The sequence below is a fragment of the Tympanuchus pallidicinctus genome, unplaced genomic scaffold (assembly GCF_026119805.1).
Source record: "Tympanuchus pallidicinctus isolate F22 unplaced genomic scaffold, pur_lepc_1.0 scaffold3, whole genome shotgun sequence".
NCBI lineage: Eukaryota > Metazoa > Chordata > Aves > Galliformes > Phasianidae > Tympanuchus > Tympanuchus pallidicinctus.
The window spans coordinates 7487659-7631837 of record NW_026294747.1 but is presented as its reverse complement, the minus strand read 5'-3'; the positions used below and the strand labels follow the sequence as shown (position 1 = coordinate 7631837).

Here is a 144179-nt window from a genome sequence, read left to right as displayed (position 1 = left end):
TAATTCTGAATGCTAAATGTCTTAAAGGAATTTCTTAGGGATGATCATACACCCAAGTTCCAAAACTATGGAGTTATTCCCAAAACACGCCATGTTTAAAGTATAGCAAAATACTACAAAGACACTTATATTTTTAGAAGCAGAATGCTAGACAACAGTCACTGCAGTGGCCCTTGTATATTAATAATTCATTGTTAAGTGGTTCTATAGATATTTACTTAATTCATCTCACCATTTCTGTAGAAAAATTGCAGGATAACATGGATCCAATATCTGCTTCTGGAGCTTAATTCTAAGAGCTAAAAATACACTGGCTTCTAATGAGCAAAATGTATGAGCAGCATGGTCATAAACTGACACAGAAGCCTAATGTTTGTTGAATCAGATCACAAGCTGACAATCTGAATCAGCTTTGTTCAAGGAGTTACAATAATTATAATATTTGGAACAATCTTTAGGTATGTCTAAGAAATAGGGAGAAAGTGTACTGTTTGTTTTTTTTTTCTGCTAGTATTTGTTCATCTTTGCATTACAAAAACACATCTACTGCATTGTGACCCCTCAGTTCTAGAGTGAAGACACTTCTATAACAATGCTTCCAGAATGGAACAAATAATATTGCTTAATCCACAATCTAATAAATAGGAGTTAAATTAGTATTAAGTAATATCCACGTGACAGAAAAACATTATTGAGAACTCTGATTTGATCCATTTGTTAAAGACCAAAATCTGTTCCCCTTAGAGAGGACTGTGCACTGTTATCTTCTTTGATATGCACCTCTGAGTACAGGTACTCAGAAAAACTATCTGTACTCTCAGGCTGAATTACTTCTTCAAACATAAGTGATTGTGAAGTTTTATTCCACAGAGGCAGCAACTTCAGTAGTTCACATTCAGATACCTAAACAGGAGAATAACATTTTCTAGATACTGCTTAGTGTAAGCTAGAATATAATTGAACTATATTTAACCCTGAATTTGAGCCCATAACAGTAAGTTACTGCAATTTTCACAATCTGCTTCACGTTCCATAACATGATGCTAGGGAACAAATCTGTCTCCCTCCTTATCCCATGACATCAGTCAGCATGTAGAAGCTACTTAAAGTGCAGATCACAAAACTATTTGACTATTCTTCACTTCGTACTAAAGCCTAAAAAAAAAAAAAAAGCACAAACAAGCAAAGAGAACCAACACCAGCTATAGCCCACAAGGATAATACTCTCTTATTTTAAATGAGAAAGTGGCATACAAAGCAGCTGTCAGCCTCTGTACCACAGGAGAAAAGAGGATACTACAGAAAAATAGTTAAGGAATAAAAGTGAAGATATAAATTATGAAAAGTAAGCTAAAACTCTATGTTCTGCTTTTATGAAAGACTGTGCTCTGTTTTAAAAATAGAGTAGTTTTTGCTGAATGTTTACTTATCTATAGATTGTTAAAGAATAATTCCAGACCATCTGGTGCCTATTCAGTAACTTGATCTGGAAACCTCTAGTTCAAAAACAACCCCTGAGGGAAGGCACAAACACAAATACCAGAATCTCATCAGCAAATTTCTGCTACCTTACCTCCTGGGAAATCAGAGGTAAAAAGAAGGAAAAGCCATCCTTCCAGAGAAATACCAAAACACGAGAAAAAATGAGAGAAGGAAGGTAACAAATCTGAAGAAATCAATGTGAAAAGAGAAAGGTTTAGTTAGATAAAAATCTTAAAGAGCAGCTTTAGTTTCTAAACATCAACAGTTACAGTTTTTCAATTGTGTCACCTAATAATGAATTTAAACCTGAATTTTAGAAAGAAGCTTAAGATACGACTCAAAATACTGGAAGAGAAACTGAAGCTCCCATCATACTGGAAAAAGAGCATCACAGGCCTCACAGAAGGTGTCGTAACACATAACTTGGAATGATGCCACAGTTAATATAGCTATAAAGTACACTGATTTTAAAGACAAGGTTAAAAACAGTTTTAACCAGAATGAAACAAAAAGCCAAGTCTTAGCACAGATTTTGGCAATCAAGATTAGCACAAAGAGAACTGAAATCATTTTAGCGCTTAGTCAAAAAGATTTTGATCAAATTCAAATCTTTCCCTCTGCTTCTATACCAGGAAGGGAAGAATTAGCAAGATATATCTTAAAACTGAAACCACAATTCAAGTATGAGATCAGAACTACAGCCCACTTGGTGAAGTATGCCCAAGGGTAACCAGCAAATAATTCCCTTGAGATTGTATGAAAAGCACTTGTTAAGCAGTTGGCATACAATCTGCAAGAGATCTTTACAGCCAAGAATCCTTTCTGGAGTACATTTTCTAACTTTTAACTTAAGCTGTACTCCAGGAATCTAAATAACAAGGATTGCAAGGACTGGTGAGAGTATTTTTGCATTGGAAATGGTTTCTGGGAAAAAAAAAAGTAGATGACACTGTACTGCATGATATCCTGGTCATCAAATTGAAGAAAAATGAATTTGATGGATAGGCCACTCACTGGATAAGAAATTAGTTGGATGGTTGCACTCAGAGATTTACAGTCAATGGCTCAAATTCTAAGTGGAAATCAGTGACAAGTAGCCTTCCTCAGGATCAGCGCTGGGACCAGTGTTATTTAGCATCTTTGTAGGAGACGTGGACAGTGGGGTTAAGTACAACCTCAGCAAGTTTGCAGATGTCACCAAGCTGAGTGGTGCAGTTGATACTTCAGAGGGAAGGGATGCCATCCAGAGGGACCTGAACAGGCTTGAGAGGTGGACCCATGCCAACCTCACAAAGTTCAACAAGGCCAAGTGCAAGGTCATGCACCTGGGTTGGGGCAATACCAAGCACAGATACAGGTTGGGCAGAGAAGGCTTGAAAGCAATCCTGAGAAAAAGGATTTAGGGTGTTGGTTGATGAAAGACTCGACGTGAGCTGGCAATATGTACTTACAGCCCAGAAGGCCAACTGCAGCCTGGGTTGCATCAAGAGAAATGTGACTAGCAAGTCAAGGGAGGCGATTCTGAACCTCTACTCTGCTCTTGTGAGACACCATCTGGAGTACTGCATCCAGTTCTGGGGCCTCCAACACAAGAAGGACATAGAACTGTTGAAGCAGATCCAAAGGAGGGCCACAGAGACGATCAGAGGGCTGGAGTACCTCTGCTACAAGGACAGACAGAAAGTTGGGGATTTTCAGCCTGGAGAAGGCTCCAGTACCTGAAAGGGGCCTACAGGAAAGCTGGGGAGGGACTTTTACCATAAGGACAGGTAGCAACAGGACAAGAGAAAATGGTTTTAAACTGGAAGAGGGTGGATTTAAACTAGATATTAGGAAGAAATTCTTTACTGTGAGGGTGGCGAGACACTGGTTGCCCAGTGAGGCTGCAGATGCCCCCTCCCTGGCAGCATTTAAGGCCAGGCTGGATGGGGCTTTGAGAAAACTTGTCTAGTGGGAGGTGTGCCTGCCTATAGCAGAGGGGCTGGAACTAGATGATCTTAAGGGTCCCTTCCAAACCAAACCATTCTACGATTCTATTAAAAAAAGCTTCAACAAAAATGTCGGCTAAGTACTGAACAAAAACCAAGAGACAATCTCAAAAATCAGAAATGAAGCCGTATCCCTAGATCCCTAGCCTGGCCCATCACTGATACGATCAGACAGAAGCTTACCAGGGGGTGTCAGATTTTCCATCCCCATCCTTTTCGTCAAACGCAGTCTGTGCTCACAACATAAGGTACAGATGTGAGTATGTATTTTCCCATTTAGACTGGGGCTGCATCTGCCTCTGCACGCAGTACTTCAAGCATGAAATGCACTTCCTGATAACCTTAGGTAAGCCATGAACTATAAATGTGGTATTTAGAGCTGTTCAAAAATTGTGAAAGTTTTCAGTAAAATCTGTTGAAAATATCTCTTTTTCTCAAAATATTGACAGCAATTGATAAGATTCTTATCAAGTCTTTTTCAATGGTTAACATGAACTCCAAACATCCCTGTACTACAGCAATGCACCTGCATCTAAATGACTAGTTACAAATAGCATACTAATTATCTTTGAGGAGAGAGAGCATATGAATAAAAGAAAGGAGATGTATAAGGCAGAAAATGAAAAGAGGAATGATTCAGACCATTTCTGCCCCAAGACCCCAGGGGCTGTTTATACATACAAGCAGGTTTGCTTCAAGACTCTTTATATTAAAACATTTTTGCCCTTACATGATTTTCCTTAATGTTGAATAAGAGTAAGTACCTGTCACAAGACATAGTATTTTCAGATTTTTTTTCTAGCTATATTTAACGCATTGCTATGCTTCATTATGATGCAACCAACCCCTACAAGCAGGTTTTCTGTTTTATTGATCTATAAGGATGATGAATGTTACAATTTATTTCCGCCCCACCCCCCAAATGGTTTGATACTCATTTAATTTCCTGCAAAACATTTGCAGAGGAAACATGACACGGGTCATCCCACAGAAACCTTTTAAATGCTTCCAGACTGTTCTGTGCATCACATCACAATGGATTTTCTGTTGTGCTCATTCTTTACTTTCCCCAGCAGTAGCAGAGCCACTGAAGCTAATTTTTAAATTCATAGAACAAATATTCACAGTATTCAAGCCACTTGCTTACACTACATTTAACCCAGAGGAAGAAGAAAGGCAGATTTCTGTTGCTCTACCAAAATTCAAGAGGGGAGTCATAAGCTATCTCCAGCTTTTTACCAGTCTGAGCATCTCTTCACACAGCATCATATCAAGAAGCAAAGCCCCAGCTCTTAGCAGCCCAGTCTCCTTAAGAATTCATGGCCTGAATCTGCTTAAGAGCAGATGAATCTTCCTGTGATACTCAAAACAAACAGCAGCAGGCTGCTCAGCACTCACAACTGCAGCACCAGCTCCTAGTGAAGAACTGGAAGCAACCTGCTAAATATCCCCAGCAGGAACACAGAGCTCATGGGTCAGAACACCAACACCTGTGACACCCCAGGTGCCTTGGGGACAGCTGAAAGGAAAATATATCCACATGGTTCAGCAATGCTCGGAGCTAAGTCTACAGATCTGTGTGTTCAAAGGTGCAAAAAGCAACAGCCAGCTACTCAAAAGCTGAAGCAATGCATATAGCTTTACCAGACACCTAGAGGCAATTTTTCTTCTGTGTTTTTCTCATTTCAGTAATATCCTAAGTAGGAATTAAAATTGCTTACTTTGGCTTTCCTTATACCTATTGGAAAGCTTTCATAGCTGAAAGGGATTTTGGAGAAACAAAACAGCAACAGACATGGCTACCACCTTATAAATGTACCTGCTGCAATCCACAGACCTGAGGACAAATGCCAGCACAGTCCACCAAGATGCTAGTTTACACTGGTAATATAGTCCCAGATACAGTGCAGAGCTACGAGCATGCCTTTCCTTCCTGAAAAAGAGCCACCATTTACAAGAAATATGAGCAGAAATTTCAAATACTGGAACTAGGCACTCAGATTAGCTCCTGAAGCTATTAAACATGCATGATACAAGAGCCTATGTCACTGGTATTAAGAAACATCTGTGTGGAAAACCAGTGTGACAGTGTATTTTTTCCTGCGTTCACTGTTCCTTCCTTTAGCGCATTACAGAAAATGTGACTTCAGTAAAACAAACAAAACCACCCAATATTATCATCATACATGCAATATTTAAAGCAGTTTCCTTTATGTTTCAGAAAGAGTTGAAATCCAAATTTACATCCAACTACAAAAAGACAATGACTGCACAAATAACGTAATGAAAAAAAAAAACAACAGAAAGAAAACAGAACCTGAAGTCACTGCTTCATAGCTACATGCACTTTCGAATCTTGGCAGAAAGAAATTCTTTAGGATGTAGGCATCTGTCTATATATCTGTTTCAGTACGCCAGGGTGAAATTGATGAAGTTATGACTTTAAACTAAAGTTACGCTACAAAAAGTGCTGACAGTAAAATAAGAAAAACCCTGAACACCTCTCAGTGAACCCAGCCATTTTCTCCAGCTTTACAATTTTTTCTCTAAATGGTTTTGTTGTTGTTTTTTAATTCATTTTTATGTTTAAACAGGAAAAACATTGGTTTCCACAAATACATTTGATCCCAAAAGATAAATATACAAAGATCAAAACTCATCACCGACGTAACAAATGTAAAATGAAAATGAAAATGCCTGTGAGACAAGCCTATTTTACCTATTTAACCACATATCTCCAATGTTTTCATTGCACAATCACAAATATGCAAAGTCACAAGACTGAGCAACTGAGAACAATTCACAGCAAATCTCCTCACTTGAGCATTTAATCATTCAATGGAGTCCAGTCATAGAATATTTTGTTTCTGCCACATAAAACTGAGCTTCTAACAAAAACTGTGGTTGTGCTGACAGTGAAAAATCTCTTCTTTAAAATGGAGGCTGAAATTTACTGTTTACACTTACAAACTTATTACCAAAAATTATCAATTAAGGTGTGCTTGAGCATAAGAAAATGTCTGCTGCCTTCATTAGGTCCAGTTAAAACTTCTCTATTTACAAACAGACCCCTGTTGCTTCTCCAGCTCCGACTGCATTTGAAGGGATAGTAATGTTCCCATCTCCCACTCCATCAAAAAATTAATAAATAATGGACAAGCAGCCACAAAATGCAAAGACAATTCTGTCTACGGTTCTAGTGATATAAACCACAGAAACAAAGCCCTGATAGCATCTTTATAGATAAGAGTATCTCAATACTTTTGAGATAAAATCTGATGTATAGTTTGGCCATCCTAAACCACAGGAGGCTCCAATTTCTAAAAGACTGGCTAGATGCAAATCCTTACACACAAAAGAGCAAAGAATAGATCAGATTGTTTGGAACCAAGTGGACAACAAAGAATACAGAGCTATTTCAAGGATACAGGCTTTGGATAGAAGGAAAAGCTGCTTCCTTTGGCTGCATACTTTCTGAAAAACGAGTTTTACCAAAAAAAAAGAAACGACAGTTGTTCTGTGCAATTATGTCCACACACAATTCTCAGCAGATGGTCAAGGCATCTGCACTGTTTAAAACTTGCTTCACAATTTTAACAGGTTCACTTGATGGATCTGCATTCTTTCATCTCCTTTGGCATATTAATTTTGTCACTCCCAGCAATGATTTTACTCAGCACTTCATATACATGCCACAACTTGACAGCTATACAATCCACTTTTACTAAAGGCAAAATTAAATGCCCTTTTGCCCCAATGTACTAACTGAAGTCTGTCTTGCCTGAGACTATAAGAATATTAAAGTTTTCTTTTTTTTTTTTTTTTTTTCCTCCAAGAAAGCAATCTCAAAACTGACTACTTTTTCTTATTTTAAAAAGACCTTATTTATATTACTTGAGTTAAGAAGTACTTTCCTTTGGTAAGGCAAGTTGATGAGACCAGTGTTGGTGGTTGTCTGGTATGCTGTCTCACAAGGCTTCATCTTACCCTTTGGTTTCTTGAGCATGTAGGTTCCAGGGGGTACCTTTACAACACCCAATAAAAACAGACCAAGTTCTTAGCAGAATATGATTATGAAGTTCAGCAGTGTCAGTGGTGCAGAAGAAAACAGTATTTCTAGCTCAAGGATAGTTAAAGGATTGTATATTTAATGGGCTACAAAATTCCAGTGATACTTGTGGCTCATTCTGTATTAGAAAGGATGCTCTTCCAGAGGACATCTTCTCAAAGTAACTATTAATACATATCCCCTGTGGCAAGCAAGTATCTCAGTTTATTGTATAGCAACAGGTTTATTGTATAGCAGCATCATCTCACATGGTCTTCTCATTAGGCTCACAGTATTTTGAGATAAAGTTAATGTGGGTCTGAAAGATGTGGACTATCATTCTTTGAAACAACAAAAAAATGTCATTTATATGATAGATATATGAAAAGTAAATGCATAATCAAGAAAACATCTACTGCTCTATCTTAGAACTCTTCAACAGCACTTTTTAAAAGATGCAATTCAGGCCCTATTAAATGTAACAGATTTTCTTTGACCTCAGCAAATTTTGAAACTGACTTTTAAATTAAATTCTGGCCCCTTTCAGTAGTGTGGGAGTGATTGAGGGCCTGAGGGGAAAACAAAAACAACAACAACAAAAGCCAAAACAAAACCAACCAAGAACAAAGCAACAACAAAAAAAGACCTGACAATCACCTAACTCAACCTTAGTCTACTTTGGAATTCCCTTTGCCATTGAGGAAATTCCTTTTCCATTTGCACTTCTCATCTGTGTGTTCAATGTCCAGTGAAACTGTGTGAATATAGAAACATTGCACCCCATTCCTTCCCAGTTGCAAAGAGCCACCACTGAAACAGAGAACAGCCTCACAGAGAACATCCAACCAGCACAAGGAGCATGTGAGTTATACTTTACTTTGGGGAAGGGGAAAGAGAAAGAGGTAACATTAAGCCACTTCCTGCAAGTCAGAGGCAATTGTACAATGTAACATCCTCACTAAAATAGTGATTAAACAACCCAGTGCTCCACAGTCACAACTGTAACTCCCATGTTAGCAGTGGCACGGCTCAGCAGCTGTACTGATTTAGGAGCATTGTAAGCACTGTTTGCAGGCTTAAGTGACACTATAAATAGTGAGGCAGTGAAAAGCCAAAGCCAACAAGCCTATATGAGGAGTCCGGCCTACTTGGGCAGGAAGACAAATTTACTTATTACTTAAGGAACTCATATTATACACTCAGTTTTGTAGCTCTCTCATTCAAACTTTTTCTTTTTTTAAACTGTAAATATGATGCTTTACTTCAGAAAAAAAATACAGGCAAACATCTTGCAAAAGCCACAGTTACTGAATAAAACACTAAGTACTTCTAGTCTGAGAAACTTCTTGAGGGGGTGGGACTTACTTGATTAACATCATATTAAACATTCCTATTTAGAAACTAAAACACTATATTAGATCCAGCTGGCACAATAAAAATTCAGGTTCCATTTATATTTAGTTGCAAATTACTAACCTCCAGTCAAGGTGACTTTGCTATTCTTTGTTACTCTGCTTTACCATAGCTGCAGAGATTTTTATCACTCTGAGTTTTGAAGCCCACAGAAGGTTGCAGTGAGTTTCTGTATGACAAGCTCCCATTCAGTCCCACTAGGTTTTCTGCAACATTTTCTAAAAAAAAAAGAAAAAAAAAATCTGATTTTAATTATGAAACAAAGAAATGGACCACATGCTCTACAATAATATATATCTCTGATCAAATTTTCTGTCAGAGGAAACTCAGCGGCAACAAAGCAATGGTTTGGACTCATCTGCAGAACACAGCAAGTGTTACACAGAGATGAAATGTACTCTTGGGTCACAGAAGTTTTTGACATACTTTGATTCTTCTACATCTCCAACTAAAAAAAAAAAATGTTTATTTAAACTCTAATGATACATTAGATTAATCTTTCAAAAATGCCTTCTGCACGCTCTTTTGTAAGGTTGTAGAAAGTCAAACATGACCTAGAACTTGCCCAATGCTGATAGATATTTACTATGGAAATTACTACTAGCTAATTAGGAACATACTGGGCTAACATAAGCATATGGATAAACTGTTGTATCATTAGAATTTAAGCAAAACGAACAATTTGAGCATTACTTCACCACCTAGGACCTACTTCATTTCCCAACAACAGAACAAGGGCAGGAGAATGAAAAATTCTTCAATAAATGTGATCATGGAAAAAGAAGGATGACAAAATGACCATGGAGAACTTCATTATAGTCAAAGCTCGCCATGCAGTCTCTTGACATCTTTCTACTAGTGAGAATTTACTACTAAATAATGGATTAATTCCATGCATAATGTGTATATTAGCTTACATTTGCTTTAAAATCCTTCCTACTTTCCTCAGACCAGTCAGGGAGAGCATTTAATTGAAAACAACCCCAGTCTGTCAATTACCTGCATCAAATGGGACTATACTTCATTACCATTCTGACTGCAATTCCATGTTGACATACATTACTCACACAGTTACATTTCAATGCAAACATCTATGCATTACTCAGAAGTTATTCGTAATATCTTACTCATTTTACACTGAGAACACATACACTTTTGCCTAGGGAAAGAAAAGACAGCACTACTCTTTTAATAATAGATTTGGAAGCCTGAATTCAGGACTTCCTTGCATACAGTAATGTGGGAGATGCAGTAAAAGAGCATTCCTTCCAGACAATGGAAGTGAGATAATACATAATCACATAATGTACTTGATTCCTCACCATATTCAGATCCTATCAAACTGGACTTTGAAAACAAACGTTTGTTTTCCTTCAGCTTCCAAGAAGCCCTAAGAAGCCCATACATCTTGTGCATCTTTTTCTGATCCCGTGCCAACCTGAGCCATAAAAACAGAAATAGAATTCTTCTTCTCTATGTTCCCATGGAGACAGGTGGGACCAAAGGGAGCACGAGAAGACAAAATACATCCTTCCACAGGTCTGCCTCTAATTGAGGACTTCTGGAAGTCCAGGTGACACAGACTTCTGCATAACTTATAAAAATAGGACTACATATTTAATACTCTTTCCTCTGCAAGGGCTGGGAAAAAAAAAAAAAAAAGAGAGAAAAAAAAAGACTAGCGCTTCTATCAAGTTCATTAGTAACTGCAATTCTGCTGCATTTACCAGCAGGCTGGATAGCTGGCTTCAGGACTGACTTTCCAGATTTCTCTTTGGTACTAAGATCTCTGCATTAACCCACAGACTCATTGGTTTTGGTTTTCCTCCTTGTATGGAGGGATCCTGTTTTCCTTTTTCATTTGTGCCTTTATTTGTACCCTTCAGCTCACAACCTGGTTTCTCTCTCAAGAAATGAAGCTAAAACCTTCTTTACAAGTCGGTCTGTCCCACTACTTGTGGGGGAAGATGTAACCGTGAGCAAGTCAGCAAATAGTTTATCAGACTCCTTGATAAGACCCTATCACTGTGAAACCTTGGGAGTCTGGAGTGTTAAGACAGAGAGCAAATGGTATCTGTTTGCATCTAAGGGTAAACAGGAGGTTCTATTTGTATGCATTGTTAATCTTATCACACTTAAGAATTCTTACCTTTCATCCTTTATCACTGTGTTTTGGGAGAAACTGGGCCAATGAACTGATTAGAGGGACAGGAATTCCTGGCTCGTAAGTGAATGGTATATAAGATGTATGTTGAATACAATAAAGCAGAACTATTCTGATGCTACAAGAAACTGTGAGAGCTCTCTGACTCGACTGAGCACCGACAATTGGCACCCAAACAGGAACATGAAGCTGGGACTGACTTGAAGGCTGATTGGTCCGGAGGGCGCTGAGAAAAGCACGGAACACACTGAGAAAATTGTGGCAGACAGTGAGAAAAGCGTGGGTGCGCTGAGAGAAGCGCCACAACCTGAGGATTCATCGTCTCCAACAGCTCTGATTGCCTTTCTCCAGACAAAGGTAGGCCATTGCGTTACCATGGGGAATAATATGACCTCACAACAAAAGAATGTCCTAGTTACTTTTCAAATTATTCTTAAAAACTGGGAAAAGAGATCTAGGAAACTGGATATACCAGTGTTAGCACGGGAAGCCTTGGAAGGAAGGAGCTGAGAGCAGCGCTCTACGATCCAGAGATGTCCTCAGGAAGAGCTGAGAGGTGGGGCTTTCATGGTCCAGAAGGGTTCTGTCCTCATTGAACAGAAAAGTAGTGCTTGAAAAAAAGTGGTACTGGATTTGGTAACAGCTGCAGTAACAGTTAAGGGTGGAGAAAATTAAGCTAAGGAAGGAATTACAGCAAAGTGTGGAATTTGTAGTAAAAGCTGAAGAAACTAATTTAGTGTTCTTACTCCAGTAAGTGATGAATTTGTAACCATAAGGGAAACCACTGGCAAAAGTGAGGAGGTTTACTTTGTTAAACATTTACAATTTAGTATAGGCAAACAGTTAGGCACACACAAATTTTTGTACATGCCAAATTCATCAAAACCTTTAGTAGGGCAAGATTTACTAAAACTGCAAACTGAAATAAAGTTTAAAGGAAAATTAGAATTTAAGGTAAAAAAGGAACAGTTGATAAAGGTGCTTAATTTAGCATTAATCATTACCCCTGCTGGGACCAGAACACAGACGAAGTAAGGGATCAAGTTTATCCTGGGATGTGGGTAGTAGGATCTCCAGGTAGGGCTGAGAATGCAGCACCAATAGCATTCAGAATAAAGCATGGAGCTCAGCTGGTTTGGATTAAACAGTACTCTCTCAAATTCAAAGAGATGATGACATGATAGCTACCAAAACAAAGGAGGTAATGCATAACATGGACAATTAGCTTACTAAACTTTCTCAGACTTAATGGCTATCGAGTTTCTCCACAGAAAACCCAAGTGGCACAGCCATAAGTAACCCATTTGCATTCTGGAATTGCTGCGGGATCCCAAACCCTAGGAAACAGCAAGGAAGAAAACAATCTGCCAGACTCTGGAACCTCAAACAGCTAAGGAGCTCCAGAATTTCCTAGTAATAAGGAGGTGGTGCCACCTACAACTATGGAATATTGGTAAAACCCCTCTATGCCCTTTTGAAATCCTGTCCAAAGATCCTCATACAGGTTGAGGAAGACAAGTAAGTTTTAACTGTGGCAATTAGACACAGACTCTGTCGTTAGTGCAGAACAAAAACCTTCTATTGTGGGTGATGAAGTTGAACAATGTGCACTTGGTCAGGTGCCTTATTAAATGTGACTCTCTTGCCACATTTGGCAGTGCTGGATCTTCCCTACTGCCCTGAAGTAGATGGCGCTCAAGCTGGGCTCATCCCTTTGGTGCCATCCTGCAGCACTCAGTCTGTGTTGTTGTGAATGCTGGATCGAGGCACCGGCTTTGTCAAGTCCATTGTACCTCACTGGCATCTCCCAGCAGTAGGCGACGAGGTCGTACAGACTGTCAAATACTTGCGTGTCAGTCACAAAGAACTTCTGGCCATTAGTGTCCTGCTGCCAGTATATGCGCCAATGCCGCACTTTCTCACAGTGCCAGAAGGACAGAACATAGTCCCCAACGTAAGTCCCACACTCCCTGATGAGGAAGGAGCCATCAGGGGCCTCCATCTCAGCACAGGACTCCATCAGCAGCCACTCAGCAACGTGCCGCGCACCGCGCCCTGCCCCCAGCTTGCCGTGGAGCCATTTCTGCATGACATGCAGCTCGATGTTGGCGCTCACCTCCTTCTGCGCAGGTCGTCTCCCCCAGCTGTTCACGACTGGGACAACGTACATCGGGTTCCATGCATAAGTGAAGGGATCTTCTGTCAACTGGCAATCCACCGTCTGCTCCTTTGTCATACACGAACCCATGGTTCCTTGCCACTCACCTCTGCCAAGCCGCCCCAGTTTTGGTGGGGTTGGCCAATGGTCTTCATAGCATGTGCGCACACCCATGCCAGGTGTACAAGCTAGATGTCTTGTGATCATGTCAAGAGGGTCTGTCTGGCATGAATAATTACAATCTTTTGTTTTTTCTGCCTTCATGACTGCTGAACTTGTTTATGCCTCCAAAGGTCTTTTGCTAGTCCAAGCAAAAAAGTCTTTATTTTCTCCCGATAACGTACCTGTTAAAGGAATTGAAGTAAGGGACTTGGACAAATTAAATGAGGGGACATGAAAAGTATATAGAAACAGGGATTGTAATGAAAGAAAGAAGTTGGGAAGAACAGTAGCAGTTGCATTAGAGAAGGACCTTGAAGGACGCAGGATGAGTTTTGCCCCCAGTGGACTGAATGCAGTGTGCACACAGCAGGGTAAAGACAATTCAGCTTGAGTTAGCCTTGGCAAACCGTCAGGAATACTCAAAAGTCCCACAGAACACCAGAAGTTTTCCTTCATTTTCAATGTTTGGATTGATTCAGAAGATCCTTATGCACATACAGGAAACCACCACATGCCTTGAACAATTTTATCACACGTCACACGTTTTAAAAAAAGTCTACTGACAAAATTATTGCAATTTAATCCTGAATTTGCAAGAAATTATATATAATTTTATACGAAAATACGCCAAGTTATACACCAAGAAATCTGAAACAAATAATTCACTCATTAACAGTGTGTAAGTGCACAAAACCACCAGAATCCAGACAGGAATGGTTCAAAACCTGCTATGGTAACTGCATAAAAGCCAGCCATCAAACCCCATTCCTCTCCACAGGCTGATTTATTCTGCAATAATGAAAATATCAATACTCCCCATCCTAGCCCCATTTTAATTTCAAAATAGATTTCTGTATGCTTTGAAAATAACCTGTAGGTTATAGAGAAGAGAATCAATCCCTGCAGACTGTGGTAATATGTTGATAAGCATAGTATTTGTTTCACCTTCACCCTCGTTAGCCTCTTCAAAGGTCTAGATTTATGGGCAACAGCATCTGCTCCTCTTGAAGGGGTTTTGCAGATGCATAGCATTAATCTGTCACTTGATTTTCCACTTGAGCTAGTATACACAATAAAGCACAAGAAAAAGTATAGTATGTTGGTAATGACTCCCAATGATACATCCATACATATTTTACAATGGAATGTGACCCCTACACAAATTAGGCTCTCATTCCCACAAAAGCCGGTTCGCATCCAGTTGGCTTCTTTCCTGAGGGTGAGCAGGAAATGCAGCAGGGCAGACGTACACGGACAACCTCAACATTACAACAGCTGCAATATGGCTTTTGGATTTACGACCAAATCATCCCATTAGTATATAGCCCTACTGTAATACAATTGTCAGTGTAATTACATGAGATAAAGGCTATCCTCCAGCAAAGGCAGCTGTACAGCACTAGCAGTTTATTCTTACCGGATACATCATGTGTTACTGTATCCATATATTCTGAAAAATTAAGAGAAACACCTGTCTCACATCACAGCCCACATTAAACATCTGCTACACATTTTCTCTGATGAGTCTTCTTGCTCTGAGTCCATAATTGTTTCTCAGATTTACCTTGTGTAGTTTTCAAGTAGTCATTTATTACAAGAAAAACACTTCTATCATACCACATCTTTCTAATACCACATCAAAAATGAAAGCAATATAGCAGGTTCAAGAATTGCATTCTTTTCTGTGTGAAAATATCCTGTATTCATCATCATGAAATCACTTTTTTTAATAAATGAGAATTTTTAATCACTTACATAATATTCAGTGTCCTTAGCATTCAAACATTTAACAGTAGCATATTCAGAATATAATTCATATTCAATTAGCTGAAATCCTTTACTTTTACATATTAATTTTCACTTTCTAAATAATACAGAAAGGTATTTAAAATGCTAGGAGTGCTTTGATCTTATGAAAAATAAAAATGTTCTGAAAGCCTTTTGGAAAATAGCTTCAAGATCACTGATCCTCAAATATTTTCTCCCAGTTCCTTTGCTGAGAAATCTGGCTTTAAACAGTACAGTGCTATTACTGATGCAGTCAAACCAGATTGAGTTTATAGCCTAAACTATCAAATAGTATATAAATTACTCCAAATTTCAAGGCCAAACTTTTAAAATATTCCAAATTAAAGCACAATACTGATAGTATTGCTTTTAAGACTACAGCAGATACTTCTTAACAGAAAACTAATCATTTGCACCAAAATGCATATGGTGGGAGGGACTTTCGAGATCACTGAGGTGAGCTTTCCCTGAAGTCTTACAATATAAGTCTTAGTATAGTAGATACTACACCCCCCCAAAATATTTAGCAGCAAGAGATTCTGTTTGTGCACCCGTAATAGTTGAAAAACACTCTGAACTTATAATGCATATCTTTAGCATAGCATGCTCAAAGGCTTTTTTCATCTTCAACAAAAATAAAGAACAAGGAGATCTTAGTAATGCATATAAATATCTGAAGTGGAAGTCAAGGAGGTCAGGTTCTTTTCAGCTGTGCCCAGGGACAGAACAAAGGGCAAATGGGCACAAAGTGGAAAACACGGAAAGTTCCTTTCCTGCACATATCCAAAGCAAACTGGATGCTTTCCTCTGCAACCTACTGTGGGGAACCCGCTTTAGCACTGGGGTTGGACTCACTGATCTCTAGAGGTCTCTTCCAAGCCCTTCAATTCTATGATTTAGTGACACTGTAGGTCATTACACTGTCAAATAATTACAGCGAAACAGGTGAACTGAGCCCAGGCAATTAACTTCACTCTGAAAAACAGAAGAACATGGGGGAAAAAAAAAATCCCAACAGCCTCTGCCAGTATAAACAAGGAGAAGAAATGGGGAAAAAAATTGTTTTCTCCCTTCAAATCTGGCAACCACAAGCCAGATGGCATTGCCAAGCACAGAGGTAAAACGTAAGCAGGATCTTGAAATTTTTCCCTAGAAACTGCAGTGGAGTACATTCAGTCCTCCATCTTCAGTTCCCAGCAGAGATTAAACAAAAAAAAAAACAAATTTCAATGCAAAAATAAGAATGCGTGAGAGGACAGGAGAAAGAATACTTCTCCAACTCTGCATATAAGTAGTAGCGATCCTCTACTCCCATGCAATTGAGCAGAAACAGAAGATATTTTGTTTTACAAGTTAGTAAAGATACTGGTTTAACAGGTCTTGCAATCCATTAAAAAATTTCAAGAATATCCTACGCAGTGATATAACTCTCCCATTGAATTTTTCAATATCTATTTCAAATGCTAGGTTTCCTAGCCTTTCTCTCTACTTTAATTTCGTAACTTCACACTTCCACTGGCTACAAATTCAGTACCAACACTGAAATAGAAGTGAAAGCTTTATATAAAAAACACATAAGCATGGCTTATTTCATCCTCAATAATGGACAGATTTAACATCATCCATTAGCACAAGTATTTGGAATCTATAAGCATAATTATGATTGTATTTCAAATTAAAAACAGGAATTTCATTACTACAAAAGACTTCACACACTGCTGCCAAAAATTAGGTGACATGACTATAAGGACCACCAGGAAGAGTGCTTTAAAAAAAGAACTTGGAAAGTATAAGAAGAGAGCTAAACAGAACTTCCCCCCAGGAGCTCGGTGGTTGCCTTTTCCAGATAACAATCCCAAATTTTGAAAATACTCCCATAATCCCTTCTAGGCCAATTAATCTCTTCCACCAACCGAATGCCTTCTCCCAAGGAGAAAGAGGTTTTATCTTACTTTATTATCTTTGTTCTTTTACATTACCTTTATCTTCAGTTGTAACATTCCTTCTGATTTCCCGTTTCCTACACAAACAGAAAAATAAGCTCTCTGTGAATTTTCACATCCTATCTGCTTACTTTCCTGCCAAAAATAACTTATTTCAGCAAGCCCACCAGAATCATCACAGCTCAGAATTAGCAAGGCTCAGGTTTTAGCCTGTTTAAACAATGTCATATTTGATGTTGTTCCATATGCAGCTGGTCTGAATCAAGACAAAACTACTCACATGATCTATATTAAGCTACCATCTTCACAGACATTAATCTAAATTCATTATGTAATCCACACTGAGTTTCCTTTGTTACTTATTTCAAATGTTTAACAAATATCACCCTATTCATCTATAGCTAGAAGATGAGATTTGCCACGAAGAATTTAGTCTCCAAGATCTTCATTCTTCAGGACAAGTTAGAAAAAAAAAAAAAAAAAAAAGATTTTTGGTTCCAAACTGAATTTCTAGTTGGTCAATTAAAAAGTTTATTTCCCACAAATGGAAATACCCTGCAGTGCATATTAAAACATATGTACTTCAATGCCATTAAGCAGCATGTTTCAGAGCTGAACTAACAGACTAAAACATGGAAACTATCTTCAGGAACACTGAGTGGTTTAAAGGCTACTTCATGCTCAATATAAATACCAGGTGTCTTTTGTTAGGGCCCTCATAATTAATCTGAGCACTGTACGTCAGTATTATAAGAATTTCAGTTTATCATATGCATACACCATCACAAAATTTACCAGAGATTTCCTCTAGTAATTTGACCCATGCACAACTTGCACTGTATGTTATTCATCAAGAGATCATAAAAGGTACTATGGTCCTCTTATGCCACTTAATTTCTGGACAAGGGATGAGCTTGTTAAATAGACTGCTACAGACCTATATTGAATTATGCATCTAGCTTTCTTTTTAGCAACATCTCAAATGTAAACAAAAGGCATAGCATTGGCAACTCAGTACTATTACATGGAAAGTTATTTTAGATATAGGATGGTCTGAGGAGTTTTTATCTCTTAGAAAAACACAGTTAAAGGCCTTAGTCTCACAACAGGCGTTAGTGCTTGTTTATATTACAGTACTGCCAAGGTTTCGCTTTCTCAGTAGATTATTCTTCTAATCTTACTTCAAATATTCTCCTTTTGCTGTTGGCAATGCAAGCATCAAGGTCATGCATCAATATACACGAGCTGTACACAGCTCCATTTCTTCCTCCTCTGAGACTGGAAGCTCAGAAACTCTCCCCATACCTGGCACAGAGCTCTTGTAGAGAAGAATTCAGAAACAAAATCTGCTTTAGTTTTAATAACATTAGCTTAAATATGGGAGTTGAAAAACTGAAGCAAGTCATGTTCAGCTTGTGTCACAGCTCCCTGTGCCAAGTGCACTCTTCTGCATTAAATGCAACCCCTTTCGTCCATTTCCACCCAAGTGACTGGGTACCTGGGACACTGACCTTGGGGTCAGTCCCAAAGCAGCTTAGGAGAGCAGGGACAGCAGACCAGAGGAACTACCCATAACTAAATCAAGATTTGTTCTGGAGAAAGTCAGGGGCCATCTCACACCTACCCTGCAGGAATGGATTCCCTAAAGAACAAAACACAGTGAAGGAAGATATCAGAAGCAACAGTAGTATCTACAAACATATACAGGAAAAATTACAGACTAAAAGTGATTGACAGTACATTATTAGAGATGCTTCTCTTAACCCATGGGCACTTTGGATTTTTCTGGTCTTTTCTACTTTAGCTGGGCTTTCCTTTGAACAGGCAGCAAGGATTTTCTTGAGATATTACAGACCATACTATATGACCATTCTTTCATGGATCAAACTGTACAACATCATTTATTCTAACATAAGAGATTTTTCTATTATTTCTTTCATGCCTGAACTCCCTTATATTTTTCATTCACATTCACTGTTCCATGACTGTTGTTTTTCCCTCTTCTTTTCAAGCCCACCAATTTTCTGATCCCCTTTTCCACCCTCTTGCCTCTTACCCATGTCCTGTCTTAGCATTCTTTAACAGTTCACATATGACTTAGCTGCCCTTTCTTCTATTCCAGACTGTTCTACTCATTTCCATCCAATCTTCTCTATATCTAGCATACTCTTTGCCTCCAAATAGTTGCTCTTTTGCCCCGCATTCTTGACAGAGCAGTCCTCTTACATTCATAATGGTGACAGTTATGACAGTGGAGGCTAACTAATAGAGCCTTCCATTTTCAGCACTGGAAACAAATATTCTTTTCTCTTCCAACTGCTCCTTCTGTGTACATCTTCTGCTCACCACTTCTGGTGCAGGTACTCCAAGTCATTTACAGCTTCACAACTTTTATTCTTGCACAGGGATAATGTTTGGGAGATAAACATAAATGGCTGACCCCAGAATATTTTAAGATGTTCTTTTTTTCAGCTACCTTCAACTGAAGTGTTAGATACTGTCAGATGCTTTATCTTAATGTTGTCACTGACAAGAAAATTCCTTGCATGCATTGTTCAGTGCCAGGAATTTAGAATTTCTGCAGCAGCCCAACCATAAACAATTAAATCCTTGCATTCAAATGTATAACTTCTATTTCAGTTACAAATTTGCAGAGACAGCTCTCATGATTCCTAAATAAGTTGTTCTCACTTATGCGCTGTTTGTGTGCAGGCCAAATAATCCACTGCTTAGTTAGCACTGTGTGGAGTTGGACCTAGATGGCCTTCATGAATTCTGGGCTGTTAAGACTTCTTTCAGCTAAATTTACATTCTAGACACTGAAAGCTTCCCCAGTTCTCCTATTTCACTGCTCAACCCACTTTCCTGACAGCCAAATGTTCTTGAAGAACCTTTTTCTTCCCCAGTCAGATATCCCTAAATATTCTCTTCAGTATCCCCACTACTCATGAGTCACCCAGATATCAAAAGGCCGTTGGCCCATCTTTCTCCTAGTGTCACTTTCATCTGCAAATGCCTTTGATTTTTCATTATGGTTCTTTTATATCTTATGGCCCTTCAGATTTTTCTCCAGTATCTCTCAGTTTACTGTTTTTCATAGACAATATTTTTCCTTCTTTTATACATCTTCAACAATGCAATTAAATGTAACTACAATCTTTCACTTAGCAAGTGTCATTAACTGTAAACACATTTAATATTTACTCTTAGGATACGTAGCTTGAATATATTTATAACCTTAAAATTATCTCTTTTTTATAGTAGATACAGTCAAATGAATTAGGAAAGCTTAATGTTTTTTTTTGTTGTTGTCAAATACCAAATCATATTGCCTGGAATGCACTTCATAGCCTACGAATTTCCTTTTTACTTCATTTATTATAAATCATTCCTGAATGATCAGCCCAACAATTTGAGAACTTAGTCAAAAAAGTGACTTCATGTAAGTTTTTCTCAAGTAAACAAACCAAAATACTACTCAAAGAGATTGCCTTGTTTCCCATGAAATCAATCTTAGAAAAGGTTTTTAAGATCACGACAAAAAATGCCAAGTCCTTTGCTTGAGTAAATCACAAACCCTTGTTCTTTAGGACAGCCTTATCCACATAGGTATTATTCTATATAGATATTGTTATATATAGGTATTGTTCCATATTCCATCTTTATATAAGTTTTATCTTAATAATTTTGCTTTTAGGTATAACTTAACTTGCCCACTTTCTAATTGATGAAAGAGGAATAATTTTTTCTTAGCAGTATACAGAAAGTATAAAAATGACTTACGGTGCTACTTTCCAAGTAATCTGCTATAAAAGATAATGCTTAGGACCAGGAAATGTGCATTGTAGTTACTACATGTAAACCATTTACAAGTTTATGCACACCAAATGGAACAGATGCTAACCTCAAGCATACCAGCATAAAATCTTTCCAAGCAATAACAAATGCTTATCTATTGCAGCAGAAAGTGGAACCTCGACCAGAAAGCTCCAATAAATCCTTTCATTTATCAGTAGAAATATTGCTATGCACAATGCAATATACATTCCCCCAAATTACATTTTACACCAAAAGCATTAATGACAGTTTAACCATATGCTTACTTTTTGAGACATTCACATTACATAAGTCAGGAAACTTTATTAGAAGTTTGGGGTTTCTTTACATCTCATTTGATGAAAAATAGAAGTCAAACGCAGATTCATCCAATGATTTTCAGCAGTACTCAAGTGAAAATCATTTTTGTGAATATTATTATGTAATGCATGATTTTGAATAATCTGTATTCTTATGGTGAACCTTTGTCAGTACATGAACCAATCTAAATGTCCATCATTGCTTATTTTTGTAATTTCAGCATAAATACTTAAACCACAGAAAAGTAAAATAGGATATGAATTTGAAGCACAACATGCTAGTATTTCTAATATTGACTTGGAAGAGAGTTTTGGTAGTTGGCTATATTCAACAGCATCTTTGCAAGTTCCTTCAAACTGAAGTGAGGTATCAAAAAAGGAGATGCCCGTTATTGTCTGTATGTTCCTTTTAATATAACTTTTAAAAGTTATGAAAATTATTAGAAAATGTTCCTTTTAATTAGTCAACTAACACGGCTTTCAAGAGTGGAAAATAACTACAGAACTACCCTAGAAAAAATGTACACCTGAATCATAACACAGACCTGGATGAATTTTATTCTAGGACTGAAAAGAAATAGGCTGTACTAAAATTAATAATGCTAGCACTTCCACAATCCATTTGAGATGTTGCCTTTTCCACCCCCCCCTTTTTTTTTTAAACATACTTTTATTGTATGTGCTACTCAGGCTTAGAGGAAATGCAATCTCTTCTGTTTCTTGGCACTTCCTTTTTATTAGCATTTGCAAAAAGTGTTGACCATGAAGTCCTTAAAAATAATATCTTCCATTTGTCCGTGGGTCACGTAAACACAAATGCTAAAAGTTACATCATATAAGTGTTTTGTTTGTTTTACAAGCATCCTTGTAAAGGTTAAGAGTACTTTATTCACCAGTGCATTTCAAGGGTGCTTTTAATAGCTTTGAAGCACATGGTAAAAGCCAAACACCTTTTAAACGCTTTCTAGAAAATAAACTGAAAAACATATTCATTAATAAAAAAAACCAAGGACCAAACATATGGTGACCACCGATCAGATATGAGACCCATTTATAATAGGAATTCTCATCCACTTGGAAGCGGGTAAGTTAAGTTTCATATAGTCTATTAAATAAAAATAACTTCTGACTTAATTGCATGGACTAGATTTGAATTTGTGATCAATACTACATTTTACCACTTAAAAAAATCCCAGTTATTTACTTTCCCTAAACAAAATTTTGCAATATTCTGCTGCAGACTTTGAATGATATAACTCTTCAAAGAGTTTTCCTTTGAAAGAAGTCAAAGCCAGACTTGTTCCATTGCCAGGGTGAGGGAAGGAGCAAGCAGCAGAGAGAGTGCTTATGGAGGAGAATATCACAAGTTTTATGTGACCAGAAGGTTAGACTGATGCTCTCTTGAAAGAAATAGAGATGGAATGATGGAGGTGTGCTGACCCTGCAGGAACCAAAATAACTTCTAGCATTTGAACTACTTTTTAGAAGCTCTCACACAGTATCGTTCACATGCTCCTGTTCAGTTTTACTGGCATATATTCTGGGAAGTTGTAAAAGTGGAGGGAACAGCTTCTCTCTATACATGAGGATACCATCATGTACATTTCTTATACTCAATTAGACTTTATGCTGGGGTATGAAGAAAAAAGCAGAATTCAGCATTCTTTATCACACAAGGGTCTGACTTCAATCTGATAGCATCACTTACATCTGCGTCTTTCCTCTGTCAGCACTATTAGAAAATGTGCTCAAAGTCATGAAAGTAAGCGATGCTAATGGTAGGTTAGTGTTTGGAAGGCTGTACTGTGAATCTCTAGGGACTGGCTGAACAGCACCAATAAAATTCTCTCTGAACAATAAAGAAGAAACTACAAAAGCACTTCATACATTGCATTTTGGGAAAGTATAAAAGTATGAATTTTAATATCTCTAAGCATAAAGTTGAAGGACTTGGGCTTGACAGAGAATTACACTTGCAGATTAATTTTACCTTAGTCCCAGAAGTAACTATGTGATCACCTCTAGGTAATAACTGTATATTAGCATGCTAGAATTTGAGAACTGGAAAGAAAGGCAAGCTTACCTTTTTTCCTCAGCATAGTCTTCAAGAAAATGAAAATAAGACTTCATATAATTTTTATTGAAGTGTTCTCACACACCACTCAATCCATCCTTAAAATAATAACAGTTGCTACTCAGGATAGCAAGTTTTATTTCCTTTAGTACTATAGGTAGAAAAGAGACATTTCTTCAGGCAATCACAGAAAATAATTTCCTGATTTAAAAATGAAAATGGTCTTCTTAGCATTTTCACCAAGTAGAATATCTGAACAGAGTATAAAACTGCCATATGAATTAGAAAATATTGTCCTTCAGCTAGCAAATAAGCTGTCCTTCATGCTGTGAAATACGAATCACAGAAAGGAGGGTTTTACAGAAAATCTATACTCTTGGGCAGCTCAGTTTTTTGCTTTATACAGGAAATATCAATTTCGTAGATCAGATTTAACAATAATAAATAAATCTAATTCCCTTAGAAGTCCACATCCCCTTTGTGTTACCTTGGATGCAGCTGAGCTGTTCAAGTCCATCAGTGCTGCCCCAAAAATCACGTTAAGGGATTACCCTGAACTTGCTGAAGGTGAGTGCTTCTGATGGTGAAATGGTGCCAGCTCTTCCATCATTCCTGATTATTCATGCTTCGAACAAAACATAAGAACCAAAAATTACTTATTTTCCCCTCTTGTTTGCTGCCTGTATCTCCTTTATAGAACTTACTTTACACAGTCATTGACATCTGAGAGTAGGATCAATTCCTGAAAGAATAAAAGCACTGAGTGGACAGAAAGGGAAATACACATGAATCTGATAATGAATTTCCTGTAAACTATCTCTGCTCGGTGCAATTGAAGCAGTTGTATTCTAGGTTTACCTAGAGCTAAACTCTCACAAATGCAACTACAGTCTTAACTAGAGTCACTATAATGACAAATAAAACCAAAACAGTGATATAGTTCCAATACAAATCACAAAACTCATTACAGTCTTCCATTTGTTTCATGCCAAAGCCTGAAAACACAGCAAGTAAATGAAACTCTTCCAATCATATGACTGATGTAAATTCAGTTAACACAGTATAAAATGGAAATTATAAAGACTTCAAGACACCCTAAACATCAAGTGCAATTTTATTTCCTGAAGCAATGCTGCCATCTTGTGAGACAAATATTAAAAAAAAAAAATCAAAAATTTATTTTCTATCCTAAGTGATTCAGAATTTGAGACACAGAGGTAAGGAATCAACATCGATGTAAACTGGAAAGTCACCCAAGCCCAGAAGACATGTTCTCTTCCACCACACAAAGCAGAGAAGAGCAATGCTGTCAAAGAACTAAGAATTCTTAAAAGCAAGCCTTGCCTCCAGTTAATTCCGAATGCAGAACATTCAACATTGCAATGGTAAATTCAAAACTAAGAGAACTTGCATTTCAGGTAGGAATGAAAGCAAAAGAACTATGTGCTGCCTGTGTTAGAAGTCAGTCAATTCCACTTCCCTTCATTATGCAATGGATTTTGTATGATCACATGTTTATTTCAGTTCTCAAATTTAGTTATATCCATCCTTGACATTGTGGATGATGGGACTGAGAGGAGGTTAAGAGAACAAATATAAGTATTTACTACTAGTCCCTTTTAGTGATGTTTAAATTCCTTATGAAACAAAATAAATGGGGACTATTCCTAGCACATATGTTTCACTTGCGACTTCTCACCAGGAAGCCAGGCTATGGACCAACAACACTCATTTATATCTGCCTCTAATTCATAAGCACACACAGATTTTAAGAAAAGAACAATGACCACCTACAAGTGGTTGAATTTAATAGCATGGACTAAAGCAATGCTAACTGTTACCACGCTGAGTAGAACTTTCTAATCATGGTTTTTCCGGCTGGAAAGGTCACTTCAACCAATGTTACACACCTTCAGCAGGAATCTGCTGTACTTTCGTTTTCTCTGTTTAAAATCTGTAATGTACAAAAAGAAAATTAAAAGCATTATAATGAACACATGCCACAGAGCCTGCACATGTATTCAGCTTTCACCTGCAAATACCAAAAAACTCTTAAGATTAATTTTGTAAGCATAACTAAAGATTTGAATTCTAGAGAAAAAGAAAAATGCTTGCTCTTCCTGATTGCAAAATCCGTGCCTTTTTGCAAACATCTTTACATCAGAAACAGCTTTATGCTATTTGGGTTTACACTTTAGCAACAGGCAGCAACCTCTCCTTTCTCCCTCTATGGAAATTTGTTAAAATAATTTACAGGTGTTACTAAAATGAAACTCTTCCCTTCCAGTTAAAATAACTGGCTAGTAGACAGAGGAATACTGGTTTCCACATCACTGCAACACCATATTTGTTCTTGCTTGCTGTCTTACAGCTCTGGATCTTTATTTTTTCCCTTTGAAATACAGTATAAAATAAACTTGCTGTGTAGATTTAAGTAGCACAGCTTTTTATACAAATTTAAAATGTTTTGATATCTTAGAATGAAAAGCAGCACAGCCTCAATTAGCAGACATTTTGGCACTTACTAGTTGAAGACTGTGTGTTACACATTTATTAGCTCACATCACTACCCCAGCACAATTCACGTGAGCCAAGAACACCATTTCTTCTTCCCTCATCCCCAGGAAATGGGCTGAGGGAAAATCCTATTCTATTTCCCAAAGACAAGCTCCTTGCTAGAAAACTGTAGACCAGAAAAATCTAATTGTAAGTAATTAGACAATGTTTTTGTTGTCCAAATCAGGTTGTTTGAATTCACAGCAGGATCTGATCTTAATAATTACTCAGAAGCATACTCAGTCAGGAGGCATTCTACTTGCTCCTCATTAAAATACAGTGCATTCTGTTCACTAAACAACACACCTGATTTTGTGACTTCCATATATCCAGTGTCTGCAGTCTCAAAATCCTGTTTTCATTTATTGTCTGAACCACTGCCTAAAACCATGTTTAATGATAGATTAGAACATATTATCTCTCTCCTTCCTCTATTACCCTGGATTCATGGATAACAGACCCTGAATCTTTTGATGCTCTGCATCACCATTGCAATCCTTGTTAATATGAATGTGTCTGACCTAGGAATAGAGCACGTAAAGGGAGAGAGTAGAGATGAGGTATCCTCATGCATACATGTCAGCTATACTGTAGAAAAAAAAGTGCTTATTATGTTTCCTGATATTGGTTATCTGAGAACTTCGGATTTTTATCTATTTTTGGGGTCTGAGAGCTTCTAAAAAAGATGACTCAGCAGAGGTATCTCACAAAGCAGTCTGTCAACATTGAAAGTTCCCTCCCCCCCCCAGATCTTTGATCTGATTTTTCTGTGCATCTCACCTCTGAGTGAGTTTGCTGTAATTTATTTCACCTCTTCAATACACCTGAGCTTACCTTGCTATCTTGGACCAACTAGAAAATAGTCAGAACCATGGATGCAGATGCCATGCCTGCTTGAACAAGTGGATCTTCCGTTAAGTATAAGATTTCTGTTATGTTACACAAACTCACATATTTGAGCAGACCAATCAACTCTCCACTGACAATCCTATCTTCAGAAGTGGTTGGAATCTGCAGAGTCCCTTCAAAAGAAGGAAAGGATAATTGTTTTTATTCCCACTCTCCACCATTCCCTTTGCAGCCTCCATCTGTTCATCAGCCTTGAGAAACAGCCTCCTAGAAGTTCCACCCAGCTGTTACAGCTTAGACTGCCTAACTGCTCCAAGCAATGCCAGAAGCTGGGAGCAGCTGTACAAGAACTGTGAGAGGTCTGGGTTACAGAAAACTCTTCAGAGCTGATGTGAGCTTCTGACACAAATTCTGAAGTCAGATTTCTCTTCTTTGCATACAGTGAACTATATGACTCTATTTGAAGCAAAAGGGGAATGAAGAGACAAAGTTACTTGCACTGTTATAAAATCCTACCTCTTCTTTGCTCAAAGCCTTTTTTCTCCCTCTTTTAAGCAGCTACAGTTACAGTTGGTTGGTTGTTGTCAAGACATACAGAAGAGCCTACAAGCTGTACTCCAAATATCCAGCATGCTTGCAGACAGCAGCATCTACTGCCAGTCTCTTAATCCATGAAGAAAATTCAGACTACCTACCTGTTTTTTATTCTAGCTGGATTTCCAGTATCAGCAAAATGAAAAAAAAAAAAAAAAAAATCACATTCTAAAAGTAAAATTGTTTTTTGAAAGTGGAAGAATTCTTAATACAAGACTTTTGCAAGAGAGCAATTAAGCATTTTTCAGTAATGTAAGTCAGCAAATAATAGTGTCTGTGTAATTTAAGATACAGCTTTTACCCACCCAAAGTAATGACTAAGAAAGTACAATGAAAAATTAAAAAACAAAATGCAATTTACAATTTTGACAGCTAGGCCCCTCAACAACATCGAGTCCTAGAAAACTCTTTCTTTTTTTTCTTGATCTATTCTTCACACTTCAAGCTGGTGCCACATACTGAACTGCTTTTTTTTCTTTTGTTACCATTCCTAGGTGCAGCAAATATCACTGTTCAGCAAGTAAATATTTTTAATACATACAGTGAAATACTTCAAAGTAAAAAAATGTTAAAAGGCCTTAGCAAATAAGCAAAGCCAAAAGAAAACTCCTAGTACTTCTAGTTTGGGGGAAAATGTAGGATATTCTTTACAGTTTCTCTGCAACAGTAGGGAAGCTACAGATCATTTCACCTATACAAGAGGTATGTAGAACAAATTGGTTGGTACTGGGGATTTGGCACCCACAGACTACATGCATTTAAAAGACTACTTCACAAAGTAATCCAGAGAGTAAGTAGTAATAACTAGGAGTTTTACTTCAAAAGCACATTCTTGATCTGAACTGAAAAAATACAAGCACTCTGCATCTGGTAGCAATTTAGAATGTGAAGTATGGGAAAAGAAAATATCTTTGTAATACTCTTGTTCAGTCCCTGCATCTGATTCAATTGCACAAGAATTAGATGGGAAAATGAAAGCGACTTTACATGGAAAAGACTATATGGATGCTCCTGTTGTTAACTGAGTTTTCATCTTTCCCACTGTTCACTTGAACATGGTACTAAATTATTGAAATTATCCCCATGAGAAAGAAGGGATAAATGAACAGTCCTTTCCATTAGGTTAGCACATGGAGCTTCTAAGGAGCAGCCAACTAACGAAAAATGCAAGAGAATAAATCCTTAATATTATTAACCTTTTCACAAGAACATCTAACCATTCAAATTCCACTATGTTAAGTGCTAACTCAGTGAAGAGAGCTTCTGCTCTGAAAATATTGCTGTATGCAAAATAGAACATCTCTACAAAAGGATGATCCCAAGAGTATATAAGAAGTACTGAGAAGGTCAGCTACCACAGTGAAATTAAGTAGAAGCATAAAAAAAATTAAGGATGTCAGCACCTCTTTTTTGTGTACTTTGGTAGTAATTTTCTTAAATTCACAAATATATTCTGTCACCTACACTATTTCCCACATTATCTTCACCTTACCAGTTTAATTAAAAAGAGTACAGAGAAGTTGTTAAGATGCTCAGAGAGAAAATCAGAAAGGCAAATGCCCAGCTTGAACTCAACCTGGCCACTGGGGTTAAAAGGAACAAGAAACCCTTTTACAAATACATCAACAGTAAGAGGAGGACTAAGGAGAATCTTCATGCTTTACTGGATGAGGCTGTGAATGTGACCGCTGAGGATAAGGAAAAGGCAGACGTTCTGAATGCCTTCTTTGCATCTGTCTTTAAAGGTCTCACCAGTTATCCTCAGGGTACTCTACTCTCTGACCTGGTAATCTTAACTGGAGTGCAGACAGAACCCCCTGCGATTCAGGAGGATGCAGTCACAGACCTACTACTCCAGCTGGACTGTCACAAGTCCATGGGGTCCAATGGGATTCACTCGAGAGTGCTGAGGGAACTGGCAGAGATGACAGCTGAGTCACTTGCCATTATCTATCAGCGCTCTTTGTTGGCTGGTGAGATCCCAGAAGACTGGAAGCTTGCCAACGCGACTCCCATCTACAAGAAGGGTTGTGAGGAGGATCCGGGGAACTACAGGCCTATTAGCCTGACCTCGGTGCCAGGGAAGGTTATGGAGCAGATTGTCTTGAGGGAGATCATGCGGCATGTGCGGGACAAGCAGGGGAATCAGGCCTAGCAGCATGGGTTTACAAAGGGCACTTCAGGAAAGAGGTTGAGGTCCTGGAGCGGGTTCAAAGAAGGGCAACAAAACTGGTGTGAGGGGTCTGGAGCACAGGCCTTATGAGGAGCAGCTGCTCTCTAACCTGAAGGGAGGTTGTAGTGAGCTGGGGGTTGGCCTCTTCTCTCATGTAACTGGTGATAGAACTAGAGGGAATGGCTTCAAGCTGCACCAGGGGAGCTTTAGGCTGGACGTTAGGAAATACTACTTCTCTGAAAAAGTGGTTAAGCACTGGAATGGGCTGCCCAGGGAGGTGTGGAGTCACTGACCCTGGAGGTGTTCAAGGAACATTTGGATTTTGTGCTGGGGGACGTGGTTTAGTAAGTACTATTGGTGATGAGTGGATGGTTGGACTGGATGATCTTGAAGGTCTTTTCCAACCTTGGCGATTCTGTATTAAGAATGCTTCTGTTTGTACTTTGGCCATGGTAACTACAATAGCCCAAGTATTCTACATATAGGCACATAAATTCGTGATAACTTAAGGAACAGGTTACTTGCCTCAATACTATGAGTGGAAAAGTCACACACAGACTAATCAAGATTACAAAACTACAGCTATAAAACTTCCTAGTTGCTCCTTCATCTGAAACCCCATGTTGCCTCCACATCTGTTATTAATAGCAAGTACATGATTTTCTTCTCACCAGCAACACAATCTCACAGATCTATATAAATAGGAAACTGAAGTCACTCTACTTTACAAACTGAACAAATAGGATTTTAATACTTTAGCCTTTCTTGAATATTTTGCACTTTCAGATCTAGTAGTAAGTCAGACACTAGGAAATAAAAGCTTCTTATCTGAAAAATGAGGTCCTCAGACTAAGAAAAGTCAAGCACCCTGAGTATTTCACTAGGACCTGGAAAAGAGAGAAGGCAAAGTTAATGGAAGAGCAGCTTATCACTGCTCTGATAGAGCTATGCCTTAAGTATTTCAGGTTGTAGCAGAACACTAAAAAATACTGGTGGTGCTAATTGGCAGATGAAGAATGATAGCATCCTCCGCGGTAAAAAACTGAGTTTCAAGTTTGTAGATGGCTTCACAGAAAACATACCTTAGTAGAAAACATACAGTAATATTATTATAAGCGTTTTATTTAAATAGCTGCAATGTTAAAATTCAAAGTTACTATGAATTTTTAACGAAAAATACTAGTATGTCACAAAAAGAGAAGACAAAAGTATAAAACTTTTGTAACACCTTTGTTATTCTTGGATTAAATTGTGTTTTTTTTAAATAGTAAGAACTTTTTCATATCCAAAAGATTAAACTAAATCCAACAAAGTTTAATTCAGGTCAACTTTGTCTTATTCTGCTTTCTCAGAGAAGTCAAAACACTCTAGCTACACAGAAATGCAGACTTGCCAGGTAGACCTTAAAAAGAAAAAAGATTGGATCTTGGTATAAGCTAGAATAAGTTATTCCATGACTTCAAAGATACCCAAGATGTACACACAACACAAAACCAAGGATGACTCCTACAGTATCACAGAAGAACAGCATAACAGTTTTTAGCGTTGACTAGATCTTTTCCTATTTATTTGACCTTTCTTTCTAGTTGCAGAACTTTAGTGTAAACTAAAACATAATCGCTGGCATTGTTCTTCAGCTAAGAACTTAAACTATACTCATCTCAGAAGAGGTGTGTTCTACTAACACATCTTAACAAGCTGACAAGGCAGAAGGGAGCAGAGATATGAGTGCATTATTGTGCAGATATGAGTACTATTGTGCAGAGTACAGACAAAATACAGATCTCAAAGAGGTAAATCAAGCATCCTTCATCTCTGTTAAAACTGTAGTAATTTCAGTATGAGCGTATTTCTTTTCAACCCACTCACTACATTCTACTGCACTAAGGCAGTCTTACCATCCTCCAGTAAACACATGTAAATACATTCCTTTCAGTTTACTCAGCAAAGAACAACAAGGATGTTTTAGTATTATTAATTTCCTGGTGTTTTTTTCCCCTCCTGTTTTCTGGCACTGAATTCACACATGGCATTCTAGAAAATTCACCATCTGAATCATCTTTCACCATAAAGAAACAAAATGAATTAAGCAGTGTCTGATTATAAAATTTAATCCATTAGTTATCTGACTTGGTGAAAACATAGCTTTCCTTTTTCCCAGGAAACAAGATACTCACAGAAAGATATAATTTACTGGATCCAAATGTTTACAAATGCCTTGAAGAAATGCAAAACCATCACTAGTGTCCATAATTTCTGCATTATTTTCACTTGTTCTAATTCTGCAAGACAAACTGAGGTCTAGCTACACTTGGAGGCAGTTTGCAAGTTTTTCCCCACCTAATGAACAGTGAGAATGCTGTATGCACTGCACACGTTCACACTGAGGAATTTCCCTTCCTCATGTTAATGTCACATTACACTTAGACATGTGGCTCCTTTCATCACAAGTATCCCTGTTCAAAGACCCTTGGGAAAACTGACATACTTCTAGAGCACAGGAGAAGTGAGAGGGGTGTGGTTTTTTTTGTTGTTGTTTTTTTTTTTGTTTTTTTTTTTTGAGGGTTGCAGTGAAATAAGTTCAACTTCTACATTTGCCTATTGACATTCTTATCTATTTCTTGCTCAAAACTGATTCTACTACCAAAACAGCTTGCAGCAGAATCAAGAACTTTCTTTCTGCAAAGTATCTGACACCTAAAGTTGCTCATGTGATTCAGCACATTATGCTCAGTTTTCTCAGCAATAAAAATGCTGCTGAGATGAAGAAATGCAGCAGAAATGGTTTTACTTCATACTAACATTAACATTTTGGCATTTTCATAACCTAACAGACAACATTCTTATCAAAAGCTTTCTCAATCATCACATTACCTACCTCAGTACCAGGAAGTAGCTTCACTGTTTCTTCTTTCCCATAAGGGACCACAGAGAAGTGTTCCATGCCTTCCAAGAATTTACTTACAAACTGAAACAACAACAACAAAAAAAAATCAGTTGGACTGTAGCAAGCTTGTTCTTTTAAAGACACTTGCTTCACAATCATGTCATGGACTGGAGGATCTCTTGCTGCCCTGCATCCAGGTTCTCTTATTTTATAGAAATTAGATTTAATTTTCTTTTTTTCCCCTTTTCTCTCTCTTTCTCCCATCCCTTTCAGACTTCGTCATGCCCTTTTCTGTAGGGTTCTCTATTAAGAGAAGCTTCAATTTTACATAAAATAAGCAAGTTTACTTTCTTCTTGCTTGAAATGAGAAAATTTAGTAAAGAGGAAAGCCATTAAATTAATATGAAAAATGCTATGTTTTAAATTCTGAGTCACATCACCCATAGTAAATCCAATATTCACATGCAGCTATGATGTCATTCCCATACCTGAAATTTGCATATTCCTTCCATATGCATTAGATAATGTTTCAGATAATGTTCACCATGAATAAGAAAACCTTGTTAACATGTTAAGAGCATACTATTTAAAATAGAAATAGACTCGCTGCAAATAGAGACACTGATGTACTGACATTAAACCTCTTTGGATAAAAGAGGGTCCAATTCTGTTCAAGAAAACCAAGATATTTTGCTTATTTTTACAAGACTAAAGTATGTTATAAACTCAAAGAAGCAAAATGACATGAGAACATTTCATCACAGAATCCCAGCATCTAGTTTCTTTCAACATACGGATGCATCTTGTTTGCTATAGAAAAGATTGCATGAGTTACTTTCAGTGTTAAAAAAAAATTTCCCACTCGAGGTTCAAAATAGCAGCATTCATTCCTACACTACCTGAGGATTGGCAAACAATACAGATGTAAGTTTAGACATTTCAGCTGACAAAATATTTGCTCAGGAGTGCTAGGCAGCATTAATAAAAAGTAGTGTAAGTGAAAGCATTCCCTTCCTCACCCTACATGTAAGAAAATGCACAATAACGGAATGAAAATGGCCAGTTTAAAATCATGTTTGTCAGATACTTATGAAATTTAAGTTTGCAGCAAAACTCAGATGCACTGAACACAGTAAGTAAGGACTTAACAATGACAGGTAATGTAATGTCTACATAACCAAAGAAAATAACCGCGTATTTGAAGACATACTTTATGCATCTCCTGACTTTACACACAGTGAGCATTGTGTAAAAACAGCTGGCTTGTTTTTTTTTAGTTCATGCCTAGTTCCTTAGCTCTGCTTGTCAACATCCCACAGGTATCATGGTTTTAAGATCTTTTCATACCGCATACTGGTACCAAGCTAATTCTGTGGTTGAAACATTTTATGTAAGCACTGTTTTGCAACATAACATTGCTTACAAAACAGTATCGTGTAATTCAAACACAATGAATGATATTATTCTCAATCACACGACATATTTGAAGTAGCCAGCACACCGAAAGTGACTTGTAATCAGTCTGAAGTTTCCCCAAATTCAATTGCTGCCTGAAACTAAAAACTTCCTAAGGAAAGCCTTGGCCTAAGTACCCACAGAAGTGAAACTCAGCTAGCAGTCCGGTGTTGAGAGTTGTTTCTTCTGCTGCAATTTTCTTATTTCTAAATATTAAATCATTAAAACAAGTCCAAAACAAGTTTTTATGAACACTTTTATTCATTCAAACACAGGAAATGCTGGTAAACTATTTATTAACAGCTGTCACTTCAACATCCAGAAGAGGCACTATAAAATTGCCATAACTGCTGAGTGGTGTACAGAAGAAACTGTAAAATTTGTTTAATCTTATTTCAGCTCTCTGACTTGTGATTGCAGACAATTACAAGAATCTCAAGGCTGACAAGAATATGAATGTCTTCATGAGGTAGTTCAAGCTTCATTAACCTCTTCAATCCTGAAACGAACTATAATAACACAATCCTAAGTAAACTCAGACATAAGCATGAATAACATGGGAATACAGGGAGATTAAAAAAAGTCACAGTTTCAGCCTGTCTTTGGCAAAGTCCAGCACAATACATCCCACATCTTGGATACAGAAAAAAATCTGGACATTACAGCTCGCACAAGTTTTCCTTGATAGTAAAACTAGAACATCAACACGCCCATGTATGTTTTTGACTCACTCTTTTGCTGACAATAGTACTGTCTACCAGCATATTTGGAATTTTATTTCCAATATTTCTGTCACTGGCAGTGACATCTTTTAATATTTTAAAACTGATTTAGTCAGCTTTGTGTAAGTCTTCCATCACTAAAAGGAGTACAAAAACTGCCTATCTGCTAAGGGCATCAAAGATGCACACTTCCTTTGTCTGGAAAGGCATAGATTCATTTCATAAGAAAAACCTGTGGCAACTACTGCATCAGTTAGTCTGGCATAGATCATCCCAATTCACACATCCCTGAATTCTGCAGATGCACACCACATTACTCCCCAAACAAAATGCCAGGGAGCTCTCTTCCTTTAACACTGTTGTGTAAAAGAACCCCCTGCTGAAGGATCAGGTCCCATGAATGGATTTGGAACTACTCCAAACTTGGGATTTTTTTTCTATCTATCAGGCTCAATTAACAAACCTGGCATTAATTAAAGGTGAAATGCAAATGGGCATGCACCTAAGTCACACCAATTGTCACAATTAATTGCAAAGAAGTAACAGTATAGAAAATTTACATCCCGTGCTATCAGCAAATCAGAGATCTGAATAAGCATAAACATGTATGTAATTAAAGTAAGTTCTGCAAGCAAACTGATCCAAACGTTGACGAAACATACCTGCTCTCCAAAGGCAGCATCTTACAAAAGCAGTGATGGACAGTAGGTACCTTTTTCTATTGTCTTCCCACATAAACCATCAGCCCAACAGACTTATTATGCATTTAAAAGAAAAGGTCAATAAAAACATTGAAGATCTATGTGAAGATGTGCTCCTGTGTGACCTAACCTAGATGCTTCTGCTACAGCAGTGGAATTGGACTAGATGATCTTTCGAGGTCTCTTCCAATCCCTGAGATTCTGTGATTCCATGAGATGGTTTTTAAGAAACTACATTCTTAAGACTCACTGCCTATCACTTAGCTTTAACCTTTCACTTAGAAAAACTACCAGATCCACAGCACTATTTTATGAATGTAGACCCCACACTGACACACTACTTCCATTCAAGTCCGAATGCAGAACAGCCTGGGATTCTGGCTGAGTCAAGAGCCAGCAGTGTTTCCTCACGTATTATCTGAGCAACACAGGAGATAACTTGGTGGGAAATTTCAAAAGGTGTTTTACCAGTCTCAGGATACTCTGTACACAAGCTCCTGTCCAGTCTGACTCATGCTGTGTCCACACTAACACTGACTCTGCCAGACCTGTAGTCCTGGCAGGCGCTCATAACAGGCAGCTGACATTTTAAACACTATGCAAGACCTCTGGCAGCTCCCTCTGCTGTTGCCAAAGGTAAAGCTACGTTAACTCATGCAAGAAAGTTCACCAACCCCACAACAGAAACAGACAGGCCTTAAAGCCCCAGAAAACTGAAGGCATTCAGGGGTCAGCCTACTGTAAAACAAGGACAAGGCTGAGCTGGAAGGAACAGAGCAAACCACAGGCTTCAGACCAAGTCTCCCAACAGCTGTGCATGTACAATATAATAGCTGCAGTAGGGACACACTGCAAGATGCTCCAGCTGCAGAGATTTGATATTTACTCTGCAAAAAGACACAGAGCCACAGAAACACGTCCCCCTCTGATGGGACAGGAAGGAGCCCTGCAAGGAGCCTTGATCTCACTCCCTGCAATACTATATCAGTTATAAGACAACTCAGCAGAACACAAAGTTTCTTTCCACACCCAGCCCACACAGCTGTGAGCTAGTGCTGCACACTGCTAGCCATAGAACCTCGCAATCAAAGGGTAAAGAAAGTGTTTCAACCAGGCAGAAGCCACCAAGATCTTCAGTCCTGGATGAGAAAAGCATGCTCACTGAGCATTGCCCAAAGAGCTGTAACTAGTATAATTAGCACTTGCCAGTAATATTAAACATCACCAGAATTAGACTGAGGGATCACTAGAAACCCCTAAATCAAACCTGAACTATTCAACTCTCCTGGGCCCAAGGGCAGGTATAAATACTTTGAGCATCCACAGAGGGAGGCTCCACGTAAAGCTAAGCTACTTATTTTTGCATATTACGTTGTACTATTTAGTGCAGCCTCTGCGCTTCCACGGTGACTCATGTGCAACAAGTGTTAATTCAATGTTTTAAAATACACTGCCTATGTCACTGAGCTTTTTTTTAAGCCTCTGACATAACTGAACCATTTCAGTGACTGACATTACCATCGTGGTATGCATTCAATGCAACTCTCCTTTTCATGCATAAGCCTTTGTTATGTTGCTGTGCAGAGAGACGCCTTCTCCTCTATGGCTATAGATGCAGGCTCAATACCATACCAGCCCAGATTCCAGAAAGGATGTATTCAGTATCTCTGTCTCGTACATTTAAATAGACCACAGATTTCCTCTCTAGTGCACATTTGAGACAGAAGAGCTGGCCACAAGCCTAAGTCAGCGCAAGATTTGTTGGATCCCTCGAATGCTACGTGATTCCAGGTTACATCTGTTCCCAAAGTCTGAAGGGGAAAATCATCCTACTATTGCATGTGGTTTACTGCCAGTAACACCAGGAAGGTTTTCACAAGCGCATCAAGAGGTCAAATACTCTGGAACTGTGTTTGCTTCTGATCGACAATGTTCAGAAGTATTCCGTAGCTTTAAGCACATAGGTCATGTTGAAAGGTCATGCTGATAAAAAAAATCCAGCATTAATAAAGGAATCGATGGTCCTGCAAAATTCTCTGTGGATTTCTACTTCTCTTTGCAACTGCTATTTCAAACTCATTTGGGAATTCACAAATAAGATTAACGCTATCATGGAAAAGAAAATTAATATCCTAACCTAGTATCTGAATACTCAGTGTCTTGAAACCAGAAAAAGAAGATAATCTTTAACAAAATGTCAATGTGCGTTGTATTCTGATTAATAATTAATTAAAACCATCCCCTACTAGTTTTATTAAGTCTTGGCATGAATTAGTGTCAGAGGACAAAAGTAGATGCATGCTTAAAAAGACTAAAGAAGAAAACACTGTTTAAGAACAGCACAATATAATATTTAGTCCTGAACTTAAAACTGAATGTCTTTTCTTAAATGTTGTGCAGTTTAACTTTAAAAAGCTACTTGCCTACTCACTTCCTAGACACATAAAACCATCTTCCCTTCTTTCTCCCTTTTGAACTTCGTATTTTCCACAGCATTCTCAAATCTTAGAAAATAGATGTTATTTTTTAAAATCTTTATACGTTTCCTTAGATAGGCGAGACTAAAGACCATATGAAATTATTTGAAGACACTTTATATCTACTTTAAATCCACCTCGAGTCTCAAAATATTGAAAAAAAATAGCAACAATTAAAAAAAAAATACTAAAATATAAAAGCCTCATTCTAACAACAGAAGAGGTTCAAGTGCAGTCAGCACGCCCTTTACAAAAAACTTTGCCCTTTAGCCTCCTCCTGGCTTGCTTTGATTTAGAGAGCTAGGATCAAAGAAATGGAAATTCAGTAAAAACACCTCTAAAAGATACAAAAAAAATCTGAACTATTTCTTCTTTACTTTTTTTACTTCTACCTGTTCTCCATTCCCTCATTCATACAAGCAACATCCAATTTTACTTCTATTTTTCTCCTCCAATTAAAAGCACTGAATAGGGCAGTCTGAAGGCAAAACAATGGTCCAAGACTTCCAAAGAAATACCTCAGAACTTTGTTCGGGAAATTTATTCAAGGCTCAAACCACAAAGCAGTCAGCAGAGCAATAAACAGCCAGATTGTGATATCTGGAACTTTCGCACATCTTTCCATCGCTAGACTTGCGAAAGACTGAAAGGGAGAGAGGCTTTCTGCTAGCTTCCCATGAAGTGCTGACACTGCAGGTGAGGTGTAAGAGAACACTGCATCAGCACTGGATGTATCGCTAGTGCCAGCAAATACCTATAGGTCATTTTGATATTCGTGAGCAACTTGCTAATGTTTACAAACTTTGGTTCACTTCTTTGTTTGTTCGCTTTATTGTTTGTTTTTAAGAGTACTGAGGAAAGCCATAGATAAGGCCATCAACCCCCCAAACAGGAAGTGATCTTTCACAAACAGCCTATTTGAAATTCAAACAGAAACCGAAGCATTTCAGAGCAAACACCCCAAATCGATGATAACTTACACAACCCTATTTACATGGACTTTCTACGTGAAAAGGGCACAATAACACTATTTTGGTAAAGACAGCATCAGTTCCTACTTACTTTCTTAAGGTTTTACACCTCCAGACTTTTTGGCACATAGCTGGGCATGTCAAAGAGTAAATGGGCAATACTCATTCCATTTAGTTTTTAAAATTCTCTTCATTACTTGTTAATTGCTAGATACAGGAGCAATTTCTTACAGAGAGATGATTAAAGCAATCTTTAAAGAGGCTGTGGAAGGGGGAACCTGCCAGTTCTCACAGCCTAACTTAAAAATTCATCATTGCTTATAATGAATGCCTACCATCTAACATAACTATAATCCAACTAATACAATATATGCATTAGTGTGATCAGTACTTGTAATGCTATAATGGAATGGAAAGTACCATTACAACAGCAGCGTAGCAAAGTCTTTGTCTAGAGCAAATGAGAATGAGCCGAAATGCAGCGACCACAGATGCAAAAACAAAGGAAGCAAGCTACTTACCTCAGGAAGGCCCAGAGTAAGCAGGGATTTCCAACAAGAGATACCCTCGCCCTCCACTGCCAACCCTTAAATGAGGTCTGGGAAGGTGTGGATCATGACCCCATTCCTTCCAGTCACTCAGATGCACTGCATGCAGCTGAGCTCCCCTGGGTTGGCCCTACCTTCCCACCAGCTGCTCCATCACTCCTTCAGGCAGTATTTGCACTACTCAGTATTTGCACTACAGTACTGTATTGATTAAAACTAGTAAAGTGTCACTAACTGAAATCTGACTCTTCAACACCTGTCTCTGAACAATAGTTTGACAAGAGATAACCTAAGTAATTCAAACACAATCACAAATCTAGTATCATGTTTAGCATTTCTGTTTTAGAGATAACAATTTTTTCTTTTGTACTAAAGAATAGTTACATGTTTATCGTGTTAAAACAGTCTAAAAGGCTAGGATTCTCTTCAGGAAGCTTGAATTATGAAGATCTCTCTTAATAAAGCTCATGTAAAGAGTTTAGATACTGCAACATAATCAAATTACAAAAGCTCCTCAAGATTTAATTATTAACTGGAGATTATTTCTTTGTTGAAGATGTACAGAAGTATCTTCAACAGAAGTTGAAGATGTTTCATGTACACATCCTGCACTAGTTACAGTTTTTGGGTACAGTTTTAAAGGCTGGCAATGGAATCTAATAGTATTTCTTTATAAAACAAAAACTTCTACACATTTGTGATTACACATTTTTAGACACATTTGTGATTATTAATACTTTATCCCAATAGATCAATATACTTCCTCTGCGCTCACTGAGCCCTATGGCTTTACCCATTGTTAAACTCAAAGTGTAAGAAAAAAACCCGTAAGATCACAATGCTTCAAGAAAAACAAACAAACAAATAAAAAAAAACTCTAGAAGTTTTGGTCCCTTAAAGAAAAGAGGCATTTACAGACAAAAAAGTAACAGCAGCCTCATCAATCACAGTCACATACCATTGCTGGTGTCACCCAGTCAGTGCTCTGATGATTTTACCACCTTCTGCTGGAAGCTTGTCTCTATTCTGGCTTTTCATCCCATGTTGCTTGCTAATCTCATGGATCTCTGGATACCACTGGACTATAGAAGATGACCAGAAGGCAGTGCTTCTCCAGATACTGACAGCTGTTGATAAACTCTACCTTTTCTTTCTTTTCTTTTTTTTTTTAGCAATTCTAACTTTTTCACCCACTGAGATCCTTACAAAAATCCTTCCCCTCCCCCCCCCCAAAAAAAAAGCTAAAAAAAACTAATCAGCAATAGAGCAAATATTAATTAAAAAAAAAAACAACTACTATTCTCCAAAAGATAGGATTGCATTAATTCTAAGCTTTCCTACAAAACAAACAAACAAACAAACAAAAAAAACCCCACACACCTATTCCATGTTTTTCACCACTTGTAAAGGGCAGCCCTGCCTACGCAACCCTGTGCTGACACTGGGTATCTTTAAAAGCAAGGGTTCACATGTTCTTGTACTGGTACCTGATTTCATCTTATAAGTGCTCAGGTGTCTCAAGGAGATGAGAGGCTGCAAAGTGCTAAATGTTTTAACCCAGAAGGCAGGAGTGGCACTCCCAGAGGTCCTACTGACCTCTACTGTATAAAGTTGGCCCTGTAAAGTCATGCAATCAAGGACACTTCAAGAAAATGGTGAAAAACTGTTTTATGCTATTTTCAAAGGGATTTTTGTGCTGATTTCCAGGAATGTTATTTATAAAAACTATGAGGTGGGGCATCTACTACCGCAAATTGGCAAGATGAAAATAAAAATGCTGTTCAAAGAAATTATGAAGTACTGTTCAAAAAGTTTATTGGATACAAATCCCAAAAGTATCCTCAATTCTGTACTTTTCCACAAGGGGACACTAAAATAATGAGAAAAGTATTTCCACAAAGTTTGTCCATCCATCAGGTTGGCCATTCTTCATTAGCCAACTAAAGTGCTTTTCACAGTCAAGCAGACTGAACGATTATGTTCCTAGCAATATGCATTTCTGTAATTCTATGGATTAGTATTTGATTTTCTGAGTGCCTAAGGCGGAAAAACTGATACCTGAGTGCAACAATTAACTGATGCCACAGAAATACTCCATTTGAAAATGGAATGCTATCCCTCAATTTACACACTCTACACCGAAGTGAACACGCTTCAGGTATCCACAGCGTGACTTCACCACTAAAAGCACACTGCATTTCTGGGGACAAGCCTAGCTGGTTCCTTTTTCAATTCGCACATTGAACAGGCAAATTACCCCAAAAGTATACAAGAAAAAGTAAAATGAAGCGACAATCTTGACTAAAAGGCAGCGCACAGCCGGCACAGCCTCTTCCGGCCTGCCCGGCCTCCATTACTACTGCGATTGAAAGGGCACGCGCGGCGCCAGAAGCTCCCGCCCAAATGGTCAGGGCCTCTCCCTCACGAAAGGCGCGAGGATCCCCTCGCAGCCGTTACCGATCCCCTGCCACAAGGTGTGAAGCCTGGCAACGCACAGCTGCCCGTCCTTCCGGCACGGCTTAATCCTTTACTACTTTCTCGCGTGCGCTGAAAGACTGGGAAGAGCAATAAACACCCGCCCCCAAAGCGAGCAGAGCTGAGAAAGGAAAGACGGCGGCTTCCTCGCACACGATATTTTCCCTTCTCGCCCCAACAGACAGAGAGGACTGCGAGGTCTCCGAGCGCAGGGGGAGCTCGGGGCGGGCTCTGCCCTTCGGTTTCCCATGGAGGTTGTGCGCGAGCCCCGGACTCATTACTGAGACTGCATGAACACAGCCACGTGAAACCCTCACCCAGCGAGGCGGCGAACCCCGTCGACACGCCCACAGCACCGCTGCGACCCGCCCGGGCCTCTGTGGGCTGAGGCCGGGCCTTCCAACTCTCGCGAGAGCGCGGACATCAGCCGTTTTCTCATTGATTGGCGCTGACGGAGGGGGTGGAAGCCTTCGTCGGCTGGGGTGGCGGCGAAAGAGGATGAGCCGGCGGCGTCTCTCCGCCTCCTGCTGCTGACGACGACGGCGACGACGCTCGGCTCTGCCTGCCGCGGGCCCAGCGCCGCGCCACCGGCCATGGTGCCCAGCGAGGAGAACCAGCTCGTCCCCAAGGAGGTAAGGCGAGGGGTGCGCGGGCCGGGCGACAGATGAAGGGGTGGCGGTGGCCCGGCGGCTGCGGGAGGTGCCGGGGCTGGCGGCGGGCAGGCTCGGCCTGGTCGTCTCCGTGCGGGGCGGGGGTGGGGGGGGTGGCGCGTCTTTGTGAGGAGGCGGGAGGCCCTTCGACCGCGGGGCTCCGAGGGCTGAGGCCGACGGACTGGGGGAGGAGGGCTTGGGGAAAGGCCGGGGCTGTGCCAAGCCGCGGGGCCGGCCGGGGAATTGCACCTGTCTGTGTCATGGCACGCGGGGGGAGGCTGAGCTGCGTGGCGGCCGCTTTTGGGGCCGGGCGGGACGGCGGCCACCGCGCTCAGCTGGGGCCGCTCGCGGGGATGGGAGGCCGGTGCGGAGCTGTCCTTGCTGGGGCCGGCGGGGAGTGCGGTGAGGCCGGCAGCTGGCGGAGGGGTGGGAAGAGCGGGGCCCCGGCGTGCGGGGCAGCCCCCGGGCGGCTGCGAAATGGCAGCCAGGGAGTGTCTCCGCCCGGTTGGCGCCGTGTGGTCCGCTCAGGTACGGAGCTGTGCGGGCAGCAGCGCTTTGCCGACGGCGGGCAGCGCGGAAAACGTGGCTCGAATCAGCAGTAGGTCGAGTAAATATACAGTGGGCTGTTCATCTCTTCCTTGGTGCGGGGAGGAAGGGAGAAGGCTTGTTTTCAGCCATAGGCTGATGATAAGAGGCTGTGTGAGGAAGGCGAAGCCTCTGTCCTGCAGCGATAGGCAAATGACACGTGTCAAGCCTGAGAGATACTGTTCAGAAAAAGGAGCCTGTAGTGCTGTGGGCCGCGTTGGGGAGCGCTTAGAGCAGTGGTGGCAGAAACTTGATTTCCTGAGCAGGTACCCTTGCACATTCAACTTTTTCTGTTTTACTTTTGCTTAGTTATGCAAACTCTTCTTGTTGTTTTTCATCAGATGTCACTGGCCTGGGAAGGCTTGTGAGGCAGGGACTGCAGGTTTGTAGGCTTCAGGAAAATGAAGTGGTATCCATGAGCACAACTGTTTAACTAAATTAAATACTGAATTTTAGAAGCAAATTGTGGGTGTAGAATTGTACAGATAAGGAGGAATGAAGGTAACTTCTTTCATTTTGGTACAGAAATGAAGGAGAAACCTTGTTGTACTTATACTAACTGGAAGAGTCAAGTTGATTAATATAAAGAAACAGCCTCAGTTAAATTCTTATATGTACTAATAGTATCACTTGGCTTTAAAGTTGTATTCAGACTGTATGTATGATTCAGCTGTGTATTTTTAACCAACTCATTGGTCTGGGGTTTTGCATGCATTTCTATCTGTATAGAGCAAAAGTATGGATAAAGGAAGATAAATACTTAAAATGTGTGATTATAGACGTGGTTATGTTAAGCATATGGTATGAAATCTATGAGCTTTTTACATAGGCAACATTATTGCGAGCTACTTTTTTCTCAGTGAGTTTTCTCAAGTTCTTTATTGTAGTCCTATGCCTTTTGTAAATAAATGAAATGGAACAGCATCAGTTCTTCAAGATGTTGGAATCTGTAGAAGCTGATCAAACTTTCTGTGGGGACACAAGTCAAATTGAGGAGAAAGATCAAGTGTTAAGCTCATCTGATTATATATCATTGAAATTTATCTTCAACTTGTCCAGTGTTTTTCAGGATATTTTATATTCATTTCAGTGATAGAAGCTTAATGAATATTATGCTACAGCATTCCTGTTAAGTCTGAGATTCATTAATAGTTTCACTGTTGAGAGTACTGAGTTACAAGTAAACAGAACTCTGCAGGTCTTGTTCTCATCTATCTCTTAAATATTAATAAGTTGCTAGCAGTGGCTGGAGACAAAGCAGGTCTTCTAGAGCTTCAGTTCTGCCCTTTGGGGATGAATGAAGGATTACTGTTCATTGTTTTTTTTTCTTTTTTTTTTTTTTTTTTTTTTTTTCCCTTTCCTAAAGATCCGAGTAATTATCACTTATATAGCTGTCTGTCTTAACTGGTTTCAAAGATTAAACTGAGATATGAACCAGCATCTGCTAAAGGATGACTGTGCAGCCATATTTTTGCTTTTGCATTCCAGTATTAAGGAGTAAAAAAAAAATAACATTTGTTTTAGGCCAGTCTGAGGAATGACTAATCAAATGACAGGAAAAGGGTTTTGGTTCTTGTCTACAGGCTTATTTGAGGTCACCGTAAATATAACACTAGGACACATCAATGTTAAGTCTTTGCTGTCAGAACAGTAAGATATGTATTAGGTTGTTTATAAGTGCTTACAGAAGTGCAGATTGCTGTTTTTTGAACTGCATGTATTGCATGTTTTTTTTATTTGGAGGATGTGTACTAAAGCAGTTAATTGTTCAGTATTTAGACTGTATTTAGGGATTTTTGTCCAGGCTACATAAGTATTTAGTAAGCTAATTATTGCTTTCTTACTACTCACTGCCTGATACTTTCCCAACTGTTTCATTGCTTGTGTGAGCAATGATTCCTTAACAATGGGGGAATGAGTATTCACATTCTGTGCAATTCTTAATTCCCTTTCTTCTGAGAAGAGAGAATTGTATCTGCGGAGAAGATTCAATTTAGTGTTCGTTTATACCAAGTAAAACAGAAGTCATTGGGTCACATAAGGACACTGCTCACCCTAGTAAATGCTAGACAGTCTTGAAGAATTCTTTTGTTATTAGGAGTTAATTTTTTGCCCTGGTCAATGAAATCTTATCCAGGGAAGCAGGGAATTATCAGTAGGATCAATTTGGAAATAAGTGATGCTATTAGGAGGGAAAAACACTTGTGTGGCTTCCAGTGCTTGAGAAGAAAGTAGACCTGAAACTTATATTTGACAAATAAATCCCAAATAGCAAATAATACAATATTATAACCAACACAGCTGGTAAAAGAGGTAAGCATTTCTTTACTGATAAGTACACTTTACAGAAACTTTTACTGAAAATCAAGTTGTATCCACTTTTTTTTTTTTTTTTAACTTTTTTGAGTTGCTCATAATTGGCCATAATATAAAAAGTAGATTCTGCCATGAGCTTCCTGAAATGTCTGTGCCACTAATTAACTGAATGTTGTGCAGATACTTTCTCAACAAGTTCCAGCATGAGCTATTCAAAGTACACCTGTTAGAGTAAGTACGTATGCTTTGTAGTGCTGCCATTTAATCCAAGGCAGTGTATGTTCTCTCAGCTAACTAATGAGTTTTTTCATCCCTTCACTAATTAATCCATTTTAATCTCCTGCATTGAACAAGTCAAAGATGCTTCTTGATAGATATCACACAAACTTCTTCATGAGAAGAACAGGAAATCAGAGTAAGTTATTGGCATTTTTTTGGTGAAAGGACGTTCTTTCTAATGCTGATGTTGCCTTTGTTATATTTCTTGATGTACTAAAATCAAAGAACAAATAGTTACAGGTAGTGTAACATAACAGTTTTCCTCTGCTTTCTTTCTCATGCTTTATTTTTGTTGTAAAGTATGACGTAGTTTGTCTTTCACAATCCCACATTCACTGACTGAACAAGTTGGGAAGTCAAATTTAGCAAACAGAATCTGAACAGAAGTCCACTGTTTGGTGCTTGCAAACAGGTGTTTACTGAATGATGCTCAGAGAATACTGCAGCTAGGTGAACAGGGCACGAGAGTAATGTGCAAGATCTTTCCCTGCTTTGTTCAGCCACTGGGCTTCCTAGAGTTACAGGTTAATTCCCTTTGCTATTGCGTAATATGTAGTACAAGAAAGACTATCAAGATAATTATCTATTGAGATTATCTGTTAAGTTTTTGCCTAAGAGGTTGTTACTTGATACTGGAACATCAGTCTGTAGATGTTATTAGCTAAGGTTGTTATTAAATAATCTGACAAATAGCATAACGCTATTTTTTTTTGTTGCTGCAATGCATTTTTAAACATGACGAATAGTGTTCTCTGGTATTTTGTGGATCACTGATTAGAGTTACTAAATGCACTGCAAGTACGGTCATTAATTTTTTGTGCAGTTCCATGCTGTTTCTCAAAATAGTAGTGGACTTTTTCTAAGCTGTGAAGTAATCACGTGGATGCAGGGCGTACTCTAAATATGTCTGTATTAAATTCTAGGCTGCCATGAGTTCAGAGCTTCAGCATACAGCAAACACTTGCTTAAAATGCTTATAGTTGTCATTCTTAGATAACTTCACTAATTTTGCTTTTCCTGCTTTAAAAACCTACCTGCTACTGGCTTTAGATGAGTGCAGTAGCATCATAGTTTTAAAATAGGAATTTAAGTAATTCTTACGTTCCATTTGCTGACAGAATGTACTGATATTAATTTAAAATAAAAATTTGCAGACTAGTACTGAAGTAGATGTATCCTTTGACTTTGTTTACTTTGGGCTGCAGGACTTAGTCCTGTTGGAATTAAATACTGAAATAAAAAAGTCTTATTTTAAACCTTTTTCCTGTATGCTAACAGTTTATGTTAAAACACTTCTGGTGTGTTAAATGCAGTAATAGATAGAAATAAAATATGTAGAAACAAGATAACCAATAACAGCTCTACTCTTGTTGTATTCATAAGTATTTGGAGGTTTATGTCTGAAACTTGTGTGGAAGTTATATCTAGAAAATTGAGTGATTGAGTTGCATAGTTGATTTTTTTTTTCTTTTTTTTTGTGAATATCTTTGATTTCTTTTGCAAACACTCGAAGTTGATGTTTTATACTTTTATTTCTTTGCATGTAGCATGCTTCCATGTGAGCTGCTTCCTTAGCATTTTATTATATTTTTCTTGTCTTGATAAAAACAATATTCTCAAAACATTGCTGGTACATCATAATTAATAATATGATAACTGGAAACTCCCAAGTCTTCAGACTTTCTTCTAAACCCAGATAAAATGGTATCCAACTTATTCACAGCTTCATGCGCTGTGACAGTCTGTTGGCAATTCTTTGTTCATGTTTTGCAATATTTGGCATGTAATACACTTGTGTCAAAGAAAAGGTCTTAGCACTGGTTCTTGAAATAACTTCAGAAAGAACATGTTGTCCATGTTCTAAAAAAACTACGGAGTAAAACGGTAAAAATTATTTGATTGAACTTAGTCTGAGGATTGTGACTGCACTTATGTGACTGTAAGGCTCCTTTTATGGCTGCAGATACATTTTCAGATGATCAGTTCTGTAAAATAGTTTAGCGTTCAGCATTGTTAAGTTAAGCAAAATGCTTCTTCTGAGATAAATTGTTCTGTAGGTCCACAGTCCATACTGTTTAACAAGGCAATCTTCTGTGACTGAAGAAGTCATTGCATGGCAACAGGAAGATTTTCTTGGATCAGAACCTGAATGTGAAATTTCACATCTTGGGAAGATGTGATGAGAGCACCTTGGAGATAATCTAAAGATTCAAGCATAAATTCTGTTTTAGCAAATGTTTTAGTTTTGTAGGGTGTGTATGTGAAATGTACTTGATATACTGTGTGTCCTCTGTAGATAACATCTGAGAAGAGATTGATTTTGAGTTTTGCACTTTTAAAGAAGTCTGGTACAATGTTGCAGGAGCCAAAGGAATTGAAGGCATATGTTTATTCGTTTGCATAGTTACTGTTGAACAGTAGTAATTGAGATTAAAGATAAAGAAGTGTAACAGTTGCTAGTAATACCTAGTCTCTTGTTTGTAAACTAAATGTTTTCATCAATTAGTAAAACATGAGAAAAACAAGGTCCTTTGTTGTGCGTGCATTGTCATTGCGTACCTTCTGTAGAGGCTTCTGCTTCAATGTTTCATGTTCTCTCTGGAATCCTTTGCAGTAATGGCAGCAGATAGAATTTGTGCCTAGGCTTCCTGGTGCTTATATTCTTGACCTATCCTTCATTCAGTGCAGTAGAGCTGGAGAACTACATGAGGAATTTCTGCTGATCCATTATTCCAACTTCTTCTATCTCCAGCAGCAGGTAGACAAAAATTAACTTTAGAGTCATGCCTTCTAATGTCAAATGTACAGAAACTTATATTTTAAGTATATCTGCCAGTATTTTTTGCAATAAAATATCTACTTTAGAATTGTTCTGAAAGACCATTTTTCCTCAGTCAGACAGTTTTCTTTATGTATTTACAACTCTTAAATCCAGAAAAAAATCCTGGTCAGTGGCTGCATTGTAGCTTACCAAGTCTTCCCTTTTCATAAGTGGGGGTTTATGTTTCCCCTTTTCCAGTCACTGGGAACTTCACCAGTGTGCTGTGACTTCTGGAATATGATGGATGCTTCTTAGCAACTTTATTTCCCAGTTCTCTCAGGACCTGCTGATGCATCTCACAAGATCCCATGGACTTACGCATCTTCAGATTTTCTAGATGGTCTCAGGACTGCAAACTTCTATTTTATAAGTCTGGGTACAAAAGTCTGTAGAAATTAAGTGATTCAGAGTCATAGAAAGAAAGAATATGATTCGTTGAGATGAAAACCTTTAAAATAGAAGTGAAATACCTAAAATGTCCAGTGCTTTAGTTGATTAAATGGTAAAATTTCATCTGTTATTTCTGAGAATGTATTCTGTGTTATCCATGGATTTTCTTTTCATTTTTTCATTTGTTAGCATTCATGTCTCCTGTAGGATGTGTAGAGAAACATTCATACTTCTTGTTTTTGACAGTTGCTGTGTTGAATTTTTAAGGAAAGAATAAATCACCTCTAATTTACCATGTTTAAAGGACTAAAGGACCAGAGGAAGAGTAAGAGAGGTTCTTCGAGATGTTCTTAAGATGCATATATAGTCTTCTAAAATAGAGAACAAAGAGTCAAGTCTCTGAAAACATAGAAGCCTTTATCTCTTAATTCAGCTGTCCTCAGACATGCCCCCTATACACTTTGCAGTCCTTCAGATGCTCAGGATAAATATACTTCTGTGGCCTCATACCAGCTTTTTCTGGCTGTTGTTTCTACTATTCTAAGTGCTATTTACACTGCTGTTGACCCAGTCATCCCCCAGAAGTAGAAGCAGTCTCTCAAAGGTGAATGCTAGTCGTGTAGCACACTCTTTCTGAGGCATAGTGTTTTTTCAGGCATATTTAGTAAGTTGGAAGCATTAGATTTAAAAGTATGTAGAGGAAATAGTAACTTAACTGTATTTATTTTGAATGACATTTAGTGAGTGAATTTTAACAGCCAGCTTGCTACTCTGTTTCATTCAGGTATCAAACACTAACTTCTTCGAAGTTTTGTTACCACAGAAAGATTCCTGCGTTTGAAAACCAAGTAATTGCCCTGAGACTCAGATGCAGCAGTAAAGAGAGTGAAACGTGTACCTCTTCTCCAATGCAGTTGAGAATCCAGTGACTCTGCTGCAGTTTTATGCCCTCCCTCTTTTGTCTTCATCAGGTCATCCACTAGAGGAAGGCATTCTGGGGGATCATCTGGCCAATGTCATTATTCTTAGCTGTGGCTCCAGCCTTCTTCCATGATATCCAGCTGTTCTCCTCTGTCTACAGTAAGCTGGAAACTGGGTGAAGAAAAAAGCAATGTGATCATTGGAGTAGTGCTATTTTTTATGTTCCAGATCATACAAAGTAGAAGGAGGAATTGCTCCTCTCATTCTGTAAAGTAACACTGACACAGCAGAAAAACAAACACAAAACAAGAAGCAGTTAATTTTAAGAAGGATTAGCGACTTAAGGCAGCTTAACATGGAGCAGCATGAGAAGCTGTGCAAGCTTAAGAAAGGGGGCCTGGGGGTTAGAAATAAGCAAGCAGGAACACAGCTGCTGCTTCTAGCAGTCGCTGCAACTATTTGAGCTATAATTGCTTGGACAAGTGAGGTGTTGTTGTATTTGAAGTTTTCAGGCTACCTTGCGTTTGTGGAATGCTTTCAGTGCATTGTAAATTCAGTAATCCTGGTGAGTTTCCAAAATAGACAAGTATGTTTGTATTATAGTATAAGAGTATCACAATTGTTTTTAAATGGCAGTTAAAAAGATTTTAGGTATCTCATTTAGGCATAAATTTGTTTCAGTTAGGGTTTATCAAGTACTCAGAGATGAAAACATACCTAAATGCTGTAGATTGAAGTAGAGGGAAGTGGTGTAACCAAGCGTGTACTGCTGCAAATGTTGGAGTTGAAACAGGGAAGCAATTTGTGTGTGATGTGAAATAGTTAACTCTAGCATTCACAGGGTTGAAACTGAATGTAGAACTTCATCATGGGGGACATGATTGGGCCAGTCTGTGTGTTTGAGTCTCGTATTTTGACTCTGACAGTTTTCTAAAATATTTTGTAAATTCTTATTGAATCTCCTTGCATGATACCTTCAAAGTCTCTTTAATTGTGGGGAGTGGATATGTTGACTGAAATCTTTTTTGATCCAGCACAGCAGGTGGGTGTTAAAAGTTGATAAACAGTGAGGTTAAACAAAAATCAAAGCATATATATATTATTTAAAGTTAAAATATTTTTTCCCCTTACTTTCCAGTCTACTTGCTGTTCCTAGTAAAGTGTGAATGTATCAGTTTTGTGGGTTTTTGTTTTGCTAAAGAGGAAACTGTAACACAAGATACATCTAGTTAACAGCTCAAAGTGATTCGTTGTGAACTTATGATACCAGTGTTCAGAAAAATGATGTCATGTTTACCAGAAGTGAACTTTAAAATAATTTTTAAAAAGTTTTACGTTAGACATTAGCAATGAATTCTGCATGCTTTGTTTTCCTGATTAACTCCTTTTAGGCTGCAGAGGTATCTCTTGTAACAGTTTGTGAGATGCTCTGTTGTCATGAAACCAGTACGCTTTTATTTCCTAAAAGAATTTGTGCCTTTCTTCTAAAATACAGCAAACATGAGTCAATTTTTTTCTTTATTAGCTTTGTAATTTGCATCAGTGTCCAAAGGGATGGAGGACTTTTGTTCAATGCTTTGCTCATTCCAATGGTTGTAGAGCCACATTTTTCACTTTCTGGAGCGTATATCTGCTCTCCTGGCTGTAGCAGAGAAGCTGGATCTTTGCTGTGCTGTCAAAAGCATGGAGCACAACTACTGCAGCCCAGGGGGGAAGTGAGCTGTGGGTTGTTAGAATGCTGAGATCCATAATTGAAATTGCACAAGGTTAAGAGAGTTGTTAGAGTGGATATGGCAGCTATGGTCTGTGATTGTTCTCTCCTTTCCTGCTGTGTGTTCCGAAGGTCTTTGGTCTCCCTCATGTTCTGTGCAAAAAGCAAAGCTGTTGGTATGTATCTAGATTAATGAATTGGACCTTTTGGAGTATGTGAAGAAGTTCTTGGAGTATGGCTGTGGCTTCTGAAGGGTCTGGTCCAGTAGCAACTTGTGGCTGGAAAAGAGGAAGTTAAATTGTAATGTCTGAATGCTTCTACACACAAAATCTAAAGTGATACTAAAGTATCACTTTAGAAGTAAAATCTATGGGAACAGGCTACTTTTATGTGTGCATTAAGCTACAAAATTTAACTTTGTAACTGCTGGAAACTTGCACCCCAGCAGTTATACAGATCTGGAATTCATACCTTGAAGTTCCACATGTAGTGATGTCATAGGCAGTACTCCCCTGTGTGTAGGGCCATAAGCTGCTGATGGGACGTGAAGTTTGAGAATTGCTGTTTTGGGCTTCATCATTCGAGACATTTTGTGAATGTGAGCATTATGTCTTCCGTTGTCTTTTTATCTTCCCTCTGTACTGCAGTGATTTGTGACAATTCTTTTTGGAGTGTGGACATTTAAGAATTTTGTTACAAGTGATCATATTAAATCTCAGCAGGCCATTGACTTCACTTGGCAGCTAAACTTTGCACATCTGTTATTTAAGCTCTAGAAACTTGTGATTTTTGCGTACTGCTTCATGCTGTCATTATATGTTTGAAATAATGAAGCTTGGAAACATTGTAGATAGTCTATGTTAAGTTTGGCTCCAGCTTGTACTTCCAATCTCTGAAAATTGTTTTATGAAACTCCAGAAAAGGAGTCAAAATGTTGGGTTTGTCATCCGTTGCTTAAAAATGTATGTATATTTTTCTTTTTGGTTTATGCTTGCAAGGTTAGTATGTATGCTACAGAATTCTAATTAACGTAGTTGTTCAGAGATGAGAAATGGCCAGTCACAACACGATGTTTACACCACTATGGTTTTGCATTTCAGTATTGTTTTGGCACATACAGATCCATACGGTCAAAGCCATTGTTTGTCTTGTAAATGCCACTGATAACAGTGCTTCCTTTGTCAGTGTATACAGAATTACAACTTGAATTATTTTAGCAGAACAGTGTTTTTGTCCTGCGCCTTGCAGTCTACCTGTTGTCATTGGCAGGCATTCATATAGATCGCTAATCTGCCATGTATTTTTGAAAGCTACATGAGGAAAATGCTTAAATAGAACGATTCTCTGAAATATCCACCAATATTTGACCTGTTGTTTGCTATTACAATTTTTTTTTTCCAAATCTGGTTTAAAAAACATGGTCAGAAATTTTCTAAGTGCAGATTTGGGAACTTAATCCCCTTTATACAAATGGAAGTTTGTTGATGATGAAGAAGTAGCTGCCAATGTTCACTTATTTAGATGCTTACACAGTGGAGCATATGCAATTTATTTCCCTAAGCTGTGGTTGTTGGGTATGCTGAATTGCAGTATATTCATGCGGCAGCATCTAGCTTGGCCAAGGACTTGGTACTGTTTTTGTTTTCTTTGTTGATTTTTTTTTTCCAGAAATGACAATAGAATATTTCTATATTTACCTTCATGTACGTTAGCTCAGAGTGCATGAACTCTATGGTTAGCTTGCCAGTCAGCTTTATGAGGCATAATAAATAGGTTTGGTGAATTCCAGGGTCATTCTAAACAGGGCAAAGCTTAAGATTTTGTGTAGCACAATATTTATTCTCCTAAGTTCACTTTGAAGTGTACATTTCCACATTGAAAAGAGATTCTTTGTAAAATACAGAATTGAACTGATGGTTTTTCATAGGGGCACAGTGAATATTTTAATTGAGAAGTGTAGAATACTGCCTTTGGAATGTTGGCACGTTTGTGTGATTTGTCAATGGAGTTGGAGGCTTTTGGTGACGTCTGAGCAAAATTCCTGAGCATTGTGTAAATAATACAATTTGTAAGCTCAGTTTGTATTTGCTGTGTTAAGTGAAACATTGCAAGTGATTTTTTTTGCCATTCAGAGTTCATTTGGAGTGAAATAACACTTGAAAATCTTCCAGCAGTCCTTCACTGAGAAATCGAGTATCACTGAGAACCCATCGTAAGAGCATTCCTCTAAAATAAATATCCTTTAGATATATCTGTCAGATTCAAGTGATGTCTGAAGCCTGTCCTTCCCTTCTATCTCTACTGCATGCCCCGACTCGAATAGTGTATGGGAAAACTGTGTGCCCTTGTGACAGATATGATGGGCCTGTCTCCAGAAAGAAAGAATTCAAGCTAAAGAAAGGGCCATCCATTCATATAGGCCAACCAGAGGTGAAAATGGATGGCTGAATTCTTCAGCAGAGGGTAATAAACTCTGAATTTCGTATTAAAAATCAGGTGCTTCCAAATCATACTTCAGGGATTCCATTCACCTTCAAGTCTTCATTAAAATGTCTACAGCTTTTACTTGAGAGCAGATGAGTAAGCGAGAAAAATGTATGAATTGTTTTTTATTTTAAAAGTCTGTCAAATCTGAATTTGCACACCTGTGTGGTGTGTGTAAGGATGAGTTACTAGATAGAATAACTAACTTCGGATTATTACAGCTTTAAAAGTAGAATGTCAGAACTTCTCTGTATAAAAGAAAATGTCTTATGTGTCATCCTGCTGAAAATGCAGTGGTCTAATTTTGGCTGGTTTTTGTAGGTCATTTGGTGAGGCAAATAAGGCATGTTAATAAAGATTATGTCAGTTTGTGTTTTGTTCATCTTGACTGTGTATGTAGTGGAGAATAAAGATGCAGATAACATCATTGCTCCTTCCAAATTTCTTCGTTTTTGTCTCCTTCAGAAAAATATGAAGTGCTAGAAGATAAGAAAATAATCTGATATTTGTCCAAAGGTCGATAATAATTTTGTATAGGTAATGCTAAGGAAGACTTTTCTTTTACAAGTTTTGGGAATAAGGAAAGTCAGTAATTTATCCCTGTATTGCCTTCAGCTGATGCATGGTAACTATTGAGTCATGGTCTGAACTGCTGGTTGAGCACCTGGGAGCACAGGTGAAGGCAACTCTCATCTGAGCCTGGAGCCTGGCTGCACCTCTCACAGGCTTTTTAAGGGCTGACTGCCACTGGGGAAGGACCTCCTTCTGGAAATCCCTCTCTTGTGGAGTTTCCCCTGTGAGCCTAGTTCTTCAGGGATGGATAAGCAGTCCCAGTTTCCTTCTCTTGTAGACATTTCTGTTGCATTAATCCGTTTGCCATTACACCTCTTGTATCGCCATTCCATCGCATTGATCTTTCTGATTGTTATAGCTCAAAATGGATTCATATTAATAAATATCATGGGTATCCAACCTTTTGTCTTGCTTGGGCTGCCCTGAGTAAAGGGGTATTGTCTTGGACCACATATATGGAGGCTGCTCCGAAAGTAATGCTTTCTATATACTTTCTGTATGTTTTCATGGAAACTACAACAGATACAAATGAGCACAGAAACTCAGTTTGATAGAGCAAGATTTTAGCAACAATAAACCTTTCTCAGTGTAGTCAACATCTTTTGCTGTGTGTTCTTGCCAGTTATGAACAAGAATCTGGATGTTGTGCTCATCAAAACATACACAAGGGGGGGTGATCCATGGCCTCTGTCACCACTGCTGAAACCCACCAGTCACGGCCTTACTATGTCCACACCTTTTGGTTTCTGTAAATGTTCAGCAAGCACAGATGAATGCTAATGGCTGCAAACGTTCCTACAAGAAGTAATTTGGTGGCACACCTTTGCTTCATCTGTGGCAGATGCCACTTAGTCACAGTGCTTCTCTGCCACCATCCGTGACACAGCAGCAATATGTAACAGGTTATTGGTGGCAAGGTTCAGTCCCCACTGCCATGCCACCAACATCATATAGTAGGAGACATTACTTTTGGAGCAGCCTCTGTAAAATATATACTACAGTTAATGTATGTAAGTAACAAAACATATTTTAACTAAATATTTTTAGGAAAAGATTAAAAAAAAAAAAATTAGTAACAGAGAAGTAAAGCTAGTGGGATATTTGACCCTTTTCCTGTGATGATAATGCATCAGTCTGGTTCTTCAATAGCAGTGATTGCAACTCTGTGATGAGGTCTCATGGGTTTCATCAGAGATTTTTGATGAAATTTTACTCTTGTACTTCATTCTTGACAATAATTGTTCACAAATGTGCGTACTGACAGAAAACGATGACATGAACTGAGTGGGACTGTGAGGTGAGGGATCTTTCACTGGGGAGGGAGGTCTTACAGAAGTATAGTGGAGAGATGTGATTGTGTTTTGGAGTTGAATATCTGATTGTACCTCTACACCTTCCATTTGAAAATGTACAGGTAATTTATGTCCACTGAAAACAGAGTCACAAACATAAATTGGATTTTTGAGCAGTTTTGAAACCTCTTCTTATTTTTCTTTATCAGAATGAAAAGCACAGCTGCAAATTTTCCTCTGTTCACAGATTGCTATTTAGCCTGTATCAAAACGCCTGCAGTTATTTGCCATAACTTGAGCTGGCACTGCACTGTACCTTCCCATTGCTCTGGTTAACTGGCCAACAACTCACCCACGTTTGGTTTCGGGTGTGCTCCAGGCTGGGCTGCTGAGCCACTGCTGTGATGGCGCAGTGCAGGGGCGGCCATGGTGTGAGCTGTGCTGAGCACTGTGCAGGCTGTGGGTTGGACAGGCCGCATCCAGCCTTTCCATAGGAAATAATTGAGGCATGAAAGAGCAGTTCCATAGGAAACTGACAGCTTTGTAATGAACTAAACTGAATTACAGGTTTATATGCTATTCTTGCACTGGAGCTATTTGAGGTAAAAGGTGTTTTTTTTTTTTAATGTAATGATGGAATTTATTAGTATGAAGTTACTTCCTGAATTATTACTGATGGATTTTTATATACTTTTTTTCTGTGCAGTGTAGTCTGTAGTGTCATGGCTTACTAATGTGTCACGTAACATCTCTGATAAGAATTGAAATGCTCACATAACGTGGACTGAATGCTGTTGTTGCGATGTTTGATGGCTGTTCCTTTTGAAGGTTTTCTGTGAGTGGTGGGTTGGAATCAAGTAGTAATCCGCTTTATATTGCAAAACTGATTTCTTGCAAAAGAAGTTCAATTATGATTTTAAACAGTTATGACTTGTTAATTTTGTTTTTATGTGCTGTAGGATATGTTTTGGAGTTGCAGACAAAGTACCTTTGCTGAATTGAAGAAGAAATTTTCACAGGTAGACAGATGAAATCAACTTTATAAAATAATTCACAGTAACAGCATGATGCTGTAGCTTAGATTTCTTAACTTGAGCATGAGCTTTTGAATTTTTATGCATGTTCTTGAATACCAAGATTGTGTGTATTAGTCCTTTTCAGTTCAAAGCTTCTGCTGTTATGTTTATGTGCCTTTATGAGTGCGTTTCTGTAGCCCTCTAGTTTTTCATCAAAAACAGTAACCGCGTGGCTGTCTTGTGTACCAGATTATGTAGCAATTGAAATTAGGTTTTGTTTACTCTGAGGGCTTGGTTTGCTGAGTTTGTCAAAATAGCCTAAAGGTTGATCTCTGGCTAATACTGCCTTTCATGGTATTTTTTTGTGAAGTAGCCGCAAACAAGGTGTTGTAGTTTGGTACTTCAGATAGCATGTGCGAATGCAAAGCATGAACAGAATTGGATCAAGATGATTTTTGCTTCATCTGTTTACTGCGAACATGAAACAGTGACAGCTCAAACAGCGGCTTAATACTTTTTGCTATACTATACCTGAGTTAAACCAGTTCAGTCTGTCAGAATTGCAGCTGTGAATGAGCAGTGTCTGGTGTGGAACATCTAGCACAAGCAAGTCTTCTGAAATCTTCAGTAAATTGTTCTCTATCTTATTTCCTGTACGTACTTCTCTATCAGATAATGCATGTCAGTAGTAACTCCAGTATTAGTCATGACTAATTTATAACCAAAAGCGGGGGAGAAAGTTTTGAATAGGAAGAGTTGAATTTATAGTGCTGTCTTCCACAAAGGAAAGGAGAGTTGTGGTGTTGGATATGTAAAAGCATTGTGACAAAAAGTAACTGGGTCTCAAATTGAGAACTTCTATTCCTAGCACCATCATACTATCATGTAAATAGCAGTTGTAGCTGCTGTTCTTTCAGCACAAAATCACTGGGAATTCTTGAAACTAGGGTTAATTTAATTTTTTCAGGGCACGTATGAGTAGCGTAGTGCCTCTAACCTACCTTGTGCTATGGAGGAGGTGGGCTTAGTCCCAGAGCAGGCCCCTGCTGCTGCAGGGGAACCCAGGCCCTAAGAGTGGGATGATCCTGCGAATCCACTGCTTCTTGTCTACTGCTTGTCTTCTGCAGAAGAATCAAGAATGTGGATCCCTGCACCAGACCATAGGCTTCTCTTTTGAAACCAGAAAATGGAAGAGTCAAATTGTATGCTGATTGTTGGATTGGAGGAAAAAAAAAAAAAGTCAGTGCTGAAAAATATAATGGAAATAACTCAACCTGAGAAGCAATCACTGGTGGAATTTGATTTTAGTCTGCGTGTGTTCAAGTTGTTTATGACTCTTGAAGTGTTTTCTTTTTAATGTGTAGTTAATGTTCCAGGGGTAGTTTTGTGTGTCTTCTCAGAAGGTGGTTCATAAACCTCTCTTTCTCCATTAGAGATGAAATGCGTGGAGATGTTACAGACTAGCTGGAAGTGGGGACTTGCATATTTTTGAGCAAGTAGTTAACGTTCTGTGTTGAAATTTTGAGAGGAGTTGACAAACCCAGGGAAATTGGGCTTCAAATCTCTAAGAAAAACCAATCTTGTAGGAAACATAACGTATTGCAGATTGTAAGTAGCTGTATTTGCCTTCTCTGTCATTTCTCATTCATTTCTACTATGTACTCAATGGAAGTAGATGCTGCAGTTACCTGATGTTTTGGTTTTGAGTTGCATGGAGACTACCAACTGATCTTGTTTTGGAAAATAAAGAGGTGAATGAAAATGTTTTGTGTTTAGGACCTGTTATGAGGAACTTGCAGCACTATGGTCTTCTGTGTGATGAGGTTGCTCATGTAGAAATACAAAGAATGTTCAAGTTTGTTTAGCTCTTTATGGTTCTTTATTCTGTGCATATTTGTGACGTGGCTGACAGCTTTAGCATGTGCACAGTTCTTGCTGTTTGCTAATGTTTTATCCACTGAAAATGGTGATGGAACTGCATGCTTCTATTTGCCTCTTCTGATGATGTGCTCTTTGCCCTGGAGTGACATTTGAGTGATCTGATATGCAGCACTAATGCTTTGTGTTACAAGTTTAAAAGACTGAGGCATTGGGACTAATTATTCCTTTTACTGACCTCACCTTTACCATATTTATGTATTAGTTATTCTGTTGTATCCTTTGGACAACAGAGAGTTGATTGTATTTTCTTAAATCTTTGCTTCCCTTTGGTTTTTCAGTGCAGGAAAGCATTGGGGAATTTTCTGGCTCTGTAAAATTTTACCTTCATTTCATTGCCTTTTTCACTTTGTTAATTTCAAGTATATTCAAGTTGCTGTTTTAAATATTTTTGTCATGATATATTAACTTCCTAGTAGTCCGGCCAATGTTCTTTTTTTTTTTTTTTTTTTTAATCAAACAGCAGAATTGCTCCTACAACTCACCCAGCTGTGGATTTGGTAGAAGGAAGTTGGTTGTGATTTGATTAGGAGAGTTGTTTGTTTTATTGGGTAGCTTCCAGGTTGATTGGGAAGCCTGGAGATCTGGTTTACGTTCCTAGAAATCACAAAAGGAGTATTTTTACCACAGCAGCATTTATGACCATGTCAGAACCAAACATCAGATTGAAGTGATGGTTTGAAAGTTTGTCTTTGCTTCGGTGCGCTCTTCTATATATTTGAAGACAAACGTTCTGTGCACAACTTGAGGTTCTTCTCTACCCATCTAAATTCCTTATTGTTCTTCAAAAATGAAGGGTTTGACATAACTTTTCCAAAACTGCACGACTCTTTATTTGTGAAAGCAGATGTAAGAGAAGGAAAGGTTCCTTAAATCATAAAATAAATTTCCCACATTTGGTGAAATCTTGATTTTGTTGTTTTTTTTTTTTTAATTGAATTCTGAGGTGTTCTTAGCTTTGCTCATTGACATGTTGCCTGCTGTCATTTTAGGTGGAAAGTGCTGCTGAGGAGCCCAGAGTGCTGTGTATAATACAAGATACCACAAATTCAAAGACAGTGAATGAACGCGTTACCTTGAATGTGCCAGCTTCCACACCACTTAAAAAGCTGTTTGAAGACGTAGCTTCAAAAGTGGGCTATGAGAATGGAACCTTTGATTTAGTGTGGGGAAACGGAGACAACGTAACTGATATGGTATGGCAAAAATACTTTTAATTTCCTGTTGATAAGCGAATATTCAAGACTCAACATTATAGAGTAGTGCTATTCATTTTGCAGTGGATATGAAATAGTGATTATTTTTAAGGTAATCACTACAAAAATTAGTAATAGGTGCACCAGACTGGCTGACACCAGTATTTTGATTTACCTGAATGTTACTGTATTCTGTCTACATTTTAATCTCAAATTGTGCTCTTAATTGATATAGGGATTTAATCATTAACAAATAATACCCTGTAGTAACTTCTGTGCTTCTTCTGATACTTGTTCGAATGTATCATAAAAAAAACCAAAACCCTAACTTTGTTGCTATGACTTGCTGTTAATTGGTGTTTTATTTAATACTACTCTTAGAGACATGCTTAATAGACTATGAAATTCCTTAAGAAATAGACATAAGTATATTTCAGTACGTATTTATGCTTGCTGAATTTTTTTTCTTCTAGAAAACAAAACGGTATGCAGGCTGTGTAAGGGTTTGATGGTTTGATATTCTGCAGGAAATTTGTAGACCAGTGTCTTTGTCTCCTGAAGAGACTGCCCAACTTCAAGTCTTAAACTGTATTATAACACTTAGTATTGTTAGTGGGACAGTGTATCAAGCTCTTCCAGTGTTAATGATGAATTAAGTTTTGTTTATACTGGGTAATTGTTATTTATTTTCATTTCATCTTAGTGTGCCAGAAGCTACTTCAAGCAATGTACTTGGACAAAATCTATTAATTGCATATAAATCTGTTTAAAAAAATAAAGCGCTTTATTTTTTTAACAGACTCCAATAGATCAGAACAGTGACAAAAGTATTCTTGATGCTGGTTTTGAGCCAGGGAAGAAGAACTTTCTGCATTTGACAGACAAAGATGGTGAGCAACCTCATATAATGCAGGTTAGTAGATTCTTAAGGTTTAGTATTGGGTGGGAAGGTTTATGTCGTGTGCACTGCTCATATAATATTGTTAGAAAATAAAACTGGGGTATGTATTTCATATAAACTGTACCTCAGGAGACTTCTCAACAGACTTTTAGACTATGTAGCACTCCTAGGTTTATCTTGAATTAAGACCAATTCTGTTAGCGGTGATGAGCAGTCATTTTTTATTCATGCTTGTCAAGTATTAATGTTTTGGTATGATTAACTTCTTAGGATCGTATGATTGATCTATGACACGTTTAGCGAGAATTAACAATCCATTTTGTTGTTAATCCCAATCTTAACAATTCCGTCATATACTTTATTCTTTTCCTATGATTGTTTGAAAGCAGTGTTAGGCCACTGGCAATTCTCAGAAGTTGTAGTCTGGCATCAACAGCAGAGTTAGCTGTTTTCAATGTTGTTAATAAAAAGAACCTGATCGGTCAGTGTTGCTACAAACAATTCTGCCATAACAAAATATTTTAAATTTGCTGTTGGTCAAAGATGTGATGCATTGAAAGATAAACACATTCATGGTTTATTTAAATCATGAATCAGAAAGGCATTGATGTATTAAGAGTTGTTGCTCAGTTTGTATTTCAACATAAAGCTTACTTAGCCTTTGTAGACTTGATTATCTGAAAAGTAAAGATTAAATATGTGCAAGTCAGAATTGGAGTGTAATTGTGAAAGAATATTGAATTGTACTTTTTTCATTTTAAAAAGTGAATGAAAATCTTGTTTTGGATGTCAGTGCAGTAAACTTGAGAAACAGGAGATGATAAATTGCAAACTTGCTTTGTGGTGTGCGTTAGAGTACTGTATTTGATCATGTATAGTATTGCAAAGGCTATCCACTAATGCAAAGAATGCTTTCTCAATGCGTTGGAAATTTGGAGGGCAGAACTTAAGTTACATTAACAATTGTAAATCTTCTCTATTGTGTTAATTAAAAAATGACATACTAAGACAATTGATTTCTTTTTTAGCTGTGAGAGAAATAATTTGTTGTCTAATTTCTGCATAAAATGTGTCTGTTTTAGGAGGAGTCAGGTACAACAGAAGACAGTGCCCAGGACAGATTTATAGGTCCTCTTCCGAGAGAGGGCTCTATTAGCTGTACCAATAACTACGTCAGTCAAAGCTACTCTTACTCTTCAGTCCTGAGCAAGTCAGAGACAGGTATAGTGTTCTCTCTTGTAAATGCTTTGCTGATTTCTAAGTATCATACTTTGAAAGAGCAGCATCTTCAGGATTTTTGAAATTAATTCTACTTTACTAAAAAAAGAATCACAAAAAACCACTCTGCACTGATACATTTTCTGTTACATTTTCCAGGCTGTTCTCATATTTTATGAACAGAAGAGCTGTATCCCAGCTTCTACTTGTGACGATGTAATTCTAATTGCCAGGGATCCCTTTCATTTCAGTGTTAATCTACTACTTGGCTGACTAGTTGTGATTACGTTACTGAAAAGTATTCATCCCAAGAAAGCTATGTGTTTTCACTTGCAGCTTATTGAATACTTGATGATATTTTTTCAGACAGCCTGCTCTCAAATCTTTGCGCTCCAGTTGTTACTTAAAATTAACACACTTTTAAAATTAACACACTTGTAAGCCCTCCAGTTCTGATTTCTCTGCTTCTGCTGTGATTCCCCAGGAGAAGCATTACTCCCCTGCATGGCATGCCAGCAGTGAGTAGACCTCCCTCTTGGAAAGGGGAGTGCAGCTTGGTTCCAGGGCAGATGCTGTGAGGCTGGGCAGGCCGAGGCAGCCTGTGCCCAGCTGGCAGCTGATGCCACCTCCCACAACCTGTGCATCACAGCCTTTTGCTCTGTTTGCTTCCTGGCTCTGGCTCATAATAAATGTTCAAGCAATTGCCAGAAGAGAGAGAGAAACAAAAACTGGCTCAGATTTTCCTCAATGTTTTTATAGTCATAGCTTTGTCATGCTAACAAGCTATGCACTGTGTCTGAAGATGGATAGGTGCTAAATTTTTACAGGCATGAAATACCTGATTGGGATGTTCTTGTTGTGCTTCATACTAGTCTAGATTTTTACTTCATATTCTTATCCATCTTCTCTACAACCGCTCAGCTGTAATTGAGTTTTTCATAGAAGCAGCAGAATGGCTGAGGTGGAAGGGATCTCTGCAGGTCATCTGGTTCAACCCCCTGCTCAAAGCAGGTGTTTTTAATCCCTAGGTGTTTGTTGAGCTGTTAAACTGAGTTCTGCAACATGCATTAGTGTTTTTGGTTTTTTTTTACTTTCTTATATGCTACTGTGTGTTCACAATGTTACAGCTCAGCTCACTAGTGAAACCAACTTCTAATAGCATGATATGTGAGCAGACACAAATACAGCGTTATATTACACCCATTCATGTCTGTCAAGATTTTTTCTTTTCAAATGAGAATGTTTATTTGCCACATTTTTTCCATGTAATAAAACTAAAACGGTGAGTTGTGTTAGAGGAACGATATATATGTTGCCCAAGTTAGTATCTTCACAGAATGTGTTGGTATGGAGTATCTGCCTTTTTGTTGCTAACAAGTAATTGAGATGTATTTAATACTATTACTAAGAGCTTAAGGGAATAAGTAAGAATATTTCATTTCTTTATTACGTTATGCTTCTGTATTCTGTTTACTTATCAGCTATTAATGTTACACGCTTTGGAGAAAATGTTACAATGACAATAATATAAATTTCTTTTCAATTAGTAACTGAGCTGGAATTTGGTAGCTGTTTTAGTTAGTGTGGAAGATGATTGTGAAAGATGTGTACATGGGCACTGTGTAGGTCTTTGATTTATAGTTCAGAGAATTTAATGCAATCCACTGCAGATACAAAATTGAATTACAATTAGGATATTCTTTAGTTGACATATAGGCAATGAACAAGCTGCTATACAAAATGTTTTTTAACAAATTCTAGAGTTTTCTATAATATATTCAACTATTAACATACTTCTAGTTTTACCTATGTCTGTTGGTGGAGTAGACAACATGAAATATTGCTAGTCATTTTGATACATGATTCATGATGACTGAAATAGCTTTGTGAAATTTGGGGAAATGATCTGTTGTATAAGCAGTGTCTTTAATGCTCTCTTTGAAATAAGTGATTGCAATATTCCCCCACTTTTTGTAGTCAAATGAGGACAGATGATAACAGCTGGATGCAATGCTTAGTGAATATAATCCTAGAATTGATTTATTTTAAAATGTGTTTTAATTCCTAGTGATCTGCCATCTTTTTACATTATTTCCATCTCCTTTGTATTTTTAGGTTATGTGGGTCTGGTAAACCAAGCAATGACTTGCTATCTGAACAGCCTTTTACAAACACTTTTCATGACTCCTGAATTTAGAAATGCATTATATAAGTGAGTATATATGAGTCAGACAGGTTCTTAAAATTATTATAGTAAGTCTGTCACGTTTGTTCTGGTATCTTGTGGTAGGAAACCCTTTTGAATGTCTCCTGTCAAAATTTTGTCTTTTGGATATTGAAATGCATCTGAACTTTAATAGCAAACCCTGATTCTTTACTGGGTAGAGTGATGTAGATAGACAAAGAGCAGAACACATGAAGGGAATGGAGAAGTTTTCTGTGGAAGGGGGGAGGATTTCATACTTCAAACTTGATAGTCTAGTGTAACTTTTCTGCTTAGCACCTCCTGATGTTACTACCATCCTCAGGCATACACAAGCTCTTAAATGAATATGCTGCATCTAGAAAACAAAAACACATATAACTTCATCTGAAGTCATAGGTGCTGTTCATGTCTGAATAGTACAGTAAGTGGTTTCAAAATTATTTCATTAGTATGTTTTTAGATTTATACACTTAAAGCATCATCTTGTGTTGCAGAAATGGAAAGTGGTTTTGTTGAAGGAGAATTGTTTTTTGCTCTCCTTGAGAAATTCACCTTGAGAGAGCTTCTCTTGACTTCTGAACTGACAGACCTCTTGAAATACTGCTTTGTCCTTTGGAATAATATTTTAACAGTAGTTTTAATTGTCAAATACTTTGTTGTGAATAGATGGGAATTTGAAGAATCTGAAGAGGATCCTGTGACAAGTATCCCATACCAGCTTCAAAGGCTGTTTGTTTTACTGCAGACCAGCAAGAAAAGAGCAATTGAAACAACAGACGTTACAAGGAGTTTTGGATGGGATAGTAGTGAGGGTAATTACACCTCTTAAGTTTGTGTGATTTACTTGAGCTGTTTCTGCTGATGGCCTACACTGATGGTGATGGAGAAAAATACCTAAATAATTAAAATCAATGATTAGAATCCACTTTGATTTTATGGAAGCAAAGTAGCTTAAATTGATATTTGATTGTAAAGGTTTTGTTTTTTTTTTTTCTAAAGAAATAACATCTGAGAGTTCTAGGCTTTTAAAGAGAAAATTAGTTTTGTAATTAAGACATCATTACGGTTGTTAATAGATTTAAACAAGTTGCTCTTTAGAAGAAAATTGCATCTATTTTGAATCACTGATGCATGCGTTTCAGTTAAGATGAAAATTTGAATTCCATTAAATTAAATAATATTGTGAAACTTATCTAGTACAATTTTTCTCCATAATCAGCTGATTTTTCCACAGAAATTACATAGTACAAATCATTTCGTGTAATGGAAGGGTGAATGGGATGGAGAACAGCAGCTTTGAGAGCTCTGAGGGATAAGCATGAACTAGGGGTTAATCAGAACCATTTATATTCTGTCTTAAAGTAGTGCATATTATCACTTCTGTGTACATAGCTATTCTTGTTCATATACAGAGTTCGTGTTTATGCACAAATACTGGTTGCTTGTTCTGCTGACTTACTTGCCTGTGGAATTGAGTGCTGCCCCAACAGAGATTAGTGCAGTAAATGTGGAAGAGACTTGAAAACAAATTGATAGCTTTGGGAAGCATTCTCATATTGGGTAGATAACTTCTTATTTTCATTATTTTCAATTTCTAACAGCGTGGCAGCAACATGATGTACAGGAGCTTTGTAGAGTTATGTTTGATGCTTTGGAGCAAAAATGGAAGCAAACAGAACAGGTAATTGTATCAATACTGTTCCAGTAATTCAGGGTGTGGTGTTTTTTATGCTTGTTTTTACACATCCTTGTAGAAAAAAAAAAAAAAAGAAAAATTGTTTTTAAATACAAGATTATTGGCAGACATCAAAAATTGCCAACTTTCTTGTATGCTATTCTTATTTCTTATTGGAGCTACACTACATTCCTGAGTGTTTGTGGTTGTTTTTTTTTTCCACCAGTTAAAAGTGAAGGATTCTGGACTTTGGATATCTTTATTTGAAGCGCAGGAAGTGGTTGTGTAACTACTTCATAACTTTCTCACTAGTGGTATTTTTTAGGTTACTTAGTGAGATCTTGCAGCTCAAGCTGCAAAGCTTATGTAATGTGGTTTGAGAAGCTGTTTTGAGGCACGTTCTCTGCAGTGGTAGATCAGGGAAATGGGGGAAACAAGAGTCAGGTGTTGGATGTTCTGCTGGGAAATGACAGTGCTAGCTGCAGCTATTGCAGTTAATTTAAAAATATATTTTCTTGTAAAATTGAAGAGGGGAAACGTTCTTTTACTTATGTTTAAAGCAGTGTTACATGTCTGTGTGTTTCAGGCCGATCTTATAAATCAGCTGTATCAAGGCAAACTGAAAGACTATGTACGATGTCTAGAATGTGGCTACGAAGGCTGGAGAATCGACACGTACCTGGATATTCCTTTGGTCATCCGTCCATATGGCTCCAACCAGGCATTTGCTAGCGTGGTGTGTACTATTATGCTGACTAATAGTGCATCCATACACATAGAATACATAATGCCACAGTGGTATAATTTGTTACATGGTAAGTATCATCCTAGATACTCCATCTTGGGGTGTTCGTCTTTGTGCAGTGAACCAGCTAGCAAGTTCTAGAAGATTTTTTTTGGCTTATTGGTTTATTTTTTTGTTTTGTTTTTTTTACCCTTCAATGAGTCCTACTGGTGCATGTATAAGGGGAGGGGAAATGCAACCTTATTGCCTTCAGGCTGAAGTAATCAGTTATTTTCTTCCTGATTTTCAGCATTTACCCGAAATATTTTTTGAGATTGTTAAGTTTTCTTTGGGCTGTTCTCTTTATTGGCACATCTGCTAAATTTTCATAGCTTTGTTGAAAATCTTAGTAAAAGAACAGAAGATGGACTGAATTTTTAGCTTAATTGCAGTGTTGTTGCTGTGCTTACTGAAGTTCACTTCTGAAATAAGTGATGACATTGGCAAGCATTTATATTAGTATATTTGTGGAAGCTTTGTTGGTTTTGTTTTTCACTGTTCCATGAAAATAAGCTATTGCAAATGGAAATCCACGGTTGTGGCTTAAAATGTCTGTAATATGGATGAAGTTGTGAGAAAGGAAGAATAAATTCAAGTCTTTGGGTAAAGGTTGATTTAAACAATCACATGTTGCATAATTGGCTTACCAGTGTTACTTACTATAATTCAAGTATTCTTACCTTTTGTCTTTAGTATGTTGGCATTTTTTTTAAGCACTAGTATTTTGTAGTTCTTAACAGCATTCTGTTAAGAATTGTCAGAATCTGGATTCAACTGCTTTGTAAGCTCAAGGTGCTCTGTATTTCAAATACCAGTCTTAAGAAGCAGTAAAGATATGAAGGACACTGATCTCACAAAAAGAATTCAGTTTAGTAAGATCTTTTGAATTCTTTTTTATAGTGTTTTAAACTTCTGAGAAACATCCAGCTTTTTAAAGCTGTGTTTTGAGCTGCAGTTCCAGTGATAGTGATGTTTTATATAGATTGCATCATTTTTCACCTTTTAACACATTTCTGGAAACATACCATAAAGCATGATTCTTTAATTTCTGTTATTTGATGATAAAATTTTTCAGGTCTATTAAGGAAAACAATGAAAGCTTTACTCCATAATTGCATTCTGCATTCAGCAATATGTTGTATATTTGTCTCCCATTGAAAATAGGTTCCTCAGTAGAAAAAGTCTTCAAAAGAATAAGGGAACTTTTCTTTTTCTACAAAAGAAAAAAAGATTATTTTATTTTTTTTTAAAAAGACACATTATTTGTGAACTTTTAAAAATGCAGGAAGCTTGAACAAAAAAGGGCTTAAATATCAGATTATTTTCAGTAATATTCAGTCAGCCTTTATTGGGTTTTCTATACTCCAAGAAAAATAGTTTTCAAGACTTGTTACGGAGTTACATGGTTGCAATTTGTATTGATGCTTCAGTTTTTGAGCTTTTTTTAAAAAAATTTCTACTCTGATTATATTAAGTTGATTCTCCTCCCTGCACTTGTCTTTATTTATAGCAGATGTGATTTTTAGTTTTGTAGTCTTCAGCAGTGGGGAGATATGGAGGATACTTGCTTTTGGAGAAGGGAAAAATCGCCTGTTTCTAAATGGAATTCTCTGAAGGTAGTATCCTCCATTGATCCATAGATGATGGTGATTTAGTAGGTGCAGGTAAAAGGATGTAAGTGAGAAATCAAAAACTTCACACATGCGCTAATAGGGCTTATAGAAGGGAATGTAAAACTTCTTAGACCTTGCTAGTCAGCTCCTGAGGGAACTTGCAGCAGGCGACACAACCCAAGATAGGGGATCTAAGGAGGATACTACCTTCAAAGAACTCTAGTTAGAGGTAAGTGATTTTCCATTACTTTCTAATGAGAGAGAATGGATGTACAAGCTTAAAGTAAGGTTAATCTGTAGAAATGCCACACAAAATGTATTATCCCACTGTTCGACATTGTGTACTACCAAAAAATGAATCTGCTTGAAATGTTTTGTTCAATTGTAAATATATGTTAGTACTTAAATGAGAACACTAAAGAATTTATTGAAAGGGTGTTCGATTTTATTTTTTTTATTATTACCTAAATGAAATAATTTTAAAAATATTTGTCTTTAAGGTCTGCATTTTGAGTTTTTTTCCAATTCCCTATACCCCAAGTTCACCTCATATACTACAGTAGCACAGCTGTAACCTCATTTGGGCACTGAGGTCTTGTCAGTACCTATCTGAAGAGTGTTCTTTTTCAATAACTATCTGCATGGCTTAAAAAACTAGAACTGGTCTCTTTGACATCAGTAGAGTGACAGACAAAATATATAGCTTCTTATTTTAGATAGGTAAACAAGGGCAACAATTAACACAATTGATTTGGTAGAAAATTGTATGCCTGAATTTGATGGCATTAGTAGACTAGACCTAAAAATTTTTTTTTTTTTTTTTTTACTCTAAGCCATAAGAATTTTGCAGGTGAAAAATAGCTGAGAGAGGAGTGGATTCAGTGAGGATCTAGCTGATGTGCTGAAATTGTTACTCTAAACAGTGGAAATTCATGGAATCACAGAATGACTTGGATTGGAATGGTGTTAAAGAACCTCAATTCCAATCTCCCTGCTATGGGCAGGGTTCCTACCCTAGACCAGGCTGCCCACAGTCCTGTCCAACCTTGACCTTGAACAACCCCAAGGATGGGGCATCCATAACTTATCTGGGCAAAAATGGTTTGATAACTAGCATTGATAACGGTATTCTGGAGATATGGCAAATAGAGTTGTAAATGTTTTTAGGGATCATTATCTTTTGTAACTTTTCTGCTGAAGGTTTAAGTATGAGTGCTAGTAGATTTTTTGGTTTTTTTTGAGCAGAGATGAGTTAGAACTACTTTTCTGTAAACTTACTTTGTATGTGGTGTGATGGCCAAACTAAAACTATGAAAGAAAATAAGAATATGGATGATGTGGTACTTACTTTTGTTTAATGTCTTAGAAATCTAAACTAGGTTAGTAAGGTCTTTTATTTTTAGTTGCATGTATTGAATGTGGAAAAACTGTATGAGTTCTAAAAATCTGAGGTGGAAATTAGTAGGTTTTTCTAATAAGCTTTGCTTAATTGTTAGTCATTATGCATCTTCTCATAAAGATTCTATACTGCTTCTGTTCACAGATATTAAGTAAATACAAGCAGTAATGTACGTTCATATCAAACTACTAACTGCATGATGCATTTCTGTGTAGAAAACTGGATTCTTAAATACCTGTCTTTAGCCACGCAAAAATTAGTTTGAAGTGTTTATTATGGCATTTTACTATGCTGAAAGTTAAAACTTCAACTGGAGATAGTCCAGAAGTTCCTTCCAACCTGTGCTCTCTTGATTCAGTGAAGTACAAGAAAGATGAAATGGCCTTTTTTCATACAAATCTATTACTTCATCTCGTGGTATCTTTTGAAGTGTATGTACTGGGGATGTTAGCAATGTTTACTAGCTCTGAGACTTCCCAAGGGTTACCTCTTCAAAGGTAACAGTTACAAAATTGGCAGGCAGGAGGTATTGTGGACTGCCCAAGGTAGAATTTTTTTCACTAGTTTTTTTTTTATAGACTATTACTAGAAAGAATATTTGAAATTGTATTAATAAATGTCCTAATAGTCAAAACTGGTTTTGCTTTAAAGATTACATCATAGAAAATTGGACGAGATATAAATGAATGATCTTGAGGAACAGCAACGTTAATCATATAACAATTGAAAAATAGATGAATAATTGCATAGCTCAAAAATAGTCAAGTTCTGGGGAGCTTTAATATTAAAGCACAGCTCACAATGTATGTGGTAAACTGTGAAACCTCTAAGTCACATAATGACACTTAATTCAGTTTTCAAAAATCTGAATTTGTTATTCAAATTTTCTGATTTCGGTGATACAAGTAATTTGTGTGTGTTTGTAGCTCTATGATAAGGTTATTTATACCTACATTGTAAAAGTTCTTCAAAAATCAGGTAACCTCTTTTTATTATTAGGAAGAAGCATTGCATGCTTTCATTCAGCCTGAGATTCTTGATGGCCCCAATCAGTATTTTTGTGAGCGATGTAAGAAGAAGTGTGATGCAAGGAAGGTAAGCGCTGTCCAGATCATTTGTGAAAATTGCTTTTGCTAAAGATCAGTCTTAGCAATGGTAGCATAATCTTCTCTTTGCTTTGTTTAGGGCCTGCGGTTCTTGCATTTTCCATATCTGTTGACGTTACAACTGAAGAGATTTGACTTTGATTATACCACTATGCACAGAATTAAACTGAATGATCGTATGACTTTTCCTGAGGAGTTAGACATGAGTATCTTCATTGATGTTGAAGATGAGGTAAAGATTTTTGTTTTAGAGAAAAGTAGTCTTCCATTTTCTTGAAGTTTCTTGTTAAGGAAATTCAAGGGTTGACTTACGAAAGCCATGTTAGCTTTCACCTACGTAAAATTTTCTTTAGCCGTGGCAATGTATTGATAGGAATTTTTCATGTCTGTCAGAGGATTTTCCAAATTTTGTAATGGGAGCATGTTTTCTAATTCCTGTTAGGTTTTCCATGCTTCCATAATAAAGCATGTTTCTGGTTTATCTTATTAGGCCTAGCACTGCCAGCCAGTTGCGTGGGGAAATTATCCCACTCTCCTCCACACTGTTGCAGTCTCACCTTAAGTACTGTGTGCATTTTTGAGTTGTGTCAGAAAAGACACACAGCTAGTAAGGAGCATCCAAAGGAAGTTAACAAAGGTGATGGAGGATCTGGAGGATCTAGGGAACAAGACATGACATGATTGAGGTACCTTGGTTTGCTCACAGAAGCCCAGATAAATGGAGGCTGAGGGGTAGGCCTCATGGTGGCCTAATGCTCCTCTCAGGGAGCGGAGGGGCAGCTCTGAGCTCTGCTCTTGGTGACGGCAATAAGACCCAAGGGAATGGCATGGAGATGCATTGGGGAAGGTTAGTATGGGTGTTTAGAAAAAACTCTTGATCAGAAAGTGATCAGGCACTGAAACAGGCTACCCAAGGCTATGGGCATGGCACTTTGCTGCCAGAGTTCAAGGAGCGTTTGGACAGTGCTCTAAGATGTCTGGGTTTTGGGTGGTCCTGTGTGGAGCTGAGGGTTGGACTCAGTGATCCTTGTCCATCCCTTTCAACTCTGATATTCTATGACATCTTAATGAGGGATTTAAAAAATCTCATATCTTTACCCTGTACAAATCCAGAGTGAAATGTTATGTAAGTGTGAATCTATTTTGCTTACAAGAGCTAACATAAAGTTTTGAAACAGAATACTGGAAGATAGTCCAGAAAACATGAATTAATTTCTTCCTTCTAGGGAGAAAAAAATTCACTTCTGTTTTCTGTTTCTAGTTTTGGCCAAGATTTGTTTTGTGCCATTACATTCACCAAGAAGTATTTAACATGCCTGACAATAAAAGCATTGTCACTTGATAGCATCTTTCTAGTGTCTATAATTTACCCAGGAGTGGACTCCTGTTTGTCATATAAGAGAAATACTATATTGATATGCAAATGAAAATATTTTGTCTTTGTTTAAAAACAAACAAAAAAACCCACCATCAACAAAAAACCCTGCAGTTTACAAGTTATACCTTGTAAACAATTCCATACCTCTCAGAATGTTAACAGGGAGCCAGATGAGGATGATTTGGGATTGATCTGGGAGAACTGGAGACTGTTATAAACTTTTAGAAAATCAGATGAATTTTCCAGAGTAAAGACAATCAGGAAATAGCATTTCCTGTACTTAATCAGCTTGTACTTAATGAACTGCATTTGTATTGTGGGTGACATCTTGCTTGTAAGTTATTAGAAGAGTAATAAGTCTTATGCTGAACTCTGTCCATTGAGTTGGGACGGGAAACATTTGACTGTGAATGAAAATACTTCTGGTTCAATCACTTCTAATTAATGTGGGAATGTTATAACAGCGTTTTCTCATCTGCTATTAGACTTAGAAGTATTTGAATAAACTTTGTAAATGGGATAGGCTAGTAACTGATGTAAGCTTGCCAAGTAATTACCGTTTAGATTCATGCAAGATGTGGAAACACTGATCTAAAAGGCAGACTAAATACACTGTGACAGAAATAAATCAGATCTTTGCATTGATTTGCAGATGTCTGTAGTATTTAGTTTTTTCATTATTTTACAGATTTTAATTTGTAATTCTCAAATGTGATTTCTTGTTCCGTGTGACTTCAAATGTTGTATAATATTAATGCTTATTTTTAAGAAGTCTCCTCAGACTGAGAGTTGCACTGATAGCGGAGCAGAAAATGAGGGCAGTTGTCACAGTGACCAGATGAGCAATGATTTTTCTAATGATGATGGAGTTGATGAAGGAATCTGCCTCGAAAGCAACAGCGCAGCAGAAAGAATTGCTAAAGTAGGCAGTGAAAAGGTATGTTTAGAAATGTACTGAATCTGGTTGGTATGGATTTAAATTGTTTTGCCATGTACTGAATCTGGTTGATATGGATTTAAATTGTTTTGCCAGAGCTTATATGATGCTCAGTTTTGGAGTTGTGACTAAAACAGTGTTGATACCACACCAGTGTTTTTAGCTGATACTGCACAGTTCTGTCAAGGTGACCTGAATTGACTAGAGGGATATTCCATGCCATCTAATATCTTCAGCAGTTAAAGCTGGGAGTTTGTTCTTTACGAAATAATATTACTTAGAAGCTGACTGGGCATTGATGTGCTGATAGCAAGTAGCAAGAGATTGCCTTTGTGCCACTTCTGTCTTCTTTCCTTCAGTTACTAAATGGTCGTCTCCACCCACAAGTTTTCTTACTTTTACTCTTGGGATTCTTTCCAGCATCCCACTCAGGGAGAGCAGGCTGAGTGATTGCTTAGTTACTGAATGAGGTCAGTCCAACACAAATGGAAATAATAATGCATATAAATAATTGTTTCTTGAAGAAAATTTTTATTCACATTCCAAGAAATTTGACACCGCAGCAAAGGAAAGCATGCAACTAATTTGGAGAGCACAGGAGAGAAGAGGTCTTTGCAACTTGTCAGACTGAGGATTTCTGGTTAACTTGTTTTGGTAACAGAAGCTCAAATTGAAGATTTTCTTCATGTAAGCAGTGTTTTATTTTGAAGAGTGTGGTCAAAAGTGTGCTGCTTTTGCAGCATATCTTAGTTTAGCAAGAAAAATTGTGAATTTTTCTGATTCATTTTTTGTGAATCAGAGCCCCTCATAGTTTATATTTTCAGAGTCTATGTATTTTTCAGCCTGAGGATTATTTTCATGTCTATGAAAATTAGCATTATTTTCATAATGCTAATTTCATGTCTCATTGTGTTACTCTGCTATTTCTTTCTAGGTATGGAAATTACTGTAGGTTTCTGTTAGTCTATTTTCACATTCAGAGTTTGTTCTGAAAAGAGATACATTAATTGACTTAGTGCATTAATGCTGTCCCAAAAACCATGCTTCCATGTCTGAAGTCTTTTTTTTTTTTTTTTTTTTTCCCCTTCCTCCAACTCTCTCCTGCAGCCAAAGGGGGAAACTCATGTTTATTTCTTTTATTATATACTCCTGTATAGTATTCAGCATATTGGACTTGAAACTGCATCTGCTGCAGTAAAGCATTCCTGTTGCACAGATCTCTCTTGTAACGTACAACTATTTATATTCTTGAGTTAATGTTTTAAAATATGTTTAAAATAGTTTGCTTACCTTTTCTTAGTGTATTTTACCACACCTTTTTTCTTCTCTCTGCAGAATTCTTTACTGTATGAACTCTTTTCTGTTATGGTCCATTCTGGAAGTGCTGCTGGTGGCCATTACTATGCCTGTATAAAGTCTTTTAGTGACGACCAGTGGTACAGCTTTAATGATCAACATGTTAGCAAGGTAAAACTGATGCTTTTGTTGTCTTAGGTACACAAAAATGAATCAGTGTGTTCCTATTTTTCATGTGATTTTTCACGTGCATTTGACAGAGCTGTTGCACTTTAGTTTGTTTGTTGATGTATCCTTTTTATGATGAATCAAAGGGTGGAGAGTAGCAGGACTATTAATTGTTTTTCTTTTTCTCCAGCTGCCTCCCTCCCTTTCCAGTTTTGTTTGCCACATGCTTTTGGTGCTGATTACAGATCTTAGCCCTTACCTCTTTGAAGCAGGAGCCTTTTTATTTCTATTCTCCCCTCACCCCTCCTGAATTTTTGCATTGTAGTCAAAGTCACAGCACACTTTCCACTTGCAGGCAGCAGTGTATATCAGGTAGTATATGACCATTGTTTACTAGCTGTCAATTACACTGTGGCACCAGTTCTCAGTATGACCCCTTCTATATTCTTGATAGTTGCTGGTCAGGTTGCGTTTTAGTCCATTGTCTGAGGCATGATCTGTTTTTGCTCAAACTGTGCAGTAAAGCCAACCTGCAACATTAGTTGTCTGGAGAGTGTCACAGCTGAGTCTACCTGGTTCAGCTGACTGAGATGTGAGGTCATCTGTGTTCTGATTCAGCCTATATGATTGGAGCAGTTGGTCTGTAGCTTCTACTTGATACATTTATCTTTCCTTCAGTTTCTTTGTGTTACCCTCTGTTTTCTGTATAAGTAGAATATAGCACATTCTTCCCATAACAATTTAAGCATACTAGTTCTCTCTCTCTCTCTCTCTATTACAATGAAGGTTGTAAAAAGCAGGCTCCAGCATACCAGACTTTATGGTCAGTTCTCATCCTGTGCCAATAAGATTTTGATGCTGAGCAAGGGATGGTTTAAACAGAAGCCTTTATCCACATACAGACTGCTGGATTTAGAGTTTGGCCTTCCTATATATGCTGAGAATACTTCCTTGCTTGGAGAAGTGTATTTGTAGATCTGTGAAATTCACTGTAAAATGAAGAGGCTGATCATCATGTTGAAACAGATTTTTGTTCCAGTCTATAAAAAAGCAGATCTGGAACGTTTTTGAAATACTAACAATTAATATTGTGTTAATATGTAATGCCATCTTTTGTAATGAGAATGAGTGAGTACCAATTATCACAAGTTTCTCAAATAATCATTTCATTGATTTTCTTTCTGTTAGATAACTCAGGAAGATATTAAGAAAACATATGGTGGGTCTTCTGGAAGCAGAGGCTATTATTCCAGTGCTTTTGCTAGGTAAGTCCTGCAGCCCTACATTCCTTTCTGGTGGCTGATGTAAGGAAAGGAATGGCTGAAGACTTGTGCTTAACAGGTTAGCTTCAAAATAAGAGTTGATACTCCAAGTAATGTTAAAAGCTATCGTGACTGCTGCTTAAGTTCATTTAGAATAGCATAATGTTGACTTTTGAAAATTTTTCTGTGGTTTGAGTGCTACTAAAATAAGTGCAATGTAGCTTTTACTGATAATAATGGGGAAATAAACCAACTTTTGAAATGAATGATGTCCTCCTATCTGATAAATTCAGGTAAATATTCTTTTTCTCCACCAGCTCCACAAATGCATATATGCTAATATATAGACTGAAGGATCCAGCAAGGAATGCAAGTAAGTATGTTTTGAGTTGCTAAACTAATACGATCCTATTTTGGAGTAGGGAAACATTTTTGTGTGAATGAGAGCCCTAATTTTGGGGGAGAAGGGCTTAATGGTGTTGATTTTATTATTTTTTTTTTTTTTAAGGTAAGCTGACATAGCTTTCATGTAGGGGACTCTTTTACAGCTTTTCATTACTCTGTTAATTATAATTCATGATAATTATGTAGCCATCCCAATTATTATTTTATTATTTTTTTTTACATTATGGATCTGAATGCCTGATGTGCTGGTTGACTGAATAAACTGAGGTGCTCTGCTATTGTCATGCTTGGTAGCAGAACAAAAACATTTTCTTCACTTAAAAATGAGTCGTGAACTTCCTGTCAGCTGTGTTTTACACGATACAATCAGCCTTTGCTTTTAGCTTCTTAGCAGGCAGGATACTCTGAGTTATAGAACAAGACACAGATCTGAGATGTTACGTTCTTTTTTATTCCTTACGCCTGATTTAGCGCATCAGAGTTTGGAAGATGCCCAGCACCATGTAGTAGCTGACAGGTTGATTATTCTTTGAAATGTCTCAGTGAAAAATGAAGATTCTATTTGTATTCAAACTGGAATATCTCTTTGGAGACTTCATTCAGATAGGGTGTCAGATTGTTCATGTTACAACTATACACTTTCAGAATACGTTTCTTTTGTGGAGGTTATAAAAATATATTTTCTTTTCTTAAAAATAATCATGTTTCTCAGTTAAAATCTATTTGACCTCACGGAAGTGATGCAGTAGAAAATCATGGTTTAGTAGAATAGAGGTTAGCTTTTGAGCTGGTTGTTGAATTCCAGCACTTGATGTGCAGATAATAGGAAATTGTATGGCCAGTGGAGAAGGGAGTAAAAGATCCTTGGGGGAAAAAAAAAAAAAAAAGCAAGCACACTTTTTCTTGTATTTTAATGCTGTAAATACTTGATAAGAAATATGAACTAGTTACCAGTGTGCTTTAACTTTTTTAACAAAATATTGAGAATCTTAGGATGATCATTAGGAAGAATAAGGATAGAAATTAGCAGTGAAACACCTTTGTTCATCCCTTTTTCTATATCAGATGCCATTCTGTCAGACAGCCCCTCTGCTGCCGTCTGTCACATGGCAACAAAATTCAAGGGAATATTGGTGGGAGGGATCAGTCTCTGTCATACCACCCACATCTGCCTATGACATGGTGGGCCCATCTAATAAAATAGGAGGCATTGCTTTTGGAGCAGCCCTCATAGTTTGCCAAGGGAAGCAGTTGATTTCGGTTCCATTTAAATCTTGAAAAAGGGAACAGGACAGATTGTTCTGTTGTTTGTGTTCTTTTCTGATAGAGTTTCTTGAGTCACACGAGTATCCTGACCATATTAAGCAATTGGTGCAGAAAGAGAGAGAACTGGAAGAGCAAGAGAAGAGGCAGCGGGAAATAGAGCGCAACACTTGCAAGGTTAGAATTTCTACTGAATAATAATACCAGTAGTTTTCCATGTATTGTTTCTGCTATTAATTGTTATTTGTTATTACATTGCAAATGTGCTTGTAATAAATGTCCATCTGAATTGTGTATCTACTGGAAGCTTGTGGAGGAATCTGTTAGAGGTAATAACTAGAGGTTCTTGTTGACTTCATATCTTCCATGTGAACGAGCTAGTGTTTAAAAAAACAAAAACCAACTCTAGCTCAGAATCTCTTGATTTCAGCAAAATGTGTTCCAAAAAACATGAAATGCCATGTACTAACTGCTCATGCTATGAAATCTTCTAGTGTTGCGACCCTTTGAGTTGTGGATTGATGTTTCATAGGCTGACTTACACAAATAATTTAGCAGAAAGGAAGAATTCTTTTTCTGGCAACATATTAGATAACTACAAAACGACATTTATAATTTATGAGCATGTCTGTTACCCAGTCTTCCTGAGAACCAACTAGCTTTATTGGAAGGTTTCCTACATCTGTGAAATGTGCATACATCAAAAAGGAATTTCACATTTGTTCTTCCTATGCACATTTTGGTTTTGTTTTGGAGGGAAAGTTTTAATTTTTACTTTGTATTCTGTCACACAGTGCTATCTACTGTGCAATTTGTGTGTTCTGTCTGCAGCTGTTTAACCAGCTGAAGGGAAGCTTTCCTACAGCTGGATGAGAGCTGAGGATACATTTTAGATAGTTTGAAAATAAGTTTGTAAATTAATCTATTTCAATATGTACAATAAACTACTGTTGTTAATTTTTTCTTTATTTTGTTTCACAGATTAAATTGTTCTGTATGCATCCAACAAAACAGATAATGATGGAAAACAAATTAGAAGTTCATAAGGATAAAACGCTGAAGGAGGCTGTGGGAATAGCTTACAAGGTATGCTATGCATATTAGAATATTAAAATTATTAGATGTAATTTTTCTACTGTGATGTTTAAATTTCTAGCGCTGTGGGAGTTTTTGCTGTTTTGTTTGTTGGTTTGTTTTTCCTTTTTGAAGAGGAGTTCTAGTTGGAAGTATTGACTGACTTGTCTGTTGCTAGCTGTCAGATGATGTCTGTTGGGAGTGATACAGCCTGCCCTTTTAAAAAGCAATATGACCCTTATTCTAAAATCGCAATGGGAATTTCTGGTAGACTCTCCATGGCCTCTCCTGTTGAAAGAATTTTGGTCATTTATGTTGATATTTCAGTAAGAATTTTGCAATGGAATTATGGTGAGGGAGTAATTTCAAGAAACATCCTGCATAGCTAATACAGAACATCAGTAGGCACCAAAGCATATGTTTTTACAAAGTGCTAAGGAAGGGTATTTTTGCTTACCTACTCCCTAGTTCTTGACATACACATCTTTGACTGATGGACTACAGGCAAGGCCATATGGATTTGGAATAATTTAACATTTCTTTTGGAAGATTAATGCACATAACTTCATCAGACATCTAAGATGCTGTTTGGTATCTGATATAGTGTTTTCCTATACTTGCATCTCAAAATCCCCTTTTTTCTGGGTTGTGATGCAGGCTTCTGTGGCTGTGTTGTGTTGAGGGACATGGTTTAGTGGGGGCTATTGGAATAGATGAACGGTTGGACTGGATGATCTTTTAGGTCTTTTCCAACCTTGGTGATTCTATGATTTCTATGATTTATGTATAACATACACTGTGAATGTACCTGTTGGTTTTTTTTTTTTAAACACCAGAGATTAAATGATTGAATGTGTGTGCACTGAGATTTCTAGTTTACAAGGGAAGAACTAAACCCCCCCAAAAGCCATTATTAAATGGCATTTCTTTTTGTCTGTTTAGCTGATGGATTTAGAAGACGCCGTCCCTCTGGATTGCTGTCGTCTTGTCAAATACGATGAGTTCCATGACTACTTGGAACGATCTTATGAAGGAGAAGAGGATACACCAATGGGTTTATTGCTTGGAGGCGTCAAATCAACGTACATGTTTGACTTACTGTTGGAAACAAGAAGACCTGACCAAATTTTCCAGTGCTATAAGCCTGGTGGTAAGTCACGTGATTGCAAATAGACCAAGACAGGAGAAACAGATGTATTACATGGTGGTAGGAAAATAAGACTTGGATAATATGGAACAGTTTTGCCTCTGGCATTAAAAATGAAATTCTGAAATTGTACGCCTTTTCAAATTCATTGCTGTTTGCATGGATTTAATGAAACCCCTTAACCAGTATATCAGACAGTGGTACGCTTTTTTTTTTCCTTTTGAGTTTTCTTGATATATTTGTGTTGTGTTTTTTTTTCTCCTCATCCCTACAGAGGTCATGGTAAAAGTTCACGTAGTTGACCTGAAGACTGAATCTGTTGCTCCTCCAATAAGTGTACGAGCTTATTTGAATCAGACAGTTTCAGAATTCAAACAGCTAATTTCAAAGGTAATTTACCATTGTTCACAAATATGTATTACACAATTTTCATTTATTCTTGCTCTAAAAATATGTAATAACTTTAAAAACTATAAGACCACCTTGCACTTTTACAGCACAGTTCGTTCTGTGTGTCATAAGATTTGATTAGTTGTTGCAGTTGAGCTTGTCTGTTTACTTACTGCTGCTAAAAAGAGCAGTCTACTCGATCTGTCTGTAGGTCTACCCTGACTTTTGCACAGTTAGCTACTGTCTGGCCCTGATGTTGACAAACTAACCAGATAATCTGGTCTACAGAGAAGCTGAAGAGTCAAGCCAGTTTTCTTTTAGACTTGTAAATTCAATCACATCAGTAAGTTATTCTGTCAGTAGCAGAACTGTTGAATTCTTTAACCATATCACTGATACAACATGCATCTTCCCCCCATTGGGTCTGGTAATTAAAACTAGTAGCCACAGTTGTCCAGATGCTTTCCACAAACCCTCCTCATCCCAGCAGCCACTTATAAAGCTGTAGAATTGACTATGGACTTGTAATTGACATTGTCTCGGGCCTTGGAGTATTGGTGCTTCCATTTAACTGGAAGAAAACAGCCATTTCTCTTAGTTCTGTATGACTCAGTTCAGTGTAACCTCATAATATTCATTATAGAATGAGGTTTGAATTAAGGGTATGTGCACAAAACCTGATGCTTGAAAATATTTTTGATTTTCAGCTGGTTTTGTAACCTTAGAATGGTATTGACATTGATTTTATTACTAGTTGCCAAGTTTGTTAGTTGTCTGCAAAGTCAAGCCATTTTAGTCTCCTGATGTGAAAAAACTGTTATGTGTCAAAGGATGGAAGAAAGCAACTGAGACTGCAGTTTGTGGTGATTTTCCTGCTGCTGTCTTTACAATTCTTAAATCAATACGAAACTTCACATTTCACTTAAAATGATTATTCATGTTGCAGTATTTGAAATTGTATAATGCACTTTAACTTCCTGTGCTTGTCGTATTTCAGGCCACACATCTGCCTGCTGAAACAACGCGGGTGGTGTTGGAACGGTGCTACAATGATTTGCGTCTTCTGAATGTTCCCAGCAAAACGCTGAAAGCTGAAGGCTTTTTTAGAAGCAATAAGGTAGATGTTCTGATTTTGAAACTGTCCATGTATCTACATGGCATTATCTTACAAGACTATTGCAAGTGGGAGGGAAGCCTGTATAAAATTTATAAAGGATAACAGTCATTTATTTTACTATTCTCTGAAGTATTCAATATTTTGGAAACTAGAAGATATTACAATGTCAGCAAATTCTGTTTATAAAACCTAGTGTACATGACAAGATAGAGCAGATTCATAATCAGAAATCTGGTTCATATCAGAATCAGAGGTTCATATGGTGCTGAGTTAAAAATCCTTATGACAAAGATTTGTAGAAGTCATCTCCTAGGACAGAGTGGTTAGCATTACTCTGAAACGCTTAGCTTTTAAATCTTACGATCATCTTCTCAACACTGTTAAAGTTCTTATGAAGCAAACTTCAAAGCTAAGAGCAAGTTCTTGGTAGATCTTAAATTCAGGAATTCCCCTAGCCAATTCTGTATTTTTTCTGAAAAGACTTTATACTATTTCCAGTTATAGCTCAAATAGAATAGAATGGTTGGAAGGGACCTTTTAAAGATCTAGTCCAACTGCCCGACCACTTCAGACTAACCCAAAGTTAGTGTATTACTGAGGACAAGCGTTCTCAAAAAGAGTAACTGAGAACTTAAGTAATGTTTGTAATTAAATAACATTGGTAGTGTTGTTCTCTGTACTATAGTAGCACACCTTCCAGCTGTTACGTGTCATTTGGCTTTGAAACTTAGTCTCAAGATCACAGTATAGTGGATGAGCAAAGATTAGTAAAGGAGCAAAATAATGTCACTGACTTGTTATCCAGTTACTTTAAAGCCTTTCACATTCACATGGTGATCTTTGAGAAAGGAAAAAGAGAAATTTGGTCACTTGTATTCTCAATTACTCTATTGTTTACCCTTGTATGCCTTTCAAGGTTTCTTATTAGTGATGTTGTACTAGAAAGTGAAGACTGTAGTTGTTGATCTTGCTACTACTGCTGCTAGTGTTATTGTACAGATTAAAGCTTTGTGTTGTAAATAATGTGTAGTGCAGCTGGTCAGCCTGGTTACAGGTCACTCTAATCTGAGCATGATTATGAAAATAAAAAAGGGAAATTGTTACTAAGCTATGATTCCTTAGTTTCTGTCTTAAGATATATTTAAAAACGTTTGCTTAAAGACTGCGTTTCTTATTGATGTAATGTATGCTCAATCCTATGTGTTTGTTGTTATTGCTTTTATTATTTAATGTAATGCTACCTGGTAAAACCACTATTATTTTATGTTTAGGTATTTATTGAAAGTTCAGAGTCTTTAGATCGTCACGTGGCATATACAGATTCTCACTTATGGAAACTTCTGGATCGTCATGCAAATACAATCAGGCTGTATGTCTCGTTACCAGAGAAGTCACCTGGATCTCAGTTTAGACAATCCGTTTATCAGAAGACTGGTGCAGATTTGGGCAACTTGGATGAAGCCTGTGAAAGGGTAAAAGGACCTGCAGGCAACATGAAATGTGTTGAGGCAATTCTGGAAGAAAGCACTGAGAAGCTTAAAAGTTTGTCCCTGCAGCAGCAGCAACAGGAGGGTGATAATGGAGACAGCAGCAAAAGCACAGAAGCCAGCGATTTTGAAAATATCGAATCCCCTTCAAATGAAATAGACTCTTCAGCATCGGTAGAAAACAGAGAACTTGAAAACCAAATTCAGATTTCTGATCCAGAGAATCTCCAGTCTGAGGAACGGTCGGATTCAGATGTAAATAATGACAGGAGTACGAGTTCGGTGGACAGCGATATCCTCAGTTCTAGTCACAGCAGTGATACTCTATGCAATGTGGACAATGCCCCGATTCCCTTGGCTAATGGACTTGATTCTCATAGTATCACAAGTAGTAGGCGATCAAAAGCAAATCAGGGGAAGAAAGAAACCTGGGACACGGCAGAAGAAGATTCTGGAACAGACAGCGAATACGATGAAAGCGGCAAGAGTAGAGGAGAAACACAATATGTGTACTTCAAGTCAGAACCCTACACTGCAGACGAAGGTTCAGGAGATAAGCAGAAATGTATGTATCTTTGTCTATTATATTATGCCTTAAATACTACTGAAGTGTAGTTTATTTTTAAGCTGTATGCTCCTTCAAGTCTAATTACAGTTTTGAAAAACGTGTTTTTATGTCAAATTAAAGCTAATGAAAGTGCAAGGGTGAGATGTGCCAGGTTCACTTACAAGCAGACAATATCAGTTAGGAAGACAGTGTTTAAGTACACTGAAAACCTAAGAACATGTTACATCTGTCTGTGATGCATCTGTTCTCCTCCTGGTGAAGGTATTTTCTGGAGAAGTTGAATTATCTTGCAGTGAAAGGAAAGTCATTTTATGTGCTGAGGATGGTTTGGCTGTTTCAGAACGTGGTTAATTACTGTGATTCACAGAGCAATAATTCTATTAACATTTCAGTTAAGCTGAAAAATCCAAATCATTCTACCTGATGAAAATTCAAGTATGCTTTACGTTTATCAGTTAATTCAGTAGACTGTTGATTTTATATTAATTGAAACGCAGAAGGTAAAAGAAGCATGTGGCATATGTGAGAATGGTGGTGTGCGTTCAGTATGAGAGATCTTATGGTCATAAAGATGATAAATTATTCAGAAACAGGAGTCGGTGGCTCTGTATGTTTTATGATTAACAGAAGAAAGATTAACAGCTGGATATAATAAAACCTTCGAAAGGCAAAGGCTTAACACTGAATCCAGAAATCCTGATGTAAGAATAATAGATAAGGATTCAATCTTATTAATGAAGTGAAAATGTTTCTTTAATAAAAATTGCACTGAGAGAAATTTTAGTGAAGCTGTTAAAAAGAGTTTGAAACAAAAAAAAAAAAACTCATGGAAGAGGTGGATTGGGAAGACTTCTCTTTGTTGCTACTCTTGCTTGAACTGCTTGAATTTTTCCTTTTTTTGGTAAGTCTGGTTAAATGCAGATGTTATTTAGAGTACCTTTGGCACGTTTTGTGATGCTCTGTACGAGTGGACATCTGAAAGCTTTTCTTAGTACAGCAGCATGGACGGGTTTTTATAACTCAGTCAGCTACTGTTCATATAGCAAATTCTGTTGTACACTATGGCTGTGTTGGACTCATTGGAAATAAAAAGTACTCAGTGTTGTGGTTTACCCCAGTGGGCAGCTCAGCACCACACGGCTGTTTGCTCATTCGCCCCCTCCCAGTAGGATGGCAAAGAATAACTTGTGGGTTCAGATAAAAACAATAATAAGAGTAATAATAATATAATAGATATTTACAGAACAGGTGATGCACTGTGCAATTGCTCACCACCTGCCAACTGATTAGCAGCCAGTCCCTGGGGCAGCAGCTGTCCCTGTCCTGGCCAATTCCCTTTGGTTGTATTTATTTATTTTCACACGATGTCATACAGTATAGAATATCCCTGCCCCTCAGCTCCCTTGCTGGCAAGACAATATGAGAAACTGAAAACTGCAGTATCCTTGGCCTTCTGAAGCTGCCACTCAGCAACAGCTAAGCCATCAGTGTGTTATCAGCATTGTTTTGCTCCGAAAGCCAAAATATGGCATACCAAACACTAAAGGAAAAATCAACTCTGACCCTCTTGAAACCAAGACAGTGTAGTTTGTGGTTTATATCCAAACTACATATATTAAGAAACACGATTTCTAAAGGCAAGTTACTTATGTTCTAGAATATTATGCAACCAGAATATTTCGTAAATACAAAACTATTCAGTGTGAAAAGTCCTTAATCTAGACTTGAGCTTGCCTTGCGATACCATGTGACATTCCAAAATAGAGTTATAACCAACCCTTTTCATTCTGAAAATGTTGCTGTTAGAAAAATAGGGCAGTTTGGAACTGCTGTGTCTTCAGGATTATCAACCCATAAACATTTCAAATGCAACAAAGCTCGTACAAGTTACAGGAATGCCCTTTATAATTAGTAGGGTTATATATATGAAAATAATAGACTGTGTTTTTTTACTGTGAGTGCTCCGTGCTAATTTCATCTTCATTTTTGTTTAGGGTTGGTGGTGCACGTTGATAAAAGAATTACACTGTCTGCCTTCAAGCAACAGTTGGAGCCTTTTGTTGGAGTTCCATCCTCTCACTTCAAAGTCTTTAGAGTTTATGCCAACAATCAAGAGTTTGAGAGTGTTCGGCTCAATGAGACACTTTCATCATTTTCTGATGACAACAAGGTTATTCAGAACTTATTTTGGAAAAAAAAATGCATTGGTACAATATAGCCAAGTTTAAGATAATAACTGCAACTTGTTGTTAGTTGCTGGTTTAAATCGTTGCTTTAATCTTGGTATTGTTATCAAATGTGATTTTGATTGTAATGCCACTTCTAACACTACTTTATCTTTACAGATAACTATTAGACTTGGAAGAGCCCTTAAGAAGGGTGAATACAGAGTCAAAGTCTATCAGCTTTTGGTAAATGAACCAGAGGTAAGGAGTTGTAAATGAGATTGATTAATAGTGATTTATGAAAATTATACTAAGTGCTGTGGCACTTGGAGTTTCCTCAGAAACCTTGCTAAAAAGAACCCTTTTTTCTGAGCTTTTCTGCAGCTTTCCCTAGATTAAGAAAGGGAATTTCAGGCTATTTTTTTTTTTCATGTGCCTTAGAATATGCAGTTGGAATGTGATCTGCAGCCTTTCACATCTTTATTTCAGCAGTATAAGTAGAGGACAAACGAAGATCGCTCCTTGTTTTCCTTAAATGTGTTTAGTTATGTAGTACTCTACAAATAAAAACTGTCCTGGCTTCTTGTTGCTGTTTTCACTAATAGGAAACAAATAGAACTTGCTGCAATCATGCAGGGCAGGTGGTGGCTGTAGGCAGGTGCCTATTCCTTCTGCACAGGGCAGTCCTTGGAGTGTAGAAACAAAAATACCTTGTAGTAATACGACTCACTTGCTTGTAGCATCTTTTGAGATGTGGGAAGTTGATCTCATTATACAGATAGAAGTCTTCAGAAGTTGAAATAATGTGCATCTTAATTTCTGATTTCATGGTTTGGACCAAACTGCAGAATGTATATATATTAATAAAGGAAAAGCATATGGTACTGAAACTGAACTAGTTAAGCAGACGGTGAGAGTAGTCCAAGAATAACTTCCAGTTGTGGTGTTCTGGCCTATCTGCCCAGTGTAAGCCAAGAGAGTGGCATATTTATCATCCTGTGGCTTATTTCATCAGCACTTTCCAAATTGTTTGAAATGTTAATATAATGGCAGCAATTAGTAATAAGGGAACCTGATGCTACTTCTGCAGTGGCATGCATTTGGTAGTTTTTGGGGGGCTTGTCAAAGGGTGACTGCACTGCAATTGAATCCTGATTTCAATGTCTTGTTTATAGAAAATAATTATTTTGCTAGGTGAGTGGGACTGGCCTCAAGGGCAGAGACAAGATTAGAAGACAAATTACTTTTTTCTATTAGTTCTATTTTATATAATATATAAATTTATATGTATAATCATTAATGATATGTATTATCAATAATTTCTCTAATGTTTTCTATTTGCCATGTTCCCAGCCGTGCAAGTTTCTTCTAGACGCAGTTTTTGCGAAGGGAATGACCGTCCGGCAGTCCAAAGAGGAGCTGCTCCCTCAGCTTCGAGAACAGTGTGGCCTGGACTTAACAATTGACAGGTAAAGATTTTGCAACCAGGGCTGAAGTTAAATGACTAAATATTACTTTAAAGTGTGTATCTTTTCTCTTGTGGGAAGGAAGAATATTAGCAAAGGAGCGGAAATAGGTTGCTGTGGTGTTTAAATCCAATTGTGAATTGTGAAAAGAATTAACTTCACCATTTTTTGGCTTTTTTTCCATGTAAAATGATAGAGGGAATTGTATCTACCTTGAAATGTCTGTGTGCAAAATGACTACAGGTTTAGATGAAAGAAATGTTAGTTTTATTCAGAAAGAAGAGCATTAAGTAAATCTGCTCACATAAAAAAGAATAAAGTAGTAAAAACGTTTCCTGTTGAGAAAAGGAGTAAAAATGTAGATCTGGACCAGGTAATTTCTACTTATGTCACTATGACTTGGCCAAAGGATTTTTGTCTGCCACACTTGTATTGTGTTGTCTAATGCTATATGTGCTCCTGGACACATAACAGTATTTGGCTTCTGTGTATAGAAACCATTCTTATTAGTGTTCTGCTTGTCTTTATTTCCATTTTAGTTGTTCATACCAGTATTTAGTTGCATCTGAATAAAGTTCATGCTTTTATCGTGTGTACTGACGCAGTAGAACCAAGAATGTAAACCAGATACCAGTCTTCCATACTAATCTCTCCACACAAAAACAACAAAAAAGGCAGGGATAACTTTTGGAAGCTTCTAGTAGTACTCTGCCTATACTGCATAGGGAATTGCTTTCTTCCTCCAAGTTCTTACGGATTTCTTGCTCTGAGCAAGCATGTGCAGGCTTGTTTTCTTTGATTGATGCTGCGCTACCAGACTGGTGACAGCATGCTGTCAGGAATATCTCACAATGTTAAAATTACTGCTGCTAAGCCTTACCTACCCTCATGTGAATGAGTTGCATTTCAGTTCCACCAAAAGAAAAAAAAAAAAAAAAATTCCATTGTAACTCCATGACACTGTTAATTGGTTGAATTTCCTCTGTCATTTATTTACAGGTTTCGTCTACGGAAGAAAACCTGGAAGAACCCAGGGACTGTGTTTCTGGATTATCATATCTATGAAGAAGATATCAATATTTCAAGCAATTGGGAGGTTTTCTTAGAAATACTTGATGGTAATAATTATACAGAAAGTGAAGATCATGGTAGAGCTTTTATTTAGAGAACAGTAGAAAATGCAATTCCCTTCTGTTTTCATGCAAGACTAATAAAACTGACGTGTGTTTTCAAGGGTAACTTAAGGGAGAAAGTTAGGCTGTGCTGCTTTTTCTCTGCCATTTCTCATCACGTACAGATAAGGAATGTAGATTGCATTTGTTTAGAAACTTTTTCACAAGCATGCATGCTTCAGGAAGTCCAACATAACTGTTGCTCCAGTACCGTGAGCTCTTTTGGACAAGTGATGAATGATGGTATTTTTAGTTTCAGCAATTATGTCAAAACATGCAAGATATTGAAATGAACATTGGAGGTTCTGCAGTCCTGCAGATGGACTGGAAATATGTATCGGCTCACACCTGAATTGTTGTTGGAGGAGCATAAAGGCAACTGCTTTAAAGTTCTGTCAGCACTTGTTTCATCTTGTTTTTCAGCTAAGCACGTTAGTCAAGTAAATAATGTGACTTAGAGCATTTTACAGCTGATTTCCTTGGAATAGTGGGTTTATGTCCTGTCACTGTTACATGCGTATTTAAATTGTTCTGTGGTTCTGAAGGAAGCTTAGATAATTGCTTCAGACATGCCAAGAAGGATTTAATTGATTGTACCTTCATTTTGGACAACAGCTTAAGTGTTGAAAGGTAGCACAAACGCAGTCACAGAATTGTAGAAGATGTTTAGAGGCTTGAACAGTGGTGGTTTCATGCACCACAAGCACATAATAGTAGACATAAATGTTGAAGTTGTGTATTCTATAGGCAAGATTAAATTTTAAACCAGTTTAGAAGTGGTAACATCAGCCCTTTTGTATTATTTATGCTTATTTGATTGTGATGTTCATGGCGTTACCCTGTCTACCAAAGAAAGCCCTGGTATAAGAAATCTGGAGGCAATACATATTTAAAGGTGGTAGGTGTAAAGCAGACTTCAGTAACAAGTGTGTAGTTAGTGCGTGAAAGCTAGAAGTGAAATGTGAAAAGCTCTACTTTGAGAAAAGTGAAGCACATGAATAATTACCAGATTGCAGAGGAAGGCTGTGCAAATGCAAGATCAGAAGGTCAGCCTCTGGGTGATGGGTATTTTGTGTGTGACTAAGCTGGATGGAAGAACACATCCTGCAGAGGAGTACATGGCACTGCTTGTAAGGGATATTGTCTATGGCAGATTGCTTCAAATCAAGTCCGAGTCCCACTTTTCCTGTTCTTTCTCCTCTTCCTTAGTAGGCTGCCTGCAGCATTTTCACAGTTATGTAATGTTTAATGGGCAGTTTGTATGTGTGTGTAATGAGCCTTCAATACCTGAGTGTGCATTTGCTATGGGTAACCCCTAATTTTAAATAAGCCACTTTGTGATGTTAATGTCATAAACTTTCTTCTTTTCTAAGGAATAGAGAAGATGAAATCCATGTCACAACTTGCAGTTTTATCAAGACGATGGAGGCCATCAGAGATGAAGCTAGATTCCTTCCAGGAAGTAGTGCTAGAAAGCAGCGGTGTTGAGGAATTAAAAGAAAAGGTAAAATCTGCAAACACATGCAAGTTTCTTGTGGTTTCTGAATGTCTTATTCATGTCTTCTGTTGGGAAGCATGGCAGTATCATGACTTTAGTACTTTTTTTCCTCCTAAGACCAGAACTTTTCAACAGGCAAGCGTGTGTGCCATACTAGCAGAAGTCTAGAGTGGGGAGTGTGCTTTATAATGGGGCTATTTGATTAATTTGGTTTATCACATGGTTCTTAGAAATGATTGTTTACATATAGGAATACTAAGATGGAAGAAAGACCCCTTAGATGTTGATGTCAGCAAAAATCCTGTTATCAAGGCTGCCAGTCTTGATTCAGATATTAATAGTAGGATTTTTTGTATAGGCTGGAAAGAGGAGCATCATTCAGCTTTCATCTTCATTTTTATCTGAAGAGGAAGTCAGCTTTTCTTGTGTTTCTTAAGAAAGAAAAAAGTTGCAGGGAGCAACTTGAAAGCCTCTCTAAAGGAATGCTGCTAATTCTGTTGATCACACCAGTATGATAAATTTGAATTTGACATCTGTAGTAACAGAGGTGTTCATCCAGATCTTTTCTGCTAGCCAAATTATCAGCAGATAGTAGGGCTGATATATTTCAGAAATTTGCTGGGTTTTGTTAGTATTTGTTGAGTTAATCTTGTTTGCTAAGGAAATGAGAGTTGGAACCTTAAGCTGGCTATTAGTCTGCTCTTTTTAGTTCAGCATACCAGAAGAGCTGAGGCAAGAATCTTAGAAATGAAATCCCCAAATTTTGGGGAAATAATCGGCCATGGATAAAAACAAATCCAAGTTAATATCTGCACTGCCCTGGAGACAAGGCTGCAGCCTGTCTTCGAGTTAAGACCAAGGCAGTGCTGAGTCTGTGTGCACCATGAGGTTGCTCAGCAAATACCTAACGGGTGGGAGTCAGGTGGATGGGGACAGCCTCTTTTCAAGTGATGGAACAAGGGGAAATGGGAACAAACTGATACACAGGGAGGTCCATGTGAACATGAGGAAAATCTTTACTGTGAGTGTCACAGAACACTGGAATGGCTGTGGAGTCTCCTTCTGTGAAGACACTCAGAACCTGCCTGGACCACCTACCTGTGTGCCCTGCAGTAGGGGACCTGCTTTAGCAGGTGGTTGGACTCCATGATCTCTGGAGGTCCCTTCCTTATCATTCTTGATTATGGTAGGAGGTGTGGTGTATGTAGATGAGGTTAAGGCATCTGTATTTTACAGCTTCATGCGCTTCCCCCCTTGGCTGTGATAGTTTTCATTTGATGCAGAAAGGAAACTGCTGGACCTAAGGATTTAACTCGAGGCAGTTGGTGACTTTGTGTCGTGGATTCTATTAATTGTTTTTATTTTATGTTGCCTTGCTATGAATTCAGGAATGTGATGAAACTGCCACACGAAGTGTCACTGGTGTGACACGTTGGTAATTTCAGAAGTTCTGAAAGTATGCACTTTGTCACTGTCATTTTGTACTAACACTTTACATCATGTGACTACTTGAGTATGTTAGCTTCTAGATTTGGCAGGTCTGTGGATTTGTGTAGATGTAGCATAATGTTGTAGAATAGTACTTACATCCATTTATTTCACTTCACAGCTGAGTGAATTAAGCGGAATACCCTTAGAAAATATTGAGTTTGCAAAGGTAAGATCTTTCTTTTTTTTTTTTTTTTTCCTCTGCATTTAATTGGTGTATGTGATTGTGTAACTTTTTCATCCGCAATTGCTTCCTTCTCAGGGTAGAGGAACGTTTCCATGTGACATTTCTGTCCTAGAGATTCATCAAGACTTGGACTGGAATCCTAAAGTATCGACACTGAATGTCTGGCCTCTGTACATTTGTGACGACGGTGCAGTAATATTTTATAGGTACGTACTTTATTACAGAATAGTAGTGCAAAAATCTGTGCTTAAGATTCGAGGAGTGATGCAATCAACAGAAGCTTAAACATTCTATTTGTTTTCTTAAAGGAGAAATGCTTGTGTGAGAGGATTGAGAACATGGAACTGTAATATTTGGGCTTCTCAGCTTCATACAAACCTGACTACCAACTGTTTGGGTTTGCTTGTTTTAAGAAAATAAACAGTGTTCCCTTTTACTCAATTCTCTTTCTCAAGTCAGTGCTAAATACAAAATTGCTGTTCTTGAGTGTATCTGAATTTCCTCTAGCTGTTGGTGTTGTGATGGAGTCATAAGAACAGTCATAATTATTCACAGAGAGTAAGTATAATCAGGTAGATGGAATATAGTCTTGGTTCTTGCTGTTTTCTGCTTGGTCTACTGTAGGAATACTGAGTAAAAAGCAGACTAGGATTAATATTAGTCACTGGAGAAGAGAAGCATTTATGTAGAACATTGTTTAGTTCTCTTTTTGGTTTGGTGTTTTTACTAAGCTGCACCAGTAGGGGAGAACTAAAAAAATCTAATCACTATTGTAGGTAATGGAACGTAGCTTTTTAACATGCGTTTTCATTTTAGGGATAAAACCGAAGAATTAATGGAATTAACAGATGAACAGAGAAACGAACTGATGAAAAAAGAAAGCAGCAGACTCCAGAAAACTGGACACCGGGTAACCTACTCTCCTCGTAAAGAGAAAGCACTAAAAATTTATCTGGATGGAGCACCAAATAAAGATTTGATTCAAGACTGATATTTGCTATAGCATTTTCCCTGGGGAATTTTTTTTGTTTAAAATAAGAAGGTTCACTACTACTGTGTAGTGCCATTACGGCAGGACGCTCATTAGGTGTAAAGCGCTGACACCAGCACTGATTGGGCTGTGCTACCAATCAGCAGCACAGTGCCCTGTTGGGTCGCTGTTTGACTTGGAATCATATTGTGCACTATAGTCAAATGTACTGTAAAGCTAAAAGGGATGTGCAAATAAAAGATTAGAACTAAAAAATGGGTGGGGAGGGAAACGAGTGGAAATTTTTGAGGACAGTGTGCACATAGTAGCTAGTGAAACTAGCCTCAAACAGGATATCATAGCTTAATAATAAAAGCTGTGCAAAGGCCATGAAAGAATCCTTTTTTGTTTGTTTCACTGATACACACATTACCTCATCAGAGAGTCTGAAGCATATGTTAACACCTGGGTTCTAAAAGGCAGCGAAAAGGGGTTGAAGATGTGATGGCAGTGCTGCAGTTGTAAGGTCTGAGAATACTCTTCCACCAAACAGGTAGTCTTAGAGGTTTGTCTGAAGCGGCCAGCAGGTGTTGGTGCTTTTTGCAGAAGCGCTGTTGTAAGGTAAACTGGTTTTTAGCAGGTTATGGAAGCTGGTGAGCAGCTCTATGATATTTCATCCAATGTGTAAATAAAATTTGCCCTGTCCATATAACAGAACTGCAGTTCAGCTGTTTTCCATGGTATTTCTTTTCACATATCACCATCCATTGAGTTTGAAAATGTAGTTGCCTATTTAAATTTGTATTCATTTTGTTTGACAGTGCTGGGTACCTTAGGGTTGTATTTCTCCTTGTTAATTAAGCTTTCGTTCTGTTTTAGCTACTTTTTGTACATCTTGTTTTTGAGACTATTACAAGTTTGCTTCTTCTCCACCCATTGAAATTCATTTTATGTTTGCCTGGATTTGATTCCATAGCTATATGTAGTTAAGTACTGGGGCAACCTTTAACACCTCGGCATATAAACTTGGTAGTTCAGGTTGTGATGCAGAGATTGATGCAGTCAACATGATGTCCTTGCAAAGCCTAGGAACAGCCATTTTTTTGCTTTGGTCCATAAAGATCAATAGAGAACAATTCTCCTTAGTTTTTGGAAAAGCACCTAATTTATAACAATCAAACGATTTTGGTAAACTTTTTCATGCCAGATGCTGTTTACAACAATGAACATGCCAATAAAACATTTGTTCATTCTGTTGTGTTTTATTCATTAAATGCTGTGGGTTTTGTTTGAAGAATGTCAGAATTACTTCATGGAAATGTGCTTTCCCAAGGCAATGTCAGAATTGTAAGCCTGTTTGTATATGTGTGTCTATTCACACACACTCCATACCCAGTATTATGGGAAGCATTTTCTAGCCTCTCTGCTGTTCCTCCAGGCTTATTTTCACAGTGTTTTTAAGTTTCCTTGCTAGCATTGAATTCCTTCCCAATAAAATTGTTAGGCTCCAAATATGGCTGGCAGCTACATTTTGCTACAGAGAGAAAAAAGGAGTCTGAAGAACTGAATGTTCAGTTTTCTGATTGCTGAGGCACAGCAACATGAAGAGCCTGAGGACTCTAGCAGCTCGAGAGCCAGACGCTGCATGGAGGAATTCCCTCATTCTTCCTTTTTTTTGACCTGTACTACCTCATCTCTGATATAAATGAGTGGGAAGCAGAGGAAGCATAGAGTGCGCACCATCCGGTAGGTAGAGCAGCTTTGTTAAGCTTCCAACTATGTATGTTCAGACTGCCCCATGTGTCCTGAGTTGTTGGAAGAGGAACAAGTATGGCTAAGAAAAGAATTCCAAAAACTGCTTAGTTCTTAGCCACATTTGGGAAGCTTCAGTTGAACACATTTCTTTGAAGTTCATTGTAAACCTGTAAGTCTTATAAAAGTCTCGGTGAGATGCCCCTCAGTCCTCCATGATTTCCTGTTCAGAGGTGAACTTCCTTCTGTGTAAGCGTACTGGAATACATTCTGGATTGTTTGGGGAGACTTTTCAGCATTTCCTTTACGCTCTGATCATTTTGAGTTTGACTGCATTTTAAAGAAACAAAAGGCCCTTGAGTTTCTAATTAAATTAGTTATATGGAGATTTGATTAATAGCAATGTGTATTATTAGGGACTGGGGCATTGGGAAACTTGAAGGGAGAATTACATCTTCCTTCTTAAGTAGGGTAATATTTAAGGGTAGTCTTTGCTCTCTTGAAGTGCTACTTTAGACCAGGGAAATCACAGTGAAATTTCATTGTATGGATGAATTGTCTGTAAAGAACAGGAATTTCAAATTTTAGTTTTAGGGACAGAGAGGAAAGGTAAATGTGAACCGCGTCAGAGAGCATGTGTGCGTGTATGAGTTGGTGTGAGAGTTGGTGGTGGAAAAGATTCCATAAACCAAAAGGCTGTTCTGATTAAATATCCTTCTTGTTCCTAGTGAAAACAATTCACATAGATTCCAACACCCCAGGAATTTGTTGAAAGTCTTTTATAGACCAGAAGTGGTGAGAGTCTTGAAGGCTAGCGTGCAATCAGCTCATTAGTTCACTGGTACCTGCTGTTCAGATTCCCCATAAGCAGTAGGGGATGCTATTTGGGAAGAAGCTCTGAGAATACGTGGCTGGAGCTTTGTGACATCTTTCAGCATGTTCAGTAATGGATGGTGAAATCAATACTCCTAGAAGTCATTAACAGTGGAAGAACCATTGTAGCAAACCATTGAGATGGCTGAGAGTCAGTGAAAGAAATCAGATTTTACTCTAGCTTGATACAGATTTCTTAAATCAACAGTGTTAAAATGGTAATGCTGATACTCACATGTACCACAGATTAATACCTATGAAGTATATTAAAAGCAGTAACCACTTCTTAAAGAATCTTCTCTGGATATAGACAGTGAAGAGGGAGAAGCATGACTCAAAACACGAACAAGAAAGTTGTCTCACTGCTTGCTTGAAGTAAGGAGTTTGTGTTCGCTGCTTCTTTATCTCCCAAGGCTAAGTGATGGAGTAGAGTGTATAGAACCCTTAATTAATAGTGTATAGAACCTTAATCAGAATTACCCTAAGGGGTATGTTCATAAAGAATGCTGCCATATGTACTTAGGCACTGTATTTAGTTACAAGGCATAGCTTATTTGTAACTGCAGCTGTATTCCTATGTATGTCTGTATATAACGTTTATTCAGTGTAGAAAAGAAAATCTGTATGCTTTGTATTTAGCCTGTTTGGCTCTTCTGCAATTATTAGCACTTCACTTTGACGTTGAGAGACAAAGCCCTAAACTGCCAAGTTGAAAACTCCTGTCTAGAAGCCAGTTATGTGTATGTACAGATATGTAAACACCATTTGTTGTTTATGCAGAAAATCCTGTAGGCTGCTTTCCTAATAGTAGGACCTCATGCAGTGGAAGAATCCAAGGACTACTCCATGTGGAAGGGCAGAACTCAAGGGACACTCTGCAACTGTAGAACAATGGTTCTTATAGTGAAGTTTGATGCTGAACATACGACTTGCATTACACACAAAAGAAAAAGGAAGGAGCTCTGCGTACGTTCATCAAGAAGGGTAAGCATCCCTTCTTTCCGTCCTTCCGGTGATGTGACACCCAAAATTGTACATTGCAGCTTCACCTATCATATTTTATTTAAAAAGAAAAGAAAAACAATTGCTGAAATTGGAAACTGAGGCGGTATAAAGTGGTTCTTATTCCAGAAAAGTAACTCCAAGTGTGTGTACAAGAAATCCTTAGAAGTTGTTTCTGTAGTCGTTAATAACTTGAAATTATGTATGCTTAATGTGTTTTTTAATGAGTACAAGTACTGATATGTTTATTTCTGATGTACAAGCAAAAGTATTAATCCGAGGAAACACTGATAGCTTTCTCATTTGTCTTTGATGGGAGGTTTGGTCCAAAGATTGAGTGAATTCAACATGAGTTGGAACATGCAGGTTGGGTGCACAAAAACGGGTGCTCAATGAAGATGTTTATTGCACTTCTATCCAGCAGTATCTGTTAAAGCAAGACAGTAGACAAAAATTTCTACAACTAACTAAACTGTCTGGTGTTTGAACTTCATATTTCATCTCCCAGAAGTAGGTCATGAGGTGGGTCATGCTCAGGCTTCACTCCTGCTCGGTCCTCCAGACTTTCTAATTCTTTCTGCACTTCCTGAATGATGCTACTTTCTTCATAATCAGAAAGAATATCTCTAGGTATTAAACTAATAAACGGCATCTCATCCATATTTAAGTGATCTTCTTTTTCATTATTTCTGGTTTCATTGGAGGACAGTTCACACACAGATGTAGTACCGTGACTGCTGGAAAAAGAAAGACATCTGGTCATATATTACATTCTCTCATGTTCTTTTTGCTAGTTCTTAATAAAATTCATAATATCCTGCCCCTGTAAAAGCATACTAGCTATATAGAATTGTCAGGTCCACAACAGATGACCTTGTAAACATCTGACTGTTGCATTCTTCACAGCTGGAAAGTTGAGAGTTCTCTCCATACAGAGTGAGAACCAAGTGATTAATAGCAAAGCATGTTTGATACTACAACACAAGGTGGCAGTGGACATCAGCGCAGTCTGGCCCCTCTGCAAGAATCAATCATGGTTAGTCCTTTTTAATGTAATACTAAGGTAAGAAGATTGTCTGGCTTAAAAGAAATGCAGAAGACTGTCTGTCACGAAACTTTGAAGCTGGGAGAACTGAGTATTATCTATTTGGATCTGAGTAGGCATATAGTGTATTTGCCTAAAAAGTGGCTCTGGTTGCCTGCAAATGATGTCCCACTTGTGATGCAGGGAACTTTTAAAAGGAGTAAGAATGGTTTAGACTTGTGGCAGAGGAATGGAATTCGATCATCATGGGTCTACTTTGCAGTGCATAGGACAGCATAGTCACATGTCCCTGTTACAGACTGCAAGGTGACTGCTGCGTGTGCCAGGCACCTCACAACAGACGTGTGCTTAAAGCTGCAGTCTCTCTTTCACTGTCATCAAGGGTAAATGGACTGAAGATGTTCTTTAAGCTTATTTTGTGTACGTTTTTAATTGTGTGCTCTGCTTTTTAGGCGTTCTGAGACTTTCATTTCTGGGAAGACTATCCGTGTTCTCTAGGATATAATCTAGTATTTTCAATTTCTTTATCAGTTACTAATGATATTAGCCAAGAGTCATTGAAAGCAGAGGTGGGCTTTCTCTTAATAAAAAGTGCGTTCTCTGAATTCACCAAGTTCACAGAATCAGCATTACGTTGCCGTGGGTCACTGGCAGGTGGTATGCACTGTATTTATGTACTTATGATAACCCTAAATTCGTGTGGCTATAGCTGGATGGTTCTGTTTAATTCACCTCCTAATGGATTTGTGTTTTTCGGTATCCTCCTTCCTGAATGTAGTATCTGCTGACACACTTTAACTGAGACTAATGGTACTTGCACGTTAACAGCAGTTCCTGTGCTGCAGGATGATGGGATCAGTTCTGTTTGCTTCCTTACACCATGTACGTGAAACTTTACTATCCAGTTGTTTTCTGTGCATAAGAACTAGAGTTGTGCACCAAAGGAAGAAAATGTTAACCTATGTATAGCCTACATTTCTATCACAGCTTTGCTGTCTTGTTAAAAGCTAACGTAATGAAATTAGCAGCATGGCAACAAACTTTATTCTTTCACAGGTAACGTGTTAAGTCTTCCGAAAGTTTTTAGTGCAAAACTTCAATGGTCTCATTTCCTCCTTAATGAAATTGCTGGTAATGCAGATAACTCACCTTCTAAAGACTGATTAAAGCTGTGATATGTGAGAAGTTTTAGCTTCTAGCAGAAAAACATGGAGTCAGTCTATTTCGTATTCCATGAAACTCATGAAGATACTGAAGAGGTCTGCACAGTATGAAGTTTTTCAAGTCTAAACTGCAAGTCTAACTGAATGTTAGCAAAGTCAGATTTTTTTGCTGTGCTAGAAAGGACCTTCTGTGAAGCTGATCCTTAGTACAAAACCATGCCTGTTTAATCCTACTGAATGTACTGAAATGTATGTATGTAATGTGAGCAAGTGAAACATCCAATAGAGGCCTGGACTAACAGAAGATTGTTGGACGAGGTCTGCACTTGCAGAATGAAATTGGAATGATACTTGATTAACTAAACATCTGTTAGTACTTTTTTAATTAAAATGCCGTAGAAGCCTGATGCACAGACTTCATTCACTTGGGGAATTAGCCTTTGCCAAACTCAGGCACTTCTGCATAGGACAGAGCATAAAGTCTGAAACAGTTTCAAAACTAGTGATGAGAAAAGCCGTCAAAACATTCTGTAGTGTGATGAAAGGGTCAGCAAGTTCTGTCTGCATCAGAGGAACCCAACAAAATCTCACGGACTTCCCTTGCTCACATGATGATCTTTACCTCTGGGGTTGGCAGATCAAGCCACTTGCACACGGGCATCGCTCTAGGACTCCGTCGGGTTCCAGTTCCCAGGTGATCAGGTTGAGAAGTCTGTTGGAAGGATCGTGGCAGGGTTCACCTTCTTCAGGTAATGGAGAGCACACAGGAAACAGCAGTTCTGCATGCCAGAGCAGATGAGTTTTATGAGAAGTTAACAACTGTCTGCTAAACTGAGATGAGCTGATCTTTAATATATGTGCAAGATACTTAAAAAAAAGAAAGTCTTGATGTCTTTTTAAGTCCCCTTACAGATTAGGGAGCTATAAATAAACGTTCATTTCACTAGGTGGTAGTAAGACATTCCAAGTTTATATACTTGTGGTATGGCAGAATAAAGTGTGGAGAGTTCAGAGTTATTCTGTAATGGGCTTGGTCATTGTATCCACGTGCATATGTATATGACTTACTGGTTCTTGATTTCAAAACTCATGCTACATGAAAAAAGCAACAGGCACTTATAGTGAATGGTCTGTCTTTCTCATTTTGGGGTCAGGGATTACAAGGACATCTTGATGAAGCTTGTCAAAACCTGTAACTGTTTCAGGAAGACATCTCATGAAGCCGAAACTGCTCTGAAACTTGCTGAAACCAAACTTAGTTAACATTAGAAGTTCACTATGTAATGCTCTAAATTAACATGGAAAAGTTGAACAGACCCCTCTGGCTTTAGTTTTGGTGTTTCAAATGAGCTTTTTCCCTCTTTCTCCTGAAAAGCCCTAGCAGCCTGATCTACCAGCAGGCTCTGGGGGGGCAGGCATGCCAACTCTCAGGGAAGCTACAAAGTTATCTGCTGTTCTTAGCAGGAATTTAAAAAAAAAAAAAAAAAAAAAAAAAAAAAACAATACATTAAAGTATCTACCTGGAGTAAAAAGAGATTTGTAATTATATCCTGTTACTGGTAAGTTCAGGTGTCCTAGGTTAAAAGCTGTGAAGAACTGAAGAACCCGGTAGGCAGAGAACAGAAGCTAAGCCCTGACTAGGCAGGATTCAGGACTGATGTCAGGTCTGCTGTCTTGTTCTCTTTCCTTTCTCTTGTAAGACAAGTTTCGTGTTCCTGTGTAGATGGACAACGTAATCTGGAGCATGGTTCCATTTGTCTGTCTATTCAGCACTGCACAGTGCTGTGCCAAGCTGACACGTGTGAAGTACAGCTGTAGTCTAACTTGATGGTCTGCTTCCTCTGATACGAAGAAAAAAACTACAGTAATCTCATTTATCTCTTTCATAGATTTAAAATTCTGGTTTTTGCTATACTAAGTGAGAACTTGACACAGACCTCTGTGACTTCTAAACGACTGTGTCTTTCTTTCGTGGCAGTATATTTTTGTGCTTCTCATGCTCTTCCCCTCTAACGTGCACTCAGCTTTTCTTTCACTATTGTGCACCTCTGTCGGGCTGATTCTTGCTCCAAACATGACTAAAGCTTTTGTAGCGAAGTTAAGACAGTGCACGTCCCAGTGCAAACACGTTTAACCACTTCACCTGAGCAAAAGAGCAGAATTTTAATACTGCATTATGAAATGAATGGGATGAAAAGCAAAACTCATGTACCTTTCTGAAAAGCGCAGCACGTTCCTGGGTTGCAGTCGTGTTGGTTCTCACAAATGGTGCCATTTTCTCCTCTTGAAATGGCTTTCCTGCACTCACCCCACACACAAAGCTGGTCTCCACAGCATTCAACATCCCGTGAGCAATGCTTGCGGATGGAAAAAGCAGATGACAAAACTGTCACTGCAGCACTAATTGCCTGCATCAACAGCTAAGGGCAAATCTAGACCTTGCTTCTGAAGATGGCTGCATAGATTTCCTTTAAACACGTAGATGCAATATTCCTACTGTTTAAACAGAATTCTCCAGGCTCTTAACTCGAGCACATACAAAAGTATTTGCTAGTTAGGCACATCCCCTACACAGCAACAGCACCCCTTCTATACTTTTATGCTTTCAATCCTATGAAATTTGATTTGGTTTTTAGCATAGTCATGAAAATTGGTCAGCAACCAGACATCCTGCAGTGTCCTGTACTTATAGACAGCCTTTGGCATCAAGAAAAATAATAAATGAAACATTGCCAGTGGAAAACATCTCTGATTATTTTTTTTTTCCACTATTAAATGCAGTCCACCATTTACAATTTGTTCAGAAGGGTTGCTTTTAAAGAGCAATGGAAAAAAAAAAAAAAAATCTTACCAAAATCTAATTTTTAGTTGTAAGAAGAATCAGATTGCATTCGTACCCAAGAATCTTATAAAAATATCTCTCTGGAGAAAAGGTTCTGTGAAAATCAGAAGTGCAAATCTCAAGGTGAACACAGCTTTGACTGACAGTTGTCCCAGTGTTTCAACTATACACACGTAATCAGTCAAGCCAATGAAAGCACTATGATATTTTGTTTCTTTTTTTAGGTTTTTGATAGTAATCTAAGATTCCCGGTAGGTCAGCATTTTCACAGCTTTTTTTCTGTCTGTGTAAAGCCCTGTCTGGGCAGCCATACAAAGCCAGAATTTCTCTGCCAGTGAGTCCCACGGGAGGTACTTAACCCAGGGCAAGAAGTAGGACTACACTGCTAATTATGTAGTATGTAATAGCATGTCTTATGTAAATGTGGGGGGTCCGGGTCAGGGAGCAGATGCAGCCACCTTCAGTCTGAGCTCACTTTGCAACAGGAGTGTGGCTAGGACCAAATTTTTGCTTTCTGCTACAAATGGCCTACTGAGCAGCACGTAGAAAAGTAGAGCTTTTAGTTTCAGTAACACCCAGCTGATTTTTAATTACTCTGTGCTACCATGAAAAATGATCACTGCAAGACAAGAAGAATAAGCTTTCTTAATGACAAGAGCTTGTAATTCAGGCCTTCAACTTGAGCAAGCATTGAATCCACCGAAGCCAATGCAGTTTCTTGAAATGATCAGTCAGGTATTTCCAGAATTTCAGAAAAGATTTTCATAATCCCATTGATCACATAATTTTACTGCAAGATTTGCTTAGCTGTAATTTAATGGCCTGCAAATGCTTTGAAGAACAATTTGTTTCATGAAAGGCCGTTAGCAGAACATAGGTGAAAAGGGGCATTTTTCAGCAGACTACTTTTAAATTGAATTTTCACCACAGAAGAAGCCTGAATTTCTCAGGGGGTAATTTAACAGCCATAGCTATTGCCAAGATCATTTCTCAACTGAAAAGACAGGGATTTACTGCTTCCTTAGGTTCAAGGATTCAAATAAGGTAAACGACGTAAGAAGATCATTTATGGGGACAGCAGCATTACAGCACTGCACAAATTGTCGGTGCAGGGAAGAGTTCAGACTGCTGCTCTGAGAATCAAAAGCTGGAGATGACCAACTGTCAGCTGAGCCTGAAGAAGAGGCATGTTCTTTGCCCATTCTTCTGGCTATCCACAGGGCATTCGTTTATGCAGTCCTTAGGCAACCTAACAACATAAACTCTTCAGCAGAAGTAGAGTAGAGCTTCAAAAGCTTATTAGAACAAAAACCTTATAACTTAGTTGTGTTAACAGAAAGCTGTGCGTCTTGTTAAGTGACAGCTTTAATTTGTTGACGTTAGTAATGCACGTAGTAAGCTTTTAAAGACTCCATAAAACCACAGATCACTTCAGCACTTACCGTATGCTGCGTTTTACAGGGCTGACACTTGTATTCAAAGGTGGAGAACTGGCAATATTTTCCCGTTTCACAGTCTTCATCAATGATACACTCCTGAAGAAAAGGATAAAAATGCAGTTTACCACTATGACAGGAAACCGTACCTCTTCTTGAAATACCAGGCCTTGACTGATCCTATTTCTTATTTGGGAATCATGAAAAAAGCTGTCTGATTCTTCATACGACCCCAGTTCTGTAACAGGACAATGTGGCTGCAGGGCATTAAGTGACTACACTTGTATTTATACCAGTTTATACCAGTTTATACATTTACACCAGCAACCTGGAGAAAATTATGTCTGTCATTGTTCTGTTATTTAATGGGGAAAAGAAAAAGCAGCAAGAATACACAACATGAAGACACTGAGACATTTGCAATAAAGCTATTTTACTTAGAGTTTTATCACGATTCGTTATTTGCTGTCTTTTGAAATGAGACAAGAGCAAAGGGAAGAGGCTGCACCCCAGCAGCAGTAGCCAAGAAGAGTATCTCAGAATCTCAGCAGCACGGCTCACTTCCCTCAGCAAGTAATGACAGCCCTAAGGTAGAAGGGAGGTGTGTGGTTTTCTCCTCATAACTGCTTTGATCCCATTTGCAGTGGGCAGGTACTTTCTTCTCAGACAAAAAAAAAAAAAGCAGCTTTGCAGAACATGAGCTTTTAGGCAAACAACAGCTTCTGTGCTGAAAAATGTAGTGCTTCTATGACATTAAACATTCCTAATGGTCACCTCTTGAAAATCAGGCAATTATGGAACGTATTTGCATGGAACGTATGTTCACATGGAATGTGATTTCTCCAGGCTTGAAACAGGACAAGAATAAGGCATAGCCACTGTTTCTGCCTCAGTCCATCCTACTGCATCCACCTGTCTGTACCATCTTAAGGTGATGCTATCTTTTTGTTATTAGTCAATACAAAATAATAAATAAATAAATACTCTCCAAGTTCTCTGCAGAAAGTGCTTGACAGCCTACTGGTAGTCTTCTCAAGTACAGTTACATTTGGGTTGCATGCTTCTAGTTAAGAAGCAGTCATTTCAGCTGTTTTAAGAGGTTAGTGTGACTGGATTTAGGCTGCTATAAATCAGCATAATGCTTTTGCAGCTTCATTATTCCAGCACAGTAATGGCACGTTCTGCTTGTTTGCTTTTGTGCTGCTCCAGAATCAGATGGGTCCAAATCCTGACGTTATACACTATCTTCAAATGGTCGTGGTTCCAAGTTAGCAGTTAGCCACTTCTTCTCCTCAGCTTCCATATTCTTCCTGGCCAATTTTCTATCTGTAGCTTTGTCAGCTTCTTTCATGAATCCCCTTGTATAAGCCAGACTCAGAATAAACTATACGATTTCATTCCCGTTACCTCCGCTTTCAGGCAGACAGCCAGGTCTGTGTAGTCAGTTTTTCCAAATGTCCCTTTCCACAGAGGAGAAATATTGCCATAATTATTTTTGAGCTTATGGAATAACCCTCTCTCTACCTCTACAGCCAGCTAACAGCTAAGTTGCAATTCTCCAGTTGCTGCTTTCTCTTGAACTACTGAATCCCTTTTCAAAGGCCTTTTCCCCTTTATCGAATCATATCCCACCAGTTTAGACCCCTGATTTCATGAGCTTTTCAGCTGGGGAAAAAAACCCTTCAGAGTTTCCTTTCCTGGCATGTAAAAAGCTTGTTTCCATAGACTCTCTTAAAGCTGTGAAAAATTGTGCCACACTACAAACCAGCTTCTTTCACTCAGATTTTATAATCCAAAGTCAGTGTAAAACATTCAGTAATCCTTGCACATTGATCTGCATGTGTAACTGTTTATCTTTTTTTTTCATTCTTTCTAACTAGGCTGCAGGTCTTTTCTAATCAGGCTACCTTGAGACTCAACAGTTGCTAAATAAGAAGCAAAACTGAGCATCATCATCAGCTGCAATGGACTCTGAACATTTCCATGTCTTCCTGGAATCCTGCAAAGCGAGGTATTTTCCAAAACACTGTTTTTGCAGAGGTGTATGGGAATTGCTGAATCATGGCCTGAACCTCTGACTGATCACCTGAGGTGAGCACTGAGTCAGCCCTGGGAGCACAGGTGAAGGCAATTCTCCTGTGTGTCCGGAAGGAGTGGAGCATGGCTGCACCTCTCCTAGACCCATTTAAGGGCTGACTGCCACTGAGGAAAGTTGTTCCTTGTGGAGTTTCTTGTGAGCCTAGAACACCGGCGAGCGCTTTTCATTTATCTCTGATTATCTTTTCCAACGTGATAATCTTATCAGCCTAACTTCTCTGTACACATATTGATCTTACAAGAGGTGTTTAAACTGAGGAGAGAGAAAGTGGCTTGTGATATGCAATAGAGCACACGAGATGAGCAGACATCTTACAGACAGAATTAGCTGCACTTTTAGTGATGTATACCTGTCTGAAGTCCCTGAAGATGTTATCCCAGTTCATTTAACCTAGCAGCCAAGGAATACACTCTTTGAGTAGTACTAAATAATAATACAGAATGAAAGCAGAACTGCCTGCTCATTAATGAGTAACTAGTATATACACACAGGTTGATGCCAGGATGGAGAAGAATGTGATACTGTACCCTATAGCGAATGTTCAGAAACACCTGAAAGCAAGTTGAGGTTTAGAGGGTTAGAATCTGTTCCAAAACTCACGGGGGAAGGAAAAAAGAAGGGGAAAAAAAAAACCAAAAACAATGAAATGCTGAAATTCATGGAAAAGGTTCCTTGTGTTTGAGTTAAACTCTTGAAACGACAGCTGCTAAAACAAAACTCAGTTTTCTTGTCCTTGGCAAATTATGTCAAAGCTGTCACTTTCTTTCTTAAGAAATGAATAGTCTCCACGTTTGAGATTTTCAAAAGTGATTGATGGTGCTGGTAGTGAAGCATGGTTGTAATTCAACTGCCAGAAATCTGAAACACTCGCCTGAGTGTGAGAAGTGGTGTAACTGGCTTCGACAAGGGCATTTTCCTTCCTGTTGAATGTGTCCATGTGCACGGAAAGGCAGAGAAGAAAACAGTTTTCAGTCTGATCAACGATCTTTACACCTCACCACTAATGTGCCTTTGACCTAGAAGGCAATACAGGCTGTTCAGGCAGACTGTCTTTGGCGGAGTGCAGCCAAACTGTAGTTTGAATCATGTTCAATGCCCATGTAACGCTCTAAGGATAAAGAGGGAGAAGTAAAGGATGTCCCTTTTGAAATTACGAATGCAGATCTACTAATCTACTTGCAGAAGCTCTCTTTTATTTGCAGTGTTTATCTGGTTTCTGCTGCTTGCTATGGAAACCTCAGCAATCCCATCTGCTGTGATATATTATGTACTGAAATAATTTCACTTTGCTCTTTTTTTTCCTTCATTCCTAATTAACTACATATTTTTATAACATCTCAAGCGTAGACTATAAAAGTCTGATTTTACATGACAATTCTGACTCTGACTTTAAAAATAACCATTGATTTTAAATTAAGAAGTTACATTTGGCTGGTCTGTTCCCTCTCGCCACTCATCCTCCCTCCCACATTCTACCAAAAAGTCCCTCTTCAAAGATAATTTTGTATGAAATTTTCTCTTCTCTCTTCATATCCTCAGCCTGTATTTGTCTGGGACAGGCAAATTACCACCTGAAGTTAAGCTATGCTTTCCTTCTAGGCTCTCAACACTTTAGCTTAGTACCCAAAGCAGAGGAAGAAGCTGTCAGTGACTATATTCATGCTTTCAATGGTGACTAATACATTTTACAGACCGGGCGACAGAAGTTCAGGGGGAGCGTATGGAACAGAAAATGTTCCTGTGGGTGAGATGCAACAGTAGTGGAGGAACTCAGTAGCCGTTTTATGACATGGTGCACTGACTGCTTGCTCTGACATGAGAACATCAGTGGGATTCAAATAGGAAAAAAAAGCATTTTCCTCCCTTTGTGAGCCATATGGCCTACTTTGCTGGCTTTCTTTGATCCAGTTGTGTTTTGTGATTACAAACCTTTTGAGACTAAGAAAAAGAAGCAGTGCCGTGGCACTTTCTTTGCCGTGGCACTGTCAGTACAGCTGTAAGCCAAATCAGTCCATTTTGCCAAAGATTTCATTCCTAAACCTCTATGGCTTTCAAATTCACAAGCCATAAACAGACAAATATCGCCGATACCACAAAGGTAATAAAGCTTTGTCAGGAGTTACACAACAAAGGAAGCAAAGCTAAAAAGAGAGTTGGTTCAGCAAATACAGAAAGATGTTTTGGCACGACCTGGAGGATGCGTTACGGCACCTCTTACATTCTACGACGACAACCACGCTCCAAAATCTTCTCTAAACAAAAAGCCCTTTCACGAGTTTCTTAAATGCCCCTAATATAAATAAACTTCCTCTCCAACATAAAACTCTTTGTTATCATCCAAAAATGGTAGCTAAAGCTTCCTCCCAGCCAGTCCCAGGGCTCACTGGATTGTATCTGTGAGATGACGTAATTTTAACCGTATCTGAAGTGCTCCAACAAAAGCACTTGCTCGTGTTGAAACTGGCACTTCTTAGCAGTTAGCACTTCTAAAAGTTAGTGGTTACTTTTGTGATTGCATATCCCCTTCTAGTTCTTCACTTCTACAGGCCACTTCACGTTGGGCTGCTCTCTGTTACTCCTACAGATGGCCAAAGCTGCTGACTGCTAAGGAAAAAGACATAAAAAGCTATTTTATATCCTACATGTATTACGTGTATTTAAAAAAATGTCAGAAATACACATAATGGAATATTGTCTTATGGAAACTGCACCAGAATTTGAATTGCAACAGTGTTCCAGTTCTAATCTCTTAGTTGTCTAGACAGAGCACATAATGCATTCATACTGAGATACAAATTAATTTGCCTTTAAATATCTCAGAATCTCTGTAATACTTTCCAGCAGAGCAAACATCTTGCTGCTGTCCTGCCAAGTACACAGTGCTCATAAAAACAAGGACTACTGTTAAAAAAAGACGTACTGAAAAGATCAGACATGAGTTGCAAATTATGGTATTAATCACATGCCAGAGCTATGTGGGAAAGATGTCTATTTATGTGGCTCTTCAAGAGGAATGTGGCTTCTGAGATCAAAAGTAACAAATAAAATAGAACTCGTTCCCTCAATTTTGCCTTGAACTTCTCAATACAACTGATCTCACCCCTTTCCTTCTTTTAAGAAAACAACATTTTATAAGCTAACATCTCTGGCTCTCTATATGATAGTATATCGACGACGTGAAGTATGCGTACATGACAGAAGTGGACACTACACAAAGGCATCTAAGCTTGACTTAAGGTTCCAAAAGCAACCAACACAGCTACATTAGCCATTTCTGTCAAAAAGCCCAGGGCATTAATTGGGGAGGTTGTAGTCAGTGAGCTACCTGTCACCAAAACTAATGTAAGAAGTTCACAGCTTTCTGTTCATCTACTTGTAGCATGGATACAGCCATCCTGTCATGGATATCAGACCCTTCTGCTCTTAATATTTCGGGTCAGAAATAAAATAAAATCACAGTATCCACAGCTTCAATGAGCGTAGACTATAGAGAAAAAAAAAAAAAAGAAACTATGCACAAAAGCGAAAAATAAAAAATTCCTGACCAATGCTTTGGGATACTGAGAGAAGACGTGATCTGTCAGATCATGCTTTGTTCATTCACAGTGAAAACCATGTAATAATTTAATGGCAAGTCCCTGTGCAGAAGTATTCACTTTATTTTCCTCTCTCTCTATGTTCTTCTAAGTAAGCAATATAATAATCTGATCCTGGCAAGACTAAATATAGTCTCTGTAAATGCTCCTGAGTATTTAACTCAGTAGAGTTAAATACTGAGTAGAAAACAAGGTAATGTAACTTATTTCAATCTATTTTGCAGTGTTATCAGGGGAGGCATATCAGGAAAACTATTCAAATTTGCCAGGAAGAAAAAAATAGAAATAATAATCTGGCAGTGAACAAACTTAGCCTGAAAATTCAGATGTAGCCGCCTAAGAAAGGAACAGAAGTCTGCTTGTGCCTTCTATGTATGTAGCCTTCTATACGTCTTGGGCTACAAATTGCAGTCATTATCTGCAATAGCAGAGCTCTCAGCCCTAGAGCGGGCAGGATGGGTTGTAGCACGACATTTCTGTTCTTTCCGTGTGTACCATCAGCAAGGCAAGATGGTAGAAATTCCAACAAAATCTTCCCTCAGGCCTTCCTGCAATTCAGTGCCATGCCACCCACTCCGTTACTCTTTTTTTTCTTTGTAAATATACAAGGGCTCAGTAATCAGACAAGAGAAGGAATGTTCTGAAGTTAAGAGAATTTGAGACCCAAAACCAATGGAGCGATGTGCTCCATGTTTAATTTTCATGTGAGGAAAACTTTTTCACGTAGTTTGAGATCATCAAATGAGGTTGAAATATCGATCTATATATATAAAAGAAATTCTCTTAATGATTTTGCAATAAACAGTCTCAACTGAAAAATGACCCTACTTCTGGTTCTATTAGTGGAAGAACAACAATTCTTTGGCTTTTGATAACCGAAAGATCCATCTAAATCCTTGTGGTCTGTTGGATTTTGGTTTTTGTTCTAAATATCTTGAGACATAGTAACAGTTACAGAAGCACTGTGAAACTACAAAGTTCTATATGTGCTACAAAGTTCTATGGTGACATTATGCCTATGTATCTAGTTAACCATATAAAAATACAGCCCTCATTAAATGGTGCATTCTGAAACTGAATTCCTATGTAGGCGTCTCCTCTCTGCAATTGGCAGCTACAGAGTTTCCATGATTCACCACCAAGCTATGTAAATTTTGAGTATTTATAAAAACAATCCAGAGTAGCCTCACACAGCAAGGACGTGAAACATCTGTGCAAAATGAGAAACACTACGAAAGGATATCTGAACTCACTAGCACCTTGCTGATCTTAATAGCTCAGTTAAGCGTAGAACACTGGGAATAAGATGTATTATCAATCTGTAGCCAATCCATTACAGAACTTGTTTCAAAGCCTGAATCTTACATGCCTTGCTCTTATGTGATACACATTCTCAGTAGCTTACAGTTTCAAAAAACTTACTTGCTATGTTTAAGGCATCAGCCTTAAGATAATACTAGAACAGAAATGCATGGATAAGAATTCACCTACAGTGGCTTTTGCCTATAACAGAATTGACTGCGTGGATAACTACTGTTACCATAGAGAAAAGGGAATAATGTATTTTCTGTGAGCTGTAGATACAAGAACTTCTATGAGCTGTAGATACAAGGGTTTAAATTACAGCAACAGAGACTGTATAGTGAACGTAGAAAAGCATTGGAGTGAATTGTCTCCAGTGCTGAAGGATTTTGAGAAGAAATGAGATGAATGTCTGCCTAAGGATGGAGTTCCCTTGCTGAGGTCTCTGATATATCTTGAATTCAGGAAGCTCACTAAGATTCTCCACTGCCTGACACTGAGATGTGAGTCTATCAACATGCTATAAGATGCCTCTTCCTGCCCCTAGGATGAGGGGGGTTTCTAAGGGAACAATTTCCAGGGATTCTTCACGTGATGTAAATTCACACAACAGGACAAGCGAATCTGAAACTCCCATTCCAAAAATCATATCACAATATGTCACTTTTTGGGAGGCGTGCTCTCGTTATAAAGTTTAGAATTTGGACAGGTAGAAAAAAAATGGAGGGGGATTTTCCCTATAAGCCACCGGGATGTGATAACTGCTGAGTTCACTGCTATGGTTTTCCTCAGCACTACCGAAGTGTTGTAGTCCCTCGTGAGGCCAGGCAGATGCTCACTCTGTATAGAAGGCCAAGCAATCATGGATCACATTCATTATTTCTCCTCCTACTCACATTTAGGTAAGCCAAGGTAATTCTAGTGATTTTGATGAATCTGTTGTCCAGGGAAAGGTTAGAAAAAGCTTAAGCTTATTGTAATTATATGTAATTAAGTGTTACTGAGCCAACATCCTAGCCTCCTCACATACGACAATTCAGCTGGTATTTCCTAAAACCTTTGCCACATTCTAACAGCTAAAACTTACTGTTTAATTAGATAACGTGGCTTCAGCTAAAACTGCTAGAGCCAGAGAGCTGAATAAACTGTGTAAAACAAAACCACTGGAAAAAAAAAAAATGTGGACATGTGTCTGCCCAGAAGAAATATTTCTGATGAACTTCCACTGCTGTATAATGACTGTTGATACCATAATCTCTTAACAGCTGTCACCAGCCTATGTAAAAGTCTTACTTTCCTGGCTGTTACCTGACACAAATGAGCATTTAATTTCTCTTAAGTTGAATAGGTACATCTAACAGAACTAGAAAGAATATTCCCGATGATTTGTTTTCATATCTCCCCACAACTTATACTTTATTTGTAGGACACTTTGACAACCTTCGTTCCCTAAACTCAACGACTAAATGAGAAGACTGCTAAAACCAAGGAAAAGGTAAACAACTGTTCTGATTTACACTGTTCCCTCACCATCGCTTGTGTGCAGAAGATTTCTACCAACCCATACTCAAACAAGGAAATAGATAACCAAACCTGATGGCATAACTGCCCCAGATGGAAAGTCTCAGACAAGGCAGATTTCCACAACTAACAAGAACGCTGCAAGTTTTAGGAATGGTGTATGACTGTCCGGTGAACACTGATGAAGCAGTGGATGGGCACTGACTCTTAAGAGGAAGTCTGTTCTGTGGCTTTCTAGGGGTAAACTCATGTTTATGTTTACTGTTGTGTTTTTACTGACACCATGACTCAGAACAGTGAATCAATATTAGGTTCTATGTGTTACAGGAATTGGGTGGGTGGTGGTTTGGTTTTTGTTTTTTTGTTTGTTTGTTTGTTTCCTTTTGTAAGGAGAAATTTATTCCAAGAAAAATCTTTCTCCCTTCACTATTTAGCTACTCAAAGGGTAGGAGTTAGACAGGAAAAAAAATGGTGAAGCAGCTCCTCTTCAGCTTGAACCACAGGAAAACACGAAAGAAATTCCAGTCACTCTTTCTATTTTTCTACTAGGAAAGTAAATTCACTGAAGTTATCTGAATTATTCCAGACTTCCACTGACACAAATGAAAGCAGCATTTGGTGCCTTTATTTAGAGTAACCCATTTGCTGTTATATCAGTCTGTAAATCTGAGCCACACTCTAAGGCCAAAAAAAAAAAAAAGTGATGATGATCTTTGTCCTCCTCTGACTTTTTGTTGTTGTGTTTTCACCTAAAACACCTGGTTTGCCCAATCTCTCAGCAAAAAGCACCTTGCTTCTCTTCACTCTGATAAGGTCTAGCAGCTGTTGACGCTTGTTTGTTCAAGTTCACCAAGCATGATATCTGAATCCGTGAAATTATTTTCTTCGCTTTTCTTCACATCATGGCCATTGTAGCCTTATGGTATTACAAAATCATTTTATGTTTGTACACAATATCCATTCCTGATAATCTGTGAACCCATGGCCTTCTACACATGGTTGGACTAACATCAGTAAATAAAGATGTGGAATCAGCATCTGACACCTCAGCTGATCACAGAATTTCCCCACCATTCTTCCTTGGAGAAGTTTCTTCTTGCATGAACAGAAGTAACACACATTTTTCAAACTCATATGACAGCTCTTTCCATGCATTGAGGCTAATATTCAGATCTTTTTGCTATAGTTCAGTGAACATCAGATAAACTTCTGGTCTTAAAGGCAGACCGTGGCTGACACTAAGGCCATCCTATCATTCCTGTGCTGAACTAAACTCCTTAATACCTTTCACATGAGTAAGATGCATTTTGTGCTTATGATATGAGATACAAACACTCAGGGATACGTGCACATTCCATAACAGCTTTCAGTGAAAGTAGGGTATATCCCTTGTTCTACAAAGAATATATACATCATGAAGGTGCATAACAACAATTCAAAATGCTAATTGTGCATTTTTTCCATCTTAGGCTGCTACATCCTCTCTCCTTTTGGATTCATCTATCACACCCCTTTCTACTCTAACAAACACAAGCTACTTGTCCTCACAAGCTATGTCTGCACTTTCTCATCAGCTTCATACTCTAGAAAGAGAAAAAAAGGGGCTTTCAGCAGAATGTTCAATATCTGAAACCTGTCTGGCTGATGAGCCCCAGCTCCCTAAGAAAAGCTGGGAGATGGCTTTGCTCATTTTAAAGCAGTATACTGGTATCCCTATCCAGGCCCTCCATGATCACTATCAGAATCCTCTTGTACTAACTGGGATCGGAAAGCCCAACACGAGCTTCAATTTGGCTGGCTGCTTCAGGTCTTTTCCAGTCCAACAGCTGAAGACCATGGGTAGATTGCTGCCACCAGACAGGTTAACAACCTGTCTATAGTTCCCCCTTTTAAACGACTGCTCTTGTATGCTATCTGTGCATTTTTTGCCAAGCAGAGCAGGCTGGCTGATATAACAGAAAAGTAAACTAAAAGTGCAAATGAATGGAATGATTAAGTATACAAAAACTACTAGGTTTAGATATTATGGGATTTTTGGCTAGAATTAGACCAGGATTTTAATACAAGAATGCACTAAGTTTGTCTGTTGACAGGTTAAGGCTGTCAACTGCAAGTCACTATGACTAGAAGTTCTGCGAAAAATTATAACAACAAAAAAATAATAATGAATCAACCCAAACACAGGACAGGGAACCCCAAACAAGCATCTTCCTTGAGATACTAACATGCCAGAGGGGGCAGACATCAACAGCAAGGTTCTGCACATTCAAATTTCTGCCACCAGCCTCTCCCCTGCAGTGCTGCTGATGAACAAATGGCAATTTCCATTCTATAAATGCTTCCTTCTCAATTTTCAAAGCTCCTTTTCATTTCAGCACTGGTAGAAACTCCTCTCTTTGGAGCAGTATAAATTCCAGAGTGCAAGCTTAGGGAAATCATGTATGAGTTGCTCAAAAAGAAATCAAACAGTTCTGTATAATCACAGGGAATTGACAGCTTGGTTATGTGCTACAGCTTGGCCACTTAAAGCAGATTTTGCTCTAGAAAGTTCTAACTTGCAAGCTGATAGGGGAGCTAGAACCCCAGAAATTAATATTCATTATTTTCTATTTCTTACTATCAGAGTAAAGACAAGCATCTTACTTACAGGCTTACAAATCCCTTAAATGGTCACTATCAGGGGATGCTATCTGTTCTATCTCTACAACTAAACCTGTAGGACTCTGAAGTTTTTGTTCTTCAATTACTTCCTTGAATTCATTTGTCAGAGTCAAGCCATATTTAGTCAGTAAAAACAACAAACACAATTACTTCCAGAATGCATCAAATCAGCTTGTAAAAGCAGTTCCATAGTAGTACTGTCCTCACTGTCAGAGCCACAGTGTTCCAGACAGCAGAAATAATAGCTTAGTATCATAGGGCTTCTCTCCTAAGGATCTGTGTTTGAAATGACTGATCAGCTGCTGTGTTTGCAGAAGGCAGTGCCAAGTACACCTGTGCATATAGGCAGACACCCATCTGTCCACAGAGAGAGCAAGAAAGCAAACACCTTACACGGAAACACACTGGAATCACCTCCCTTTACTCTCCCACAAAAAAAAAAAAAGAAAAGAAAAAAGAAAAAAAGAAATACAACACAGAAAATGACCTTTACTTTCTAACCAATTAGAAGGTGCAGCTGTGTGCTGAAGGGCTTCTGTTTCCAAGGCCCAAAGGAATGCTTTTTATTGTGCCAAAGCCCAATGATAAGTGCATGATACTCCTCCAGTTCCCTGGTATACACTCCCTTCATATTAGCATATTTAAAAACCTGTTTTTACTTAGGAACAAAGGATTTGAGTTAGAAGAGAGTTTTTATAAAGTACTACTCAGAATGCAACTGAGAAGAAAAGCAACTGATCTTTGTGCAGCAAGTCTTACTAGTACGAATTTCATTTCCTTTTATTTTTCATTTTTCATGCTTCATTTTCATTGGCTAGGCTAACGTATCACAATTGAAATAGAAGTAATCAACAAACCAGAAAATATTTGGATTTTCACCTCACAATAAAGAGCACTGTTACAGAACTTTATGTTCTGTACTCAGTATTTACTGAGTTTTCTCCTGGAGCTCCTACATTAATTTGGATGATAGGCTATGTTCCCTATGATTCTATGAAGTCAATTATAGAATATTTAAACCTTAAACCTCAAAATCAAGTGAATGCAAAACCCTGCACAGACATAAAAACACGCTACCTATGCCTGCTGGATTGAAGCCTGACATCTGTGCTGGTAACTGTCAGGCCTCACTGACATCTGAGAAAGTGAATGTTGGTCTGGGAATGTAAGTGGCGCCTCCAAATAACGCAGCACCTCGCAAGAGCTGGGTCTTGGTGCCAGAAATGGCAAGCAGCCTTGTTCTCCTGGAGGCTTAAAATACTGATAGTCTTTCTAACCATCAGAATAGTATCAACCAGCCACCCAGTAACAAAGAACACAGTCTAAAGAGAATACCTTTATGATGCAAAGTCAGAAAGAAATACTGTCTGAGGGAGGAAAGGAAGTAGGAGAGGGGGAAAGATCATGCCTAATGTTATTCTAGTGGCATATCCCCATTATATGTAGGCATATATATATATTTGTTTCATAGATATGTATGCTTGTACCTGTTTGCAGAGAGATATAGGGTAGTACGGGCACTGTGATTTGAAAAGTAGGCCCAATTTATTTTCTGTGAAGCTGCTTTTCCAGTGCTGGATCTGACTCGTCTGTATGTGGAATTATCACTCCAACACATATGGTTCCTAAGACACCTATTTCCTTAACTGTCAGACTGTTGCTTCAGGATTCAAAACCCCAGAGAATAAATACGAACTAAGTAAGCATTATGAATTACTGTTATAACTGTGAACAGTGCACATTGTAGAGTAGATTGTTTGCTGAGGTGTTTGATGAATTCTTACCACCCAATTCTGTACCTAAAGAGCAAGAGCAGTGTAAATCATTAACTTCTACATGACAAGCCTACACAGCACACCTACAAAGCAGGTCTGGCTTTTAGCATTCAGTTTCTCTACAAGCATAAAAGTTGAGTTTGTGTGATAGCACGTGCCTATCTCTTTTATTTGGCAGAGTAGAAATAAAAACAAAAGTGCTGTTCTAAACAGTCACCAATCCAAAAGGTACCTGAATGGCTTCAGAACAGAGGTCTGGTTCCCAGTGGCTGCCTCCTCTGGGCCTCTGCTATCAACATTTCCATCATCAGAACAAAATGTCAGTATCCACCCTTTTTCAAATGACTGTTAATACTTAGAGCTACAATTAACTAGACAAACCACTTGTTGTGTTATTTTCTTTTCATCCAGAAATGTGGAAAAATTGAGTGTATTTTCATACAAAAATGTGGAATCACCTGATACGTTCACTTCTCCACTTCAGGAAGGTCCTGAGCTTGTGTTTAGGGCAAGAACTTCTTATTAGATTTCTGTTGTTAAGCAAATGTACCTGCGATTGCAAGACTTGGGCAAAGAATATTTTCTACCTTTTAATTTTCTTTGCGAACCTTTAAACAATCATGTTTCCTGGGGTAAAGGGAGTTGTCCTCTGCTCTCCCCCTCCCCAGAATGACATTTCACAAAGAGCTCTTACCACAAGGCTAGGCTGAAAAGCAAACAGAAGCACATTTTTTCCGCTGATTCCTCAAGACAGAAAATGTTTATTTTCTAAGTGTTACAGTCTGTTGAGGAATTTCTCCATGAAACCAAAAGCATGGACAGGGCATTTGTGTACCACTGTTATACCAAGGGTTTATGCACAGCCACTGTAAAGGGCTGTGTAACTATCTTCACTATTTGAGTACAGTGCTTACATTTGATGGGCAAATTCAATATTCCCATTAAGCACCTCAGCCACAAAGTTGAATCTCTCCTTATATTTTATAATACAACATTCTTACATTAAACTAAAAACAAAAACAAATTACAATAAAATCCATTCTGACTGCTTACACCTAGTAGTTTTCTGTGTTTAAACCATCTGGAAATACGGATATGTCAAGTCACAAACTATCACATTCTTCAGAATTATGAACTGAAAGCATTTGTTTAGCTTTCAAGAGGAAAATATGTATTCACTTACATGATTCCGTTTGTTTTCTCCATCCTTTATAGACGTAATAATTGTCTCAGAAAAAATTGTTGATCCAGTTCTGTTATCTGTAACCTGAGAAGACACACACAAAATATCAAGAAATTAAATTGCATTTATTAGTTACGGTCCTTTGTTACTCTGACTGCTGTATTCCCCTATAATTAAAACTTGCCTTCTTTTTCCCCATTCTTCAGGCACTCAGATAAAAACCTTAATTAGTTGAGGAGAAAGAAGTAGATGACCAAGCTCCCTCCTTGACTATTTTAAATGTCGCCATAACGAAGACGAATGAGATGATCATTCTGTTATGATATATGTGATTTCCCTACCTGTCTTATCTTCAAAATAATTATTTCACATTAAACTTTATGACATATATGTCTAAAGTAATCAGTAAAGCAAATAAGTAAGACCACAAAATAGTCATCACCAGTAAAGTTTGTGCTTCAAATTTCTTCCCAAAACATGCAAAATTATTAACACTTTCAAAGAAAAGATCATGAGGACGAACACCTTCATTTATACGTTTTCACATACCTTATCAATTTCTTGATGAGTCTGAACAGTTTTATTACCAATTCTGGTTTCTGTGTTGGATTCATTATGGTAGGTGGGAGGTAAGTTTTCAAAGTTTACTTCTGACAGTTTTTTTGCCCCTTCTTCTTCAGCTTCCATCTGACAAATGGAACGAAATGAAAATTAGCAGCAATCATGCAAAAGGGAACACGTAACATTCCTTTTCCAGCCCTCAGTAATGCCCTGCTTAATTGTGTGATGCTGTTACTATAGATCCCGCTGTATGGGAGTGCTTACTCAGCTGTTTTAGACAGCAAACACAGCAGTTCTTTTCATGGGACTACAGAAACACTGGGGAGCTAAACCCCTGAGCTCTGGACATTTATGGTACAGCTGAAGTCAAATTCCTGTGAGGATAAGGTGTATTGAGACTAGTGATGATTTGGTATCTGCACAGGCTTTCTGTTTTTCCCACAAAAAACACTGAACACTTCAGTCCTTCCCACCTGACAAAGAGAAAATATTCTGGCAGGACAGAGCCATGGCCAAAGCCCCTTGAAGTCAACAAGAGTCCAATAGGTCAGAGTACACACGGCCAGGATTTCATTCTTTCTTTCAGTTCCCATTGTTTTTGACAGATGAAGTCTTACCACAGAAGAGATGGGAGAATACTCTCTGAATCAGAAAACAGAGTAATCACAGCAAAAGGGCAGCCTTGTAAACACTGTAGACCTGGAGCAAGTTTATTTTCTTTCATTATTTGCAATTTCTGTAACTAATTAAGAAAAACTTCTGCTAAACACTGCAACAGGCTGCTCAGAGAGGTGGTGGAGTCACTGTCTCTGGAGAAGCTCAAGATCTGTGTGGATGTGTCACTGAGGGACATGGTTCACTGGGCAATGTTGGTGGTGGTACATGGGTTGGATGATCTTAGAGCTCTCTTCCAACCTTAATGATTCCATGATAAATTCAGCCAGGGTGAACAATAGAATTTTTTCCAAGACAAAATGTCTCTTTTTGGCGCTACTTTTAAAGACGGTTGCAAACCTCCCTAAGAGCAAAGCATTGGCTCGGGAATTGAGGCAACCTTCCCATAAGGAAGACACAGATATCTGCTCTCACAAAACTCAGAGAACCCAACTTTGGGTTGTGTGCAGACCAGTCCTCAATCCAGAATATAAATATGGTCAAATCGGCAGAAATTTTTGCTATGTCTTTATTTATAACTAAGCATAATTTTCACATTCCAAAGCATGCTTTTTAAAAAAGTTCTTTCTCAACGTGTTTACAGGCTCCATGAGACAGATGACTGGAACCCAGCAACCACCCAGATAACAGTAGCGGGTCAGAAATGATCTAATTACAGTAAACAAAGGCCCGTGTCCCTGGTGGACTGCGAGTAAAAGGATTTTTGGACTCTGCAACTTTTCTAAGTGAAAGAGAGCGCCTGGAAGGAAAGATCTTAACGCGACGGGGAAAAAAGCCCAGCAGCGAGAGGAATGCGGGAGTGAATGCCGTGACTGAGATGCGAGGCAGCGGCTGCGGTCAGGCGTTCGTGGGGGTCTTGTGCGGCTCCGGGCAAGTTATTTGCGACAGAGACACGGAACTACGTTAAAAACAAGGCGCTTCCCCACATACTTCTTCGGGGTTGCCGTACATCTTGTCGGGGATCACCTCGCCCGCCTGAGCTCCCGCACAACACCAACGCTTCTCCGCGCCCGTCCCCTTACCACGCTCCGTGCCTCTCAGTGCCGGGCCCGCTCAGACACCTGCCCGCAGAGCTCCCTCCCGCCGCGGCACGGGGGTTCTCTCAGCGCCAGCCGCGGAACGCACCGCCAACGCAGCGCAGAGCGCGGGTAAGGGCCGAGGAGCGGCGTAAGGAAGCTCGGAAGCGACTCAAAGCGGTGCCTGAGGCGCAGGGGCGCCTCGCCCGCGGCCGCGAGCCCCGTGGGGGCAAGCGCTGCGCCGCGAGAAAGAGGCGCGCGCCCCTCGGCCCGGAGGCGGCGGGGGGCGCCGAGAGGGACCTCCGCCCGCCCCGCCGCGCCTTGCTCACCTCCTGCACGGCGTTGCGCAGCTTGTGCTGCGTGTCCTCCATCAGCGCCTCCACCTCCCGCAGCATCTCGCCCAGGCTGGCCGCCCGCCGCCGCCCGCCGCTCCCCGCCGCGGCGCGGCACAGAGCGGCCAGCACGGCCAACAGCAGCAGCCATCGCCGCCTCCGCGGCCCCGCTCCCGCTCCCCGCCGCATCCCCGACGCTCCTCGCCACCGCTGCTCGCCGCTGCGGGCTGCCGGCGCGGAGGCGGGGCGGCGGGCGGCTCCTCGACGCCGGGCCGGCCTCGCAGCCCCCCGCCCGCCTAGGCTAGCCCGGCCCCTCAGCCCCCGGGGAGCGGGAAAGACGCGAGAGGCGCGGGGCTCGGGGGGATGCTGAGGTAAACAAGCTCCGTGGGTTCCCCGCAGGGCGCAGACCTTCTTTCCGTTGGTTTTCCCAACAGGTTTAATGCAAAGAGGATGGAGGGAGCTGCCTCACATCTCCGTTATGCGTTTTGCTTCCCTGTCTCCAGCGAGGCAGCTCAGCAGCTGTTACCAGCGGTGCCATCAGCCGCTGATACGTCCGGCATCTGCCTGCCCAGCACCTCGCCCTACACGATGGCTTCTTTTCAGACTTGTTTCCCCCCCCAAAAATCCAGACAACGTCGTCATTTTGTATCTGCGTGCATTTTCCCCTGCCTCCGTGCTAGTTTTCCTGTCCATGATGCACCCCAAGGATTCCACAGACGGTCAAGCAGTGTGGTGCCAAGAGAAAACTGTCCCATACGCCTCATTTAACCTTGGAGCCTGGAGGAGAGGTAATAATGATCAAAGTATTTTTGCAGAAAATATATGTTCTGAAAATGTCCCGCAAATGGATTATTACAGTTATCACCAGTATAAATTTCAGCGTTGTTGGCACACTGAGCAGGCTTGCTGCAGAGTGCTAGCAGAGAGCAGCAGGGATGGTTAGAGCCTATGTCTCCAGAGGGAAACCCTTCCTCCAGCCTTCCAGCCACAGCAGATCACAGGAACGTGGTTCTGGTTAGGTTGGAGAAAGCCCTTAACATCAGTTTTGTTTGGTGCCACAGGAGGTTTCCCTCTGGATATGTCATAAAGTTCAGTGTATCAGTACAATAGTGGATTTTTTGTTTTGTTTTTTCTTTAAGAAAATCTTCTCAAACTATGACATTTAGGTAATAAAATGTGTTAGGAATTAAGAAAATAACTTTATTCCATTGCAGTGTAGAAAATACAACACATGAAATGATTCTGCACTGGCAGGAATGTGCTTAGATAGCATATTCCTCTGTCCTTATGGTTAGATTTCCTGTTTGCTCACTTAGACCAGCTTAATAATGCCATTGGCAATTGCTACAAGACACAATAACAATAAGAATTTAAATTTTCATAGTGTTGAGGAGTAACTGAATGTTTTGAGAACATCTCCTGAGCATGTATATTTACACACACACACACACAAAAAAAAAAAAAAAAAAAAAAAAAAAAAAAAAAAAAAAACCTACATCATACAAAACCACACAATGGTTACAATGGTTTGACAGGGTCTAGTTTATTATTAGACATTAATTTATGAATTCAGGAAGGTATAATAAACTGATAAAATTTGAACTGGAAACATATTTGGAAAAGAACATCCCAGAGATAGTGCATAGAGTCTGTAAGACTTAGGTCAACCTCAATACAATATCCTTACATTTGATTGGAAGTAAAAATGTCACAGTGAATGCACTCCTGTCAAAGGCAGCTGTCATCTGAATCAGTGATTCTAGAGAATAAAAACCGCCTTCTGCTTGGATGAATTTTGAGACAAAAGAGCATGTTCTTGAAAGCAGTAGGGTAGGGAGTTGTGCATGTTTGATTTATTTCTTCCCGCACATTGTTTATTCATTTAAAGGCAGAGCATTATATCCCATGTTCTGTGTTTCAAACATCTGCTGTTTGGCATGTTCATTTACCATTTAATTGAGTTCTTTTCCCTTACCAACAATTGTACTGTGAACAATCATTCGATTAGCTGCAGATAAAAAAAAAACCAAATTGTCTGGCCAACCTATGAAAAGGCATCCCTCTGAAGTGTTTAAGTATAAACAACATCATACAGCAATACAACAAAGACCAAATCTTTCACTAGCAGACAAAAGTTCAAGAAACTAGAAGACTGTATTCCCTGCTGAAGTAAAAAGTAAAGGAGAGAGAGGGAGAGCAGAGCTAAGAAAGGGAATTAAAAAGTGGTGTTAGCAGTTTCTTCCATCTTGAGCCATATGTTTCTTGGCAGTTCACGTGAATTCCCCCTGAGAAGGCTGTACCTTATGGCCAGGCTGACCCACTGCCAGGCTGACCCCATCAACTGCAGAGCATTTTGTGAGCACCGGTAGGAGGTCACTGCCATCTCTATTACCATCTCTAGTGCTTCTTTCCTTTACTCTCCAAATAAGCAGCATGCCTACACCGAAGTACCCATTCAAGGCTTTTGGCTGGTGATTTCAATGTGAGGCTCATGGGAAAGCTGCCCAGTTCAGGGATGGGTGATGTAGTGGAAATTTTGAGTCACGGCCTGAAGCAGTGATTGAGGACTTGGTGGGAAAGCAGGGCCAAAGCAGGGAGGTCAGGTGCAAGCAATGCATCTGAGTGACCGGAAGGGATGGAGCCAGGATCCACCCCTTCCAGACCTCATTTAAGGGTTGGCAGAGGAGGTAAGGGTATCTTGCTGGTGCACCCTGCCTGCTGGAAGCTTTCCAGAAGTGAGCAGCATTTTTTTATTATTATTATTATTTTTTTTTTTTCTTCTTCTTCCTCTCCCCCTTTGTTTCTGTGCCTATGGCTGCTGCATTTGGGTTTGTTCTCACTTGCTGCAGCCTAGGATTGTGCTACTCTGCTATTACTGCTGTACTTCTCATCACATTATAGCATTACAGGTGGTCATAGCCGGCAGTCTGCAGCAGACTGTGCTCTGGTAGCAGTTGAGTCCCTTCTAAGAGCAGCTTGAAAGGCAAGGTGCCACAGCAGCCAAGGGCAGAGAGGAATAACAACAAGTGACAATCTGAGTGATTATGGCCTAAAATAATTTGCATATTTGTACTACAGTCTTGAAAAATATTGTGTAGCATGTAAGGAGTGAGTTTAGTTCCTTTGTGAAATGGATTGCTTTAGTAATACAAGTTAATGGTATTTTATGGGGAAAAGACTATTCAACTATTCGGGCAGATAAGGATGTGGTATCAGTATTAAACATCTCCTATTTTTGCTGATCCTTGTTTTATAGGGACACTTGAAAAGCTCTGAGTTGTAGTAAAAAAAAAAAAAAAAAGTATTCCTACTCACCGAGGCTTTCCAATATAGAAACTTATAGATGTCAGAACTGAATAACTCTTAAGTACAAAAAAATAGAGTTATTTTTCTGGGTCAGCCTGGTATTTAACTTTCTGACCATTTTCATACATTAAACATATGTTAAACTTTTGAATTCAGCCTGAGATAAAGGAACTTTAAGCAAAGAATATGGAAAGAAAAAAAAAATGTCAAAGCAATGAGAGTAGAACCATTTGATGTCTGTCTTTTTTCTCAGGTTTTGCTGAAGTAAATAGGCACTAAGGATGCTGAAATACTGACATATGTTTAGTATAAGCCTGGCTGCTGGGTAAAGAACTGGCTGGAGGGCTGGGCCCAGAGAGTGGTGGTGAAGGAGATAAATCCAGCTGGTAACTGGTCATGAGTGCAGTTCGCCTGGGGTTGGTACTGAGGCCTGTTCTGTTCAGTATCTCTACTGATGTCCTGAATGAAGGCATTGAGTGCAACTAGCAACAGGGCTAGAGGGAATCTCCTCCAGTGCCAGGGGAGATTCAGGTTGGATATTAGTAAATGCTTCTATGAGAGTGCAGTGAGTTGCTGGAATGGACTGCTCAGAGAGGTGGTGGTGTTAGCAACCCTGGAGATGTTCAAGAACAGTTTAGGTGTTGTACTGAGGGATGTGGTTTAGTGGGAAATACGGGTGATATGTGACTGGATGTTCTTGGAGGTCTTTTCCAACCATGACTGCAGTGAGAGGAGCATCCACGGAATTTGCCCGTTGTAGCAGAAATGCTACATCGCATCCTGAAGCAGTGATTGAGCACCTGGTGGGAAGGCAGGGCCAACCCAGGGGAGCTCAGGTCCAAGCAGTGCTCCTAAGAGACTGGAAGGGATGGAGTTAGGATCCACTCCTTCCCAGACTTCAATTAAGGGTTGGCAGTGGAGGTGAGGGTGTCTCTTGCCACAGATCCCTGTCTACCTGAGGCCTTCCAGAGGTAAGCAGCTCTTCTTCATTTCTGCACCCGTAGCTGCTGTAGTTGGGTTCATTCTCATTTGCTGCAGCCCAAAGACTTTGCCATCCTGTTATTATCATGGTACTTTCCATCCTATTATAGCATTACACCTGGATTTACTTGTTCCTGAAAAACTAATTTAAGAGTTTTCTGGAGTTGCCATGTTTCTTTCTAGTTTGATTTGCCCTCTGGACAGTTTAAAATGTGAAGTAGTGAGACCTTCTTTAAAAATACAAGAGCATCATGCAGAGCTGATAATAACAGTTGTAGTGAACTTTGCACTTCATCAGAACCAGCATAACTCAGATGTAGGTGAACCCATTGCAGACCTTTATATCATAAATTGCAGGTGAGATTTGTGGTCTGATCTTTTTAGATAAGAAAACAACTTGCATTAGTTTCATCTTAGCTGTAAAACTTGGAGTGGAATTGCATCATCTCCTTCAGGCTTTCTCACGCCTGATCCAGAAATTTTCTGTACCTGTATGATCATTGCTAAGGACCTGTGAAATATTAACCTACCAGTAAATTCTCTTTTCCAAAACAGCCATCATGTGGCAGCTGTCATTTATTCAGAAGAAAAAAAAAATAGAATTATTCAAATACAGTTTTTTGTTTGTTTTAAGGGCTCATTATTTGGCCAGATGGCAGCTGTGCATTTGAACTATGAACATGCTTTGATCTCATTGTTATTTTACTGCTCCATAAACTGTATTTTCAGTTTGAGGCTCTCCTGCTTTTATCAAGGCCTGTCTAATCTACAGTGCCTGTTTTTACAGTGTGCCTTGTGTTCTTGTAGCTACTAATGACCAGAATGGATGGAGCAGTGTGTCTCCTACCAAACACTATTAGAGCAACAAGAAATGCCACTATTATGACAACAAGAAATCAGATGTAACTTCTGCACTGTATCTCCTTTTCAGACCACAGAAATACAGTGTATTGGATTTGCTTTGACTTGCACAAGCTTGCAAAGCCTGGTAAGGACTCTTTTTCCCTCATATCCACTGATGGTTCAAATGCCAGTTCAAGCCATGGGCTCAGTTTTAAAGCAGTGACCTGTAGCATTAATATTCTCAATGTTTTAAAGTATTTATTTCTACTTGTGGTGCTTCTGTGTACTCAAATGACCAAGCTACACTTCAAAATTGTCGTATCAAATTATTCCAACAACTTTGGAAGTGCAGTACTATCTGATTTAAAAAAAAAAAAAAAAGTCAGCATATGTTCTTTTATAGAAATGTACATATACGTTTTTGGGGGTGTAAGGAAGTGTCAAATAATAGCCCATAGGTGCAAAAGCTTCTATAAGAACTACTGTAGTTTTTAGTATTTTTCAAGACTAGGTCATTAAGATAACTGGGGATGAAATACAGATGAAATATGTCCACTTCAGATCAGTACATAATGGTTGAAAATCTTTGGTGTCGATTTGTTTGTAATGAAACATCTGCTCAGTTTGTAGTAGATGGGTCGTTGATAGGCTTATTGATACCAGTTCTGAAAAGCTAGAATGTTAAATATTATCAAGTATTAAGATATTCTGTTATTACCAGAGAGAATCCTTCTAGGCTGGGGTTGAGTTATATTGCCCCGTTGTATAGGTAAGCCTGACCCTTGCTGTCACAGCTGTGTCTCTTTTAAGGGTAGGAGGCATCAGGCTTTGTGCAGTCTCTCATGAATGGTGCATTTTTGCTTAAATAGGATTTATCAGGCTGGTTGACCAAGTGACTTTTTTGGGCTTTCTGTTGTATTTGACCTGCATGCGATCTGCAAGTGTCCAATAGCACTTTCACAGTGGAGTTTTCTCACAAAGACAGAGGCTGTTTGGTGACTGTATTCCCTTATTCTAGTCCATGTTTTAGCTTGGGCTTCTGTGCTGGTGCTGTAGGTATCTTAAGATCTCTGCCAGGCTTCTCTCTTGTTCCTAGTGCTCCCGTTTTCCCTACTGATTGCTCTTAAGGGTGGGTACTTCATAGCTATAAGCTGTATGGAGGTTTTGTTTGGTTCTGGTTTTTTGTTGTGTGATTTTGAGAACGTTTTCCCCAAACTGTGTATTTATTTTTTTCCCTCGTGCAGCCCTGCACTTAGCTGTGGCTAAGAGTAGTTTATTAAGGTGAGTTGATGGACAACTCCTTTTCTTTAGCATTCCGTTGCCATTTATTGACCTGGTAAAATTTTTAATACTGACATCATGAGAAGCAAAGCCCTTTTTGAGTAGGGGTAGAGTATGTGCAGAGAAAAGACACCCCAGTGTCAAATTCTACTTTCTGTTCTGTGGCATTACTTGGTGAACAGTCCTGTTAGCTTCAACGCTTTGTAATATTGATTTAAGACCTAAGTCTTGCTTCAAATTTCATCTGCTTGATACAGTTCCCTTATTCTCCTTGAAATTGTTCTATAAACAAGTACAACAATATATATAAGAGTTAGGGCAGGAGAATCAAGGAAAAGAGAAAAAACTGATATGAAATTGGACCAACAGTAAACCGTGAAGAAGATGCCTAGAAGAGAAGAAACCAAACATTCTAAGAGATTGAATGGGTTGAAGTTAACAAAACTTGCAGAAGGAGAATTGGAAACACTTGGTAACACAGCAGTAAGGAGGTTGGTGAAAAGTCTAGCTTGGGATGTGAGAAGTGCTAAGAAGGAGCTGCAGAGAAAAAGTACTTGGGAGGGGTTGCATGATGGAGAAAGTCACATGGAGGAAACAGTGAAAATAAAAGCAGGGAGCAAATAAGCTTGTTCAGAAAAATGAATAGCTGGGGGGAAGTGGATCCTGAAGCTAGTATGAGAATAGAAAATTTGCTTGCTTGGAACAAAGCACATAGGAGGCCAATTTTTTCTTTTTTCTTTTTTTAACGCTATAAATTGCTCTTGATGCTACCAGAAACCCCAAAGGTAACACATTAGGATAACGTTACAGATCAAGTATCATCTGTCCACTTAAGTTCTTTGCAGATTATAGGCATTCAGTAAATCCTGCAAAGCTCCTCAAGCCTTTTTCAAAGTCATAAGCAAGTAAGCCTGGAGAAAATACACGTGACAATGTCACAAATAACTCACCAGCCAGTAAATTGCCCAAGCATTTGCCTATTCATAGAAGCAACCCAGCCTTCTGTCTCATAGGTAGGAAGAATTGTCACCATTCAGCTAGATGGCAAACACATCTGTCCTACTGCAGTATAAGTGAGCACTGTCACTTCATTTGTTTGGTTTAGGGTTTAATATCATTGATGCTTCAAAATAATGAAAATAGTCTAATCAAATATGGTAAGAAATGGAATCATTCTTATATTCAGATTTTCCATTCCCTGTTCTAGACATACAGAAGTAATTTCAACTGTGCTTTGTGTGCTTAACATCACAAGGCATTATGTACTTATTTGCTTTAAAAAAGACAGAACAGAATTTAAGCTAAAATTGGGTATTGTACTTTCATGTATTTCAACAGGTTTATCATGATTTGTACTTGTATAAGAGGATGAGCTCCAATGTTTCCTGTTAATAGGTTTCCCATCATTCTGAATTATGGTTATTCTGCATACTTTTTGCATTATGGAACTGAAGTTGGCTTGAATTAGTACACCTTCAAGGATGCCCTTTTAAATTTTTATTGCTTTATGCCATGCTATTTAATGGTTGTTATGGTGACTAAATTTGTGTATTGCATAGGAAAACAAAAATCCCACAACAAAGGTTAGACATTGCCAGCGGGCTTCTTCCCTGAGGCTACTAAAACATGAATTCTTCATTTAGAGAGATCTGACTTTTTAAATTCATAAATTAAAGATGCTCTAATCCGTTTGCTGGAACTAATACTATCCAGTTTTCTCAGCTGACTGTATCTTCAAAATTGCTTATGCAAGTACAAAACTGCTAATACACAAACAAGTAAATTACATGCAGTCTTTGTTAAAGAATACAGTCAAATATTGAATGTTTCAGGAAAAATATTTCCTGAAAGAAGAGGTGCTTTCTCCATCTTGCCATATTTGAGTTTGGGAATCATTACAATATTATGCACTTTTCACGCTTTTGTTTTTTTAACTTTAGTAAGCTACTTACCCGTGTCACCTGCCTTTCTAGGTTGTTCAAAACAATAGAACAAGAGCTGATTATGTAGAAACCAGCTCAAAGTGCCTCATGTACTACTTATTTTCTGGTGAGAAATGATCGCTGGTGACTCATTTAAGTTTGGGGCATGGGAGGGGCTCAAGGAGAGGAGACAGTTGTGGTCCCTGGTAGCCTCCTCAAAGACCCAACAAGCTTTGGGAAGGGCCCTCCCCATGTGACTCCCTGCACCCTCTTGCCTTCTGTCCTTGAGATATCTGCCTCTTTCCTGCAGCACTCCAGCTGCTGCTCATCCCCAAGCATTGGAGACATCAGGGTGAAATTCTACAAACACGTGGCCTTCAGTAGAAGGCAGAAGTTCTGGCATCACTGCCTCCAACTCCCTTGCAAAAGCAGCAACAAATAACCACAAGGGCTGGCAATAGACCTATAAACATTCTCAGATGTACTTTCTGTGATAAGATGAAAGAATTCAAAACAGCATGCTGTGTTGAATGTATATTCAGCTGCTATTTTCTAGCCTTTTTCCCTACCGTACTTCAGTTAAGAGACTTAAATTTCTATTGAAATATGAACATCAAAACTGGTAATCCATATGGAATATCATTTGAAAAATACTGTTGTTGCATTTTGTAAATTCAGATCTTCTGCAGTCTGAGGCTTTTATGATTAGTGAGATTCAGTATAAACTTCAGTGCAAAATTATTTTTAAACAGCTTTTTAAATTCAAAGTATTTTAAACTTTAAAGCAATGAGTTGTGATATCTTCTGCAGATTTTCAAACTTTTTTTTTTTTGTTTCTATAATAAAATAGAAAGCTACTAAATAGAAAAACTAAAATTGGATTTCCTAGAAGGTAAGGTTTTTGTAAGCATTGTGATTTAAAAATAATAATAATAATAATTTACATACTTCAATATGACAGCATTTTACTTCCAATGGGGATGTAAATCTTTTGTAATTTAGAAGTCAGAACTGGGAACAAAGATATTGACCAAACTGCCAAAATCACTGCAAGTACTTTGTTCTGCTAATTATTTTCAAGTACCAAAAAGTGAGTGGGCCAAAGTGCTACCATGCTGTGAAAATAAATTACTGCGAAGTGTTACTAGGAACAGGAGCAATTGGTCCTGTACAGAATGAAAATTAGGTGATATTAACATCATAAATAACTCAAAGGAGAGAGAAAATATACTGGAAGACTTTCATATGGAGAGCAAGGGCAAGAAGAACTTAAAAAACAAACAGTAAATTGTACTGTGAAAGCAACTGGACAAAAGTTTCCAAAACTTGAGGGTTGCCATTATCTTTAAAACACTGATAAAATTGATTAGCAAAAACTGCAAATAAGTAGTAAGAAGGGATGCTTTACAAACAGCAAGTGGTTCTGTATGCAGCTGAAAGGAGTAGGTGAGTAATGCCACCAGAGATGCTCAAATTGAGAAGGAATGATTCAGCATTGTTGCCAGGTGCTGTAAGTGTTGCTGGTAGATGTAAGCCTGTGCAGCAACAGTTGAAGATCAGTGGCTGTTAAAAAGCATTAATGCTATTATAAAGCACTGTAGACCGAAAGCTAATAAAAGATGACTTGTCAGGGAGTTGCAGATACATTTCTGCTGCTGATCTTGTACTGTGCACAAAGACAGGAAAGAGAAGAATAGTTGCAAAAATTTTACATCATTTTTATTGATGTGTCCTTTAGAATCAGACTCTGAGCAAGAATTAAAAAGGCAGATGTGACTGATCTTTAAACAACAACAAAAAAAGTGTTGAAATATCACGATGCCCGTGGAAAAGAAACGTTCCTTAGCCATAGGGAATAACTAGAAATAAAAATAGAATTTATGAGAAGAAAGCGATTACTGAAAGGAAGAAATATGCTGATTTCAAACATAATTCATTAAGAATTTTTCAGAAGCATTAACAATGGCCACTTCAGTGTGTTCTTATACAAGAAAGGAATAAATATCCACAGTTTTCCCACGTTATGTGAATAGATAAAATGAATGACCATCTGTGCAAAGTATCAAAGACAGAAGTTTGGGGAACTGAGACAACTTCAACGGCGTGTGCAGCAGAGCTAGACAATCTGCGCCTGCGTTGGACACAGGCATACAACTGTCAGTCATATTTGGAATAAACTGATGACTCAACATCGTTGTTAGCCTGCGGCAAAACAAGCCATGGTAATTTTCTAGATCATGCTCTAACAAGATGAAATGGTGGGGCCAGAGCAGATGTAAGAAAACTGCTTACAGGGACAGTGCAATGAAGGACTCATCTTGAAATGCCTTTCTGCAAATGGGTTACAGGTCATATCCTTGTTTGTTCTGGAGAACATCAGTTGCTAATGCGTTCTAATTTGTGCTAATCTGGGTGCCTTACTCTGAGGCTAGAAGTCAAACCTTGAACTGACTTGTTTCAGGCCTTTTCAGGGTGATGTCATGCAGTCTTGTAAAGGCAAGATCTCACACAATATCTGGATTCCTCAGGATGTGGTCCACATCCGGGAGCCAAGCTGGGTGAGAGACCGTCCAATTCTCAGAAAGCCGCTTTGTTGTGCCCTGTGCAAGTCTCTGTGCTTACTCTCTTGGCGTTGTGTTGCTGCTGCCCTCAGTGAGGATCTCTGCTGACGCTAGATGGCACACCTCCCAGGCTTTTAGTCTTCTGCTTCAGGCTTGCCTAACATCCAGCTTGTAGTTTCCCTCCTTCTTGCTCCCTGAAAATCTAAGATCACAGTTATTTTCCTGCTGTATTTCAGTTTTGATCATTTTTACTTTAATGAAAAATATACCTGTGTCTGTTTTATTTACATTATATCATTCTCATCTCTCCTGATACTATTTCAAAATGGAAATGACTTTCATTTACTTTCAAAATGTGTGTATTTTAAAGTGGTTTTTTTTTTTTGTTTGTTTGTTTGGTTTTTGTTGTTTTTTTTTTTTTTTTTGTAACTTTTACACTTGATCGTGTTACCTGATAACTTTATATGTCATGAAAATGCATCTTGCTTTAGGTGCTCATTGAAGTAAATCACCAGAACGAACATCCTAGGAATGTCAATTTTCTCTGTATAAGAAGAAAGGATCCAATGGGCATGCAAATAATCTTGTTCCAGTTTTGTTGGTTTTTTTTTTCCATCTTGTGTGTTTTAAAGCAATTGCCTTGTGATGAATGAGTTGGATTTCCACACTTTTTTTTCTGGACTCACAGAGCTGAAGGTGGGCAGTCCTGTGACCGAGAGCTGACTCAGACACCTTCTTAGTATTGCTGTTACTTAGCTGGAGTAAAGCATGTATGCTGCAGGTTCTGTCTTCTGTTGGGCTGCATCACTGTTATGTTTTTTTCTCTCTCTGACTGTTGCTAAGACTTCAATCAGACAAACATTTTCACAGTGTTATTGATGTCAAGTTCTGTGGAAGCAAATCTCTGCTCGTGCTATATACTTCCTCCCTTTATGGCACATACATCACACAGATATGGCAATGAACAGACACTCCCTGTGTCTCATTTGCTGGATGGCTCCAGTACTGACACTGTGTAGGGCAGAATAATAGTAAAGACAGATAGCTTAAGGTTTTCATATATGAGAACTGCTCTTAAAGTAATGCCTCTTATTTTATGGCGTTGGCCCGTTGTCACAGGTGGATGTACAGCAGCAGTAGAGGTTGAATGTTCCCACCGATGTCCCATTACATGTTATTGCTGTGAGACAGATGGCAGTAGAGGGGCACTGACAAAATGATGTCTGACATGGAAGTGTGGATGAAGCGGAAGTGTGGAACTGAATTCCTCCATGAGGAAACAGTTGCAACCACTGACATTCACTGGTTCTTGCTGAGCATTTATGGACACCAAACAGTGAATGTGAGCACAGTGAAGCAATGGTTGGTGCATTTCAGCAGTGATGACGGCAGCTTGAAAGGCTGGTAGATTGGTGCAGATCTTTATGGACACAACATGCAGGCTCTTGTTCATCACTGGTGAAAATGCATAGCTAGTGGTGGTGACAGTATTAGAAAATAGTGCTTAGTAGCTAAGAATTTGCTCCATCAAATTCTGTTATTGTGCTATTTGTGCCTGCTGTATTTCCCTAGAAATAAATAGGATGCATTACTTTTGGAGTGACCTGTGTACTTTATTAAGTTATATGCTAGGTATAACAAATATTTTCTTTATACTTTTTAACATCTGTGTGTTTCTTCCTAGCATAACTCATACAAAGGGTGGATTTGTGTATATCTATTGCAAGCATAAGCATCTGTCAGTCTTTGAAGGAACTGGTTTAAACCATAACTTACCTGGTTTTGTGATTGTTTTTTGATCTATCCTGATTTCTTTTTAGCAGGCTTTTTTCTACTTTCTCTTTTTTGCTAGCTCCTGCACAGAGGTGTTTCTGTGGACTGCTCTGTCAGTTCCGTATACGTTTCTGTTTTGAAGGACCTCTCCCTTCTTTCTCTTTGCTACTCTGTTATTGAGCCTATATTTATTCACAAAAAGTGTGCCATTAAACTAGAAGCCATAGCATGAGTGTAGTCCACCTGTACTACTCACTAATTTTCACCAGTGTGGTATAGAGACCTTTATCAGAGAGATTCTGAAGATGACATGAAGGTTAAAAAAAAAATGTGAACTCTTGGTGCTGCTGCTTGTTTTTTTCTGATTCTTTTTCAGGGCTCAGGCTGGTGTGAACAGTTATGTCTGAATTTTGGGTAGGGTTAGGGGAGGAGTGGGCTAAGGACACATCAGTTGAGCACACTCAGCTCATTGCTGGATCTGAGCCTGGATCAGAATTAGGTCTGATTGGTCTGATATGATTTGTATCTCTTTGTCTATTCAGCTGTTGAGGTTGGCTTTGAAATGGCAATGAAAACATTTGCTGTAGGCTCTGCACTTGTTTGATTAAAACAACCTCCTGTACCCCAACCTCCACCATGGTGAGAATGACGTGAAGCATAAAGATGTGTTTGTGTGATAAGGAACTCTGAAAATTAGAATTTCTGTTGAACAACATGAGCCAAGAAACTGCTACCATTTTATAAAGAAGACAGGAGAGAGTCCTATTTGCAGTGTGGAACACAAGCTGCAAGAAGAGAGTATTTTCCAGTGACAAATATTTTGTTGTAAATGACAGTGAATTGCTTTCTATTCCATTGTCTGTGTATAATTTCATTTGTTGCTTTGGGCTAAATTCTCAGCTTCTTGTGCTTAATTCTAGTTTCTGCTCTGTAGGACTGGAAAATAATCCAAGGAGTTTTGTAACCTCTGCTGATATGTGAGGCTGAGCCCTGTGATGGCTGGCCATGTGAGAGCTGTGTAGCACCTGGGAGCTTGCATCAGGCACAGGCTCAATTTTAGTACGTTCACTGGTGAGCTGTGTCATGGTCCTTCTACCCTGCCTTTCCCATGATGCTAACCATGAGCAGTTTGCCTTTGAACTATACTGCTGGACCTCAATTAAAATGTTCTGGTTTGGAGTATAGGAAAAAAATATATGTAATTAGTACTGTTTGCCTGCTTCACAACAAACTACCCTCAGTGGCATTTTAAACCTTGGAAAGTTTTTGTTCCACAAAATAAGAGAGGAGAGGATCTTAATGTTCTATGTGCGTGAAGGTAATGTGGTGGTGCTCTATTAAAGATAACATTTGTTCAGTGAGTCAGCTCAGTGTTATGTGTGATGGTTTCCTAGGTCTCTGGAATCTGTTTTGTGCCATGGAGTATGTGAAGTTCATACAGGACCTGTGCAACTCACACAGCACCAGGTTTCCCTGGGGTTCACAGACCATTTCGACTGTAATTTCAAAAAACATCAAACAAGTAGTTCTTCAGTAATTTTAGGCATGGCAATTTGCAGACACAAAGAGGCTGAGTGGTGGAGAGAGAGAAAGCAAGAGGCATTAGTGAGTTCTGCTGCTTTTTTCATTGTAATTGATGGATCTTTAATACACTGGTTATCCCTGTCGCCTTGTACAGTCTTCTGTGACCTCATACACTTACATGAAGTAAGCTTCTGATTTAAACCAAGCCTGAAAATTCTTTTAAAAAGTTCTAGGTTTAACTGACGCCAGGCACATAAGAGCCATTGAAAAACTAGTCTGTGCTCAAAGTCTTTGGTATCTAAGTGCTAGCTAACTGATAAAGACTGTAGGAGTACTTACTTCATGTAAGTAGCTCCATTTGGCCTCTTGAATGGTTCTGTGTTGCAAGCATATTTGTTTGTTTGCATATGCATACACAGGCACGTGTTCTTCTGTGTTTCTGACTTAAAAGATGGTTGGCTTCTTTTTAAAGGGAAAATCTCCCCGGGTTGTCCTGAACTTCAAGTTACTGCTCTGAATTAAACGTTATTCCTAGCCAAAACTAGAGAATCTGAGATGTGAATACGAGCTGGTGTTGATAGAAGACTCTATTCGGGATGAGTGCTGCCTAGGAGGCTAATGCCAGCCAGGAATGTGCTGTGGAAATATCTCCATCTAGTGGGTGTGACTAGGGTGCAGACATTCCTCTGGCAGACCAGGGCCCTGTGTGCCCCCTGCTTTTATAGCAGCCGTCTGTCTTTTTGAAACAGAACAGAAGACTTAGAAACCTCATCTTATCTGCAAAATTATTTCAGATTAAGTGAATACTGTAAGAATGAGAATATCTATCATGGTTTGTCTATACATCTTCTGAACAAGTTCTAAAATAAATGAAAACCATTCAGTCTTGATATGCATTACCTATAGTTAGAGGTACTGCTTATCTCAGAATATATTTTAATTAAGGAGAAGCGTTTCAGTGGGATTTGAAAGCTGGTATGTAAATATTCACTATTGTCTTCAAGACAATATCATGTAAGGGCAATGTGAACATCCAGTATTATCCTTACTACCGAATCCTACATGTGCTCTCTCCTCTGTCTTTTTGGAATTGTTCTTAGCTGATGGAAAAAAAATAAAAAAAATAAAAATAATTGTTCCTCAACCCACTGAAATTAGTAGGAGATTTTACATTAACAGAGTGTGGGCTTAGTGAGGAATATTTCAGGAAGGAATACAGCATGGCAAAGCCTGCAGTACATTCAGTCCTAAAGAGTATAGTACTCATGTAATGGTCACCCAATTGATGCTTACTTCTTACTTTCTCAGAAAGGCTTAGTGTAATAGTGTAATAGCTATTTAGGGGTGGTTGAATAACAAAATGGTATCTAGCTAATCAGATGTCTGTTGCTGATATTTGTAAGCAGGGTTCATATTGTCCAGCATCCATAGAGACAGGAACGCCTGTCTGAAATCCAGGTGTCAGGGGCATTTTAAGAGTTCAGGTTATCTGGGAGGAACTGTGAGGCACCTCAGCTGACTGGGACAGTAAAAACTTATCTCTCTTTTTGACTTTTTAATGCTTATCCAATTAGCAAAACGTAGCATGTGTTTTTACACACACGCACAGTTAAAAATAGGGAAAATCTTTTCTGTATGACCGCATTTTTAGATGTGTGTTACTTTCCTATTCAGCTATTTTGTTACACATATGTATAATGTTTCTTCTAGATAATACGTCCCTTAATATAGTTTACACTGCAATCCAGAAAGTATTGTTTTAAAATATAAGGTTGAATGTTGTGGTTGCGAAATCAGGTGATTAATGTTGCTAACTCAAGGCAGGCACCGTGGAGACAGGTGCCGTGCATAGTTCTCCATTCGGCTCTGCCAATGCACATTAATCTTGATCTGCAGCATTCCTGCTATTCCAGTCTTGGCCTCTCTTGTGCCAGATCTTATAGTTTATTTATTTGTAGGTATAATAATGTTTTCATCAAAGCAGAAGTTCTTCGGAATGTCTTTTACTCATTTTCAACTTTTGCTCTTCACTCTATTAGTATGCTATGTCTGCCCCATGATTATGAAGGGAAGGGCTCGGACAGGAGCCTGGCTGGCGCTGAAGTAATGCCATCGTTTTACATGATCTGAATGTCAAAAGCAAAGAGCCCTGAAGTTAATCATTGCTTACTGTGACTGACTCAGCCTTCCTAATCCTTTTCTGTGCTCAGTTCTTGTCACTGTGCCACTTGACCTGCTTCCTCGGGGCTGGACTATGCACCTTCATCATGCACTGCACAGGGATCCAGCCTAGAAAGGGGAAATTATTTTTGCAAAGCTCTAGGGACTGTTTTGCTCAGACCAAAACTTGCTGGGGATTTGAGCTCACCGAACATAAGACATCCAAACTCAGGCAGTTGATTACCTTTTGCATCCTGGGTTTCCAACAGAGTCACTTTGCCTTTAAAGTAGAGATGGATATCCATTTTCAAACAGAAATGATGTTAGCATGCAGTGGTTTTGCCTCTAGGATTGGAAGTAAAAATCCAATATGCTGCCACCACCACACCTATTCAGAATCCACGGGAGGTTACCTCTCTTGCTTTTCATGCCCTTCATCATCTCTGGCAAAGGAATAAAGACAGCAGCACCCTACTGTGTGGTTAATAAGTTTGTTCTGCTTTGTGTTAAGTAGTAATGTTTTTGCATCTCTAAGTTACATGCTTCTACTATATTGTTACTCTCACCACTTTTCTACCAGCAGGTAGACTGGAATGATATGTTTTGCTCTTATGTACCTCACACTGTGTACTACTATAAGATAAGGGATGATATATGCCAAGTGCTTAAGACAACTACTAAGTGCTAGCTTGCAGTAGACTTCAAATGAACTGGAACAAGCTCTGTAAAAATTTCCTCTGCTTTTCTGAAACTTTTTCCCTTATTGTTTTGTGTGATATTATCACCCTCCAGTAGACCAGCTGTGGGAGACACGCCTGCAGGAAATGGCAGCATGCTACAGCTATCTGCCCAAGTGAAACACTGTTCACAGCACTGTCACTTCTGGCACGCTGTGCTCGGCTGCTCGCACTGCTTATGCTGTTGGTTTGTTAGGGAGAAGAGGAACTGAGCTCAATCAGCACTTGTACCCATAGGGGTGAGGGGCAGATTGGTTGAGACAGTTCCTTTCCATGTGGGACTGGGAAGTATTGTATCCACTGTCAAAAGATAGTACAGACAACCATCCTTTGGGGTTTCCAAGACTTCATTTGACTACTGCCAAACAAAATTAATGATATTCAGCAGAGTCATCTTGTGCAAGAGATGCCAGGCATTTATAGCTGAGACTTTATCAGCAAGAGAATTAGTGTAAAGGACCATAAAGTCACTTTGCTGGTATTTCCAGTTTTAAGCAGCAAAAATGTAGGTCTTAGTTCCTTAGAGCATCCAGCTGGTGGTGCCAGATAGTAACTACAAAGGACACTGTATTTTAAACACGTGGAATATAAATTGTTTGGATAAGGCATCTTTACAGCTGTTTCTCAGACCTTGAAGTACTGTCCTCTCTTCTATTGGGAACAGCAGGCCAGCTTCTAGAAGTCGACAGTTGTGTGTTTATGCCTTGCACAAAGTGGCATAAAACAAAGTGGCATAAAAGTGTCTTCCTTATCCACTCTTGATTATATGAAAACTCATTTTGCATGCAAGGTGTAACGTACACATATAAAAGATGTGTATAGATGTACATGGATTACATGCGATGGAGGGTCAGGCCTGGGACAATTCCCCCTGCAGTAATATGTTTATTACTTCATTAATCATAGTAACCCTTAAGAACACATACACCTGTTTTCTTGGGTGATGAACATCTTTCATACCTGGCATTCATACAACTTACATGATCCGATGTCCAGGATCTTTAACACGCTTATTATGGCTATTGATGAGTCAGCTTGTGACCTTCTTTTTCATTGAAGTTCAGTACTTAAAAGTATTTAGCTTGGAAGAAGATACCTGTTTTCGAATTTAAAAAAAGGGATGATGGGGGAAGAGGGAAAGGAACACTGTGTTATATTTCATTGGCCTAACAGTGACCTATAAAATGTGCTGGTGAGGACAGAAAATGTAATGCACGAATGGCTGCAGCCACAGTTTGTTTTCACTCTTTTTGATATTTGATTATAAAGGTTAAGGCAGGGCAGAGGAAAGGGAGTGCTAGCCTGAAGTGCTAGCTTTTCTGTGGCTGCTTGCCATGTAAGTCAGCATGCGTTTGAATGGGTCAAGTTCTTTGCTGGCAGACAAGAGGCAGTGAGAAATAAACCTTGTTCTTTCACAACAGTCAATTTTTATAACAAGGTCACAGGCATGGCTACTTTAGGAAGCTTTTTGCCCTGTTCTGGAGGGTGCCCCGAGTCCCTATGGGCCTCTTGCTTCCCAATGAGAGGTTGCAACAGACAGCTGCTTGCTCATCAAGTGGGTTTTGCTGAGATAGGCTGAGCGGAGGGCAGAGGGCAAGTAGGACCAGTTGGGGCGGGGGTGGTATCATAAAAGTGAGTCAGGCAGAGTGAGGCTCACAGAGAACGGCACAACTCACTCACACTTCCTCCACTCAGCCTTTAGAACTGGTGGGGTCTTGCCCAATGCAATTCATCCAGGCACTGCGACTGGCGTCTTGCAGAGCACAGAGCTCAGATCTTTGGTCGCTGAAAGCAAGCAAGTGGAAGTTACATGCTGAGTGAGCTCTAGAAGGAACTGGCTCCAAAGGCATCTACTTGAAGGTTCCACCTTTGCACTTCACAAAATAATTCCTTAGATTGTCTTCAGAGATGGAGCAATCCCTGAGAAGGGATATTAACTATATTCTCAAGAAAATGTGTAGTGTCTGATATAGTAAAATCAATCATGATTGAATAATTCAGTATTTTAAAAATACACTGTGCAGTAGATATCTGAGAGGAACAGCTTACTCCATTCTGAGATCTGTTGTCTAACAAATATGATTGTTGGTGCAGTTTTGCTCTGCTGTAATATGAATATGAAATCTCCTGAAGTATTCCCTGTACAACTGTGGAGGCTAACGATTTACTCAGACTCATTTAGAAAATTATAATCCTCTTCAGAACACTATATCCAAGTATTTCTGCAAATATTTTGGAAGGCAGTGACTGTGCTCTGCTCCACGTCACTCTTGTGAAATCCTACCATAGTGAAGGGTGGCTACGTGTGAGGCCAGGGCTGGACCACAGCCCGCTTGAACTGGCTGAGCACTTATGGCTTATGTTTGTAGCATTTCTCCAAGGAAGCAGAGAGCTCATTTAACATCTCCACTGTATCCGTTGTTCTTGTCTCCATAGTACCTTCAATCTGTCTTACAAGAACGGGTGGGATGCAGCAGAGGAAGAAATACGGGACATACACCGCCGTTCTTTTATAAACATTGGACATGTTTGAACTAAATGAGCTAGAATAGCAATCTCTAGCTAAGCTCTGGTTGCTCACATCTGGGTTGCGTGACTCCAACTAAGAACAGAATGTGGCTGCTGGTCCTTACGTGCATCTGCAGTCATTAACCATTCGATGAAATCAAGAGGACACGTTGTACCACGAATGGCAATTCTCAAGATCTGTACATGCTAGCTTTTCTCCTAGAAGTTTAGTTAAATGCAGGCAAGCAAATTGTTTTCTTTTTCCTTTTGATCTCTTGAGATTCCATCTTTCAGCCTGCTTGTCTTACTTTAATTCCTTTCATAGAAGATCCCTTTTATCATGCATGCTAAAACTGTTCTATAGGCCTACTTGAATGCCACGATGCAACTAAACAAGCAGTTTGTATAAACACAAAGTTTTTAGAATTTTGTGCATCACTTTATTTTTTTCTATACGTCACATCAGTAGACTTTGCAATACAATATGGTGACTTGTGATATTTTTGTTGTTGCTGTTGAGCTCCAGCTTCTGGATGTTATACTTAAAAATAAATGTAAAAATAGCTTATGTATCAAGCTCTCGTGGTTGTAGAAGAGTACTTAATAAGCTGCTCAGCTGCATGTGAGCAACTTGGCAGGTAAACAGAAAATTAAAATGCATTTATTTTGGGGAAAAAAAATCTGTTTATGATCAACGATTTTAGAATGCTTGGGACTGGTGGTATTTCATACACAGCTGTTTGTTGTTTATTAGCAGATAAGCAGCAGGGCAGAATTTCTGAACTGAAGAATTTCAGATCAAGAATTTGATTGCTGCTTAGTTACATCTCCTGGCTGGCATCCTAGGTGCATGAAAACTTTAAATACATCTAGAAATGGGACTCATCAGTTGACAATGAATATAAAAGTGAAATCAGTTTTTATGGGCTGGTCAGGTGATCTCCTGCTTATGAGTTCTTCTAAAGCAGGGATATTTGAGCTTACTTAATGGGTGTGACCCTTAATTCCTGAGAACTCCTTGCACTGAACATAATGTTGTAAGATATAACTTTAAAATAGCATTTGTAAAACTTTTTCTAAATTACAGTTAGTTATTAGTTATAGAACTGGTTTTAAAAAAGGAAAAAACTTTCAGTTTTTCTTTGGATTTTCTTTTTCTTTTCACACTTTGAGTGGCTTGGAAGGCAACAGCCTGTTTTTGTACACTGCTGCTTTCATTTCAAACTAATAAATTAACATTCATATTTTCTGTTCTAATCTAATTACCATGGCATTTTCCACAGTACAGAACCCCTCTTCCTTGACTCTTCAGTAAGAAGGTGTATAGAAGGATACATAAACAATTAGTGCTTTATTTCTGTGGGGTTTTTTTCCCAATTTTTATTTTTGTCTAAACTACATTTTAGAAACTGGCTTAAATGTTGGGAAAAGTCCATTCTAGGCCTTTGTCCCATAAGCATTTAGGCACAAAAGGGATCTTAATGAAATGGACAAACATTCCATTGAGGAATTACATATCTTTTATTGTATTATGATTTATTTTCTGCTTTTAGGCACTTCTACTGTATTTCTGGCTTCTGTAGCTTTTCAAGACCTCAAAATTAATGGTAATGGTATTGAATAATTACAGTGACTTGAAGAGAAGGTTTCTTTAAAACCTTGAATTTTGAAGCAGAAATCTCATAATGATGGAGAGGACTTGTATTTATCAGCAGTGGAATCAATGTACAAGCACAGAAGATGTTTTTAGCTGTGAATTTGCTGGGGAAGCTACTCTCTAACAGCAGGAACAAGCTGTTGTAAAGCGGTTTGCATTTCCTCATGTCACTTTCACAGGCATCGTATCACTGCAGCCTATAAAAAAAGAGTTGACCCATTATACAACAGCTAGAAATCAACAATAAAATATGATAAGAAGTCATAACTCCTAAGGAAATAGAGCAAGTATTTCGATTGCCAATGGAAGTATTTATTACATGTAATTGATAAAATCAATGGATTTATTTTTACAGAAAGGGCAGATTCTCCACAAGATTAGATTCCTGGTAACGTGCTAAAGGCAATTTCTATATGTAGTACTTGCACTCTTCTGTATATTTATACTTAGTTTTTCATTTAGGTAGGAATTTCTAAACACAAAAACCATTCACGCTTTTGCTTTGCCTCATGTTTCTTCCAACAGTATCTTAATCTTGATTACACACTGGTCTATAAAAATAGCAGTAATTGCTAGGGTAGGAGGTGAGTCAATTTTCTTGTGGTTTTGTTTTTCTTCATAATGAAAATAAAAATATATGCAATAACCAGCTTTCATTTCTCAAGTATAAACTGCGTAAACCAGATGGCAGATCCAAATAGCTAACTTTCTTCAATTTCCAGAACAATTTTCACTTTTCTTTATGTGTTTATTCCTGAATTATTATGTGATTTTATTTGAAAGATGTGAAAGCAACAGAACAGAGCCTTTCTAATGTCAAAAGCCAAACGGAAAACAACAGGGTTGAAACAATCCCCAGATGGAAACGCCCATAGAGAATTAGATAATCTTGTTAAATTATACAGTATCAGACATAGCAGCGATGAAGAAAATCCTCTCGTCTAACACATCTATTGCCTGCCTGAGGTTTTAGAATGTAATCCGTTTGGACATCTCTTTTACTGCTCAGTTTATTCTTCCTTCTGCAAAAGCACAGAAGACTTGTTCAATAAGTAGAAACATTTTCTCTGAAGTTAAACTTCCAGTGCTTTACACAGAATGGAAGTGCACAAACCCACAGCCAACAGTTTTGAGGTGGTCTGGTCAGGGTAGCCTAGCTCTGCTGAGGCCTGTTTACACTGCTTGCTTAGCTTTTAAATTAAAGAGCTGCTTCTATCTTTTAGCTTCACTGTTTCTGAGTTCTTGGTTGTTGCCACAGTTAAAATCCTCACAATGTTTATCCTCTAAATTATCCAGCTGGGATTTAAAAGCAGAAAGAGAAGGGAAAACGTACACTGGCTGATGTCTCCTGCTTGATGATTTGGAAGAAGAAGATTTTAAAAAGCAGACTTAGAGGAGGGGAAATGCTAAAATGTCCTGAGTTACAAGAAAGCAAAGAATATTTGTGTCACAAGTAAGACTGCCACAACCCAGGTCCATATCTCTAACAGATGTACTTAGCTTTCCATACTGATTAAAACCCTTTGAAGTAGATAGAAGTGAATAGTTGTGGATGAATTTAAGCTGATACTAAGCCCTCCAATGTTATGTGTTCTTGAGAATGAAGCTCAATTAGAAGCCACTCTAACTTTTACGTTATTTCTGTTGTATCCTTGATAGATATAACCCAAGCTGGAATTCCCTGAATGTTCCAGTTCTGACCCTGATCCTCCAACATCCCATTTAACTACTCACATGATAAAGTTATTTGTAAATGTTAAATCTTTGCAGGATTATGATCTAAAGGAGTATTAGAGCCTGATCCAGCAACTTCAGAGGCCTGCCCTAGATTTTGGTGATCAGTGTATCAGAGCCATACTAAAGGGATTAAGATGCTGCTAGTGCTTACTGAAGATACAGTTTTCCCAAAAGCACAGCCCAGTATTCTCATACTGACACAGCCAGAGTAAGTGGTGTAAGTTTAAACATTATATAGTATATCTCACTGTACTTATGCTAGTATAACTCTGCTAGTTTACAGTGGCTCCAGTAGCCTTCATTTTATTTCTGTATTCATAATCCAAATACTTAGCAGTGTAAATATTTTCTCTATATGGCTATAAACACAGTCATATATTTATATACTGTGTGAGGCTATATCATGGAGGAACGTAATATTTTGCTGCTGCCTGTCTGAGATGAGTGGGTTACCTGCTGCAGAGAAATGGAGGAGTTAGGCAGGCTGCCACAGCCCTGTCCTGATAAATCTGCCATGCCTAGAGCTCTCCAGGACACCAAGCCTTTCTCTAGAGAGGGCAGGATTTATAGCACTTAAGAAGCTGCTATGTGCTAGGCTTTTGTAAGAAATTATGGGAGAAAACATTACAACTCTGTTCCTACTTCTGGTACAGAAATATTCTGGGGTCTTTTCCTTCATTTTATATTCTTGCACTTTACTTCTCTGCCTCTCTTGCGTCAGTAGATGTCCACTTCCCTTTATTTCATTTCACTAGTGACAAGCAGGACTGGGAAAGTGATGCCAGAAGAGATTTGGCACTTTGACTAGAAGATCAAATGTACAAAATAAAAGTATTCCCCCCCATGGCTTGCAGCTTAACTTCATGCTGTGGAATTTATGTTGTGTTGTTTGATTAGATGGTAGTCCTTTCACCATGCGTTGTATGGCCATGCCATTGAAGAAGCTTTGCCCCCCTGAAACATGCATTATTTTGCCTAACAACACTGGCTGGGGGGAAGCATTTTTTCACTTGTATTTTATGCTGAAGAAGATGAAATTTTATGATGTAATTATGCCACATGGATGTGGAAAACTAGTTGCAGTCAGAGTGCAGTTTCCCTTGACAGATCTGAATGCCAAGTTTTAGGCTGCTTCCTTTCTCATTACGTGACATCATAATGAACAAAGTAATGCTAAGTGGTGTAAAATCATCATTCTTACATAACATCTTTCATCTCAGGATTTCAAAGTACTTTACAATCATTAATCTGTGCCCTTTAACTCAGTAATCACATGAGTAAGGTCTCCCTCACATAAAAGAAACATTTCTAAATACTCCACATCCTGTTGAAGAAAAGAGGAGTAGCCAAGTTTACTTAGTGAAGAACTGAGATTAAAACTCCATGCATCTGCTTCATTGCAAGCACCTTTCGTTCTTTCCACTGCATCTGTAGATGCAAAAGTCCCAATAAATACTGAGATATAGGCATCTTATTGCATATCAGAAACCTGGTGTTTCCTGGTTTAAATTTGGGATCTCTGTCTGGCACAGATCTGTTGTGTTTCTTCTTAAAGAAAAAAAATTCTGTAGTGTACAATCACAGCTGGTTGTTTATTTTAAAAACAGCTTTCTTCACAAGCTGGATTTTTTTCAAGGTGCATTACCTACACTGTCTTATTTGTCAGCAATGTTTGAGATAAGAACATATGCCCAGATGAATAGCCTTCCCCCGTGTGAATAATTGCAACAAGAATCTAATCAAATGAGTCCCTTTGTTTAGAAAACACAGAAACCAGGTCTATCAATAGGCAGTAGGATGAGAATAGAGCTCGACTTAGAAAAAGCCTTCAGAATATTAACTGCAAGTTATTAAAATGTTTAAATTCTTCAGAAAAGACAAAATATTGCTGTGACTTTTCAAAATGTTATTTTTCACACTTGGATTTTGTTTGATGGTCATTTGTTTTTTCCCGGATCACTGGGTTTAGGGCCAGTATAAACTGGGTTTTGCTGTTCCAGAGTTAAGGGTATCAACTCTATGTATGAAACGGGAAATTATTTCTTCTGATTTATGTAATTCCTCTATGAAAATCCCCAGT

General features: G+C 38.5%; 2 protein-coding genes and 1 long non-coding RNA gene across 6 annotated transcripts; 1 reads left to right on the top strand and 2 right to left on the bottom strand.

The window, feature by feature from the left end:
• Positions 1–23372: 23372 nt before the first annotated feature.
• Positions 23373–28154, bottom strand: LOC128086588 (uncharacterized). The gene is made up of 3 exons (XR_008209425.1): positions 26747–28154; positions 25267–25310; positions 23373–23981 (listed from the first exon to the last, which is right to left on the bottom strand). It is a non-coding gene; the product is annotated as an uncharacterized LOC128086588 (long non-coding RNA).
• A 14076-nt stretch (positions 28155–42230) lies between these two features.
• Positions 42231–93529, top strand: USP47 (ubiquitin specific peptidase 47). Of its 3 annotated transcripts, none has more exons than XM_052692938.1 (29): positions 42231–42396; positions 56746–56805; positions 59733–59936; positions 60736–60849; positions 61920–62058; positions 64171–64267; positions 64928–65073; positions 65863–65942; positions 66523–66672; positions 70732–70827; positions 70918–71070; positions 72989–73153; positions 74489–74620; positions 75806–75882; positions 76197–76252; positions 77612–77724; positions 78529–78633; positions 79564–79771; positions 80043–80158; positions 81156–81275; positions 82547–83327; positions 85325–85500; positions 85676–85756; positions 86849–86964; positions 87961–88079; positions 89507–89637; positions 91241–91288; positions 91382–91512; positions 92123–93529. In XM_052692938.1, the coding sequence occupies exons 1-29, from the start codon at positions 42358–42360 to the stop codon at positions 92295–92297; spliced, it is 4128 nt and encodes a 1375-aa protein (XP_052548898.1). In that variant the 5' UTR covers positions 42231–42357; the 3' UTR covers positions 92298–93529. The 3 variants fall into 3 exon arrangements, with proteins under 3 accessions (XP_052548898.1, XP_052548897.1, XP_052548899.1); XM_052692937.1 differs by having other exon boundaries at positions 72986–73153; XM_052692939.1 differs by lacking the exon at positions 56746–56805 and having other exon boundaries at positions 72986–73153.
• A 2572-nt stretch (positions 93530–96101) lies between these two features.
• On the bottom strand, positions 96102–119336 carry DKK3 (dickkopf WNT signaling pathway inhibitor 3). 2 transcript variants are annotated; one of them, XM_052692940.1, is made up of 7 exons: positions 119107–119336; positions 117075–117212; positions 116526–116609; positions 102396–102488; positions 100324–100468; positions 98734–98890; positions 96102–96640 (listed from the first exon to the last, which is right to left on the bottom strand). In XM_052692940.1, the coding sequence occupies exons 1-7, from the start codon at positions 119296–119298 to the stop codon at positions 96394–96396; spliced, it is 1056 nt and encodes a 351-aa protein (XP_052548900.1). In that variant the 5' UTR covers positions 119299–119336; the 3' UTR covers positions 96102–96393. The 2 variants fall into 2 exon arrangements, with proteins under 2 accessions (XP_052548900.1, XP_052548901.1); XM_052692941.1 differs by having other exon boundaries at positions 96102–96637.
• Positions 119337–144179: the final 24843 nt, after the last annotated feature.

Bases quoted from the DNA above. Each gene is read 5' to 3' on its own strand.
- DKK3 (XM_052692940.1), bottom strand. From the start codon at position 119,298: ATGCGGCGGGGAGCGGGAGCGGGGCCGCGGAGGCGGCGATGGCTGCTG. The intron at 100,469-102,395 runs GTAAGTGCTGAA...TCCATCCGCAAG, and splicing joins CCTGTAAAACGCAGCATACG to CATTGCTCACGGGATGTTGA. The intron at 98,891-100,323 runs GTACATGAGTTT...TCTGGCATGCAG, and splicing joins GTGCTGCGCTTTTCAGAAAG to AACTGCTGTTTCCTGTGTGC.
- USP47 (XM_052692937.1), top strand. From the start codon at position 42,358: ATGGTGCCCAGCGAGGAGAACCAGCTCGTCCCCAAGGAG. The intron at 74,621-75,805 runs GTAAAACTGATG...TCTTTCTGTTAG, and splicing joins ATGATCAACATGTTAGCAAG to ATAACTCAGGAAGATATTAA. The intron at 75,883-76,196 runs GTAAGTCCTGCA...TTTCTCCACCAG, and splicing joins TATTCCAGTGCTTTTGCTAG to CTCCACAAATGCATATATGC.